The 121,896-nt window shown below is 33.9% G+C and overlaps 13 protein-coding genes across 24 annotated transcripts; 9 read left to right on the top strand and 4 right to left on the bottom strand.

Moving 5' to 3' along the window:
- Window positions 1–4,403: 4,403 nt before the first annotated feature.
- Window positions 4,404–6,998, top strand: LOC129951996 (probable 3-hydroxyisobutyrate dehydrogenase, mitochondrial). The gene is made up of 3 exons (XM_056064406.1): window positions 4,404–4,663; window positions 5,993–6,655; window positions 6,720–6,998. Exons 1-3 carry the CDS (start codon window positions 4,499–4,501, stop codon window positions 6,876–6,878), a joined length of 987 nt encoding a protein of 328 aa, XP_055920381.1. The 5' UTR covers window positions 4,404–4,498; the 3' UTR covers window positions 6,879–6,998.
- A 2,302-nt stretch (window positions 6,999–9,300) lies between these two features.
- Window positions 9,301–11,038, top strand: LOC129951947 (26S proteasome non-ATPase regulatory subunit 5). Its single transcript, XM_056064317.1, has 3 exons — window positions 9,301–9,600; window positions 9,664–10,593; window positions 10,650–11,038. Exons 1-3 carry the CDS (start codon window positions 9,416–9,418, stop codon window positions 11,008–11,010), a joined length of 1,476 nt encoding a protein of 491 aa, XP_055920292.1. The 5' UTR covers window positions 9,301–9,415; the 3' UTR covers window positions 11,011–11,038.
- A 2,069-nt stretch (window positions 11,039–13,107) lies between these two features.
- On the top strand, window positions 13,108–13,620 carry LOC129950026 (probable DNA-directed RNA polymerases I and III subunit RPAC2). The gene is made up of 3 exons (XM_056061788.1): window positions 13,108–13,171; window positions 13,238–13,338; window positions 13,399–13,620. The coding sequence occupies exons 1-3, from the start codon at window positions 13,154–13,156 to the stop codon at window positions 13,595–13,597; spliced, it is 318 nt and encodes a 105-aa protein (XP_055917763.1). The 5' UTR covers window positions 13,108–13,153; the 3' UTR covers window positions 13,598–13,620.
- Window positions 13,570–14,461, bottom strand: LOC129950025 (dynactin subunit 6). Its single transcript, XM_056061787.1, has 3 exons — window positions 14,309–14,461; window positions 13,804–14,251; window positions 13,570–13,741 (listed from the first exon to the last, which is right to left on the bottom strand). Exons 1-3 carry the CDS (start codon window positions 14,329–14,331, stop codon window positions 13,640–13,642), a joined length of 573 nt encoding a protein of 190 aa, XP_055917762.1. The 5' UTR covers window positions 14,332–14,461; the 3' UTR covers window positions 13,570–13,639.
- A 1,329-nt stretch (window positions 14,462–15,790) lies between these two features.
- Window positions 15,791–20,220, top strand: LOC129950245 (YEATS domain-containing protein 2). Its single transcript, XM_056062117.1, has 6 exons — window positions 15,791–16,919; window positions 16,994–17,142; window positions 17,487–19,138; window positions 19,206–19,743; window positions 19,809–19,917; window positions 19,986–20,220. Exons 1-6 carry the CDS (start codon window positions 16,054–16,056, stop codon window positions 20,113–20,115), a joined length of 3,444 nt encoding a protein of 1,147 aa, XP_055918092.1. The 5' UTR covers window positions 15,791–16,053; the 3' UTR covers window positions 20,116–20,220.
- An 84-nt stretch (window positions 20,221–20,304) lies between these two features.
- LOC129950246 (angiotensin-converting enzyme-like) lies at window positions 20,305–32,997 on the bottom strand. Its single transcript, XM_056062118.1, has 9 exons — window positions 32,910–32,997; window positions 22,716–23,001; window positions 22,485–22,658; window positions 22,075–22,415; window positions 21,817–22,008; window positions 21,646–21,755; window positions 20,753–21,582; window positions 20,549–20,698; window positions 20,305–20,482 (listed from the first exon to the last, which is right to left on the bottom strand). The coding sequence occupies exons 1-9, from the start codon at window positions 32,983–32,985 to the stop codon at window positions 20,320–20,322; spliced, it is 2,322 nt and encodes a 773-aa protein (XP_055918093.1). The 5' UTR covers window positions 32,986–32,997; the 3' UTR covers window positions 20,305–20,319.
- Window positions 32,998–36,602: 3,605 nt separating this feature from the next.
- On the top strand, window positions 36,603–37,684 carry LOC129951374 (superoxide dismutase [Cu-Zn]). The gene is made up of 3 exons (XM_056063496.1): window positions 36,603–36,909; window positions 36,978–37,199; window positions 37,294–37,684. Exons 1-3 carry the CDS (start codon window positions 36,700–36,702, stop codon window positions 37,600–37,602), a joined length of 741 nt encoding a protein of 246 aa, XP_055919471.1. The 5' UTR covers window positions 36,603–36,699; the 3' UTR covers window positions 37,603–37,684.
- A 39-nt stretch (window positions 37,685–37,723) lies between these two features.
- Window positions 37,724–51,025, top strand: LOC129951373 (glutamate [NMDA] receptor subunit 1-like). Its single transcript, XM_056063495.1, has 10 exons — window positions 37,724–37,966; window positions 41,201–41,382; window positions 41,470–41,647; window positions 41,716–41,905; window positions 41,976–42,291; window positions 42,360–42,452; window positions 42,533–42,693; window positions 42,743–42,869; window positions 45,176–45,450; window positions 50,660–51,025. Exons 1-10 carry the CDS (start codon window positions 37,804–37,806, stop codon window positions 50,910–50,912), a joined length of 1,938 nt encoding a protein of 645 aa, XP_055919470.1. The 5' UTR covers window positions 37,724–37,803; the 3' UTR covers window positions 50,913–51,025.
- Window positions 51,026–54,403: 3,378 nt separating this feature from the next.
- Window positions 54,404–103,367, bottom strand: LOC129951371 (CLIP-associating protein). 11 transcript variants are annotated; one of them, XM_056063482.1, is made up of 26 exons: window positions 102,343–103,366; window positions 88,148–88,662; window positions 69,275–69,552; window positions 69,086–69,210; window positions 68,775–69,008; window positions 68,532–68,689; window positions 68,320–68,424; window positions 67,870–68,246; window positions 67,612–67,811; window positions 67,429–67,473; window positions 67,011–67,133; window positions 64,521–64,634; window positions 64,129–64,149; window positions 63,777–63,878; window positions 63,360–63,652; window positions 63,156–63,296; window positions 62,372–63,034; window positions 62,187–62,274; window positions 57,248–57,340; window positions 56,778–57,021; window positions 56,522–56,706; window positions 56,309–56,450; window positions 56,015–56,189; window positions 55,745–55,951; window positions 55,548–55,672; window positions 54,404–55,419 (listed from the first exon to the last, which is right to left on the bottom strand). In XM_056063482.1, exons 2-26 carry the CDS (start codon window positions 88,337–88,339, stop codon window positions 55,368–55,370), a joined length of 4,482 nt encoding a protein of 1,493 aa, XP_055919457.1. In that variant the 5' UTR covers window positions 88,340–88,662; window positions 102,343–103,366; the 3' UTR covers window positions 54,404–55,367. The 11 variants fall into 11 exon arrangements, with proteins under 11 accessions (XP_055919457.1, XP_055919460.1, XP_055919458.1 ...); XM_056063485.1 differs by having other exon boundaries at window positions 63,201–63,296; XM_056063483.1 differs by having other exon boundaries at window positions 102,887–103,366.
- On the top strand, window positions 77,099–77,605 carry LOC129951375 (60S ribosomal protein L35a-like). The gene has a single exon (XM_056063497.1). It carries the CDS (start codon window positions 77,127–77,129, stop codon window positions 77,577–77,579), a length of 453 nt encoding a protein of 150 aa, XP_055919472.1. The 5' UTR covers window positions 77,099–77,126; the 3' UTR covers window positions 77,580–77,605.
- A 4,735-nt stretch (window positions 103,368–108,102) lies between the features above and the next one.
- Window positions 108,103–109,953, top strand: LOC129951633 (venom serine carboxypeptidase-like). The gene is made up of 2 exons (XM_056063878.1): window positions 108,103–108,339; window positions 108,403–109,953. The coding sequence occupies exon 2, from the start codon at window positions 108,405–108,407 to the stop codon at window positions 109,875–109,877; it is 1,473 nt and encodes a 490-aa protein (XP_055919853.1). The 5' UTR covers window positions 108,103–108,339; window positions 108,403–108,404; the 3' UTR covers window positions 109,878–109,953.
- A 6,707-nt stretch (window positions 109,954–116,660) lies between these two features.
- On the top strand, window positions 116,661–118,429 carry LOC129950996 (venom serine carboxypeptidase-like). 2 transcript variants are annotated; one of them, XM_056062976.1, is made up of 2 exons: window positions 116,661–116,839; window positions 116,904–118,429. In XM_056062976.1, exon 2 carries the CDS (start codon window positions 116,917–116,919, stop codon window positions 118,354–118,356), a length of 1,440 nt encoding a protein of 479 aa, XP_055918951.1. In that variant the 5' UTR covers window positions 116,661–116,839; window positions 116,904–116,916; the 3' UTR covers window positions 118,357–118,429. The 2 variants fall into 2 exon arrangements, with proteins under 2 accessions (XP_055918951.1, XP_055918950.1); XM_056062975.1 differs by having other exon boundaries at window positions 116,662–116,839; window positions 116,894–118,429.
- Window positions 118,392–118,979, bottom strand: LOC129950997 (probable salivary secreted peptide). Its single transcript, XM_056062977.1, has 2 exons — window positions 118,702–118,979; window positions 118,392–118,638 (listed from the first exon to the last, which is right to left on the bottom strand). The coding sequence occupies exons 1-2, from the start codon at window positions 118,882–118,884 to the stop codon at window positions 118,468–118,470; spliced, it is 354 nt and encodes a 117-aa protein (XP_055918952.1). The 5' UTR covers window positions 118,885–118,979; the 3' UTR covers window positions 118,392–118,467.
- Window positions 118,980–121,896: the final 2,917 nt, after the last annotated feature.

Below are 121,896 nucleotides of genomic sequence, written 5' to 3'. Positions count from 1 at the left end.
GAATACAGTTAAAATAATAAAAAAAAATTAACATTCAAAATGTTACCTGAAAAATAAGTTTGTCTTCATGCCATTTTATAAATCAAAAAACAGTTTTTTTTTCAATTTTTTTTTTGAAAATCGTTAGAGCGGTTTTTTTTTTAATTAATTTTTTATATATAAAATTTTTCAATTTTGTTCTAAAAATATTTTTGGTATGCAGTTGTTTAGAGATTAAAAATATACGCTATACATTTGAATTTTGTAAAAAAATGTTTACCCGTTTTTGAGATTTCCAACCGATAGATTTTTTTTAATTTTCTCTAAAATTTTATTTTTTAACTTGAATTCTTTTAAAAATCCAAACAATACAAAATTGCACTTTTGATAATCAAATATTGTTAAGGCAATATAAGAGCTTATTCAAGAAAAAATTATTGAAATGAGTGCATAAGTTGCTGACAAAATTAAAAAAAAAAAAAAACAAAATAATAGCAATACAAAAATATGTTTTTCTTTTTAAAAGAATTCAAGTTAAAAAATAAAATTTTAGAGAAAATTAAAAAAAATCTATCGGTTTGTTTTTGAGAAAATTCGAATTTTCGTTTTTTGACCAAAAAATTGTATGGGAGCCACTGTTAATTTTAATCTTAAAAAAAATGAAAAAAACGCCTAACGCGAATCTGCTGAAAACCTTAACTTCCAAGTTTTAACTCAATCGACCCAATGGTTTAGGCTGTAGGAGCGTGGACAGACAGACAAAACCGACCGGACGGAATCGCGGGACCCACTTTTTTCCACTTTTCTACCATCGTAATATCATGTTTGATTAAAATCTCAAGATCGAAATTTTGCACGAATGCAAAACTTGCCATAAAGTCCCTATATGTCGCAAGTAAAAAAGGGTTGTTAAAATTTTAGTTTTAATTTTAATCCTTTTGTTTAAGGAATTTCTAAAATTTAGAGTTCTTGACCAAATTATCTCCTTAGGCTAAAGATGGCTATCATTGGTTTTCATCATTGAAATCAATTATTGGAATTTTTTTTAGTAGGTCGTTTATAGCTATCATTGAAAATGTCCGTGATTGAAATCAACTGGCAAATTTTTATCGATGAAAATCTGTCATTGGAATTGTGTGAAATTGGAACACAGATAAGTGGAACGATTCGTTTCACTTTTGAATAAAAAATATCAGCTGTTCAGAAAAAATGATTTCCGTCCGGAAAATTAAATTTGTTTTCTTAAAGCGATATTTTTTTGACAGGTTGTTTAAAGCAATTATTAAAAATTTCTGTCATTGAAAAATATTTCCTGACCACCAACAAATTTTTACTGACAGAAATCTGTCATTGGAATGGTGTGAAATGGAACACAAATACATAAATAGAACGATTCGTTTCACTTTTGCATAAAAAAGTATCAACTGTTCAATGAAAATGATTTCTGTCCGGAAAATTAAATTTGTTTTCTTAAAAAATATTCTTTGAGTGTTTTCCGATCGATCGGTATATAATTTTCATTCATAATCAAATTGAAACACAGTCAAATATCCATTCATTGATTTCAATGACAGCTATAACCGGCTTCTAAGGTTAAAAAAGTATCGTTTGCTAGTAAATCAGTGCACTTTTATTTAAAAGTTCATCCTCTATGATAAAGTTCATCTAGTTAACTTCACATAGAAAGTTATTGTAATGGGTCCGATTTGTCAAATTGAAAATTTTGACATTTCTCGACGTTTCAAGGTCCCTAGAGTCGAAATAAAAGATTTTTAGAAAGATGTCTGTGCGTGCGTGTGTGTGTACGTCCGTACGTTCGCTACGTTTTTTTCGTCGTCCATAGCTCAAGAACCAGAAGAGATATCGATTTCAAATTAATTTGGTTATATAGATTATAAGGCAGAAAGATGCAGAAAGGGCTCTCAAGAAAATTGCATGGGTGGTTTTTTTACCATAGCAGTTTGAAAAAAAGGTGAACATTTTGGTTAACCCTAAATATCGCATGAACCAAAAACGCTAAAGGCTTGAATTAAATTGTATGTAATATATTGTAACGTGATATCAGAGAAGTATATTTTTTGAAAAAAAATTCATTTAACGGGTTTTTTTATAAATCAAAAAAACTGAAAAAAATTTGTCACCTCCAAAATTTTACGACAAAAATATGATTTCATCTCCAAAACAATTTTGTGCAACGAAGAATAATGTTTTTGACATTTGATAAAATTTTGAAAAAATTTTTTTTTTTTATAAGAAATAAAAATCTAGAAAAAAACATTACTCAAAGTTGGGAAAAATTTAATATCGATTCAAATATCTTTTCAAAACTTGAAATTTAGGCTTTAAACTTATTTTATCTTATAAGAAATATTGTTTTCAACATTCTGAAAATTGTTGAGAAAAATCGAATTCACAATTTTTTTACAAAAAATAAAAACCTAAAAAAAAATGAATAAAAGTTGGTAAAAATTGATCTTCGACTCAAATATCTTTTTAAAACATTGAGATATTAGCTTTAATTTACTTTTATCTTTCAAAAAATATTGTTGTCAACATTCAGTAAAATTTTGAAAAAAATCGAATTGCCTTTTTTTTACAAAAAATTAAAAACCGAACAAAAATTAATAAAAGTTGGTAAAAAATTAATTTTGACTCAAATATCTTTTCAAAAATTGTAGATATCGGCTTTAAACAACTTTTATCTTTCAAAAAATATAGTTGTTAACATTCAGTAAAATTTTGAAAAAAATCGAATTGACAGTTTTTGTACAAAAAAATCAAAATCAAATGGGGTGGCGCAACAGTCCGTTGTGAACCAGGGCCTAGTGACTTACAACTCTCAACCATTCCTGTGTGCGAGTACTGTTGTCAGGAATGGAAGGGACCTACAATTTAAGGCCGAATCCGAACGGCTAGTTTGAGAAAGCACTTTTTCATGACAAGAATTACTCTTGAAGGATTTGTCAATTCCTCGCAAGGGGCAGTACCCGCGAAATTAATTTTTTTTTTAAATTAAGCTGTCACAGGCAGGGATTGAACCCAAGACCCCTTGCATGACAGTCCAACGCACTAACCATCATGCCACGGGTACTACGTACAAAAAAAAAAAAAAAAAAAAAAAAAAAAAAAAAAAAAAAACCTAAAAAAAATGTAACAAAAGTTGGTAAAAATTGATTTTCGACTCAAATATCTTTTCAAAAATTGTAGATATTGGCTTTAAACTACTTTTATCTATCAAAAAATATAATTGTTAATATGCAGTCAAATTTTGAAAAAAATCGAATTGACAGTTTTTGTACAAAAAATTAAAAACATAAAAAAAATGTAACAAAAGTTTGTAAAAATTGATATTCGACTCAAATATCTTTTCAAAAATTTGAAATATTGGCTTCAAACTAATAAAATTTTGAAAAAAATCGAATTGACAGTTTTTTTTGCAAAAAATAAAACTCTAAAAAAAAAACAATACTAAAACTTGGTAAAAATTTACTTTCGACTCAAATAGCTTTTCAAAAATTTAAAATATTGGCTTGAAACTTATTTTATTTCACAGAAAATATAGCTTTCGATATTCAGTAATTTTTATATTAAAATCCAACAGTCCGTTTTTTCATAAAAAATAAAATCTACAAAAAAATTGATACGAGTACATATAGACAAACTTTTAAGCAAGACAAATCGACAGACGGGATGGGAAGTTATCAGTGTGGGTCGCATCCCAACCTCTTTTCCCCAGCCTTTGATTTGCAAAGGATCGAATTAAATATGTATTTATAAAATTGTATTGTCAGTAAAAAATAACGTACAAATCGAAAGTCATCATATATTTTACTGCATACTTTTTGGACAATCATCGTTTCCCTTTCGTTTGTGATAACGTGTTACTATATTTTCACAATACAAATGCTAATTCTTATCATCAGAGAATCTTAAAGAGCCACCAACGCAGAATTAAAGCTCACAAATAATTGTTTACAAAACTACTATCATGTGATTTTATTTTTAATACCGGCGAATCTATAAAATGTCTTATCAAACCTCTTCATACAGTTTTTCCGCAGTTTCTATTAAATGTATACTTGAAACAAAAACAAACAATTTATTTATTGGATACTATAAGTTACATACATATGTACATACATCTGTATATATCTCTTGAATAGTTTATATTGTTTGAGTTAATTAAAATAAAAATTAGTTGAGATTTTCCTCAATTCCATAAAGAAAAGTCTCTCAATAATAATGCTTCCCTTACGCGTCCCATATTTCTAGGTATGCGTATCTTTTGTGGATTTCGTCTAACTCAAACTCAAACAGGTTTCTCTTGTTTCCTTCCACTGCTCTTCTGCCATGCCACTTGAATTGAATGAAATCAAGAATCTATCTTTTCGTTCTAATAATATTTTCTATTCCATGAAATTCATACATTTTTAGCTAGTCAGTGTGTTATCGCCAATCAATTCGGTCGTATAGTCTGTTTCTGCGGTTCCGGAAATATTATTATTTAAATACCAAGAAAATGGCGCTTCGTGTGATGTTTGTGACTCGCAATTCCAAGCAATTAACTAAGACTCTAGAATACACGATGTTGAGGTGCATGTCAACTGGAGTAGCGTCCAAAAATATCGGTTTCATTGGACTTGGTAACATGGGTGGCCATATGTCCAGCAATTTAATCAAAAACGTAAGTGGCATTTATGCATATTTGTCCATTTTTTAAAAACAACGTTGCCTTTTTCTCTCAATCACATTCCCATATTGACGCCACTCTCTAATCATATTGAGCTAAGGCATTTAAAAATAACTCAAGTTTCAATTTGCCTAGATCCTCTGTGACTGATAGTGATAACGAAAAAATAATTGTTTTGCTTTTTTGATATTTCGAACTGCGTGCGTAGGTAGGACTTTTGATTTATTATAATTTGACGTATGAAGTGACTTGACAAGTATCTAAAGGGGTGTGTCTTTTTATTTTATGCAAAGTTTTCAGATAAGAATTTAATGTCAAAAGCCAAAATATCAATAGGTACACAATTAATAAAACTTTATTACGAATCAATTAAAAGATAAGCTATGTACTATAATTTATATAGTCAACAACAATTTTCCATGTTCGGATTTTGTTTTCATATAAAGAATGTTCTAAGGTTCGGAGGAATAGAAAATGATCAGTGGTGGATTTAGTATTAATTTCACCGTAGGGCGGGTTTACAAAAATTGACACTACTTAACTAAATTCAATTGTGTAAGGGGCCAGTTAAAGCTATCATTGAAATCAATCCGTGGAATTTTTGAATCGATATTTGACTATGTTCCCCTTCGATTAGAAATGCAAATTATATACTGATCGATTGGAAATCACACATATAATTTTTTTTGAAGAAAAAAAAGTTTAATTGCGCATTTGTTTTTCTCTTAAAATGTATTTTTGTATTTCCCGGACGGAAATTCATTTTCCTGAACAGCTGATACTTTTATGTTCAAAAGTGAAACGAATCGTTCCACTGATTTGTGTTCCAATTTCACACAATTCCAGTGACAGATTTCTGTCAGTAAAATTTTTTCGATGGATTTCAATCAGGAAATTTTTTCAATGACAGAAGCTTTTAATGATAGGTATAAGCGACCTGTCAAAAAAATTCCAATGTTTGATTTCAATGATGAAAACCAATGATAGCTATAACTGGCGCCTTAAAGCTAAATGCTTATGAAAAAAATGTAATTTTAAATTTAATGGTTCATAATATTTTTATCAATAAAAGATAAGCAATGTAATGATTTAAATAGACAACAACAATTTTCCATATTCGTGTTTTGTTTTCATACAGCTTGTTGTAAGGTTCGGAGAAATAGGCAAAGATCAGTGGTGGATTCAGTATTCATTTCCCCTTACTGAGGATTTTAAAAATTTGACATTAATTAAATAAATTCTACAATTTCTTCAATAAAGAGAAATAATATAATAATTTTATATCTTCTTTTAAAATAAACATTTTTTTCTTTTTTTCAATAGGGACACAAGCTTCATGTTTTTGACATCTCCAAAGCCGCGTGTGATGCTGTCAAAGCCAAAGGTGCCACAGTCTACGCTGACCCCAGTGAATTGGCGAAAAAATCAGATTTCGTTATCACAATGTTGCCCAACAACGACATCGTTTATAATACTTACAATCAAATTACTAAAGATGGCGTCAATAAGGGAACAGTTTTTATTGATTCCTCAACTATCGATCCCACTGTAGTTAAGTCGATACAAAAGATTGTCAGCGAGAAGGGAGCTCACTTTATTGATGCCCCAGTTTCGGGAGGTGTTCCAGGAGCTGAACAGGCTACATTAACGTTCATGGTTGGTGGTACCACCGAAGAATACAATATAGTGAAACCCATTTTGGAATGTATGGGCAAACGTATCACACACTGTGGCAACTATGGCATGGGTCAAGCTGCAAAGATCTGTAACAATATGATGTTGGGTATTTCAATGATTGGAGCTTCTGAGGCAATGAATCTGGCCATTCGCTTGGGATTGGACCCTAAAACGTTTGCAGATATCATAAATTCATCAACCGGACGTTGTTGGTCGACAGAAGTTTATAATCCAGTTCCTGGAGTTGTTCCAACGGCACCAGCTAATAATGAATACAAGGGAGGCTTTTCAACTGATCTGATAACTAAGGTATGTGAAAAAAATATATGTTTGAAAATTTTTAAAAAATACATTTTTATTTATATCTTTTTAGGATTTGGGGCTGGCTTCTGGAGTAGCAACGTCTTCAAACACACCAATTCCAATGGGTGCCATGGCTCATCAGATTTATCGCACTTTGAAAGCTCACGGTTTGGGAAACAAAGATTTCTCAGTGGTCTATGACTTCATGAAGAACGAGAAAAATAATTAAACTGGAGAAAAACCTAGCTTACAGTTGACAACAAAATTCGTCTTAAGAATGTGCATTTATTTTTATATATATGGTAAAGTAGATAAATATATAGATATATTTTAAATACAAAATCAAGAAGCATATTATTTTAAACACAAAGAAACTTTCAAAAGCAGACAACTATAAAGCTGCTTTCTCCTTTTATAAACTCTTGACAGATGACCAGATGTCGCTGCGATAGTTCTTCTGCTTGACAGAACTATATATCTTATAAAAATGTTTACATATTTTCTTTTTTTAAAACATTTTAAAAAATATTCATTGCAATTGATATATGAATTTTATTAACATTATTATTAGCTTTTTAGGAAAAGCTAAGAGCAAAAGTCAATTTGAATGAGGTTGTGTGTAAAATAAAAGTATTTAAATGAAATCTGTGGATAACTAAACTAAAATGACCTGGGGCCAATTTCACCAAACTTTGCAAAAAATAATATCCTGTAAGGTAAAGTCTAAAGTGCAAAGTGTTTCACAACATAAAAAGACTTTTCACTTTTCTATTTTATTTGAAACTTGAAAAGTAAAAGTGTTTCACCAAATTAAAGTAAAACTTTGCAACAAATTCGTATTTTGAAAACTCGAAAAGTAAATCCTAGATTTCGAATTTTACACAACACAAACTCTGACGATGGTACTCATTCCTTTACTCTTTGATCACTATATTTAACATCTTCGTTTTATTTTCAAAGCTTTATCAATAAAACTTTTTTGATTGGTATATATACTGTCAAATAGCATTAAAGGAAGACATTTTAAAACTGTGGCAAATAAAGTCGTTAACCATAAAATATAAAATTCATGTTTAATTCGTCTAAATTAACAAGTTTTTGACAACTTTTCAAAACAAACTCTTATTTGGAAATAAAAATGTCTCTTTGCGTATTTACTGAAAAGCTTTTCAATATTGTAAATATAATTTGCAAAGTTTATTGTTCGAATAATAATAAACAAGATATTGCACTTTGCAACGTTTGGTGAAACGTATTTTGTGAAGAGAAATACTTTTTGATTCAATAATTCCATCTTTCCAAATTTTCGTTTGGTGAAACATAATTTGCAAAATTGAAAGTGTTTGATGAAACTGTGACCATGGTAAAAAGTTTTCTCTTTGAATTTTTGGAGGAAGCCTAATACGCAGACCCAGTTAAACGAAATTTTTCGCTTCACATGAACAACGGAATAATAAACGGGAAATCACACCCTCAAGTATATGTCTAGAGAATTGTTCGGTGTTTAGAAAAAAGTGACAGTTGTTGACAAGTGAAAGATGACAAAAGAGTGCATTGAAAAATTAATTCGCAATACCGCGAATCTTCAGCTCATCTGTTAGGGATGAATCCACTTAACTTTTCCTTTTTTGTATTGTGTGATAACGCATTTCATCTAGAAGCAAGTGCCAAGTCGTTTTGCAGACTAATATGATTTTCGCATCAAGTCCAAAACCCGGTTTCCCATACATTTTTGGCAAACATTTTTGGTTGCGTGGCAACAAAAAAAAACGTCGAGAATTAAAGCCCGGTGACAATTTGCGGCACTGGTGGTTCTTTTATGCTCCTTCAGAGTTTCGAACGCTCTTTGTTAAGAGAGGAACCGGAATTCACTAGGGCTCCTGGCGTTACGACCCCAAGGACGAGGAAGACTTGCTCATAGTTCGTAATAACGTTTCCAAGGAATGCGTCTTCGAACTCGTCGCCACAAATATGTTCCACGCTTTGGCTTACTATCTGGAGAAAGTCTTTCCGGTAACTCCGTTCAATTACAAGGGTTTAAGGGATATGAGAAAGCCGATAAGTTAATTTGTGGAGGAGAATAAGTATGAAAGAAAATATCTGGTGGAGGCTACATTTGCACCAAAACATTCCACAATGTGGGAATCGTTGTTCCAGCAAATAAAACCACAACAGTGGGCTATCACCCCTTGATGGACAGCTATGCTAACATTATGAAGATCCTCAGTCCTTTGGACAAGCCAGGCGAGTCCTCAAAGGAAAAAACCGAAGAGATAGTCGTGGAGAAATTGCAGCCCATCATAACAGCTTCATGATCGCTGTGGATGAGTGTGATTTTGATACGAATCTGGAACTAGGAATTGACCTTTTCTGCTCCATCCATAAGGCATTAAAATCAATGGAGCTTCAAGAAAAATATCTTGTTCGTATTGTTAAACGGAAATCAAAGTCAAAATGTCCGTTAACGATTTCGTATTGTTATTATCGTATTCGATTTTTTCGGCTGGATTCTCAAAATGAAAAAGATAAAATTTCTTACATATCAGCTTTCTTAATCAATAGCAAAGAAGGTACGTTGTTCTTTCCTCTTTCAAATAGGTTACTGGTCATTGAACAAATCTTTTACCATTTGAAAATGTCAAATGTCACTTTTTCCGGATGACTTTTCAATTTTAATTCTTGTTTTCATGTTTGTGAGATCCAAATAAAATTTGTTGATCTTCTATTTTTAGTTTATAAAAGAATCAAAGCTTTAATTGGAATAAAATGGGCGAAGACTGGTGTGTGGAAAAACTCGAAAACCTTCGCATCAAGGAAAATCGCACAGAAACATTGAATGAAATCCGTTCTCGTCTCAATGTACAATCGTCTTTGGAAAACATCGTCACAGATAAATTGTTGAAGTCTTCAGAAATATACGATTGTCTGGAAGATAATACAAACGTTACAAGGTAAGACTCTTAATTTATTCAAAACTGTCTTCAACATCATCACTGTCAACTGTGTGATTTCAGTGAGCAAAGTGATTTAGCCATCGATATTCTTTCGATTTGCATGAATCAGCTGACCATAAACCAAACCGATCTGCCGAGTCTCTTGGAGCGCTCTTTGCAGCACAAGAATCCTAAAGTACGCTCTCTCGCTCTCAATACAATTCTGAAGGAACTTCTTAGGCATCCCAATGCCTCAGTTGCCGAAGATCTCATCCTGGTCATCATAAATTGCATTGAAGAACATGAGACCAGTGTTGGAGCTCCAGCAGTCGAAATACTTTCGATCTTATTAGCTGGCAAGATCAACAAGAGACAATTTAAAGAAGCCCTTCTGAGTAAACTCAACCAAAACGACATAGTGCGATGCCGTTTGTATGAAGTCGCAGTGAATTTGTCCAAGATTTCGCCTTCGAATCTAAGTGAATTGGAGGAAATCCTGAACTCTGCGGTTGAAGCATTGGAAAACAACGATATTCTGTTGCAAGTGAATGTCTTAGAAATTCTGTCTTCTCTTGCGGGACAGAACCATGGTCTAGTGTTCTTAGAACAGAAGCAGGTATTTGAAAAAATTTCCAACAGAGTCGATGAAATAGAACAGAATCCGCTAGACAGGTTGCTAATACCTGGAATTATGAAATTTTTCGGAAAAATTGCATATTCCCAGCCTCAGAAAATCATCACTGGTTATCCCAAAATGGTTCTTTGTTTATTTGACTGTCTTCATTCGGCCGATCCAACGATTTTGCCGACGGCATTTGATACCCTCGCCAACCTGGCGTACTCACAACAAGGGAAACTACTTCTTGAAGCAAATTATGAAAGCCACCTCAGACAAACCTTCGAAGACTTTTTCTCGTATTTGAGAAACCTCCCGACAGAAATGAAAAATCGTGCATTTAACGCGCTTGAAGTTGTGTTTACATGCCAAGGCGAGCCTTCAGCGGATGTAAGGTGAGTTTGAGAATTCGATTCAATTACATTTGTGGTTTTAAATTTTACAATTTCAGTAAAGTGCTGCAAAAGTGGTATCAAATCCTGGCTGGAGGACAAAGTCTACAATTTCTTGCAGACTTTTGTCGCAACCCATTCCCTGACATTAAAGTAGCCTGTTTGAATTTTATCCGAGCACTGTGTCGATACCGTTGGGGTATTGTGGCTCTCAAGTACACAGCGGGATTTGTTGAGTATCTCATCGACAGGAAGGTTGAATTCGACAAAGATGCAAAGTATGCAAAGTTTGAAATAATTGAAATATTGTCGGAGAGCAATGTTTTCGATGTTCAAACTCAATTGCAGTTGAAAAAGTATGTGAACGAGGGTCCGTATTATGTACAACCAATTGTTGAAATCGCGGTTGAAGGTGTTTAAGTAAATAAAATAAATTTAATCCAAAAAACTTTTGATTGTTTGATTTGTTTTTAAATTATTAATTAATTCTAGTTTCTACAAGAATGTTGTACTGTCAAATTTTTGAAACGCCGAAGAGATATTTGGATTTGCGGATCTCGAGTACCTGGTTGTTCAGTCAAAACTCGCAATTTTCTTTCCTGGAGCATAGAGCGGTAACCAGTTCCTTCCATCTCTCTCTATTCCTAGCACGATAGCTCAGCTGGGACCACGTCTACAAGTTTTGGGACCGAGCTTTCTTCATGACAGATGATCTCCATGTTTCTCTTGGCCTTCCAGGCCGCCTTCTAACTTAAGGATTCCATTGAAAGCACTGCTTTACTATGTTGTCGCCCAGCTTGCTCAATGTATGGCCAATAAAGAGCCACTTTCTCTGCGCGATGTCAGCATTCACTTTTTTTGCCACGTCCTTAGCCACAGTTCATCGTTAGATATGGTTTGTGGCCACCGGATGTTCAGGATGTAACGAAGACAGCGGTTGACAGAAGTTTGCAACTTTCTCGAGATGTCAGCAGAGCACTTCCACGTTTCGCAGGCATATAGCAGCACGGATTTTACGTTGGACTCAAACAACTTTAACTTGGTACGGAGCGCTATTTTCCTGAGGTTCCACACTTTAAAAATCATTCCGAATGCACACGGGCTTTATTTCATCTGTTGGTGACATCCAGGTCTGTTCCACCATCGAGTGCCAAATAGTTGAACTGGGTGACCTCTTCCACTGCTACTTGTCTCACAATAACCTGTTGTTGTTGGTTTCGGCTGGTGTGCATTAACTTAGTCGTACTGGCATTAATCCTTAAGCCCGCCACCACCCTATTTTGTTGAAGAGAATGGCACATTTGGCTGAGGTCTCCATTTCTGTTTGCCATTAAGCATATGCCATTGGAAACCCAGCCTATCGTGTTCACCCACCGTAGCAGGCATAACATCGTCAATAGCAATCAAGAATAGAATCGGTGACAATACATCACCCGTCTCGAATCTGGGGGACTTCATAGATTTTCTCGGCTCGACCATTATTGTTGATATGGCCGAGACAGTGTAGTCAATGTGTTTTGGCTCTTTAAACTCCATCTATGTACATCTGGTTCAGCTCGTAAAATTCACGATTTAATATTCACCTCTATTCGTCCTCTTCCCATTCAGGAGAAAATATCCTTTGAAGATATTAATTCCCCTCTTGTACTTATCGTCAACCATCCGGGCGGTGCCGGAGAATAGAACTTGTAAAATTAGAGTTTTGTATAACGAACACTTTCTCTATCGAGAAAGGAGTTTTCGGCCCATTTGGTTTACCGAATCGAAATATCAGCGATTCAGTAAGGTGATTCTTCGTTTAACTGTCAATAAGATGCAGTTCGTGGAATTTATGTCTGTCCTGAGGTAGGTAACGTTGAAATTGCTGTCTTTTTAAATTTGATTTCCCCAATTCGAAAATCCACTGAATCAAAAGCACATCTATGAGAAGAATCACACAAGTCAATTTTGTTCGGTTGTGAATGACCAGCTCAAGGTTTTGACTGTGTACTAGATATGGACTGCTAGAAGCCAACTGCATGTTGATGTCATCTATACCTTAACTCTACTAGTACTTCTGTAGATTCAGCTGTAATATGGAGAACCTTTTTAACTTGATTTTGGTATTTTGCCTATTTTGTCAAACTTTATAATAATAGATGTCCTTAGTTTCTTTGAAAAAAAGCTTATTGAGACAAAGAAAGAAGACGTGATGCCGTAAAAAATGAATTTATAATTTGTTCCACCAAACCTACAAAAAGGCAAGCATAGCTAAACCAGCGGAACTACCTTTTGGTGTATCAACAGAAAACAACTACAAAATTAAACAAGTACGAGATTGTTGTTTTTAAAACAGTTGAAAATTCAAATAGTTTTGCATATCCCATTCACATGAGTCAATTCGAATCCATTTTTACTCACTTGTGTTGAATAGTAATAAAATTGATTCTGGCAGCACTGGTTTTGATAAACACACGTGCTATCTGAAATGTTGAAGAAGTGAAATCGAAACATGTCAATTTTGACAAACAAAAAAAAACAACAACTGTCCTATCCTGTCACTCTGTCAGTCGATTCGAACAACATGGGTGTTTTAGCGGAGGTAAATTAATTTTATTTTAATACAAAATAACAAAGAATTTCATGATTTTATATTTCATATCAACAGCTAGCTGGTGATGAAAACAGCGGAGAAGGTGCTCGCACTTTTGTCTTCGAAGACGAAGGCCATACGCTAGGAAATTCACTCAAAACCATCATCAGTCGATAGTGAGTTTGTGAATATCACAAAACGCAATTGACCATTCTCATGTTTATACTTCTTTCTAGTCCCGATGTTGATTTCTGTGGCTACACCATACCCCATCCAACAGAAAATAAGCTCCACTTTCGTATTCAATCGCGGCAGAGTCGAGCAATTGATATATTGAAAAGAGGCTTAGAGGATCTTGACAAACTATGTGACTACACAATCGAAACCTTCGAAAAAGAAATTAAAGCTTTCAACGAAAATAAAGTTATGATTTAATTCATATTAAGAATGTGAAAAGACTGAATGTTTTTAAATAATTTAGATTTGAGCTCGGGCCTTCTTGGGATCGTAGTTAGCTTTCCGTAAGTGATGATAGTTTGGAAGGACCTTTCTCAAGAAGTCAATTTGTAATGTTTGAGACTAAGAACAAAGAAGATTAATTTTAATATTTTGTCCACTTAAGAATAGTTTGTATAACTTACTCCTTGCTTTTCAATAGCTTCCCTTTGTAGACAGTCTTTTGCATAGATCACAGTGTTTTCGGGGAGATCTTGCTTGCCCTGAACACTACAACCTGCCCCGATGATGCATCCGCTCGACACAGACACATAGGGCGAGACGAAACTCTTGCACTCGAAGACATTCTTTTCACCGATTTTGTAGGCCTCTACTCTGCATCCAACTTCGAAGACGTTATTCGGTCCGATTATTAGGACCGGAGTTTTGCCCTCTTCAAAAAGAGGGTGGTCACTGGGGATACGATGAACAATGGTAGAGTATTCTTCGACGATGCAGTTTTCGCCGAGAATAATTGGCCCAGATTCTGCAATTATGGTTGCACTTGGATGGATTGCACACCCACTGGATATGGTGATGTCACCTCTTAGTTGACTATCCTCGCACACAATCGACTTAGGATAAATTTTAATACTGCAAAGTGGGAAATGTGTTAAAACGATAGATGTTGGAAATATTTGGAAAACATACTCACTAATCTCCGTTCCTGGCATTTTAATAGGAAATTAATAAAATTTACAGAATTGTTTATGTCGTCGAAGGCGATTGATATTAAATGTAGAACAGTCTCGAGAAGAGATTTAAATGTCAAATGTTGTATAACAGTTTGGATGTGTTCAAAAACTATATACATTTCTAGATGGAAATTTGGATAAGAGCCAAGGAATTTAATTAAAATGTTCTTTTTGCTTTTGAAACATTTAAACATAACTTTAAACACAACGGGCCTAACCAATAATCAAAATTAAAGCTCACTTAAATACTTAACTGGGTTTTAAAACTTTGCCATACTAAAAAACATTTTAATAGTTAAATTAAACTTCATGGTTTGCACTGTCGTTTTCACAGCACACGCAACAAATACTTTTCAGGTCACAAGAGTTGACATTTGTTGTCTGCTTATTATTCGTGGCAATATTTTATAAAAAAGTAAGTCGAATAATACTTGTTTTAATATAGAATTGTGATTGTGTTCTAATAAATATTCATAATTTAAGAAATAGCTGAAAAACAAAATTTAAAACGTAGCAGATCGTTAAATTGGAATGAAAGAGCTACTGGTCGAAGCAGCAAGACCACTTGGGTATTTTATAGATTCTAAGCTAAATGGTGGCAAGTTATAAAAAGCCAAAGCTATAGGCTGGCAAAATTATGCTGTAATGTTTCAGGCAAGTGGCTTTGAATTGACGCTGAAATAAGTAAGGGACCGGTGGAGCCGCTACAAACAGGAAGTACGGACCAATTTAAGTCAAATTAATCGATCTCAGAGGGAGACTAGTGGTGGAAAGCCCCCAATTTGGATTTTGTTGAAGATACCACAGAATTTGATTACGATATAATATGGGTTGATGGTTATGATGACAAGTAGAATATTTTCTCGTTATTATTGTAATTGTTTTTAAATATTTGTTTTATTCCAAAGAAAACATACTATCCCCATCAAATCCACCAGAACCTGAATTTTACGGATAATTTATCTGCCAATGAACAAGAACTATGCCTTTTAATGAATTTAGCTTCATTTCCTTCACTGGAATTTCATTGGCAGATAGATTGTCTGAAAAATCGAACTGAATCATACCAAGAATCTTTAATATTTTTTTTAACAAACTGAAGTATTTTTGTATTTTGTGAAAAGTACATAAGTTTTATTTTAGCTCCCAAAGTTAAGAATAATCGCTACATTAAAATATTATCGATTTTTTATACAAAATTATCAATAATAAAAACTTTGTAAATTCGAAGGTTTGCATTCAAAATATAAAACTTGGCATCACTTAAGCTTTGTTTGACAACAAATTCTTTTAACACGTTTATTATTCGTGCTGTGTATAGTCGTCCTTCTTACACTCATCATAGAATTCCAAATTTTGATCTTCTTTCTCATACGAGAGAGTAGATTTTGACATTCCTAGAATGTCATCAAATCAAAAATAAAATTTCGATTGTCAATCCACAAACGGCAAATTTTAATTATTATGGTTTTTGTTGAAATTTTAATTGAATTTGCTGAAAAAATTATCTCAAACTATGCTCAAATGATGCACAATCAATTCACAAAACACATCTGCATAATAAAGTTTACTAAAAACCATCAATAACACAATTTCGAAGGAATATTCAAAACAAAAGCGCGCGCCAAGTTTCACAGACACGAAGAATAAAATAACATTGCCCAAAATATCCACGGGAAACCTCTTGCAGAGGCGTCAATCATGTCTGAAAAACGTAAGTTTGAGGAATATCATGACCCAGACTATCCCCAAAACAACACCGGCAAGAGAATACGCACCACCTCCTTGCAATCGTCCGAGGAGAGAAACGCCCGGATTAAGGAAATCATCAATAGGGAGTTTAACCGGGAAATCCAATTTAGGGAAGAGCAACTCGATGAAATCGATATGAAGATCTCCAAAGCCAAGGACATTCTCCACCAAATTCGGTACACCGTTGTCTCGGATTATTACAACAAGCAAAATTTACAATACACCGAGGCTGAGGCAGGAGCCCTACGAGGTGCATCATTATTCGATAACGAACCCGATGGCCCACAAGTACCACTCCATCCGGCGGTTAAGAAGATCGTTGGCAAAAAACCCAAGACCTACGATGAACTACTTCGCTCCCGACCGACTGTTCGTGAGGCGGCCAAAACCGCGAAAACATCAATTAAGGAAAAATCCCGCACAAAGAAAGAGGAAAAACGCATCCAACGAATGATCAAGCAACGTGGAATCGTAATCGACCATTCGAATCCCGAACAGAGTCTAGACATGGCCGCAATGATTGGCATAAAGGAACCTAATGGACCGATCAAAGTCCCCAGACATATTGAACCTATAAAAGTGGAAAAACCTGTACCGAAGCTTAACAGTGCCCGATTAAACAATCAGACAAAACATCTGATAGTTGTGGGGAACACATCGAAATATATTGGTGATGAGAAACCGTCGGACAATTCATCGCACAAATGGCTGGTGTACGTCCAGGCAAAGACTGGTATTCCTATTGAGAAGTTCGTTACGAAAGTTAGGTTCTTCCTGCATCCATCGTACAGACCTAATGATGTTGTGGATGTGGAGTAAGTCGAATAATAAAAGAAACTTTTAGCTATGAATTCTTATTTTTAATTCTTACCAAATTTTGTACTTTTAGTTCGCCTCCTTTTCAACTCGCTCGACGCGGTTGGGGGGAGTTTCCTGTGCGGTTGCAGTTATTTTTCGATCCCCAGATTGAACAGAAACCTGTGCAGTTGGTTCATAACTTGATCCTGGATAAGACTTTAAGTGGATTACAGACAATGGGTGAGTGATTTTTATATTTAAAAAAGTGTTGCTAAAAATACAATACCTGAAAAAACATGCCTGAAGCTAAAACTTTCAAAAGCAATTAGCAGTTTTTAAGGCACCGCCACAAAATGCAAAAACAAGACACACTTGTGGCATTAGTATTCTATTGGGAAACAGAATCCTAGAATCGTGTGCCAAGCAAGCTCTTTTCCCAAACAATACTTTGCTTTTTGTATTGGTTAATTTAGTAGTTTTTAGACAAAAACTGGAGCCTAAAAGTTTTTTTTTAAATTCCAATTTTCTTCTATTTAATAGAATTTAAAAACTATAAATTAATTTGATCTCCAATTCAATTTAAGGTGCGGAGACTCTGGTAGAAATTTGGCTGCGAACAGATTCTATTACTCCTCCACTATCACCACCAACAACATCATCGAGAAGCCCCTATCGCACAGAAACCATCACAAAATCGAAGCACCTACTATCGCCTTCGAAAACTGCAGAAATCATAAATCCCAAAGCTGAAATAGATGACAATCTCTTTGATTTCTTGGATAAAATTGAAAGTCCTGCGATATGTGCTGATATAGAAAAAATTCAACCAACTTTCATGGATTCTCCTCTAGCCGACACTCCAATATGTCGAAGACCTCTTGGTTTGCCTCCCGCTCGCAACATAACAGAATCAATAATGCAATTAAGTGAGGAACCAGCTCCATTACCAACACCAACCACAACAACACCTACAATACCTTCACAGATTTTGAAAAGTCCAAAAATGGAACCGGAAATCGTTCCCAAAATACTCCCTGTCATAGCTAAAGAAAACAACAAAATTCAACAACCTATAAAAACAGAACCAACAAAGGTTGTAAGTGTTCCTACGAAGAGTACAGCGACAGCTGAAAGCAAGCTAACAGCTCCAGCTACAAATCAAACCAATGGCAATAATCCGGTCATGGTTAATCCGAATATACTCCAAAAGAAACTTGTCCAGTTTATTGACAAAGAAGGCAATGTAAAGGTCATGCAAATGCTCATTGCATCGAAAAATTCAATGCCACCGTTCCAAACAACTGCGCAAAAGCCAATGACCAATGTCAATGGCCAACTCAAATTAGTCACAAAGAATGGAGATGCATCGCACTCTCAACAAATGCAAATTGTGAGAAGACTTCCCCCAAAACAAATAAATGAAATCGAAGCAAATGGGAATAAACATGTGATATCTCAGGAAAAAGAAGCAGCCTCAACTTCTCCAGCGCAAACTTCACCCAGACAAGCTTCTTCCACAGTTACTCATTCGGAGAATTTCGGTCCCAATCAGTTTGGATGTAAACCAATTTTCCGTCGCAATGGCCCGGCAAAGAATCAAGTAATTCACAAGGAAGGCAAGGTTTACATCATAGATCCCTTGCAGAACAAACTGAAGCAGGAGCAAAAGAAGCAGGTGTCGCTCCTCAAACCCCAAATCAGTCTACTCAAACCGATTACCCAAAATGACAATCTAGGAAATTGTATTCGCAACAATGCCAGCAATGTCTTCAAACACACGTCAATCGCAACGGATCACGACTACACCAATCGGCTGAATCCTAACCGCGCTCCAGCCAATACGGTCACAATTACCAAACCGGCACAACCACAAATATCACCTGCGTTCCGTCGTCCGAATACAATTACAGTTCGCAACATCCCCAATCCAGCGAACTTTATTCCTTCGCGGGTCCCAGAATTGAAAAAAGGAAACTTTATTCCCGTGAAAGTGAACCATAAACCAGTTATAGCTCTGATGAAAAAACAACGGAGAGAATATCGCAGAGAGTTGGAGCAACAGTTCAATAATACCGCTTTTGCAACTGTTCGCAGTGGAGTGGAGTTTCTTTTGCGACGACTGCCGATGGTCAATAGTCTGGCGTTGGAGAACGACTATCGGATGGCGTTTCCATTTATTATTGCAACGTGGGCTGATTTTCGCAAGACGATTCCAATTAAACTTAAAGCTTTAGAGGTAAGTTCAATGTTTAATATTTAAAACTTAAACTTAATTATTTCGAAAATGTTACCCTTTTTGTTAGTGGCTTCGGGCAAAGTTCATCTCAAGAAGCATAGCGCAACATCCAAAGCTCAAGACTGCAGATTTATGGACAACAAAAGAAATTGTAATCTTTGCTCGTCATCACGCCTATACCCCTGTGATAAACTCAATGGAAGTTCATAACCAGCAAGCTAAGGATGGCCAAATTGGGAATAAGTTGACAAAAACAGACCATAAAGACGCCAGCCTTACGGAATTGGTCAAACATGAAATTGAAAAAGAACAGATTCGCTACCAAACTGTGACACCTAATCATCGTATATGTGATTGGACTGAACGAGCTTGGAAGCGTGTTAACAGTCATTATAAGGAACACGACACAATAATTGACGTTGATAGCTTGGATGAGATTCACAATGAGATGGAATCAAAACGACACATTAAACAGTCTCCGTTGAAGACTCATCAAGGTAAATTGTGGCTTTCCATGGATGAAAAGCTTGAGAAAGAAGCTAACTTAGTGAGCGGAATGTGTCAAGACATTGGAATTCGTCTTCAGCCCGAGGAAATACATCGAGGTAAAGTTTTTGTTTTTACAGCAAACAAAACTAAAGTATTTATTTTAATATCATTTTTTTTTTAGATGTAATTCATCCAACGGCGCACACTCTTTTGTCAAAAACTCTTCGTTTGTTTATCCAGGACGTAGTTCGCCGTTCGATTGGCTTCAAAATGAAAAACAGTAAAGAAAGGTAACAGCGGATATTTCTAGTTAACAATTAAAACTCAAAACAAATGTCCTTTTTTTTGTGTATTTCAGAACATCAACTGAACTTAGTTTAGAACCAAATGATATTCGCAGTGCTCTCAACTCCAGGCCTGAGTTTGACTTCACAACAAATAAATACTTTGGTACAATTAAATCAAAGGATCTCCTCGAGATGGGATAGAGATAAATTTAAAAAATGTGTTAATTTAAAGAAAAAAGAATTAAAGTAAGCTCCGTTGGTGTATTTATTTTATACGAGTCAAGTGTAAATATATTTTAATAATTATTTTTATCTTCTTTTTTTAAATAATTATTATCAATGTTATAAGCAAATAGTATTTGTTTAATTAATAACAATGTTAATTTTGTTGTTTTATTCATTCTTTCACCATCCGACTGGGATTTCGTATTCTATTGCAATTTTTTCGAGCCATGTGAACAAAGGCTGATAGTACTCGATCAGCGGTTGAGCGGAGATTTCTCGACTGCCGGTCAAAATGTAAAGCACTTCTGTCCAATGAACTGATGAACCCAAGGAGAGGGCTTTTCTGTGGAAGAAATGGAATATTATTTATTATTTTTAGAACGGATTTTTATTTAAATAATTTATATACTTTAAAATATGACCGGCTCTTTTTGAGCCGTAAATATCACAGCGATGAAGTGGCATTGGGAGTTCTTGACCGGTGTTGAATTTTCCGAAAACTGTCTTCTCACAGAGTCCTTTGAAGATTTGTACTTGAAGAAAGCTTGAGAGAAAGTATCTGCAAACAAAATTAATGCTAATACTTCGAGATGGCACGGTTCTTACAACAAACCTCACGTATGGAGTATTATCTGCAACGTGATATTTAGAAGCTGCGTCAAAGAAATCCCGTCGATTTATCCAATCTGGTGCATGAATACCCTGCTCCTTCAAACTTAGCTCCCAAAAATAAGTATTTGCGTCTCGAATTGAGACATCTCCCCGAAATATTTTCCATCTCCATTGATCCAAAATATACTCAAAGGGGATGTGAGGAATCTTTTCCAGAGCCAAACGCAGCAGATGTGACAGATCAAACTCGTTGATAGACTTATCATGTAAATCCTTGAAATGCATATATGAATCCATTTTTGCATTTAATAAGTCGAAGTCAGGATATCGCCGATTGCCAAGTGTAAACAATTCGTCAGGTGATATTTGGGGCAAACTTTTAGCTACTGGAGCTTTAAGGAATTCCTTGGGTTCAGTGGTTTCATGAACTACTCGTATTTCTCTAGTCGAAAGCTTCTTTGATGGAGCTAAAAACTTGTCATCCAACAATCCTAGCCTGTTCAAATGTTGCGGACTCATGATACCCAAAAATATTGCATCACCAATGGCCTCGCCAAAAGCCGAATTTGTTGCATCTTGGAAGAGGGGTGGCTGATTCATAACATGCATATAATACTCAATGTGTCCCATTTCATGGACAATCACATAGAAATCGTTGAGTGTGGTTTCGGCACAAACTATCATTCGGTAATCGTCGGCAGTAAACATATTTCCAGCGCTTCCATGACACTTGGTGTTGTTATTAGCCTTTTCAAACTTGGAGTGATCCCAAAATTTCGTGGTCATCTGATTTCTGCCCATTGACGTGAAAAAGTCCTCAGCTCTTTTGACCTATCCATTTTAGAAAATAAATACCTTCAATGATTAAGAGAGAGATATAAGTGTTCTACTAACCATATCGTGAGTTGTCCAGTTTGAATTACGGACATTATCCTCGATGTAGACATCTGAAAAGGGCGATAATAGCTTATGATAGCTACTCCAATCTTGAGACCACATGTTGCCTATACAAAATCGAACTCATAGTTATGAAGAGTTTAATTAGCAGACCTACCTTCATTCTACCTAACAAGTGGGCAGGAATAGGACCGTTTATGTCAATGTCTTGATTTTTAAACTTTTTAAAGAGAACGTTTCTTAAGACCCCGTGAAGCAATTGGTAGTAGGGTTTTACTTTATGCCAAAGTTTTTGCGTGAAATTTTCCAGATCTGGAATTTCTAGCTCCTCACGCCAGCATTCTCCAATGTCATTGTAACCTTAAAGAAGCTATCGAGTTCAGAAAAAGAACACTTGTCATTCAAGACTCTTTCAATCTTTTGTACCGTTATTTTGTGCTCCAAGATTCATCAAATACACAGCATTCGGATATAAGTTCCCAATTTCTGATCCCATTGCCAATCTCCATGATTCCCAAGCCCATCGAGTGATCACATCTTGTGGCAAAGCACAATCCATCCTCTGAAGGGCTGAGAAGTTTCCTGCCATGATTTTCTCCAAGTCTCTTTCAATATCCAAACAGATTGGTTCGGATTTTCGAATTTGTTCATCGATTTCCAATTCCTTCGGATTATGCGATTTACCTTTGAGTCCTCGAAAAATGTAATAGTCATCGGCGTAGGTGAGATTCCCATCGAAATAATTGAGAGGGTTAAAGTCAATTCGCCTAAAATGATAAAATGATATTTAATCTTAAAAACGATTACAATTTGGACCGATTACTGTTTTAACATACAATTTAGGTTCAACTGGTCTCATATTCAACTTGACAAGTTCGTTTTCAGGAGTTCTAGTGTAGGTATAGTCCCAAAGTCTATTGAAGTTTATACAAACATCAAAACCTTTGGGAATACAAATTTCCGTTTCCGAGTAAATATTTTGTATTGCATTCAAAATCATTGATAGTTCTCTAGAAAATGAAAAGCTGCTAAAAGAGATGCACAACTAGATATTTTTTAAAACAAACCCTCCTTGGTATTCGGTGTATCTAGGCCCACGACAGAGAATCCAAATCATTCGTTTTTGGATGTCAGTTATGTTGTCAACGTTTATCTCCACTGCTTCCGTACATCTTTGGATTTGCCATTTGGAACGGTGTTTGCCTAATTGTGATGCTTCATCGTAAACCATAGAATTAGGATCGACTATTAGATCCCAAGCAAATGAAGATGATAGTTGGTTCAGAGCAAGGTATTCAACATTAACTTGCTGTAGCCATTCCGTGAATGAAGCGGTGCTGATTTTATTCAACTCTAAATTTAATTAAGTTAAAAAATTAAATAAATAATTAAAATAATAATTAAAACAATAAAACCCAGATAAATGCTTCACCCAGTTTTCATAGGCACTTATGTATTTATAATTTAGGTACTTACATATAAAAAATGGCTTAAGTTCAATTATGGTCATATTTAAAAAAAAAAAGTAATTATATATAACAAAGAATCATTTAGTCAATATTACATAAAAAATAGTCTCTAACTTTGTCAATGGAAGTATAGAAAATAAAATAAATACAAAAGTTACCTATAAGTGGAAATTTATATATATAAAACTTTTTTTTTTTAAATAAAATGTTATGTGCTTGAGCAATAGCCACTTATCCGGGCTTTATTGTAATTTTAAAAATTATTTGTTGGTTAAATTTAACTAGTTTTGTACCTTTATTGATACAAAATTATTCACAAAATAGTGCAGGTCTCAAAGTGCTAAAATATGAATGTATCCACAGCTTTTCATACAAGTTTCGGAACAAAAACGGAAAACATCTTTAGAAGAAAAAGCCATTTTCTTTTTCTAATAATTTTAAAAATTAAACCTTCGAAAATTACAACATAGCAGAATTTTGGTGGAGAGTTTCGTTCATTAGTCCTTAATTCTCAATAAAAAGTCGTTTTCCAAACAAAAGAGGGGTGTAATAGGGGCTGAAGATAAAGTAATTTTTTTTAGCAAACTACTCGAAAACTAAAGGTTTTTTGAAAAATAAACCTGTAGTTTCCACTGCACACGCAGTGGAAACGATTCAAATGTTGCTGATATTATGTATACGAAATTATTATTGATCCTCTTTAATAGTCAAAAAAGTCCTTTTTATGCTTCGTTATAAAATAAACCATTTTTTGTGTGGGTATTTTTATAAAGATGACAAAAACGCCCAAATGTTTCCCAGATAGTCCTTGAAAATTGTTGATTTTTCTCGAATCCTCTTAGACCCCATCGTCAAATTCTGATTCTGATCTGATTTTAAAAGGACCATTGGAGAAGTCTAACTTTTCTAACAAAAGAAATCGGTGATCTATGGGACCAATTTGTATGGGAATTTTACTTGCAGATATCTGATATACTAAGGATATTAACTATGGGGTCTGGTCAAAACGGCATAAGTCTATTTTTTGTGAAATTAGAGTTAAGTATACAGAACTGTACAAAAAAAAATCTACTTTCGTTTAAAAAGATATTCGATGGTAATCGCACTTACATACATTTCTTATTTAAAATTGTGTTTGGTAAAAACGGCTTAGCTTCACTTATATTGTTTTAACCAAACAAACAAACCACACAAACACGCTTTCATCGAAAAAAAAAAAAATATGCTAACTCCGAAATATACCATCCTTATGATTGGTTTCAGCTTCTGAAATCATGTGTGAAAAAGCAAGAATTCTTGGTTCATGAATTGAAGCCGAAAGAAGTTTGGAACTTTATATTTTATTTTACTTTTTTATTCTTTTTGTTTTTTTTTTGTTTTTGCTATTATTTTTTTTGCTGTGAAATAAATTTGTTTGTTTAAAAAGTATCTAGGTAGGTAGGTAGAAATGGCGATCTCAAGGCAACCTAGCCTGAGATTAAATTAGCGCTGTAGTGCGCCGTTTTGATACCAAAAACTCGTTTGAAATTTGATTGAAAGGGATAGATTGATAGAGAAGCTTCATAGCGATTATTAGAGCCATTTTGTCGCATTGAGAAAAACGATTAGGTCTCTAATCTTTGTCTCAGATAGCTCATCAAGTTCTTGAAAGAATGCTTTTCCAAAGTATTTCGTTCTAGTGTTTGCCAAAACAGGACATTTGCAGAAGAAATGGATTATTGTTTCACTTTCTCTTTGGTCACTACAGCTACGGCAAAAGGTGTTGTAAGAGATAACCAACTTCTCTGCATGAACTCCTATAGTCCAATGTCCGTTACAAACTGCAACAATCCTGGCTATGTCTTTCCTTGGCCTGCATAGAAGATCGTTTGTACGGGTTTTGTTATAGGTGGGCCATATCTTCCTAAATATAATGCAGCTGAGTAAATTGCTCCACCTTCGGTTTGATTGAGTTTGGTAGATAGAAAAGATTTTACCCTTCATAGCACCAAGAGGAATGTTAACCATTTCCGCAAGTGAGCTATGAAGGGCCGATCCTTGCCTGGCTAGCTCGTCAGCCCGGAACCCAGATCAGGGTGACACCGAGGTTAATATTCAGGCTCGCAAGCTCATCGCGACATTGCTGGACCAATTTAGATGAGAATATGGCCGAGTTAATGGCTTTGACAGCTGCCTGACTGTCTGTAAAGATAGCCACATGCCTCCCTTATTGCCAGCAGTTCAGCCTGAAAAACGCTAGCAAAGTCAGGAAGCCTAAAGGATTTGGCTACATTTAGGGACTCAAAAAAGATACCAGAACCAACTCCGCACTCCATCTTTAAGCCGTCAGTAAAGATGGTTTTGTCGAGACCTATCGACACGATGTCATCCTCCCAATCTTCTCTCGATGGGACAATAACCTTAAAACCCTTACTAAGGTATCTAAAAGTATCTAAGTCCTACAAAATTTATTTCAATACAAGAAATTATCTCCACCAATTTAAAATGAAATGAACAATCCGCTTGGTCAAAACAACATATCTCCCTTAAAACATATGTACAAACATAGATTTGAAACAAAAACATTATATTCGTATAAACATCATCGTTTTTAAATATATTGCATCAAAATATTTCTAAAATAAGCACAACGGGATTTAGAAACAAAAATTCAACTTTTAAACGCATTTTTCTCAAAACTAAGATTTTGGACTGTTAATAAATCTGAAGTTAAGCAGAAAAAATTATCATTTCTTGGAAATTGAGAAAATCTTTAACATCGAGAGTTAAGCAAAAAAACTACTTAAGCTAATTTAGTTAAGAAGAAAACTTCATTTTTAATTGGTGTTTAAATAATAATAAAAAACTGAATAAACCCTTAAATTATGATCTTATTTCCAAAGAAAAATCGAATGGGGGTAAGTTAATTTCGTCTAATAGAAGTTAACTCTTTTGGAAGTTGTATCCTAGTAACATTATCACATTCACACTTTAACATTTTACATCCACTGTGTTTTGAATACGTATCCCTACTTCCCAGTCATAAAAAAATTTTAACTCCAAAATTCAAAATACCGTTTTTAACCCCATCAAGACAATCTATCAAGGTAAAATACGGTTGGCGTATACGCACTATTTTTTTGCCAGTACGCTTTGTTTAAATTATAGTATATAGTTTGTTTTCTGAAGAACATCCTTGGTTTTCTCAATTTTTAAATAGATAGATAGCTTTATTCTAAATTAATTCATTTCCAAATGTTTTGCTATTATTCAAATTCAAATCACTATAATTGTTTATTCTAAATTTGTACCATCGAAGTACTTCATTTACGTCAGAAGCAGAACGCCGCAAAACTTCTGGAGAACATTTTCATTTGTTCAATCAAGTAATTTTCGTATGGACGCAAGAATAGGTACACGTCGTTTATGGTTGATACCTATTTATATTTTGTTTTACGATTAAACTTTTTCATCTCTCTTACCGACTGACCGACCGACCGAACGGACCGCGGAAATACATACTACCACGGCTACCGCAGTACATACGCCACCGAACGCTGATGTTTTTTCTTCGATCATCCGAATGAAATCCCTCAAGTTACACGCTTTAATTTGAATACGAAAACATTTTCTGCGGTGCTTTATGGCAGCAGGCAGCGTGTATTGAATACTTTAGTTTTCGATTTGAAATCAGAGCGCGAACATTGTCTTCCCGAGATAGTACAAGTATATAAAATTAATCTGTGATCGATTTTGGTGCTTCAGATTCAGATACAGATTTAGAGGATTATCAGTTTCGAAAGATGTGGTTTTTTACTTTGCGGGGATTATGTCTAATTTTGGCGTTTGGATTTCTGGTATGTTTTCATGGCAGCTCCAACGGCGGCAGCGTCAACGCTTTGGATGACGAACCTGTTGTACCATTGAGTGAACCCGAAGAGCCAAAACAACGCATTGCAGCTATCAAGATTCGCGTCATTACCAACGACAGAGAACTGTGCGCCAAGCAGTCACGCTATCGCCCACATTTCCCAAGGTGTCAAGACTACTGCGAGAAACTAGGCCACTGGATGGGCATGTGCAGGAAGAAGAGTTTCTGTTACTGCTACCGATAAAAGATAATATTGTTTATTTATTTTTGTTTTATTTTTACATTTTATTTTTATATTATAGTCGGTGGTAATGCAGTATTTTTACGGTCCGTTTTAATTATAGTTTTTTTTTTAATATGTTGCTTACAAATAATAATTTAAATGTAAGACTTACAAAACAATAATTGGAGAACAAATTCTCGCACTTATGATTTTAATGCTCTTGACCTTTTTATTGATATAATGTATTATTTGATAAGATGAAGATGATGAGCTTTATTGAAGTTCAAAATAAAATTGATACGAACAACGAAAATGGGAATTTTGTGTTATGTTTTTTAATTGGAATGTGAATTGAGAGAAAAAACTAAAAATAGAATAAAGGTTAAGGAAATGAAGCTTTTATAAAAAGTAGCATACGATTTTTTTTAAATAAGTTGAAAACATTTTAATACTTTTTTTGGTATGGTCCATTTTTTTTAGACGCCAAATAAAGTTAATACGGAAACAAATATTGTCAGTTAAGCCGAGTTGATGAGGTCATATAAAAAGGAACTTAAAGCAAGTAGTGTATTTTCACGCAAAACTAAACTGTAGCATCAAATCGACTTCCCCGATTATGCTTTCAATTTTCCTCAAACAAGCGAAAAGATTTATATTGGAGCCGTAACACTTATCAACAAGGTAATGTAGTTTTTGACTGCTCAAGTTCGAATGCGAGTTTAAAATCAATCTATCAAGTCAGGTTTTTGAGATACAACCTCTTTTTATTCGAAACAAAAACTAATGTAGGCTTTTTATCAGGTTTTTTTTTTTTTTTCAATAAAATACCCGATGATTGTCCAAATTTATAATCCCTTATATTCAATATCTTACCTATTTAAAAAAAATCCTCAATTGTTGTAAGTCTCCACCGGCCATACATCAATCTTAAAAAACGCCGAAGTATTTAACCTTAAACTTTTCTTAACAGAAAAACGAAAAACGGTATCAATTTTTAATCTTATTACAAATTTTTGAAGTCCAAATGTTATAACATCAAGTTTTTGAAATAAATATATTTTTGAAAAAATATAAAAATAATTGTAAAAAGGGTATTTGTTAAGATTCGTAATCAGTACTAAAAATTAACTAATAAACAAATTATTCAAGATCATATAAAGAAATTACATTCAAGGTTTTTCAAAAGTTCAGATAGAGTCAAATGAATATTGATAAGTCTCTCATCATTTTTGAGAAATTACAAAAACTAAGCGAGATATTAAAAAGATCCAAACTGTACCATTAATCATACAATTTATTGTTAAGTGATATGTTGAGTGTTATTTACTTTTCCTTAAAAATGACCGTTTTTGGTTGTCTTTAGTATTTTAAGGATATCATATTTTAAAAACCGGATGTGGTAGAAAAATTTAAAGGTGATATTCGAATTCAGGACATGTGCACAAAAAAACGTAATTTTTTCATCCAGTGTAACTTATGGCATTGTTTTTGTAGATTTATTTTACAGGTATTTTTCAAGGTGATAAATCTAAATTCTGTATGAACACAAATTCGAAATGATACTGTTCGTGTGTTCAGTGGTATGACCCTTTCGTAATTTAGCATTTATTTGGCAATTTGGAATTTGTCTTCAATGAAGGATCACAACTAAACACTTTTTAATTCTTGTGTTTCAGCAGATTATTTGAATTGAATTTACTGTTTTGCATCACAGGGTCGGATCGGTTCTCGTCACTGCTAAGGCATAACACTAGGAGTGAAGACTGGACAATTCAGAGTAGATAATTGTAATATTCGTGGGCTAAGGGCACATTTTTTGTTGGCATACCGCCATACTGTTTCATACAGGCCAGCTGTTTTGGCACTAACTGAAACCCAAGTAGTTGAGGATTCTGATTATGCTGAATTTTTTATTCATAGGTATAGCTTGGTGCCTTTATTCTTTTCCCACCATGGCCTCGCCATATACATTAGGAATGATGTTGCTTATTAGCTCTTACCACAATATAGTCTTTGCACCAATTTTTTTTAATTATATGTGGTTTAAATTCTCCGTGAATAAGGAAATTATTCACTACTGCTTCCTTTATCGAAGCCCAAATTTAGACAGAGTATCAACTTCTCGTGAATTTGATGTTTTGTCTGATTCCATCCAAAGAATTGTTTCGTCCTATCCTCACACTGAAATCGTTGTTACGGGCGATTTCAATGTACACAATTCTTCATGACTTCAACATTTAGGCCAGACAACACCCGATGGAGAGTAAGCGGAAATCTTCGCTGAGTTGAACCACCTAACTTAGCTTGTCAACGAGCCCACCCGAATATCGGACGTTGAAGGTCGAGCAGAAAACACTCTTGACTTGTTTTAACTCTGACCCTGATAAGTACACTGTTAGTGTTCCATCTCCTCTAGGCACATCTGACCATTGTGTTATATCAGCAAATATCTCGTGTAAAAACTCTCCAGTTAAAGAAAAAGCTCCTAAGAGAACCGTATGGCAATACGAGAACGCCAACTGGGACGGTCTCAATAATTACTTCAGGATCTTTAACTGGTCACTATGCTTCTTCGATAGTGACGTTGACACCAGCGCTGATATGATCACAAGTTTAATTCTCTTGGGAATGAGAAATTTTATACCAAACAGGGTTAAAAGTATCAGACCCAATTAAAACGCTTCGTTTGATGCGAGCTGTAAAGAGGTTATTAGGGCCAAAGAGGTTAGTTTCCGTTGCTATAAAGCCAACCGTACTGAGGAAAGCCGAAAAATTCAAACAAGCCAGGAAGGCATGCAACGCCCATAGTCGATGGACCAAATTTTTACATGACCAAAATTTAGGGCAAAAAATACTGCAATGTCCCAAAGACAGTACAAATTTTTGGTCATTTGTAAAAACACATGAGGAATTCTTCCTCTTCTTCGGTTCCTACGCTCTTTGTCAATGACACTCCTTTTGTTAGCTCTTTAGAGAAAGCTAATCTCTTTGCTAGGCAGTTCGCCGCCAATTCTACGCTGCCAGTGAGTGTTATGACTCCGCCTTTACTTGAGCGAGTTAGTGATTCTATGGGACTAATCTTTTTTCGCACTCGTACTGCACTGCGTAAGTTTTTTCATCTGTCCTGCTCCCTAGGTCTCGTTCCGAGCGGATGGAAAAGGGCGTTTGTCCAGCCTATTCCCAAAAAAGGCGAATCTTCCTCACCCTCTAACTACAGACCGATTGCACTTACGCTGATAAATTATCAGCTGAAGAAATATCTTGAAGATCGAAAGCTTCTTAATGACCGGCAATACGGCTTTCGTAGCAATATAGGTGCACTGGTGATCTCAAGGTACGCGATGTCGCCAAAAATGCCGCAATGTGTTTGGGTTTTCTTAGGCGGTGCAAGTAATATTTCACCCCTTCTGATCTGGCTGTTATCTACAAGACTTACATACGTCTAAAGCTTGAGTATAACTACAATCTCTGGGCTGGTGCTCCTGCAACTTACTTAAGCCTCTTGGATAGTATTGAACGTAGAGCATTAAAATTGATAGATGATAATATCATCAAAAGTTCATTTACTTGGCTTGAACATCGTCGTAAGGTCTCTTGTCAGACCCTTTTTTACCGTTATTTTAACGGTTTATGCTCTACTGAAGTAGCCAGCCAGTTGCATTCCTCCCCTTAAACAGTTCAACCGTAATACTCGCGCTTCGAGCAATGCTCATCAGTATACCCTCGAGCCCAACTTCGAACGTACTGTCAAAAAAAGAGATTCGTTCTTTAGCCGTACTACGCGAATTTGGTATGCCTAACCACACTCTGTCTTTTCTAAATAGTAATATCCCCTTGAGTGTGTGTTTATTATAAAAAAAAATACCCTGCTGTAATAGTTTTTAATGTAACGACCTCAAGCTTTACTATTCCAAAATAACTGGCAGCTTTCCATATCATATTCATAACCACCTTCTTTACGACTGTGATGAAGCCTTTAACCCTTTTTAATTTTTTTAAATTGTGAAAATAAAATTTTTAAGCATCGCCCTGATCGAAAATAAATTGTTTTTCGTCTGAAAAAAACGCGTGATACCCATGTTTTTCCAGCTTACTGAAGTCTTGAAAACACTCATCCCATGACTTTCCATTTTTGATCAAGTGGCGCGCTTTTTTTCTTAAGTTTCAATTGTTTTAAATGGCTTGAATTTTCTGTAATATTTCAAATTATTGAGCGACTTGGGTCAACTTCCACTTTTCTTTTTGTTTTTCTAACAGAATCAAAAGAATTTTATGTAGGTTAGAGTAACTACATACATACACATAGTCTAAAAAGTCTCCGTACAGCAGTTTTTTTTCTCGATTCTGAGATATGTAAGTATATTAAAAACAAGAATTTTAAAAATCACAATTTTTTAAAATTTGGTAAAAAGGTGAAGGTGGAAACTATATTGTTTTCACTGTTATCACTTTGGTTACATTTATTCCTAGTACTTTTTTTTTTCAAAAAAACACTAAATTTAGGCTGCTGTACGAAGACTTTTTGGACCAAGCGTCTTTTAATTATTGATTCAAACTATCCAGCACTTAAAAACACATAAACAACTATGAAATTGTCTTTGTACCTATTGACTTGACCAAAACGACAGTGGAAAAAAATTTAAAAGTATTTTCAACATATTTGTATGAATTCAGTTATGTATGTGTATTATTATGTGAGTGCTTCTGAATTCAAAAATCTCGGAACAAATTTGTCCTCTCTTCAGAATTGTCATTTTTTGCCAAATTAACGCTTCCAAAATAGTCCACACATTCTTTCGGTTCAGGAGTTGCCAAATAAAAACGGAAATGCTAGGGTTGTTTTTCTCCATTTCCTTCGTTTGACAAAAGTTCTGTTGAATCCCGTTAAGATGTGAATTTTTGCTTTAAAAATAGTTTGTTTAAAGTTTTTAACAAAAGTATCAGATCTACTGGTTCAATTGTGATTCAATTGATATCGGATGATTATCTTAATCTATAAATTAACGTTTCAAACTAAGTGTTGCATTGTCAAAACACTCCTGATGTCATCGGAGAAACATTGATGAAAACGACCCGTACCAATTTTGTCACTTTTACTATGTCATAAATTTCAACTTTCATCTTGAATGAAGTCAATCAAGAATGATTAAAATGTCTAAAAGTGTGTTGTGGTTTTATTTTTTTTTTCTTTATTAAATTTAAAAAAATTAATAAATTGGGTTTATAGTCCAAACATGCAACTCGATCGAAGGACCAATGATTGAGCTTGAATTAGGTTGAAGTTTTAAATTATAAAGCGAAATTTACACTTCGCAGAAGAAAACACTGTAAAAATATTATTTTAATCATATAATCACTTTAAAAACTAGAAAATCAAAAAATGTAATGGTTCAAATTTGCACAGTTTATAAGAAAAAAAAAAACCTTTTAAAGGAACACAAATCTATAAGTTTTCCGGGTTAATTTTGAAAGTTTTTTTATTTATAATCAATTTCCGAAGTTATGGATACAAAATTTAACGCCAACAAATTTTTAATGTGGTATGAATTGAATCGAAATTAAGATGCAACTGGGGTGATGCAGACTGTTTTACATTTTTGAAAATTTAAAATATGGTATTTTACATATTTACAGTATATTTTATAGAAATCACGGTCGCTCTTTTGTAATCCACAATGAATTTTTTTTTCAATTTTCCAATATTTGCAAAAAGAATCACCTTTGAAATCAGTTGCAAAGCAACTTTTCCACAATAAAATGCAATAACATAGGTAAATCACTAAATGCTTTGTCATTCCTTCCGCCGAACTTATTCACTTTTGTCGTCTATTTCAAATCCAACTGAAATAAGTTTGATCTTCATTTCGGTTTATATAACATCACATCCTGTGTCATCCTTTCAGTTTTATATCGTTAAGCTTCAAATGTTGAAAGATAACAAAAGCAACAAGTTTAAAACATGCGCTTTGGGTACAAAGTTCCAAAAATAAAATTACATACACACGCATAAAAAGAAGAGAAGATTTTAAAGTTCTGTTAAATTTAATAGTTTAACTTCACTTATACATGTTTACTCACTTAATGGGCACCTTGGGTGTTAGAAAAAGTAACTTTATTTTAAAGAAGTTAACACTTAACTTCCTTTCTTCAAAACATTTAAAAAACAATGCAACAAAACATGTTGGTTTCTTTTTTTTTGCAAATCCGAAACGGATTGAACTCAATTTGTTTGCATTAAGGAATAAACATTTCATTTCCATCAAAGCCTTCAGGATAATTCATCAAAGATGTATAAAGCTCAAGACATTCATTTGTCCTTTTGCTCTACTCGGTGGCTGGTGCTATTCAGTTCAGTGAGTGTATTCTATAAGATACTTTATTTTAATTTCCTTATAAAAGTATCTATCTAGTAGCTAGGTATTGTGCTTGTGGCAGTTTTGTTCATTTCATTTTGTTCAATCTTTGGAAAACAATTTATCAACACCTTAAGGGTAAGATTTGTAATAATAATAGGACGCGACAAGTGGAAATTTATTCAAAGCTATTTTTAATAATTAGGGTTTAAATATAGAGGCCTTTGAGAGTGAGATATTAACATTACATGTACTGAGAATAAAAATGCGATGTTATTGTAATATTGCATTATTTATAGAATGAGGGTTAAGCCATCAAGGACGGTTTTTCTGGTTAAAGATTTTCAATTCTAAGTTAAGTATAAATTGAAGATTAAGTGAAAGTTTATAATGAATGAAAAGATTTAGATATGGTTTACTCTAATGTTGTGCATAAGCTTATATAAAGGATATAGATAATTTAACCAAACATAATAAATGTAGAAAACTGCTGCCAGAAAACTTTCACGCCTCCTGATCTAGTTGTAATATACAAACCTTATGTTATTCTAAAACTCTCATATATGTGGGCAGGTGTTCATAGAACTTTCACCAAAACTTCAATTAAATAAATTAACACTTTTTTTTTATTGTTGTGCAAATAAAATAAATTAACATTTTTTTATTGTTGTATTGTTATTTATTTATTGAATAAAATTTAAAACTAAATTTTTAAATTACTTATTTAAGGCATCAGGGTAACCATACCATGCGATGCTGTTTTTAATTTACTTAGGTTTAAGGAAATTTACATTTTATATTATTTATAATTGAAAAGATAACAATTATAGCAACTAATCTAATTAAATTTCATCAAACTTCTGGTGAGCAGATATGGCAGCTTTATTTCGACAGATAGTTTTGACATTTGATGGATCAAAGATTTTTGCCAGAGTCTTAACTAGTACGTCTGTTTCAGTATCTGTTTGACGAGAAACAGGACACTCGATAACCCGCAGTGTCCGGGTTATCAAGCTAAAGTGATGTTTGTGTTGTAGTACAAGCAGTTTCTTAAAGTTTGGAGAGATGGACATTTGTTATTAACGTTGCTTAGCCGGTTGAGTATACCAAGATTGTCGGTTGTATTGTTTTTATTTTATTTGTATAAAAGATTTGAAATTCCTTAAAGATCAAACTACATTGAGGTTTATATTTATTATTATAAAATTTAAAACAATTCTTTTGGAAAAAGGACTTTTTGACTAGTACCCACCGATATTTTCAGATACCGTCCTGTTCGAAATAGGACCTGGCCATTTGTTTATTTTAGTATCCAATCCACGAACTTATATTTAAAAGATTTCAAACTAAGTATCTAATAACAATTAATTTAATGAAAACAAACTGAATATGATTATAAATAATATCAAAAAAAATAAAAAATAATTAAGATGAGTTAATAATTGACTTTTAAATAAGCAACAACTTGCAAAAGTTCATGCTATCCATAGCGTATGATGGAAATCAATTGAAAATATTGGTTTAGCTCTTAAGGAAATTGATGGATGCAAGATTCAGATCCAAGCAGTTAAGGAAAACTCTCACACTCAACGGTTAACTACAATTGTTTATTTATTTAACAGCAATTAAGAGAGATTACTAATGTGTTGTGTATAAAGAAATGCTTCAAATGGGTTAGAATAGATAGAAGATCCCATTCATCTCTTAATTTTCTTCGTAACCGAATTCATTGTATTTTTTTGAGTTTTTTTTTTTTCATTTTGTAACAAAATAAAACTACACAGAAACTTTTTAGCTTCAATTTGCTAAGTTATCAATGGAAACTAATAGCAGACAATACCTGCTTAGCTATCATGCAAACGCTATCGTTTTGACGATATCACTTTGAAGATTATCGTCTTACATGAAGTGAGACTGTCGTCGAAACGCTATCGTCTAACGATTATCGATTTACGGAATGACCCCTCAGGTATATTTGAGAGTCTGTACCTGCTTATAATTTAAGCTAACAATATTCTCATCAAGGGACATCAATTGGCGTAGTGCTGCCTGTTTTAAAAGACATTGAAGAAAATTTAAAAAAAGCAAAGGGGCCCATTGCAGAGGAAGCCTTGAAGAAGTTTACTGCCAAAACAAAGGGCTAAGAACGATTGAGCAGATACATTCTGTAATAAACCACGACGTGGGTTTCAAACTTCTAGGAAACATTGAAGTGAATAATATTGAAAGTTTTAGATGAGCTCTACTCGTTTCAGCTGAAGTTTAGATCCTTCAAAACCCTTCTAAGGGACAACCGAAGAAGATTGTTACCTGAAAACTATAAAAAAAATCTTGGTAGTCCAATGCTACTATAATTAAGTGTATTTTTATTTATTTTCCTAGCTTTTGTAATAAAAGCCTTTTCTTTGACTTTTAAAGTGTTTTGTGTTGCCTTTTTAAAATTTTACAGGTAAACAAAATACTAACCCTGGTTATAAATAAATAAATGAAGTTTTGAATTCTACAATGACCCAGTCTAATTTTAAGACCTAAAGAGTTAACTTTATATGTTCAATGATTTCCACACACTAACGGTACTTTCACGAAATCAAATTGTATCAACTCATCTAAAAAAATGTTTTCACTAGTCCTATACATTTTTATACAAATGTTATATCGATACACATTTAGAAATATAAGTAGTTTCTCTTTTTGTCATACCAACAATCTCCGTTATTTTTGAACACTTATCATAATTATATTTAGGTTAGAATTAGAACTATGAATATATGGGGTTAACCTAACGAACATTAACAGTTGCATATAAAAGATTATCAGTTCTCCCTAAACGCAAATCTCTTTTTTAAAATAAAAATCTAAACTATAAACTAATACCTTTTACATTAAACTTACTATGAAATGTAATAATAGTAAGCTCGCAAGGGGTCCCCATGGTATGACACACTGACCGCTTATCGAACTGGCATCATCTCATGAGTCCAAGTATAATTATAAAAGTCAATCAGCATGAAGAAAATTCAAAAAAATTAACTAACAATAAGTTAGCCTTACCACGAGCCATAACAGTCAGTCGACAGGTGAATATTGACAGCGCCACACGCTTATTAGAATCACTCGGAACCAGAACCAGAACCATACAAAAATCACAGCTTTACAATGATTTCTCGAGTTCTGTTGGTAGGACTAGCTTTTGCATGTGCAATTGAAATAAGTTGTGGTCAAGGGATTTTTGATCGTCGTCAAGCGGCACCACCTCCCAATGACGCCGGACAGATAAAAGTTATAAACGGAAAAGTCAAAAGATACGAACGTTTAACGGTACCGATACTTGGCTATAACCCAGGACATACCCTATATTATAATATTGTGAGTGAAAAATTAATCATTTATCAAACTTAATTTAACTCCAATGTACCCGATTCGATTTTGTGTAGAATGAAAATATGTGGCAAGCCTCTGCGACAATCGTGCCAGATGCTCCCGATTCCCCAATTACAGGATCGGTAACATTTAACCAATGGCCAGCAAATAATTATGTCAAACTTTCAATTAACGTGACAGGACTTCCGGTGGGAAAGCACGCCTTCCACATCCACACCTTTGGAGATGTTAGCATGGGCTGCAAATCCACTGGTGGCCATTTCCCCAACAATTTTGTAAGAACTTTAAGACTACTCGTATATGAAGCTCGCATTAAATTCAATTACATTATTTGCAATTTCATAAATAAACACACTTAATTTTTTTTAGATTGGCAATGTTGACACAAAAGAAGATGGCAGTATTTCGAGTGTGTTCCTTAGCTCTTACCTAACGCTGTTTGGTATCCACGGAATCATTGGACGTTCAATTGTGATTCATAGCAAACCGATTGACATTAATAATTCCCTGAACGCCGAGGTCTTCTCTTCGTCACTGCAAGCGCTACCCGATGCAGTGGCATTTCAGAACGAAGAGAATTCCGTGGGGCCAGCGATTGCGTGCGGTGTAATTAGTATAACTAGTAGTAATGGCGGTATGATGAATGGAGGCATGATGCCTCCTCCACCAACTTTGTAAATTTGTTTTATTTTTTTATTTTTTTGATCAAATGAGAGTATAATAATAAAATTTCTAATTCTATTTGCTGTGCAAATATAAATTTTGATTTCTTATTTTAATTTCAATTAGTTGCGTTGTATGGAGTTGCTTTATCAATATAAAAAGGTCTTGTTCTGAAATTTCAATTTCAATTGAAGCTAAATTTTTAAAGGTGTTAAAATGAAACCTTCAGTGGCTTTGAAAGTTTTGTTTCTGGGCTTAATATTAGGTTATGGAATTGTTTGTTCAAGTGAAATTGTTGAGTTTGTGCAACCAATAAAATCATTATTAAATTACTTGAATATTCCACTCCGAGTTCAAATTATGATTTGCTGGGATTTTGGTAAGTTTTTTTGTGTGCTTTTGGACATTTTAATCGACTGACTTATGGGGTTTTCCATGGGTTAAATAAATCAAATTATATTTTTGATCTAGATCTGTCAAAATACAAAATTTCCCCTGTTTTTGCATTTAAATAATAAGTAATAAATAAATTGATTAATTTTTGATTTAAGATCAATTCCTCAGATATAGATTTTTTCGGCAGATTTACCCCTCTTTGCACCAAAACTTATACAATTAAAAAAAATATGCTTTACCACACTCATTTAGACGTAAACGAAGTTATTTTAATACAATGACAAACAAAAAAACAGTTCCAATCTGGTTCCATGCGCCACGAAAAAAATCAATTTTTGAAAAAAATCTGAATTTAAACATGGATAACCCCATTGTTGACATCATATCATAAATTAGATGAATTACAATTGGAATTTGGAAGAAAAATATGGAAAACTTCAGATTTTCTATTAATAAACGATAGAAAGATTTTGATAAATGGAGATATGGAGATTCAAATTTCCCTTGGAAATTAAATTTGAAAATTCCAATAATTGTGCCACTTTTTATCGTAACTGAAGATTTGTTTATTGAAAGAAGAGCCGGAATGTCTCTTAAAAACTTGATTTTTTCCCTAATCTAGGAATTGTCAATTGCGGAAAATACTTAGTTACACTTTATTCAGGATATTCTCCAACGCTTACCTGACTTAAATGTTACAGATTAAGTTAATGACTTTTGTGTTTTATATGTAACTTAATAAACTACAAATTAAAAATGAGTCTATTAATTGCACTGTTCAACTGATAATCAAATTACACTCTTCTGAAAATGTTTGGTAACCTTAGTTAAGCGGTCCATTTTTGCAAACGTCGGACTTTCAACTCCAAAAAAAAATTGGTTTAACAAATAAGTTTGACAGATGTCGAACTCCAGCCCTATATTTTGGAAATCGCAAAATTGATAACCCGTTATCTTGACAAAATATAAAAATGACATTAAAAACAGGGGTGAAATCGGCTAAGGTGATTGTTGATAAATGTCTGTCACATAGCTGAAGGGTGATTTTTTAAAAGCTTTAAAAAAAAACACATAAAATTCAAAAAAATTAATAACATTTTTATTTGAATCGATAGTACGGTTCATATAATTTAATGTTTGAAGATTATTTCATGCAAATGTTGACCTTGACAGCGCTTTAAACGTTCCATCCGCTTAGTCCAATTTTGGCATACTCTTTCCATCATTTCCGGCGATATCTCAAGAATAAATGCTTCGATGTTGTTTTCCAATGCGTCAATTGAAGCACGCTTGTCTGTATAGACGTGAGCTTTGACATTGCTCCACAAAAAAACAGAGCAAAGGCGTTAAATCGCACGATCTAGGCGCCCGTGGCACCGTCTTGTTGAAACCACATGTCATTCAAGTCCAGTTCTTTCATATTGGGCAAAACAGAGTTGGATATCAACTCACGGTAGCGCTCACCATTCACAGTTACGTTAGGATTCGCATCATCTTTGAAGAAGTACGGTCCAATGATGCCTCCAGCTCATAAACCGCACCATACTGTGACTTTTTCTGGATGCATTAGTAGCTCTTGCAATGTTTCTGGCTGATATTCTCTCCAAAATCGACAATTCTGCTTACTTACGTAACCTGAAAATATTAACGTAACTGACCATAAATAAGCACGCATTTTGGTAATAAAATTCAATAATTTGCAAGTGTTGTTTGTTTGTAAGACAATTCATGGTTAAATTATAGACCAAACTCAAAATGATTGACAGCGAAACAAAACACTAAACGTGCGTCAGCTGTTTAAACCAGTGTTGGTTGCCAAACAGATAATAGCTAAAATATCACCCTTTACAATAAAAGTTCAGATTCAAAATCAGCACTAAATATATACTCCAAAACAATAGAAGGGTAAGATTCAAAATTTTTCAAAACCTCAAATAAAATCACCATGAGAATTACTGGAAACTTTTTTAAAGCATTTAATAGACTTTGGCACCAAGCTCTCTTATCGAAAATGCGTGATTTTGGTATTGATGAATATTTATTTCGTTGGATTAGAAACTACCTTTCTAACAGTTCAATATGCTGGTGGTGTTCCTCAGGGTTCCGTATTATCTCCGACTCTCTTCCTTATATTCACAAATAATCTTTTGTCTAACACTTCTAATCCATTACACTGTTTTGCTGACGAAAGTACCCTCAGCTTTTCATATTCGTTTATAGGTTTGAATTCTTGTCGTTGGGATATGAAACTTCAACAACAGCGTATGTAAAGCTCATTAAATTCAGATCTCGACAGCATTGTCCAATTGGGAATTATTAACCGTGTAGAATTTAATGCTTCAAAAACTCAATGCGGTCTCCGGTCGTTAAAGCGTAATCCATCTTCGATGCCGCTATCCATGAATGGCACTTGAATCGTCCAAAACTTGAATATTACTCTCATATCTTGGCAGGTGCCTCAAAAACAAAACTTGGATAGATTTCAAAAACGGGCTTTAAAAATGATATGCTGTAGAACATAAACCGAAACATTTACATGTAGAACATAAACCGCCGCATGTTTCATGCATTTCGTTGTATTACCGATATTTTTACCAACATTGTTCTATAGAATTAGCCAGTTGCTTTCCACCCTTCAAAAACTTCAACCGTAATGCTAGCACTTCTAGGAATGCTCATCAGTTTACCCTTGAGCTCAATTTCAAAGTACCTGTCAAGTAAAGAAATCCTTTTTGTAACTGCACATCGAGAAAGTGGAATGCTTTGGAAAACTCTGTTTTTCCCTCCTATTTTGTCATTCAAAACTTTTTAAGACCAATGTACATCGGTATCTCGTCTTAAATACTTCCCTATTTTCCTAAACTCTGGCTTTGTGTTTAAATATGAACCTATAAAGGGTATTAATAACTCCTGGCATGAGAATTATAAAAAAAGACAAAGTTAACGATACACTTCCTTGGTTAGAAGTTGAAAATAAACGATTTATTTAACAAAATCGAATCAAAACTCGAACTAATGCAAAAGCTCGTGAAATTAATAACTTTTTATTTGCTCTTTTTAAATTTATTTAAAAAAAAACCACCTTGACAAACATTTCAATAAAATATTTAATTAAATTTAAATTATTCTTATCAGATTCTCACACTTGTATTTAAACAAAAAAGTCTTTAAAATTTGTTCACATTATTTCTGTTAACATGTTGTACATATTTTATAGACGTTCGTTTGGAGTTCTATCGTCGTTTCAGCCAACTGGATGGTCACAACGGAAGCCGTAATTATCAAGCCTCGATTTCAGATGCTAACCTTATGAATTTTCCCAATGGAATACTCGAAGAGCATCAGTATCTTATAATTGTCGATTTGAATTGCAATCAAACGCAACGGTTATTGTTCGAGGTGAGTTTGTGATTGTTTTACAAGATACTTAATTATTAGTAATTGACACGCAATCATTTTTCATTTGCTATTGTATGTTTATTGTAGGTTGGCTCAAAGCTAACTCATCGCTTCAAATGGATTGTGTTGGATAGTGTCAGTCAATTGGAAAGAGATTCCGATGAATTAATATTAGAAACCTTCAAGAATCTTGAGGTGACGCCCAGCAGTGAGGTCTATTGTTTGGCCAAGATTGAGGAGTACTCTGGAACTGTTATTAAACAAGGTTTTGAAAATGTTTTTTTTTTTTAAGTCTGAGTGGTCTTTAACCATTGTTTATAAACTTAAACTTAGTATATAGAAAATCAATGGAACAAGAACTAATATTGGAATTATTCGGATTCTGTAGAAACACCACCAGTCTAAACCTTACCAGAAACTCGCACATTAGTTCGATTAGACGGAGAAATCTAGAAGGACTTAAGCTTAGGGCAAGCCTTGTCCTAACACATAATGACTCAACTAACCATTTGACGGATGGACTGTTAAGAAAACTTACCATTCACTCAGAACTTGGAACATTTGCAACAAAGATCTTTCTCTTTTAATTTTAGGGACAGACATATTGACACTCTCAGTAAAGTCAATTACGTATTGACCACTCAATTAGCTGACTTCATCAATGGGGAAATAGAGTTTAAATTTGTTAAATCCTGGGGCTATATGAATAATGAGTCAAAATGGAGCGGAATGATTGGAGACTTAGTGGATAACCGATCTGATATTGGAGCATCGGCGCTGTTCTTTACGGCTGATCGGATTAAGTTTATTGAATATATAGCAATGCCGACTCCAACACGCTCTAAGTTTGTTTTCCGTTCTCCGAAGCTCTCCTATACTGATAATGTGTTCTTACTTCCTTTCGATACGGTAAGCTCGATGGGAAGGAGTATTTCATTAAGCTATAGTTCTTCATCAAAAGTACCTTTTTATTTAAGCGAGTTTGGCATGCTGTCATTGCATTGATTGTTGTGACTTCGATAGCTTTGGTTTTCTCAACATGGTCGGAGTTCAAGATCAAACAAAATGAGGTAAACTGTTTGTTCTTAACTTGAAAGACTTACTTTCCTAATGGGATTCAATATGTTCGTTCTTGGAAATCATCACACAGGGTAACACAGATCCTGGTGTTCTACATCCTTCGGCGTTAGATGCATTTATTTTGGTTTTTGGTGCCACATGCCAGCAGGGCTCAGCTGTTTCTCCTAGAAGCATGACTTCAAGAATAATTATGTTTATTGTATTCCTGATGCTGATGTTCTTGTACACAAGGTAATAATGGCGTAACATCAATTTGATGCCCTTCAAAAAATTTGTTTAGTTACTCAGCAAATATCGTTGCATTACTGCAATCGCCTTCGAGAAAAATTCAAACACTCAATGATTTGCTAAAGTCACGTCTTAAGCTCGGAGCAGATGATACTATTTTTAATAGATATTATTTCACGGTAAGTTCATCAATTTAATTTATTTTTCTTCATTTTCCAGAACAATCACGGTTATATTAACTTTGTTTGATTGAAGTGAGGTAAAAACATTTAAAAGTGGCGCCCAATTAATAAAACGAAGCTTAGAAACATTTTAAAGTGGCGCCCAATCAATACTATGGAGGCTATTGGAAATAAACTGTCCTTCAAAATGTTTTCATTGACGAAATTTCGAAATGCCTATTATTTTATTAATTTCACATATTAAAAAGAGGGCCAATGTCTTCTAGACACTAAAGCCCCAACTATAATAGACTTAACCGAAAGTAAGCTTATATCAAAACCGAACGAAAAGTTGTCAGAAGTTATCGTCAAAACAAAAAGTAACCATAATTGATTCAAGTAACTTAAGCAAATGTCAAACGAAATGCGTTTCAAATTTGACATTTGCTTAAGCTCAAGCCATTTAAATGGCTCTTGAGTAATTGCGCAAAAGTTAGCGAAATTTAACGAAACTGAGCAGAGCCTCTATTATGGTTAGTGACATAAGGCTGCGTATTGATTCGTTCCCTTAAGCTGGCTTAAGCTCGGTTAAGTATATTATAGTTGAGGCTTTACTTATTGATTTAATTCCAAGGGTTGCTTCTGACGTTATTTACTTCCCAAATTTTGAAGATGGGAACAATTCCGTGAAGAATTTTACTCACTATAGCCCTTTCTTTTTATTTGTTCTCATAGGGCCGTATTATCATTCGCGAGTCGCCTTAGAAAATAAGCGAATGTGACTTTTTCGCAATTCTGTTTGCGATTCGCCAAGTCGACGTTCGCCTTAAACTTCAAAAATTTAGCCAATTGAAATGTCGTTCTATTACAATCTGTCATAATCAGTCAACTGGAATTCTTGGTGACTTTGAAAAAATCACAGTTTTTTTTTTTAATTGATTAATGTCTAGATTTTTTGTTGCGACATAAAAAAATGAGTGAAAATCGACGAAGGTAAGAACAGATTAAATAAATTATAATTACAACTTTTATTGGTATAGCATTAAAAGAACCAACAACGCCCAGTTTTCAAAGTTGGTGGAACTAATGGAAGCAAACCCCGACATTGCCAAGGGTGTCGGGACGTTTGGATCATCTAAAAAACCAAGCCCTTGAGCTAAACGCATTGGGACCTCCTACACGAGAGGGTTAACAAAGGTTGGGGGAAACCTAGCTCAAAGTCATTTCCTACACTATTTTGATAACCTCCACATCTGAGAAATCGTAGTGCGCACGCAAGTTTTAAAATTGGTGGAATTGCTGAAATTTGGGTTGTTTTAACCCTGAACTTATTTGACTTAAAACATATTTAAATGCGTGTTTGCTGAGCCGAAAGTATAACACAAATCTAAAAAAATCTAGTTAAATTTTATCAAAGTAATTGTTAATTTTATTATAAATTATATGGTACTTCCAGTGGGTTTCCTCAATCATGATTTTTTCTTCTTTATTTGTTACTTCTTCATTTTCATCCTCGAAAACAACCCTGCTAACCATCTTTATTTTTATTTACTTTTTTTTACAAAAAAAAATACATATTCTTCAATCTGACTTTAAAATATTTGGCAGATTTGCAGTCAACTTCATTCTTTGAACGTACATTTTGACCAGGAAACTAGTTAGTTTTTAAAGTGTCATGAATTTTAAATTCAGAACTTTACTTGGCACTACTTTATATTCATAGTACAAGTACTACCAAAAACATTATTGTTTACAAGACAGTCCTCAGAAAAATTACAAGTCCATCACGATTTGTATTTTGTATTGTAAAAAATATTACGTATTTTGTTTTCCGAATTGTCAAGGAAACCATTTACAGAAAACATTAAATGGAGTTGTGCTGAAAATAAATAAATCATAGAGTAATAAAGTTCAGCTTTTAGTTGAATGAAAAAGCATGATCAACTGTCATTTTGATAGAAGTAGACTTGACTTAATAGTTAGGGATATTTTTCTTGACCTACTTTCCAGTCAACTTTCTATTTAAGTTGCTTTAATTGGAAGGTAATTTTTTGGCAGCTGGCCAATCAGGTACTAGAAACTTGTCTTACTTTCAAGTCCTTTATGGCGTCTGAAATTTCACATTTATGACAATGAAAGACATTTCACTTTTAGTTTTTAATATTGGCAGTTTTGTTTCCAAAGACGAACTACGGAGTTCGACATTGGAAATACCACCAAACTGTTAATTCGCCAACACATTCGACTTTAGGCGAATTTTCGACTCACGAGTGATAATACGCCCTTTAATTATATAATAAAAAAATAATATTTCTTCATTTAAGCACACTTCTGATCCAGTGAGACAGCAAATATATCAACAAAAAATCCTGAACAAAGATGGTTCTGAAAATTTTATGACACTCGAGGAAGGCGTGGAATTATTGCGTGAAGGGTTATTTGCATTTCACATGGAAATTGGTGTCGGTTATAAGGTCGTAAGTGAAACATTTCGTGAAGATGAAAAATGTGCCTTGCAAGAAATACAATACCTCCAAGTCATTGATCCATGGTATGCTATCCAGAAGAATTCTTCTTACAAAGAACTACTTAAAATTGGGTAAGCAATAAATAAATATTGACATCCCATTTAATTTAAAACGATGATAAAATCACAGTCTTTGATTAGAGTTTCTAGTTAAAAATGTTAAGTAGGTTAGGTTTAGTTAAAGTGGCTGTCCATAATGAAAACGGACACCTTTGGCCAGTTTAATGGCCCATTGTGATACCACATGAATATTGAGGCTTCCTCCTAGGCTCAATGGAACCAGTTTGAGTCCCTTACATAACGTGAGAGGTTGATTATGCTGATATCATTTAGATCGTTTAGATCGTTAAAGAAGAATTCTCCTAGGAAATCCTTGCATTTTTGAGCTAGAGCAGGCCATGTACAGAGAAGGTGAAGAACTGTTTCCTTCTCTTCCTCGTCCAGACAGCTTCTGCAAAAGTCATTTGAGAATACGCCTTACCGTATGGCGTGATTTCTTACTAGACAGTGTCCGGTTATGACACCTACTATCGGGCTTATATGCGATCTGCTTAGAGATAGCAAGCACCTTGAACGATTTAAATCTAGTGTTGGCCAGATGTTTTTCGTCACCTGACACGTGGTGATTTTGTTCCACCTGGTGTTAACCTTCTTCATAGCGTCTTGCATTAGCAACAGTTTACAAGGAGCGATTGGTATGCTAGTATTAGCCAAACGTGCTAGGATGGGCTGCACTGTACCGTTCCTGGCAGTTACCTGGAATGTCTCTATGGCCCGGCACCCAGCAAAGATGAATATTAAACTTAAAGATGATCTACAGTTATGGACTGTTATAGAGTTTGTAGAGACAGAGTTTAGAGATTTTATAGTGGCATGAATATCTGAGAAAACATAACGTTTTCTTTAAGCCAAGACAATACTTCTTTTGTCGCCAATAGCTCCGACTGAAACGAGCTACACTCATGGGGTATGCAGAATAAGATACTTAATTTCAGAGTACACACCTCCACCAACCCCTTCTTTTGTTTTTGAATTATATGTATAAAAATGGATTGATTCGTCTTCCAGAAATGCCCTATCCTCCCAGAAAGACCTTTGAGCTATAGAAATCTGGAAGTTCCTGTCGAATTGCAGTTGGGGGATGGTGTAGTCAGAGTGCTTTGCAATTGAATCTAAATACCTAAGAATTACGGAGTGGCTAATGTTGTTGTTAGTCCACTGCGACGAACCTTTGAGGCGAATAGCAGAGCTTGCAGCTATTAGTTTGCTAAATATATCAAGAGGTGTAAGGTATAGTAAAGTGTCCAGTGCCGCAGATGGGGTCGTGCGAAGCGATCCACTTATACATAGGCAAGCTGATCGTTGGACTTTATTTAGTTTGTTGTGGTTTACAGCTTTCTCTAAAGCAGTCCACCATACTGCCACACCGTACACTAAAATCGGTCTAATTACCAATTTGTAAAGCCAATGCGTGATTCTGGGTTTTTTTTTTTTTATAATTAGCAAACACTAAAAGGGTTTTTTATATCTTTAATATGCCAAACACACAGTGTGAGCATTAGGAAAAGAGGGAAGGGTTGGATAGGAGGTGTCGGTGTACATTGGTTTTAAATTTCTGAACATTGCAATGACAGGGAAAGATAGAGCGTGGCAAGGCGTTCCACATTCGCGTAGTACGGCTAAAAAAAGAATCTCTGTACTTCATAGTACGTCCGAAGTTGGGCTCAAGGGTAAACTGATGGGCATTCCTAGAAGCGCGGGTATTACGGTTAAATTGTTTAAGGGGAGGAATGCAACTGGCTATTTCACTAGAGCATAGTCCGTTAAAATAACGGTAAAAAAGGGTGAGGCAAGAAACCTTGCGTCGATGTTCGAGTGATGTAAACGAGTTTATGATATTAATGTCACCAATCATTTTAAAAGCTCTTTTTTGAATACTGTCCAAGAGGCTTAAATAAGTTACTGGAGCACCAGCCCAGAGATGAGAGTTATATTCAAGTTTCGGACGTATATAGGTTTTGTAGATTGTAGCCAGATCAGACGGAGAAAAAAATTTCTTGCAACGTCTCAAAAAACCTAGACATCTTGCGGCATTTTTGGCAACATCGCGTATGTGATCGCTCCACAATAGGTGGTTGCTGATGCACATTCCGAGGATGTCAAGATTTTCTGTTTCGTTGATGCAAGTGCCACTCATAGATAGTGGCAAAGACGGTTTATCTCGCTTTAACGATGCAAGACAGCATTGCGTTTTCGAAGCATTAAATTCCACACGATTTTTTATTCCCCATTGTACAATGCTGTGTAAGTCGGAATTTAATGAGCTAATCATATTTTGCCGTTGCAGTTCCACATCCGAAGAGGAGGGTTGTGAGTCTGGAAACGAATATGAAAAGCTAAGAGTGCTATCGTCAGCGAAACAATGTATTGGATTAGAAGTAGCAGACAGGAGATCATTTATAAAAATGAGGAAGAGGGTCGGAGACAAAACGGAGCCCTGGGGCACACCAGCGTTTATTTTATGAGTTTCAGACTTGAATCCGTCCAAAACAACTTGTATTGAACGGTTCGAGAGAAAATTTCTAATCCAACGAAGAAGGGATTCGTCGATACCGAAAGCACGCATTTTCGATAAGAGAGCAAGATGCCAAACTTTATCAAATGCCTTTGAAATATCAAGTGCAATAATCTTACTTTCTCCAAAACGATGTAAAGATCTGTTCCACTGTTCGGTGAGATGAACCATGAGATCACCAGTGGACCTATTGCTACGAAAGCCGTATTGCCGGTCATTAAGAAGCTTCCGTTCCTCAAGATATTTCTTTAGCTGATAATTAATCAGCGTTTCCATGACCTTAGAAAGAAGGGACGTTAGTGCTATCGGTCGGTAATTTGTGGGAGAAGAAGATTCGCCTTTTTTTGGAATTGGCTGAACAAATGCAGTTTTCCAACTACTCGGAACGAGCCCAGAAGAATAGGATAGATTGAAAAGCTTACGCAGTGGTTTTGCCAGCGTGGAAGAACACCTCTTCAGAATAATAGCGGGGATACCATCTGGGCCAGCGGATTTATGAGTGTTGAGATCTTTAAGAACTCTCGCCACAGTTCGAGTACGAAAAAAGATTGTAAAGATTGTAAGGCTCATTTCACACTACACGGTTTTGCCCGTACGGCAAAAAACCGGACGGCATAAACCGGATCAATGGCTAATTACCCATTATACGGCTTTAACCGTACGGTAATGGCTTCATTATTATTGGTGATTGATACTGTTTTTGATACCAATTCATTCCACTCAGTAATGCAAGTTCCCCGAGAATGTATCAGCTGCATGAGAACCAGCCTTGAAATCCTTTCTTCCCCCATCGCCATTACTCTAGTCACATAATCGAAATGTAATTTTAGAGTATCCAAAAATAGCTGTTTCTAAGTATAACATATAATTTGGAAACTACCAGGCAGCTTGAAGGTATTCCGTATAAAAATACGAAGATATTTTTCCAAAGCCTCAAAGAAAATATATCCCCAAACTTGGGCGGCACCTTACAAGAGAATTGATAATGCAGCTGTACGAAAGATTTGATACTTTGTTCCATGTTCTATGTTCTTCCTTTCAATACAACTTCTGCACACAGAATACATAGCTCGTTTAGCTTCAGATTGCTAGTATTGAAGATGCTTATTTAGGTTTAGATTAGAAGCAATTAAGACTCCTATGTAGGTACTTGTACTCTTTAACAATCTCTATTAGTTCCTCCTCAAACGTCTACTTTTCACTCCTCGAAAACCTGCCAACCCCCTTCTCATAATCATAATTTTCGACTTGGCAAGATTAACCGATAAATTCTAGGTTTTGCAGTAGCGATTGAGTCGGTTTATCATTAGCTGCATACCGTTTATAGTGCTCGATAGGAAGACTTAATCATCTACAAACATTAAGCCAGGGATGTTTTTTCCACTCATACATACTCGTCTGAGAGGAATTTACCATCCCATACCCTTGCAACATTTTCTTTGTAGATTGCTCTGATGACAGATATCATTTTTGCAGAGATTCCGTATCCGAAAAGTTTGTAGAAAAGTGCTTCTCTGGAAATTGAGTCAAAAGCCGTGGGGAAATCTACAAAAACGGCATACAGCTTTTTCCCTCTCTTTTTATAGATGTCGCCAATATTTACAAAAAAGAAAATTTGGTCTATCGTTAAATATTTTTTCCTGAAACCCGTTTGAAATTCATGCAAAATCTGCTTGTTTTCGACTCACTCGCTTAGTTGAATAGTATTGCTCCAAAAAACTTTGCCACTGCTTTGAGAAATGAAATGCCTCTCTAATTAGTCGGATCTTAAGGGTCTCCTTTCTTGTGTAGTGGGAAAATGATTGCTCCTCGAAAACTTCCCGGAGCATCACCTGTCTCAAAAATTCTGTTGTACTGGTGTTAGATTTTTAAAATATTCGAAGGGTATTCTATCCTCTCCCGGAGCTCTCCCATTTTTAGATTTCTCTATAACCAATTCTACCTCAGATAGCGTGATAGGAGCATCTAAGAATTCCTTAAGGTGGCGTATACTGAAACGATGGTGATATTTGTGCTGTGAAGAAGATTTATGAAATGCATTTTTAACTCTTCTATATTGATAACTGTGCAAGAATACAATCGTATAATGTAAAAACATGCATTTCGTCACTTACGCCACTAAGATTATCGCGCCGTCCGGCTGCCGTATACTGTAGTGGCAGTAGACGGATGCTACACGGCGCGGCGCCGGCATTTTGCCGTGACCGCAAAATATGAAAGCGTATATGCTCTTCTTCGTGCCTCTAACAAAATGTCGCCGTCCGGTCAAAACCGTGTAGTGTGAAACAAGCCTAACATTTATTACCAATAGCTTTTTTGCAAGAAAAGAAACCTACAACAGTTTTTTGACTCTTTCTTGTACATTGCGTTTCCAATTTAGTTTTTTATCTAAAAGAAGACCCAGGTATCAAGCCTCGTCCGAGAATTTTAATTGGATTCCTTTAGTATAGGAAGGATTGACAAATGGAATTTTGTATCTCCTCAAAAACAAGACTAAATCGGTTTTGTGTGGGTTAACACCCAGTCCACACCGATCAGCCCAAATTATTAGTCTGCCTAAGGCATTTTGTAAGAGTTATTTTAAGGTGTTAAATGTTCAGTAACTAGTGTTAAAATTTTAAATCCAAAAGCTATTAAGTTCTAATTCAAGAAATGAACAAAGATTTTGAATATCATAACTAATGGGACTCTTTTTGTTGTGTAAAGTATGATGCGAATTCACGAGCACGGTTTACAGGAACGTGAGAATGCAATTCTCTACACTAAGAAACCCAAATGCACTGGCGGAGGTGGAAAGTTCATAACAGCCAGCTTGGTAGATACAAAGCCTGCTATTCTAACACTTTTATGGGGCTATCTATTCGCCTTAGCTGCAATATTCTTTGAAATTTTAGTCTATCGGCAGTTGATGCGCTACCGTAATTACGCCATGGACAATATGGATAATGCTAATAATTAAAAAATAACAAGCTTATATTTTATTTAAATGTTCATTTTATTTTAAGTTGCGAAATTTAATCCATTATACATAGTTTATAAGTAATGTTTAATAATAATTAATTTATAATTTCAGTGTTTTTGTTTTGTTTGCTTTCTTTAAATATAATAGGTAATAATTGTTGTTTTTCTTTTTTTGGTTTGTTTCCTTTTTTTATGAGAAATAAATTAAATTCTTTAATAATTTAAATAAAACAATTAAATTTATTCCTACTTACAGTCATTTTGTATAAGATTTTGAAAAAGTTTTAACAATTTTAATTATTTTTGTTTCTTTTTTTTTAAATTGTTATACACATAAAAAGCTAAAAAGGCAATCCGCATTTATTATTAACAAACTAAAATATATAAATCAATTTAAAAATAACAGTACATAGTAGTTAAAGATATTCGAACGAATTAAAAATGGTTTTGCATTATAATTTGGGCCAAGAAAGGGTGTTTAATTTTGAAGCTGCTCTTTCCGTTACCGCTGCGCTACTCGTTCGCTGATTGACGCGCATCAAAAATAAAGTTTTTTTTTTTTTTTTTTTTTTTTTTGATAAATTATATTAAAAGATTTTAATGGTCGAATCCAAAAATTACATAATTGTTATTTTTGTTCATGTTAATTATGCTAAGCAATTTTGTATTAATATATATAATAATTATAATTCATAATAGTTTAGTTATAACATTTAAATATATATAATGTACGTACGACTAATCATTTCATACTATATTCATTTTTTTGTGTTTTTGTTTTATTTATTTTTAATATGCATTTATCAAAATATTTTACAGTTCATTTTCATTCCAGCTTAAATCTATCTACATATAAATCCCACAAATTTGTTTGTTTTGTTTTTCTTAATTCACATTAAAATCGGTTTTGTGTTCAACTTCTATAAATCTGATTAAGCAAAACTATTTAAGCTCACAGATAGCTACATTTTATTTTATTTTTGAAATTATATTTTATGAAACAATGATGTTTTTATAAGTTTTCGGTACAAAGAAAAGGTTATGTTGTTACAAAATAAGAACAAGTTTAAATCAACCATTACTACCAATAAACATAAGTAATAATAATGTGCTCGTGTTATTTTAAGTACTTTATTTTTCTTTAAGTAAAGTTAAAATTTAGAAATCTCCGAACTATGAAATACTTATTGAGACATACGTGTATGTACGTACCATTTCCTACTTCGTCGTAATTTGATTGAACAAATTGAAAGAGTTGGATTCTACTTAATAATATATTTTTATTAACAAGTTGGTACGACACTTCGGGTTGCATGATAGAAATTGGGGAGAAAAAGTTCATTGAAATCGTTATAAATTGTAGGTTTATGGTATTTAAAATCCGGAAGTGGCAAGTCAATATGTATGGTCGGTAATTTTGTTTTTTACAATTCTGTAGGTGTTAGCTCTTAGACCAAGTAGTTAGAACTTTCATTCTTTGTTTTATTATTTTACTACTTTTTAGGAATGTATCAACGTCCATAATTGTGAACTCCTCTCAATTCATTGATGAATTTTATACTCATATTATTTGTATGATCAAAATATCTTAAATTTTAAAAGAGGTTTCTATTTGCCTTTTATTTTTTTAACTTTTTACCAGTTTGAATAAAAATCGAAAAGATTTGTCGACTTAAGTCAAATTATATCAATACGCAATTTATCGGGAGGGAAGAATCGAGTTCGTGTAGTGTATTAGAGTTTAATTGGATGTACCTATAACGTAAGGTATGTAGGTAAATATGAAACAAAATTTAAAAAGTGGGTCCTTATGTACATAATTATGAATATGTATTTACCAAAACTTTGAGATGCCCAGTTATTTTACACGCAAAATTAATGCTTGATTTTTTATCAAATCACAACAAGAGCAATCCCGACTAAATTGGTACAAAATGGGTAAAAGCGGACCTCTACCAAGGTAGTAATTTATTCAATTAATTACCTTATGCGATCACTACGGCGTATACGTATTATTTATCGAAAAAGGATTTACTTTTTAAATGAAAATAGTGGCCTAGTTAGGTAAAAGTACGATAGATTTTAAATTTGGAGTTATTGGATTTCTTTCATGAAATCACAATTTATTCACTACATACATCATTTTTTCTTTAAGCTCCTGAAAATATGCGTAGAAACTGCACCGTAAGAATGATAATCAGGTGATTTTGGCAGAATTTTCCTTACGCTAAATTCATCAACTTTAGTATTCATTCGTTCCATCCGTGAACAAATTCTAATTTATGCTACTTTAAGACAACCAAAGTTAATAAATCAGCGAAATCTCCCACAATTTTTGAAAAAGGTATAAGCACTTATGTAACTATTTGTTCTATATTTTTAGTAGAATAAACGTAAAGCCGCACCAAGTAAAAGCTAAGTTCATTTCATTTTCATTTATATATATGATTATTCCGTGGATGCTACTTTTTTTATAATAAGCAAACACTCAAGGGAATATTACTACCCTTATTATGCAGAGGCATAGTGTGACCACTAGGAAGATGAGAGAGGGTTTAAAAGGAGATGTCGGTGCACGTTGGTTTTGAATTCCTGAATATTGCAATGACTAGGGGAGACAGAGTGTTGTAAGGTACTAAGGTATTCCACATTCTCGTAGTACGGCTAAAAAAAGAATTTCTGTATTTGACAGTACGGCCAAAGCTAGGCTCGAGGGTATATTGATGAGCATTCATAAAAGCGCGAGTATTACGGTTGAACTGTTTAAGTTAACCGTTAATATATCGGTAAAAAGACAATGTTCAAGCGAAGTAAATGAACTTATGATGATATTATCACCTATCAATTTAAATGCTCTACCTTCAATACTATCCACGTAAGTGTAAGGAGTTACGATTTATGGTAGCTTGTAACTCTCTTAATGCTAGAAATGTACACAAATTATTCTATTCTATTACGTGGTACTTTCGTCGGGAGCGCTCAACAAAAATGTCGATCATGACAGCACATACCCAAAAATAAACATTCATCTGGAAGAGCAACCAAAAATGTAAAAACAAAATAACATGAAACAAAAGAAAAATCATATCAAATATTATTATTATTTTTTTTTATTATTTTGATTAATTGAAATGATAAAGTTTATATTTTTTTATCTAAACTAAACTAAACGTAAAAAATATATACCAATGAATTTATTCATATTCATTTTAAAAGTAAATTATACATGAGAATAAAAGAACGAAAACAAAAATATAGGAAATTAAAAAAGTTTCTTATTAAATTAAAAAAATTACAAATTAGGAAGAAAAAAAACATTAGTTAAATTATTTTTGAGTTAAATTATACAAAAACTATTATTACATATATGTGGTATGTGTTTAACTAGTTTAAAGAACAAAATATTACAGACAAATTGAGACAAAGGTTCATTTAATATGAAAAGGATGGGAAAATTTTATACTTTTTTGTTTGTTTTCAATTTTTGATTTTTGTTTTTTTGTCGTTGAAAGGATAAAGGTTTAATACTAAAAATATGACAATTAAAAAATGTATTCTTTTGTTAATTCGGGCTTTTTCGATATAAATTTGTGTATTATACCAAAAAGTCAAACACACTTACGTACTAACAACTGGTATGGATACCATGATAAAAGAAATGTATTTCACAAGAAATTGTTCAAATATTGTACAAACTGGAAAAAAGTTGTTTTGTTTTTGTTTTGTTTTATTTGTTTATATTTGACGTTTTTCGATAGATTTGTGAAGTTTTTATTTATCGTTCTTCTTTTGTCCAAGTTGTTTTTTTTAACTTATAGTTTTTCTATTCAACAGACAATACACTCGATTGTGTTTTTGTTTCGTTCAATATTTTGTTTCTTCTGTTTTTGTTTTATTTATATGCCACAAATCAGTATATACTTCTTTTTTAAATTACTTAAAGCGACGACGATATAAAAACGACGCCAATATATTCTTTTCTTTTTTTTAAATAAAACATATAATTATAGTTATGATCTAATTGTTTTCCTTTCATTTCCCTCGTTATTTTTACACACTTTACAAGAACATATATTATATATATAAAACTGCGAACATACACTACAACAGAAATGAAAATTATGATAAACAGAAAAGGGAGTTATTTTGTGTTTTTTTTTTATATAAATAATATTTTTAAACAAAAAGAACTTAAAAACGTCAATCAATCTTTTAGATCTCTTTCTCTCTGTCTAGATTCCTGAAAAGTTTGTGTGGATTGTTTTTTTTTTTAATTTTTGTTTTAATATTTTCACTTGTTATTTTTTTTTTATTTGTGTGGTGTGTGGCGTGAAGTGAAAGCGTATTTCATTTATTCTGGAATTGTTCCGTTTTTGAATTTAATCTTGCCACTGAGGCGCCGAAAACGTTTTGCAAAATGTCTTCCTTTCGCCCACAATCACTTGGCATTCGATCATGATGAAGTTTTCGTACCACGATTTTTTTCAATGTAGACGTTAAGTAGTCTGAAATTTATAAAAATGATAATTGATAAGTATGATAAAGATGTTAGACAATTAAACATTATTTATATGAATTTTTATTAATATCAATTTAATATTTTAATTTCCTTTGTGACTTAAAATAGGCTTACCTTATTTTGCTAGGATTCAACAGCGAAAACTTCGGTTTAACCTTATCTTCACCCATAACAATGTACAATTTAACAATACAAAATACGGCTGCTTTACGCACCATCGATTGGGAGTCATCAGTCAACTATTTACAAAAAAAACAATATTAACAAGGTTATTTTAAAGGGAAACTAAAGCATTTGTTTAGATAACTTACCCTTGCTAAATTTGGCATAATACTTTCCAAATGAATATCGGTAAGTTCATTGCCTTGTTTTTCGGTCAATTCCGTAAGTAACTTAACCGCACACAAGTTCAATGGATAAACTCCAGTGGCAATAACTGGATTTAAAATATTAATTGAGATGTTAAGAGGTAAAACAGGTGCTATTCGAGGTATTATGATGTCGATTTCACGAGAAGCCTAAACAAAAATAAATAAATTCATTTTAAAATAATTTTTATTTAATTGAAAAATAAAAATTACCTCTTTGCTATTTTGATAACAATTGATAATTTTTAAAAGTATCAATTCTAGAAAATTACTCCAGAATGGTTTCATTTCCGCACTGCGAACGATTTTGCCCAATACTTGAAGAGCAGATGTCATAACTTCTGGGGTTGGTGATTCCAATAGGCTTAGAAGCATTTTCATTATGGCCCTGGATAAGATAAATAATGTTTTTTTTTTTTAAACGATCGATAACAATGAAATGTTTTTGGTAAGAAGTTTATCATAGTTTCATTCGAAAACAAAGAAAACGTAAGAGTTTTTACTTACTTAAAATTTTTATTCGGCAAATCACAATTGCCGCTCTTTATACACACAGACAGGTCGGCCAATGTTTGTTGTATTACTTCTGAATTTGTGTCTAAGTTTAAAACTATGGCAGCCTTAATTATATCACTTTCACTGGAACCATCTAAAAATCAAATCAAAAGCCTTCATTTAGATCAAATTCATAATTTCGTAAATCAAGTGTTAAAACTTTACTTTCTAAAATAATTTCACCATTCTCCCCGATCTGGAAGTTCTGATGATGTCTCTGCACTGAGGAGACTTTGTGATTTTGCATATCCATTGCATCCAGACGCACAGTGCTCTCTGGTGTATTTGATTCTGTTGTGGTTGCCGATTGTGTTTTGGAACCATTGCACGAGTCTTCTTTGTCTAATAATCTGTTAGACAAAAAATAGACGATTTAGAAGAAATATAGAGAATTCCATTTCTTTGTCTATAAGATACTTACAGCAAATGGCCATTAAGTCCATTCGATGAAATCACATTAAATTGTTCGCTATGCATTGCATTTCCTCCCATTCCATGATCACCCATTTGACTGATTCCGGAATCTTTGCTATTCGTATCGCGATCGAGTTTCGATTCGAAACTATAGTTTTGTATTTCGGCTGTTGTCTTGCGCAAGCTCTTATAAACTTCTTCACTATTGAGTGGGTCATTATTTTCAACAGACGACTGTCTTGAACGGGGACCTAAAATATGATTTTGTTAATTTCTTTATTTTGCTACCACCCAATTTACACTAAATTTATTTATACGCATTTATTATTTTTACAGTATTAGCTGTACATTATTATTTATGTAAGGAACAACAAAAAAAAAAGAATTTTTACAAATAAAAATAAAACTAAACTAAAATATTTAAGTAAATATAAAACAATAGAAACAAAAATTAAAAAGAAACAAACTTTTACTTACTAGAATTATTTTGTAAACTAAATGGACCTTGCGATGGACTAAGCAAAGGTTTTGGACTCGAACATGATAATGGCGATGATGGGCTATTTGTTCCTATGGGGAAAGAATTTTACAAGCAAAAGAAATACCAACCAAATTAACAACTTTTTATCCACAGATTCATCCACCAAAGAAGAAAATAGAAATAAATTAAAGCAAATAAAATATACAACTAAAAAAATAAATCAAAACCTTAAATGGACTACAATTTTGTTCTTCTTTATTTATTTTTTTTTAAGTTATGATTTGTGCTTTAAGAAGAGTGCCTTGATAATAATATTTGCATAGTTTTGTCCAAAAGTGAGGTGACGTGTCTATCTATCGATACAATAATTCTCAATTGGTACATAATCAGTAGTTTTAGAATTTTTCAGCTTAAGGAAAAACCATAAGGCAAGCGGAACCCAGCGGAGTGAAAATTGAGACTAATGAGTTTTGGGATAGTGGAAAAACAACATCAACAACAACAAAAAAAGGAGGTACCCAAAAATATAGCAAAACATAAAATTAATTAAAAATTGTTTATAATTAAATTTAAGAAAGAAATAAGATAAGTACCGATTCTTCGGAGAAGAATAATCCGTCTAAAGCATTTTTCTTTATTTATTTTGTATTTATTTCAGGTGTTTGTGTATTTATTATTGTTCGAAGAAAGAAATGTAGAAAATGAAGAAAGGAAAACCAAACAAAAAAACAATGAAAGAAATAACGGTATTATTTGAATTTAAATTTTATCTGAATGCTAATTTTATTCACAGCCTTGTGTTATATTATAAGTGGGTGTATTTTGTTGTTTGATTTCAATAACACAAACATTGATTTAAATAATAAATAAAAGGAAGAGAGAGGAGAAAAAAATAATTTTAATTTAGAAAAGAGTTTTAGAGTGATAGCTTTTTTTTGTTTGTATTTAAAGAACATGAAAAGCCTATTTCTTTTTATTGTTTTTGTATCTACAAAGATGGATGATCTGCTTTTGACTTTAAGATCACAACTGTATTGTTTCCACCATTCGGAAACAGCTAACAAATTGAGATAAGAACATGTTCTTAGATAAAATAAAACAACTTATAAGACTCTCCAGTTATAGTTGAGATATCTTAAATTTAATAAATTCTTGGGCATACGTTATTATCACGAATCTGAATGAGTTTACACTCTTTTTTGTTAATTTATTCTACATTTAAAATAACGGGTAATCCATTTTGAGGTTTCAAAACTATAGGGCTGGAATTCGACATCTGTTAAACTAAGTTGTGTCATCCCTGTATTCTTTCTTTTCTTTTATACTTCCTAATATCCGTGTACTGTTTTTCTGTATCATTTCTATTTAAATCGTTATAATCAAATAAATTCCAATGTATAACTCATCGTGATCGCACGGTCGCAATTTTTGCTCATTAAATTAAAAGATCTTTAGTTAACTTTCTTGTTGAGACATTTGTTTTATTCGGGAATCGGCTGTCCAAAGGACAATATCAGAAGTGGGATAGTATCCAATTATTATAAACAAACAAAATATGGACCTTAATAAATGTACAGTGCGCGAATTAAAGGGAATTCTTGCCCAGCTTAAGGACAGAACAACGGACAGTAAAAATGAAATAATCAATCGTTTAAATAACTACCAGTTCGAAGAAGTGCAAGAAACTCAAGAATCGGTCGGTGATGGCTGTAGTCGAGGCATGTGAACGATTCCGTATTTATGTACTTGGAAAACATTTCACGATTGCTACTGATTGCTCTGCAATATCAAGTTTGAGATCAACGAAACCACTTATACCACGTATAGCCCGCTAATTCCTAAAATTATTGGAATATGACTTTGACATTATCCACCGACCTGGAGAGGCGATGAAGCATGTTGATGCGATGAGCCGTGCTCAAGACATAGGTGCCTGCATAATAAATGTAAGAATTTTTGAAAGCAATTGGCTATGGACAATGCAAAAACAAGACACAAATTACTTCAAATTATGAATTTTCTTTCTGCGAAAACAGCCTCAAGTCAACAGACGAAATATCGTAGCGAGTACGTAGTGAAATCCAATCGACTCTTTCTGAAAGGCAATGGAAACAAACTCTTGCTATTTATTCCTCGTGGTATGCGTTGTGAGTCGTGAAACTTTGCCATGATGACATAGGACACTCTGGAGTCGATGGAACAGTCAAACGAATTTCACAACATTTCTGGTTTCCTAGAACTCGAAACTTTGTTAAGGGATTCATAGGGTCATGTATTTAATGCTGCTATAGCCGTGATCCGAAAAAGAAAGAAACTGCATGGAATGGATATTCCTAAAACTCCATTTCAGGTCTTACATATGGATCATATGGGCCCATTTATCAAAACGTGGAAACGAACATACACTTGTCTTTGGCGATGCTCTTACAAGGATTCTATTATATTTCCTTTTAAATAAACAAAAAGTAAGCCTGTCATGGACTCACTGAACCACTTGACATTGAGTTTCGGTGTACCAGAAACAATTGTTTATCGAGGAACAGTATTTACCTCGGCTTTGTTTAAAGACATCTGTAACCATAATTGAATTCAACATATTAAAGTAGCAGTGAAGACTCCACGAGCAAACGGGTTTGCTGAGAAAGTGAACCAAAGCATATTGGAATATTGAGGAAGTTCATCCAAGGATGTTTAAGATTGGGATACCAACTCCGTGAATTGCAAACACTAAAACTAATTCGACAACAAAATTTTTTCTGATTGAACTCATATACAATTTTAAACTCCCTGACATCAGTGGCAATAAATTGGTATCAGCACTCCATGAGGACGAAATCAATTTCGCGACTCCACCAGTTAATGAGAAACGTGAAGAAGCAATCAAAAACATCGAAATAGCAAGAGAAAACAACAAGCAGTGGAGAACAATTTTTCGAACAAAATTTTCTTCAGCGACGAAGCACATTTCTCATTCGGTGGGTATGTTAATAAACTAATTGTCGTATTTCGAGTTCTGAGAATCCTCAAATAATTGAAGAGAGGTCATAACATCCATAAACACTCACTGTTTGCTGCGCTCTTTGGTCCGGAGGTGTGATTGGACCTTACTTCTTCGAAAATGGTGATGGAACTACTGTTACCGTCAATTCGGAGCGTTATGGTCATTTGATAACCGACTTTTTTTTTGTCTGTTATTAAAGAATATGTGTTTTCAACGAGACGGTGCCACATGCCCTACAACTCGAGCGGATATGACTTTATTGCAAGAGACATTTCCTGGCCGCATAATTTCTCGCCGTGCCGAAATCAACTTGCCACCAAGATCATGCGATTTGACACCGCTGGACTCTTTTTTGCGGAGTTACCCGAAAGACCGTGTTTATGCAGACAAACCTGTGATGCCTGGCACTTAAAAACCAACATTCGTCAATTTATGGCTGAGATGAAGCCCAATATGTGTCAAAAGGTGGTCGAAAATTACCTCAAAAGAATCGATGCTTGACACAATTCGAGTGGTGGTCATTTAAATGATGTAGTGTTTCACACATAATGCCAAGATTCAAACTTAATAATAAAAAGAAATATCATGACAAAAAGAATATTTCATTTGTTTTATTAACGTTTACTTTTGAAACCTCAAAATGGATAACCCCGTATAACAAAGACTTAGTAAGTTAACTCTTTGTTTCTCAGATAGATTCAGTCAAACAAAAAGCTATAGAAAAAGCATTGATTACTAACCATCTTTAGTTAAGGATTAAGAGAATAATGTCTGTGTAAAATTAAAACGTTTGGCAGGTTTTTTTTAGCCGTGGTCATGGGTAGCCGTTCGAAAATGGTAATTTTTCCGATTTTGAGATTGAAATGATAAACTCATGAGTGATACATCAAAAAACCTGAATACACAAAAGTGTGTCAAAGAAGTTTAACTTTTAGCCTTCTACTTGCCAGACGCATTTTAAGCTTTTTCAAATGCATTTTTCAACTTAAAACCCTGATAACTTTTCTCCTATCAGGTATAAGGAAAACAATGATATAGAAAACTTCCTCTGATTTTAAAAATATATGTCGAAGACATTTTGTTACGGCCTCTGATTGCCAGACACATTTTTAAATGAGTGCAAAGTCGATACCAAAAGATTTGAAAACAAATTTCTAAATTTTGCTCCAGAATACAAGACAGTTACACGTGCAAAATTCGAGAAAAAAAAAAACTGGTAAGGAATTTGATAGGAAGGATACTTTTAACAGCAATCACAGACATCATCCAAAATTGCTTCAATGCTTTAAAACTGAAATTTTTTAACGGAAAGGCGGCCCCTAAACCATTGAAAATGTATAACATTTTTGTATTTATTTGTTTCGTTAAAATTAAAGATTCGTATCTTAAGATCGTCTTAGATGCACATTCTAATCAGAAGTGCTCTGATATAGTAAAAAAGTTATCGTGGTTTTAAGTTGAAAAATACATTTGAAAGAGCTTTAAATGCGTAAGTAGAAGACTGAAAGTAAAACTTCTTTATAATCAGGGATATTTTCTGATTTTTTGATGTATCACTCACGTGGTTTTAATTTCGACATCAAATTCGGAAAATTACCATTTTTGAACGCTTACCCCCGACCAAGGTAATACATTTTTGTTATCATTCCACCCCCAAAATTTGCTGCCGACTCTAGGTCTATAAGTTTTAAGCATTTTTTATATTTGTGAATACGTAAATTATATTTTGTAATAACATGAGTCGTTTTTGTTTATTATTATTTTTCTCAGAGTAGTCAAAAGCAGATTTCACCAAACTTAAATTTGAAACAAAAGTATTTATCACGAATTGCCAAAACAAAAACCAAAGATATTTTAATAACTACCCAAATTGTAAATGTGTACATCAGTAAATTATAATCTTTTTCAAAATCATACTAAAAATGATAACTTACCTGATGTGCTGCGTTTCAAATGTGTTTGAATGATAGTTCGAGCTGAGTCTTGACAAGTTTTTGGTAAGCTCGATAAAATTTGCGTCATCTTTGTAATAGAAAGAAAGAACAGAATAAATTATTAAAACAAATTTAGAAAAAATCCTACATATATACTAAAATATCTATAAATAAAATTATCTTACATATGGGGTATTACAGTTGTACAATGCAATAAGACACAACCTCGCCTGACCTCTCAGTTCAACGCTCTTCTGGTCGCCAGCCAACTGCACTATTTTCAATATGGCTTTCTCCACGGGACCCTGATTGGGAAAATCACCAGCTGTGCAATAAGATGTTGCTAAATTCGTCAAGAATTTCAATATGGCAATTTTTGTTTTAGTTGGCGGTGTTTGTGCCGAATCGGATAGAATTCGAAAAACATCCTTCATTTGAATGTCAGTTGGAAAGTATTCATGCACAAGCTGGAGAGTTTTCCAGATTTTGCCATGCATCGAACCCAAAAGTTCAGTGCCAAGTTTGTTGAATAGACGGGTTAGGAGAATAAATAGCCAGTCGTGCAATTCATTGGAGTGCGCCAGAATCAGTTCGTTGACTGTGTCCAGGAAGAGGGCGTAAACTTTTGTGTGATTATCCATGAACATTTTACGGAACATATCCAATACGCATTGCAATTGTTGTGGTGTGAGAATTTTTCCATCTGATAAATATTGAGTTAGACTAATGAGGCCATCTTTTCGTTCTGACCAGTGCGTCGATGCACAGTATTGAATGATTGTGTCGATGTCTTCAATTGGAGCTCGGAAACTATCCAAACGATTGCGGGATCCATTCCAAGAATAACTCTAAATTAATAAAATTTCAAAATTATTCAATATCGTTTCAAAATTAAGTGAAAAACAAAAAACAAACAAAAAGCAAAACAAACAAATAACAAACAATGACAAAATAGAGACGCAAACTAACATCATTTATCCTCTTAAACGAATCAATGCTTCGCTCCGAACATACCGAAGATGCTTCGCTTTCGTCGGATTCGTCACGTGACACCTTACGTCCTAATGAAAGTCGAGAGTAATCTGATGAAAGATCAACTTCTTCAGGAGACTAGAAAAATTAAAAGAAACAAATAATTTTATTTAGTTTATTAAAAATCAAATCATAGCTTACTAATGCATCGGCAAGAGCATTTTCTGCTTCTCTACTTTGCTGAAGCATCCTTTGGGCTAAAACTGGTCGACCTGGATTAATGGGAGGTCTTTCAGAGCGCCGGGGAGTATTTGTCGAATAGACATTTCTTCGGATTGTCGCTCCTCTTGTTGGACTTGTTTCCCTTGAATTAGCCAATGACCGTGGGATGCCCGATGCCTTTGGCTTTGGTATTGTACCCGTTGGTCTGTACGATGTATATGAACCAAACATTGAACGTTGCTTTGATGATGGTGATGTACTTCGAGAGCCAGCTACATAAGAGAGAAAAATTCAGATTAGTTTTGTTCATTATATCCATTTTTTTTGTATCTTATTGAAATCAAATTCTGAGGTTTGAAAGATTAGATTAAATAAAACTAAATATATCAGACTTACGTTGAGATTGTGAGACTCCTGTTCTTGAGCGCGGAGCTGGTCTATGCTCAGGAGATGCATGTTGCGGCGTTGTTGTTGAACTGGCAACTTTCCTTGCTCGTGCTAAAAACAGATCAACATCAACACATTAATTTCTTTTTATTTAAAAAATGTCAAGACCAAATCTTTTAACTTTAAGTAGATCAATATGCATTACACTGCTCCAACAAATTAATATAATTTTGTGTCTTATTTTTTGTTCGTAAAATTTGTAATGAAAATGTAAAATATTGTTTGAACAGTGTTGAAGAATTCAAAAATATAAATATTGTATGTTTTTTGTTTTGTATGGATTTGAATACAAAATATTTACCTTGTTGGGCTACATGCCCTTCTGCGTGTTACAACAAACAAAATCAGAAAAAAAGAAAGAAAACGCAAACGATTGTTTTAGATATTATTATTTTCTTGCATTAATATTATTTCAAGGCAATAATTTTAATAGATTTTGTTAGTTTAATTCAATGGATATGAGTGTTTTATTGTTTTGCAATTTAAAGTGTTAAAATTGTATGTACGAGAAAAAACCAATAGCAATATTTTTGAGTAATAGAGAAATGTGCATGCGCATTTTGTTTTAAATTTTAGTATGCTATGCAATTTTTGTGTTTTGAAAAATTACACAATAACAAAAAAATAAAATAAAATACTATTCCTACAATGATTTGATTTTATTAATAAAATTCATGGATGAAATAAACTTACGCAGCGAGGCAGTTCCAGATGTAACTTTTAATCTAGCTAAATTTGAGTATTGCGCACGCGCTCTAGCTCTTTGTACAGCAGCAGTATCAACGGCCGAAACGCTTCTAAAGCCAGCTGCAAAAATATTTTTTGTCGAATGATTGATGAATTAAATTAAAAAAAATTAAACAAAAAACAAATAAATAAAAATAAACAACTTAAATGTTTTAAAATTAAAAAATAAAAATTTAAAATAAATTTGAAAAAAACTCTATTTGTATAAGCCTAGGTAAGTTGCTAAGCTTGGGTGTTTTAAACTATTATGTTATGATTTGTCATGTATTTTTATAATTCAAAAATGTTTTTTAATATATGTATTTTCCTATTCATATTCCAAAAGATGGACACGGTTGCATTGGACCTTTTATTAAATTTAACATACCAGCTGTCCGTTTGGTTAAACTAATACAATAAATTAATAAAGACTGAAAGAAATGGATCCAAAAGCTTAATTATGCACCCTTTTACAATATTTTGGAACTATCTAGTCTAGCCATACGTTCTGTTACAAACTTTAAAGATACCCTTCCTCATTACATTCAGTGGGAATAGTCCCATTAACAATTCGTAACACATAAACTTATGAGCTTACAATAGAATCTAGTTTGGTTTAAACCTTATATCAATTAACATGGAGTGGGGCAAAAGCCCAACCAAAGAAAATCGTTAATAGCTTTACAAAAGTGCGAACAAAATTCAAACCAAATTTTTGAGCTTCTGAAACCACTCGGTATATAAAAAAATGTTTGCTTATCGGGTTAAAAAACGTTTTGATGAACTTTCGGAAATAGAGGACGTGGTCGTTCACGCGTACCTCGAACAACAGCGAATGTTAAAGCTGTATATGTGGATGAATTCGCAGAAATCTTCTTATTAAACAAAAGATAATGTCCAGGGAGTTGAATATATCGGCTAGATCGATGTCAAGGCCCATTAGAGAGGATCTCCACATGAAAGCCTATCGCCGATCAACGGGACATCTCCTAACTCCCGACCTAAAACAAATAAGACTGACAAAAAATAAATGATTTGTGCAGTGGCACGCTAGAAATGGGTAAATTTCTAGCGTGCCAAAATATTTCATTTTCTGGCGAAAAACTTTGTACAGTAGAATAAGTTTTTAATAAAAAAATAACGAGGTCTATGCCATATCGCGTCGTCTAAAGAAGCAAACAAAAAGTTGTTAAGTATTCAGCGTGGACACCATCCCTCATCTGTTATGGTTTGGTGAGGGTATCGTATCAAGGCGACACATTACTGCATTTTTGCGAAAAAGGTGTTAAAACCGGAGCAAAAGTCTACCAGCAGAATGTTCTCGAAGGTGTTGTGAAAGATTTGACGAATACTTTGTTCAACGGACAAAGGTAGGTATACCAACAAGATTCTGCTCCGGCGTACAAGGCCAAAACAACTCAAGATTGGCTTCGAAGCAACATTCCCGTTTTTAGCGCCGGCTTCTGATTGGCAATCAGGAAGTCCAGATTTGAATCTTATGGACAACAGTGTGTGGGCAGAGCTGGAAAGCATGGCTTGTAAGACTCCCCGAGCCCTAATAACGGCAGCGCCGTCGATTCCTATCGAAACAAAGCGTGGTGCCATAGAACAATGACCAAGCCGTTTAAAAGCCTGAGTTAAAGCTCAAGGCGGCCATTTTAAATCCACTTTCTTTTTCTTCAAATAAGAGGCATCGAACCAGTAGGAGCGAAAAGCGTTAACTAAATATAGTATGTGATTTATCAATCTAAAAGATGTTATGGTCGTATTCTTTCTTTATTAAATCTTAACCCTGGATTAAAAATAAATAATTCAATTTAAAATAACCTCAACTTATTTCATTTAAAATAATTGCAGAAGTGCGAGTGAAATTACTTCGTTAAATATAATGCATCATGCTGAGAAATATAATTGTTTGTAATCCGTAAATTTGTGTTGATTGTGTTGCGACTTTTCGTGATGATTTTAAATAATTTATGAACTTTTATAAACTTATTATAATTCATATTCTTTGATAAAATTAGTAAATTGCACTGATTCTGTTCAATGGTATGCATTCTCTCTATCTACCTTCTGCCTTACGTGCTCAGTTGCATGACAAAAGTAATAAATAGAGCACAATCTAATTATATCAGATTTGATAAAATTCTACTTGCCTTAACCTTTTTGAAAATACAAAATAAAGCTTTGTTTAAGTTTTAAGTTTATACTGACTAAACTAAGGTCATAGGTATTAAACTTCTCGTTAGGTACTAGCTTTGATTTTATTAAAACTCTATAATGTATATTCTAGAAAATGATTGAATTTTATAATTCAAGCTTATTGGAATGTGTTAGTGAATAAAAAACATAAAACCTAACCAATGATATAAAAAGTAAAGTTTGAGAACCAAAATGATACTCTCAAAAAAAAAACTATAACTATATAAATTATTTGTATATTGAAAGAAATAACACCTCTAGGAGGAATATAAGTCTGAGCAATTGGTATTCCACTACGATTACGATATGATCTCGGCAACGAAGGCACTCGATTCAATCTAGGCTGAGACAGATTTTCCGTGCTAGTGCTTGTATCAACTTGGAGAGTGGAGAGAAAAAAATTATTCAAAAAATCAAAAAAGAGATGAATGGACAACAATGAATATAAATTAAATTTGTTTTGTTTTAATTTGTCAGCAACAGCATAAGTAGTGAATAATTAAACAATCAAACAGCAGCCATCAAAATTACGCATCAAATGTGACATTTAAAATTACCACGATATCCGTAATTTGTTTTAATGCACAAATCAGAAGAAAAGACATAGCAAATATTATAAAATAAGCTGTTAGTTTTGTGATAAAGATTTGAAAAATTATATAAAACAATTTACCTGAAGGTGCTGTCGCTGGTGATTTGAGTCCAGTAGATCGTCGATCTGGAATGTTTTATTAAGGCATGATAAAAAAAAAACAAACATGATGTATGATTGAAAAGGTACACACAAAAACAGATATATTTCAACGTATCGTAATAACATTTAAGGACAGATCAATTTCAAACTAAAAACACTTACGAGTACTTCTACCTACTCCCGCCATAGACGACAAACTTGAACTACTACCACCAAGACTTTTATTCATTGGACCCCCCGTACCATTTGTACCATACATCAAATCACGTTCCCTTTCAAGTGCCCTTTGGGTTGCACTGTCCAAACTCTCGTAAATTTGATCAGCCAAATCAGAGAAATGCCTTCGGAATAACCAGTAAGCTCTAAGAATAAAATATATATTAGATTTATTACTCCTTCGTAAGATAATGATAACATTACCTCCTGCTATGCTTTCTAGCATCGTTATCCGCATCACTGATGGATTTCTTTAAGGTGTCCCTTAGTACGTTTGCACTGCGTTCCAACGATTTGGTTTGCCATTCTTCGAATATCATCACCATGATCTCACATAGAGACGAACGAATGTCTTTAGATTTTGATTGCGTCAATGTTGATGTGATGATTGTGAGCAATTTTGGAGAATGTGTATACTTGATCACATATCTGAGAGCAATTGTGCCAGCAGACGAAATTACTTTGGCTGAATTTTGAATGAGATTTATGAGTTCTGCGAGAATGTAAATGCAAAATTGATCGACTTTCAGTCCTAAGGATTTACTCATATACGCAATTGTGATGCATGCTTCTCGTATTACCTTAATTTAAGAGAATATAATATGTTTTTTGTCATTTTAAAAGTGTGCATATTTGCAATCTAAAAAGACTTACCTGCGAGCGAAGCTCTTTTAAAATGTCAAGGAATGATATCGACATATCTTTTATATAAGGTGTCATTTGAAAGTTTAACAGTAGAAGAGAGCGAATTTTTTTCAGCTAAAAAAAATTATGTAATGTTAATATCAAGTATCAATGTTATAATTCTTTCTTCTAAGTCTTCTGTTCAAAGATATACAGAAATTTGAATAACATGTCCTACTTACTGCGTCGACTCGCTTCTCCCAGTCCATAGTTTTATCTCCAATCACTGCATTGATATGCTTAAACTGGTCATCCATATCGCGTTGATGAAATATTGTTAGTTGCGGCACCAATTCAAATGAAGCTTCAAAGATTTCCCATGTTACAGCCCCAGCATCACCTTACCAAACAAAAACACAAATAAAAACATATAACATCATATTGGTTTTGGTTTATGTTTTATGTAATAAAGAAAGAGAACATACCAGTTGATGTAACATCAAGGCATGTTGGTTTCTTTGAAGCAGCTGAAACAGTTCGTTTTATTAATTTAGTAGGTCGAACTGGTGCCGCATGATCTGCCTCATCGTGTCCATTATGACTGAGAGCTGATTTCAGTAGAAGACCTTCCTCTTTTACTTCGTCAAATTTTTGTTCTAAGATAGCCAGTTTGGTAGATGGAACTTCTTTACGTCTTAAATCAGATCTTAATCTATCACCTATTAAACATTTCAAATATTTAAGTATTAATGTTTAATAAAAATATGAGATCTATATTTTTTTAAATTTTACTCACCAACGTGTTTGTAGATTTCTACGAGTGTTTGATTTGCAGCATCCCGCACTGTAGACGTTGGATCACCCAGTAGTATCACAATTGGTTGAATGTAAGACTTTAATGATAACTGCGATGTTCCGTATCTAAAATAAAAATTTAAATTATTTCATATTCATTAAGAGACATATTAGAAAAAAAAAACATTACTCATTTAATGTATTCACGATTGTTTGAAGGAACTCTTCGCGAACTTTGGAATTTTTATGTTTAAAACACGGTACTAATTTATCAATCAACTGTTGCGGACTGAGAACTTTGAATTCCATTAAATTGTGCAGCAGTAATTGTGCCTTCTCGCGGACTGTATCTTTGCTGTCACCTAAACGGTCAATAACATGTGGAAGAACTGTTGCTGTGTACGCATTAAAATCAGGACCCAATCGTTTGATTAGTTCTGTAAACGCTTCCAAAGACTTTTGTGCTATCTGAAAATAAAAAGAAGAATATTGTGAGTTTTAAATTGTGGTTCAAATTCAAAATTAAAACAAAAAATGATGGCTAAATATAACACATAGGTAGATAGGTAGAAGTGGCAGTCACAGGCAATCTTTCCTGCGCTACCCAATTAGCCTTCGAGTAAGCTGTTTTGCTGCCATAACTGCGAGAAATAAGATTTGATAAATTGGCAGAAAGAGCTTTGAGGGTCACTTTGAAAGGTTTTTGATTTGGGTTTCAGAAAACTCATTTGAATAGTTTAGGAGTGTATTTCTAAAAAAAAATAACATACTGGAACTGGATAGGTAATAAATAACCATCTACTTTCTATTGGTCCTCTTAAATAAGGCAGGCATCCTATGAGAAATCCCCAACTTTGCTACGATTTCTTGTATAGGCCAATGACTATTGATATTGGCTATATCCTGCCGGGATCTGCATTAAAGATCGTTAGAACTACACTTTTTGCATAAAGACCATATACTTCTATTTGGATAGGGGTTTTTAAGAAAAATCGTGAAGATTTTGGCCTAAATAGCATTAAGTAATTCCCGTTTCGTTATGGTTAGTGCAAAAGACTGTCATGTCATAGGTCTTGGGTTCAATCCCGGGGACAGCCTCTTGCGAAAAATTGACATACTCCCCGCTAGTAATCCTGTCATGAAAAGTACTTTCTCAAATTAACCGTTCGGATTCGGCATATAAACTTTAGGTACCCTCTGTCCCTGTAGTTACTCGGAAACATGAATGTTTGAGATTTGTACGTCACTAGGCCTTGATTCTTTACAGACTGTTGTGCCACCTAATTTATTATTTATCTAGCATTACGAGGAATGTTCAGCCTTTCTGCAAGTGGACTATGAAGCGCCTATCCCTGTAGGTTTGTTATTTGCTTACTCCATATACAAACAACCTAATAAAATATTAATGATAATAATAAAAATATGTATTTGACTCCTTTCTAATCGGGGACTACATTTGTTTGTACTTATGAATAACCGCTAAATGGCTAAGTTTTGTGTCATTGAACAATGACATGACTCCTTCGTTCCCAGACATCATAATTTTATCCACAAATTGTTTGTGATTAGATTTTCGTTATTGTCCTTAATTTTTTTAATCAAACTCGATAGATGTTTATCCTTGAAGTCTTTATTCTCTTATACTTTAGACTAGACTAAAGCTCTTCATCAAGTATCTACAAAACATCAACATCACCAAATTTATTCAATAAGTTAAAATGTTTCTGTTTTGAAATTAATTTGTCAAGATTTTATCAACACCCCATCACCCTCGCTATCGCTAGGTAACAAAGCAAGTTATTATGAACAAGAATCTTAATGCAGTCAACGCCCGGCAGTACTATAATAAGTGTCAACAGTGCCAACTTTAATTGCCGCATTCAAGAAAATAAAGTTCAAAAGTGTTTTTGTTGTTTTGTATTCTTTGGCCTGACTGAGTGAGTGACTACTTCTTAACTAACTCTATTGGACGATGACATCATTTTCCTTGAACTGTGTTTTTCTATGTCATGTAAAAAGTCGTATCTACATAGATTTTATACATGTACATATGTACAATGTACATATTTACTTGGCATTGCCGGTGATTTTATTTTTTTTGTTTTTTTTTTTGTTGTTGTTGAATTTTTCTAATATGCGAAGCAGAGATTACAAAAGTAGAACAAATTGCAACCAGAGCAATATGTTTTCTCCTTCTTTAATATTTTTCTGTTCAATCTTTCCAACAATAGAAAGTCTATTGATGTTTTGTTTCTGGAGCCAAATCTAAATGTTAATTGCTATAATAGCTTAACAAATTAGAAGGTTACTCTGAACATAAATCAAGAATTATTTTTTTATTTTGCATTTATTGTTTTTGTTTTGTAAAATAGTGAAATACTCGTAACCTCAACTGGGATCTTCTTTTGTTTTAAAACATCATCAAAGTTTCCAATCTCCCAACTATGCCGGCCTAATTTCTTACCATTTTTTTTTTGTGTCATTTTCTTGTTCTCATCTTTTTATTTTGTATGATTTACATAAAATGAATTGATGAAGAAAAGTTTTTTTGTTTAATTAAAAATACACAACATTTGAAGTTCAACATTATTTATGATGAAGCGCAAAGATGTCCAACGATGACAACGACGATGAAAGTCGACCAGGGAGGAAAGTTTGTATGAGATGATGTTTTCTTTTTGTGGCACTATCTCCAAATGACATACATGCATAAAATACGCTGCAAAAGAATTGCTAATTAAAGATACATCTTATTGAAAATACATTTTTTCTTGTATTAGTTACGTTGTTGAGTATGTACTTATTGCAGAGTAATTTCAAGTAAATCAAATCAGTGAAGTGACCCTTCTCTTTCATTTTAAGAAGCTCGTATGGATTTTTGACTATGCTATCAAGGGTACCAAACGTTTGAAACAATGTTGGTAAATAATTAAGAAAATTGTAAGTGAAATTCAATTTTCGAGCTAGAAGTTTCTGGTATCTCACATTTTTTGTCTGACACTTGACGAAGAAAAACTTAAAAGAATGAACTAATGATGGTTTGGTGGTTTGGGGTAAGTGCACTGCGCCCTAAAGATCTTTTTTGTGCCCTTCAAGAACTATATGCGAATCTTAATTTTGCAGGCCTCCTTCTATATTTATCTCCTTGAGAAATTTCAATATTTGGGATACCATCAGAAGGGGTAAACTGCATTTGCCTACTTGGTATTGTGCCAAGTGTTTCCTTATGAATACTCTACATTTTCTCAATATGCGATCAGTTGTTTTGTAATGGATTTTACATAACATACAGGTGGAAATATCTATAAGGCCAAGGATGTTTATGTGCCTGTTTAGTTTACAAAGCAGTTAGTAAGACTGTTAATATTATTAGGTTATCTTACTTAAACGTTTACGGTCTTTTAAAGTGTTTGGTTATACGTAGTGGCGCCTTGAATGCTGTGTCAAAGCTTCAACACCTTGTTGCCTAAAACATTTATATGATATAAAATGGTTATTTTATTTTTTTAGACATGTACTTAGTACGAAAAAAATAAAATGTATATTTGGTTTCAGATTCGCTAATGTTACTGTGGAGTGAGGCGCTAAAGAAAATAGAATCGCAATTATTGCCTAACATGGGTAAGCAATAAGTTCTGGCGAAATTTTCTCGTTTCAAAAACCACTGAGAACGGCAAAATTATTTGAAAATCGGGTTCTCCTCCAGTTTCCCATATCTTTAAGAGAGGATTTCCAGGTCAAAAGGGAGTTTTTCGCGCATTGCTCACATTTGCATGCTTATGAAAGCAATAGCAGAACGAATGCCACTAAAACCCCTTCAAAAGAGAATTGGATAAAATATCATTGAAATCGATCTCGAACATTTTTGGAATCTATATTTGATAATGTATACCTTTGATTAGAAATTCCACAAAGAATTTCCCTTTGTTTTTCCTGAACAGCTGCTACTTTTTTTTTTCAAAAGTGAAATGAATCGTCCCACTGATTTGTGTTCCAATTTCACACAATTCCAGTGACATATTTCTATCAGTAAAAATCTTTCAACCTAAGGGGCCGGTTATAGCTATCAGTAAAATCCATCAGTAAAATTTGAATCGGAAGAATCTGAAATGTTTTGCTGATGAGCGTTTATAGCAATCAGTAAATTTACGTCATTAAATTAAATGTTACTTTGAGGCTTCATTGAAATTTTGATTATGTGATCGGAACAGTAAAAAATTACAACACCAACAGTAAAACGAAATGGAATTGTTTGGCTTTTGGCAGTCAGCAGTTCAGTAAAAAAAATTTCATCATTAAAAAAAATGGATTTAAAAATTAAATAAAACTTTAAATGCATTGTATCTTTTTGAAATTAATACTTGAATACAGGTTTCATCTTATTGCATCAATCCTTTGCTAGAAATAAATCTGTAACATGTTCAAAAACTAAAAACAAAAACTTTACTAATGGATTTTACTGATAGCTATAACCGGGCCCCTAAAAAGCTTTCAAACAGGAAATTTTTGTCAATTACAGAAATTTTTAATGAAAGCTTTAAACGACCAGCCAAAAGAACTCCAATGTTTGTTTCCAATGATGAAAACCAATGATACCTATAACTGGCGCCTAAGGGTCAAACTTAAAAATCAAAACTCTTCTGTAATGGTTTGATTGAAAGTCTCACAAAACGCAAGTTTTGGGATCAAATCTGAGAACTGTTCACAAATTGTACAGAGAATGTTGTTGAGTTGTATAGAGAAGTTGTTGAAGGGTTTGGCAAATTGTTTAACAAATACCTTTTATAATGGAGATTATTATTGAAATTACAAAGCTAATATAAAATTTTACAAGCCTAGCGCAGAGACTATTGGCTTATTTGCTTGAAGATTCAAGTTACAATTTTTTGCTTTTTTGAGAAATTCAGTAATATTATTTATATTTGTTAAGCTGGGATTTTTAATTTTAATTTATAATGGGCTGCGACAACAGACAATGTACCAAAATATGTTTTAGATCAAGGCGGGTGTTGCAAGTGGAGTAGGTTGGAAGGTCGTTTTTGTTGAGGAGGTGTTGGTGGGAAGCAGCAGTGTGACCAAGTCGAAGTCTAGCGAAATTGTAATTTTTTGTTTCGAACAGTTAGTAGGGTACATCGGTGTAGATTTTAAGGGCTTTATATCCTTGTAGAGATGCTAGTACCCGTGGCATGATGGTTAGTGCGTTGGACTGTCATGCAAGGGGTCTAGGGTTCAATCCCTGCCTGTGCCACCTTAATTTAAAAAAAAAAAAAAAAAAATAGATTTCGCGGGTACTGCCTCTTGCGAGGAATTGACAAATCCTTCAAGAGTAATTCTTGTCATGAAAAAGTGCTTTCTCAAAAAAAACTAGCCGTTCGGATTCGGCCTTAAATTGTAGGTCCCTTCCATTCCTGACAACAGTACTCGCACACAGGAATGGTTGAGAGTTGTAAGTCACTAGGCCCTGGTTCACAACGGACTGTTGCGCCACCCCATTTGATTTGAGAGATGCTGATATAGGCTCCAGTCGTGGATATTTTTTGCAGAAGATATCTTTCCGATATGCTTGACAAGATCGGATTTGGTGAAAATGTTGAAGGTGAGTACAGGTGCGTTTTTGGGTGAGTTCGCTGCAATGCCGACATATTCGTTTCCGAGTATTCCAACATGGCCTGGAGTCCACATTAGTTTAATGTTTTTTAATTTTATGAATTGATATCTAATTACTGATATGATTTCTGTGTTGTTGTTTGCGTTGTGAATTGCATTGATTACTGAGATGCTGTCGGAGCATATAAGGAATTTTTCAGAAAGATTGGCTACAGCCTTAGTAGCTTGAAGTATGGCAAATGCCTCTGCTGTAAAGACCGAGGCAGAATCTGGGAGAATACCATTGCTTATTGATGATGGAGATAAATGAATTTTTCTACAAGATTCTGGTGGGTGAGAAAAACAAAGTCAATACAACACAAAAGTACCTTAGGGTGAATAGCTTTATAAGAAGTTTTAAAGAAGTTTATAAATTGGTTCTAAGGAAGTTCATATTTGAATGCCTAAGATTATTTTTCGTAGTTATAATTGGAGAACATACATGAAAGACTTTTTACGAGAGTTTTCAAACTCCTAAGATAGATCACATGGATGCACTGCTGCTATACGTAGATGGTCACAACGTTTTAGAGAGATAATTCTAATGAGTTGGTATTTAATGCATGTAACAAAACTTTTACCACGACAGATAAATATTTTGGTTCGCTCATTTTAGGGAGTTCTTCAGATTTTGTCTCATGTTTTTTTTTTTTTTAAATATCTTTTCCTTCCATTTCATTGTATGGTTCGGGTCCTATCAAAGGAGTTGTGGTAACTTTTTTTGAAAAGGAGTCTGCATTAAACAGACCAAAAACAAGACTCTTGCAACCATTAATTTGAAGATTGTATCAATATTTATTTACACATGCTTTCAAAGAAGGACTCTTGGTCTTTAAACAGAAAAACTTTAAGAGTGGCGCAAGAAGTTCAAACTTCGTTTTTTAGCTATTTTCTATTTTGAATTTGAACTGAGCCAGAACCGTCAAACTGCGAACTGTGTTTCTTACAGTTTGACTAGAACTTAGTTGTATTACTCTGTATTTCGCAAAACTTTAAAGGATGATCGAAATGGAAGAAGCAGGTTGTTCTAGCAAAGAACTTCAATTTAATGATAAATAAATCAGTGTTCAATATTTTGTATTTATTAATAAAAAAAAAACTAATTGTAACCTTCAAATGGAATAAACTGAAACTTAACCATGTTCTTAATTTCAAAAAAATCTTACATTAAATTTAGTTCATAAATACATCAAACACAATTTTCAATAATTTAAAATGTTCGTTAACAATTTCAATTTTTCAAAATCACGAATCTGAGTGTTCATGAAATTTTCAGAGCAAATTTAGTTTTCAACGTCCTCTCTGAATTCTGAGTCTTTAGGGATTTGAACTAAAAAAGCTTAATCGTTTATTTAAGGGCTAATCAATGGCCATATTAATTTTTTGGTAGACCAATCAATCACTACACTGAACATAGATGACCAATGTTCTGGTTGCTTTTCCTTCTACAACTAATTTCCTCAAAACCTATGGATGTGCTATTTATGGGCGTATGAACGATTTTTTGACAAGCTTGTCACACTATTTTTAAGCAAAAATAAATGCACATCTGCACATGTTTCACTATAGGAAAATGACCAATCGTTATAGATTTTCAGATAGACGTTATGGCATCACAGAGCAATGGATATTCTGTTTTATCCGTTTTATTTTTATTTTTTTTTTCGAGGAAATTGAAATGATAGTAAGCAATGAAGAGGATGTAAATGTGTTGCTTTTATTTTTCCTTTTTCATCCTATTTTCTTTCACGTTTTTTCAATTTTCCCCTAGAAATCTAAGAGGTTTTTGCTATTCACATGCTTTTGATCCGTGAAAATGAAATTGTATTGATTTTTTTTCTTGCTGTACGGCATCCATCCTTCATGAAGGTTTACAAATTTATTTTTAAAAGATATTTTTATTTTTATTTTTTTTTCTGACTGAGAATCGTAAATATGTCATTTGATACCGTTTTGGTGGACATATTAAATTTGCTGCTGGTACAAATTATATCGTATTTTCTCTTGAGTGATTTAAAATGTCATTTTATATGTAAGTTCACATGAGCGAGTGTGCATTCGACTTCAGATAAGAGATATAACCCTAAATTAAAGGATATAAACTGGGGATACACCTCTCGTAGTGCAGAGGAAATTGTGCTCATATAAAAATTAATTTTAAGGGAGACACTAGAGAAAAGTTAAATAATTTATAGCAGTTTTAAGCTGTTAAAAGTATGAAAATGCTATTTGAATAAATTGGACAAAACTACGAGTTACGTACATTTTCAAAATAAATTGAATCTTTAAGCATGTTTATGAATTTAAATTCTTTTAAAGTTATGAATTTTGTATGCATTTTTAAGATCTTTTTCGCCATTTGCAAGTTTCCGGTACGTACGTGAATTTAGGTAACAATGGTTGACGCCGCAGCAAAACACGCAGAAGCCCCTGCCAAGGCACCAAAACCAGCACCAGCAAAAGCTGAAAAGGTCGCTGATAAAAATGAAAAACATGTTCGTTCCCTAAAGCGACATGGACGTCTTTTTGCTAAAGCTGTATTCACCGGATACAAACGTGGTTTGACAATTCAACAGAAAAACCAGTCAATCTTCAAGATTGAAGGATGCCGTTGGATGGAATACGTTAAATTCTACGTTGGCAAACGTTGTGTTTATGTATACAAAGCACAGACCAGGAAGTGCGTAATACAGCACCCTGAGAGGAAGACCAAGTTGCGCGGTATTTGGGGTAAGGTTACCCGATTACACGGTAACACTGGCTCCGTTCGTGCCCGCTTCAACAGAAATCTTCCTGGTCACGCTATGGGACACCGTATTCGCATTATGTTGTACCCTTCAAGTATTTAAGTTATTGTAATTTAACTTAAAAAACACATTTTTGGATTTGTTTTTAGTACTCACTGAACCGAATTATATGCAGTAGACTAGACATGGAGAACACCTTAATCTGAACTAAATTCCTTACCTTAATTTTGGACTCCCTTAGTAAATTGCCAAATTATTACCCAATTTCTAACAATTGACTTCAAATTATGTATCGCACACAAAATATTGTTATTTATATTTTGTTAAAGTTTAAGACAAATCGGCAGACTGGTGGGGATGGGAAATTTTCAGTGCGGGTCGCATTCCAGCTTCTTTTTTTACTTTTTTATTTGAAAAACTAACTTAACAACAAAAATGTAAGAATAAATGGCATCATCACCATTCCATACACTTCGAAAAGATGTGTCTTACGATCGATCTCTAATTTCACGCTAGCAAATTTGAATTTTCTTAATGGACACATCGGTTTCCGGAAGAGTGATGTGCAAATATTTCCTCAGCTACGTGTTTGCAAAGAGACCAATTTAGCTACGCACATTTTGAGCGTGAATAAAAATGCGTAGCCGGAATTCAAGTCATACTTCAAAGAATCTAGACTTTATTTTATTTGTTGTGTTGATACTTCGAGGTATAGAATGAATTCATGGTAACAAATTATATATTATTGGTTTTTTTTTGAAAAAGAATTTAAAAACAAAAGAAAGTCAAAATGTCTATGTATTTTAATATCTTAACCGAAAAAATATCTATAGTTGGACGTTTGTTTTCATTATTCTCAGTAACTAACATATCTATTCTTTGAATTCCTATTTTATTATTATAACAATAAACACGTTTTGCCAAGCTCGATAAATTATTACATCATAATCACAATAATTTATTTCATTTTAAAGAAAACCACAAGAGAATAATCGTTAATTTTCTTTGTACAACTTTTTATTTTGAGGTCAAGGATTCATGAACTGTTGTCGTTTAATTTACTTGCGTCAAATAAAACAAAAACAAAAAAAATAATCATAATAATAATAACAATTACACGAGTACAATGAGTAGGTTGTTTTATGTTAGAATATTATACATAGTTTGAAGTTGTCAAGTGTCACGTTTTAGTGATCTTATTTCTTCTAAGTAAATTAGCACGGGCGTATGTCAACCTAAATAAAGAATTGGCTAATGGCCATCAACTTCTCATGAAAAATTTCCTAAAGTTACTCTAATATTTTTTTTTTGTTAGTTTCGTGTTTTTATTTTGTCTTGTTTCTATCGACTTGAAGTAGAATGAATGATCTCAGAATGTGGTGTTAAACATGACAAAAACAAGAGCTACACTGTGGTTCATTCGATTAGAAACACCACAAAATAATTCAATAGTTTGAAAATGTTTAAAATATAAGCAAAATCTTTACTACTAAACCAACAGTTTTGACCCCTTCCTGAAATTAAAATAACAAATATTGGCCCAAAAAAGGAGCGATATTGTTTGAATTAGTTTCCAGAGTCGAAATCGAAAGCCACCGCAAGGACAAAACAACCGTGCAAACATTTTCAATTCAACCAATGGATGACTTTTGCTGTAAGAGTGCAAAAATAAGCACTCTGTACTTCTGTAAATGTAAATGATATTACCACATAAACCACACTGTGTGTACGTTCATGAAGTATTCAAATTAGTTAAATGAAAAAAAGATTCATTCGCCTTCTTTTTACTTTCTCTGGCTAAATAATCAAGCTGTCGAGTCGTTGGGTCACTCCTTTCTTGATAGTTAGGCGTCATGTGTCGGCTTTATTTTTGTTTATAAACATATACATATATACTAATTTACATTTAAGTAGTTGTATATAAATTATATTAAATCTTCCCCAATTAAACTTTCGAGGTGTGGCAACAAAATAAAACGACATGCATAAGCGCACAAATATGACTAGCAGAAGCTGAGGAAAAAATAAATAAATTATAAATATTAAATGGGATTCCCTATATGGCTGCCAAATGACGTGGAAAAGTCAAATCGACTTATTGGCATTTAAAGAGTATAATATTCGCAAGTCTGCCCGAAACAAACAAAATTCTAGAAATTCTAAACAACAGGATTGGCATTAAGTTTAAACACATTGTCTGGTGTAGCCACTATATGGACATAATGACACGGTGGCATCATAAGAAAACACAGGGAAGAAGCCGTATTCACAACGACAATGGCAACGTCGATGTCGATGACGAAGACGACAACGAGAACGACGACGACTGCCTGCCGGACGGACAACTTAAACCAGTGAGGCTTTGTAGTTTTGTTTCTATTCTGATATATAGACTACTGCAGCATCGACAACATTCGAGTGTGTGTATCTGGCTGGGGAATCAATTTAGCAATCAATACCCAATTGAGTTGCACGTTTTGTCATCTGGTAATGTCATGCATTTTATTGAGAAAATAATAAAATAAAAACAACCAACGGCGACGACGACAGCATTCTGTACAGACAGATACACGCACAGAACAACGACTGAATTGAATAAATTAGCTAACAAAAAATTATGACGAATGTCGCTCAAAGCACAAGTTTAGTGGATGCGTGTGCCTGCCTAATGTTGATGATCATTGATTTTTTTGTTTTATTTGCAGGAAATTACTATTAAAAAACTATTTATAAATAGAAATGATGAACTTACATGATTTTTTAGTTAAACATTAGGAATATAAACATTGGCACCTCGTAGATAAACAATTTCAAGAATAGCACTAATAAGAATGCTTGCCGATGATTTGGCTTTTATAACTTCTTTGACCTTTGAACTTTTAGTTAGCACATTCAGTAACTTGTTTGTTGTTTTTTTAATATTCTTCAAAGAAATCAGTTGACCATCGAATTTGTACTGTATATGGATCCGAGCCGCAACAAAAAGAATTTAAAATTCGTATAGCATTTGAAAAAAATACAAATACTGGATTAAAAAAAAAGAGAATATTGGAACTCTTGTACCCGTGGGGTGACATACTAGAGTTTTTGGTGAACCATCTTAAGTTTTTGTTACGAGTACTGCCTCTTGTCCTCAATGAGTAATTCTTGTCATAAAAGGTGATTTCTCAGACGTTTGGATGGCTTAAAACTGTAGGCCTCCTCCACCCCTGACAACATTGCTCGCACACAGGCATGGTTCAGAGTTGTAAGTCACTACGCCCTAATTCTCAACGGACTGTTGTGCCAATATTTTAAAATTTGGAACTTTGTCGAATCATTAATATGCATTGATTCCTGTTGATTTTATTTATTTTTGATACCATAGGACTTTTGGACTGGATTGATCTCAAATGCTAAATTCAACACGGAAACTATTATACCTTGGTGTTAAAATTGCATTTGAATAGTTTTAAATATCATATCTTGTAAATTGCCAGGCTCATTTATCATAATTCTTATTTAGGAACTCATAAACATATGACTTAGGTATAACCGCCTTCCTGCACTGGTGGAAAATGCATTCGTTTGAGTCTATCTATATCAACAACTTCTCACCTAAAAAAAAAAACTCTTTCATTCTCAAAAGTATCTTAAGCTTATTTGTTTAAGCTTTCTTCGCTGTTTCATACAAACAAAAACTACGATATTTGTCACCAATGGAGAAATCAAACTTCACGACAATGATATTGTTTTATAAAATCATTGGAATGGATAATTTTCAAAACAAATGGTTTTTCATTCATTCATCATTGAGATAAAATTGTAAATAATAATTATAGAATAACCCTCGTTGTCCATTTTAGGAAGAGTAATTCATGAGCCATCGAATTCCTTAAATGCAAACTTCAATTTACACACCTTAAGAAGCTTAAATACTTTCGATATTATTTCTCTCTACAATAATTCAGCAAAAAATATGTTTATATACGAATGTAGTTCTACAAATTGGGAGTAGGCGTTATAACTTGAAATTTCAATCAACAAATTGAGATATACGTAATTTTATAATGAAATACTTTTAAGATACTTTTGGTGGTATCTTAGATACAAATTACACATAATTGTATATCTCGTAATAATACCTACTCTTTTTCTTTTAATTTGTTTTAATCTTCTTTGCCTTACACTTGAATTAGTATTTATTTTTATTTTTTGGCTAAAAATAAGATGTTTATTTTTATTCTATTTCCGTTGCATTCTCAAGTGATGTGAAGAGGATTGGCACAAAACAGAAATCGCATAATGTAAGAGAGGATGGCAGGCAAAACCAAACCCAAAACCAAAAACAACAAGACACGCACATCAACTTTAATGTTTTCCGTGGGGTAGCTAACTCCTCTATTACGTTGATAAATTGATTAATTAAGCGCTCATACAGTTAATAAGAAACAAAAAGCAAAAATATTATTTACAGTTGAGCCTACAGAAAGAGCCAGCAATGCAATGACATCATCGTGATCGTCTCAGTCACCGTCAAAAAGTCACAGTCGTGGCATAAAACGCCAACAACGGAGCAAGGTTCTTTGCATTATGATTTATTTTTGCATACTTACACCAAACAAATGTTCCTTGAATATTAATTAATGTCTGTTGATTGTTGTTGCCAGGCAGTTGAACTTTTCACAATAATTGTCCTTCGATTATTCTCTGCATAAATTTGCAAAAAGTCTCCATTTACATTTACGAGTATATGGAAAAACTGACTGATGCATCTATGATAAATGAACTAAGAAAGTACCTATAATTATCTTGGTTTGTAAAAACCAAACCATTAAATATTGGTACGTCCAGGTACAACACCCGCACTGAACCGGAAAAATATAACAAGAGCGAAATTATTTATGGTATCGCAAACAAAAAAGAAAAATTGTATATGGAACACCGGATTTGAGTCTCTGATCTCGTAGAAAGTTGATCTAAAACTAAGATTTGAGTTTGCACAAAAAAATCAAACCTCCGCGATTTGGTATTTTCGCTTTTCATCATTTTCAGGGCGTGGATGAAAAAAAAAATCATCAACCAACAAAAATCAACATCTCATTCGCAGTTTTAATATGCAAATCTTGATATGCATATGGATTAAAAGTTGTACGGGGGCAAGATGACGGAGACAAGTGTCCCTATATGGAAAAGTTGTGCTATAAAATGGGTACTGGAATTTGTCTTAACGAAAATTTAAAAAATTAAATTACAAATAAAACAAGTCTGGCAATAGAAAGGCAAAGGCAGCAGCTCAGCGCCATCTTGTAAAGAGTTTAGTTTTTCAATTCCAATATGATTGTAACTTGTCTTGCCTTAAACATTTTTAACATCTGATATTTTGAGTCACTGAGTGAGATGACATTGAGTTGTGATAAATGTGTAGGCTTCGAAGGAAAGTAAGCAAATAATTGAAAAGTCGGTCTCAATAACTACAATTGAGCGATTTTCTTTAGAAAAGCGACTCGTTTAGTAAAATTGATAATCGATGATTAGTTTCGCTTAAGTGTTACATTGGGCAGCTTCAAATAACACAAGTAACTACATTTGCAATCAAATGTTTTCTTTGAACGTGCATTTTGAGCAAGGCAACTAGTTAGTATTTCAAGTGGCATACACTTCAAACCCTCTAGTCTCTATCTTCAATTGACCGTGCAAAAACTACCAAAACATAATCGTCGGCAAAACACTTAGGCAAGCTACAATAATTCTATCTCGACTTTTATTAAGTTTTTTAAAGATATATTAATAATTCGTTTTCCAATTTGACAAGGAACCCTTTTACATAAAACATCACATATAATTCAGGCATTGAGAGCAGTAGTGGCGTAATCTTAATTTTTTTTCAATTTCAAGTTTTATACACTAACATGACCAACATTAAATTTTCTTTCTATGCAGAAGTGGCGTAACTCATATTTGTCTATAAACTTACACAAAATTGTTGAAATATTGTTTCTGCACTCAATTTTCGTAGGACAGAAATTGCGTAACCCGCTTACGCCACTTCTGCATTATGTATTTTTTTTAATTAATTAATTCCAAACACATACGCCATTTCTGCACCAAAATCGTACAGTTAGCCAAATCAAACATAAACCTCATCTTAGAAAAGCGGAGTCGGCTAGAAATGGCAATAGAGATGATGCGGTAAAAGCAAGGGAATCTAATGACACTTCTGTAATTACATTTGATCTTATGAAAACCTTGCCAACTCTAGTCAATTCAAGGGGTGTGTGCTATTATAGGAGGCAGCTTTGGAAAAATTGTCTAGGTATCCATGACATTATAAGGAACTAACATTTTGTGAGTACCTCAAATTAAATTATGTACACTGACTAGTGTGGTGGGTAAAATAGGAATATTAATATGTCCGTTTTGTGCCAATATATTGTTTCGCATAGTGACTATCTTGTAAATAAAATTGATCAAACGAAACAAGACTTTGGTATTATCGAAAAACGGAAGAAATATTTAAAAGACATTTTTGGTCCTATGGACTGGTATAGGGTTAAAACAACGGCAAGAAAGAAGGATCAATTTAAAATTATTGTTATGGATTGGTATGTGAAGTTTTTAATGAAAAAATTGGAAAAAAAATATAACAAATCCTAAGAGTAATGTTAATAAAGGGAAAGTGGAATAGCTTAAATGTTTTAAAGCGACCCCCTTCAATATTTCTTACAAGTACAGCAATAACGAAGAAGTGCTTTTGGAAACTGTGATATTAAAAAAAAGAACATCTGCATTAATCACAGATCTCGAATTTCTGTTTCCAAAAGGAAATGCCGTAAGTAAGGAGAAAAAGAAAGATTTAATCGACTTCTTCTAACAAACCCGCTCGAGTGTAAACCTTTCCTTTCCTTACTACCATTACAACCTCGGGCTACAGGCTCCAGGGCTGATCCCAGAAGCAGAAAGGAGAGGGTGTCCAGGCCACGGTAGCTTGGCATGCACGCACGAACTAGCTCGCCGACACGAGGGGGTTCTTGCTACCGTAGCACGGGACAAGGTTACGACTTCATGCCATGTATAAATAAAATTTAAAAAAAATGGAGACCCGAACTGTCCATGTGTTGGGGAGAGTGATCCCTATAGAGGGGGAGCGTCGTAGATGGTGTTGACCCTCGGAGGATTTGCCCACCCTTGTATCCGACGGATACCACCTTGGCTACTATAGACTTACTAAATTTTATTCCGAGTTACTAGGACTTTTATAAGAACTTGACAACTGTTTCTACAGACAGTAAAGTTTTCTTAGTTGAATACGTAGATGAGGATGAAGAGTGATAGTTTCATAGTAGTCTTAACTCAAAAATTGTAACTATTTTGTACTTAGAAAATCATAATAAAAATAATGTAATAACTTGTAACCAACTTCCTTTTTTAAAATAATTTCTGTATCCAGAAAGCAGAAGTGGTGTAAACCACATAAGATATGTCATAACCGGAGTGTATTAGCCATTATTTTAAATAGGAAAACAATAATAAACAAATGTTTTTCTTTAATTTCTTAACCGTGATTTGCTCAATTATTACAATTTTGGGTTACGCCACTTCTGCTCTCAATGCCTCAATTGTGCACAAAACAAATAAATCACTGAGTAATAAAGTTCAGCTTTCAGTTTAATGCAAAAAATTATGATTTGCTGTCATTTTGACATAAATATCTCTTTAGTCAACTCTACAATAAGCCTTACTTAATTGGAAGTTGTTTTTTGGGAGCTGGCCAATCATATGCTAGAAACTGGCCTTACTTTCAAGTTCCTAATGTCGTCTGAACCTGCCCACAGTTAAGCTTCTTTGTTTTTCAATTTTCTTTACAATTCAAACTGAAAACTATGCAGCTAGGTATTTTTAATAATTGTTTTTCGATTATTGATACAACCTTTATATTTTTGTTTTGTAAATTATTACCTAATATATTTATGTGTTTTTTTTACTCCTGTTAATGTTTGATATTGGATAAAGAACATTGTTGTTCTGCCAATTGATTGATAGCGACAATTTTTAAATCTATGATTTGATAGTGTTTTTAAGTAATCCATACTACATAAACATAGTTGTAAATGAAAACTTAATTCTTCTGTCAACGTGCCGCATTTTTTTTATCAAATTACTGATAATCTAATCAAAAATTATAGAAAACAAAATTTATAGTCTCAATTATATCATGAAAAACTATTTAAAATCTTGTTTCTATGATAAATTGTTTGTCCTTTAAAAAAATGTACTCTCCATTATACACATACAGGGTGTTTTTTGATGGATGTTCTCTATGGTTTAAAATTTGACAATGTCAAGGTTAGGTAAGGTTAGGTTAGGTTAAAGTCTGCGGATTCAGAATATAAACACTTAGGCCAAAAGAAAAGGCCTATTGTGATACCACATGAATCTAGAGAATTACTTCCTTCTAGTCGAACCATTTTGAGCTTTTATAAAGCGAAGAAGATATTTGATATCTAGTTCACTGGGATTATCAAAAGAGTAGTCTCCCAGATGAAGTTTGCGTCTTAGTGAAAGAGAAGGGAAAGAGCAGGGAAAGTGCAGAGAAGGTGAGAGATTGTTTCCTCCTCTTTTTCGTCCATACAGCTCCTGCAGAAATCATTTGAGGTTACACCAAGTCGTATTGCGTGTCTACCTATAAAACAGTGTCCCGTAAGAACACCTATTAGGGAGCTAATAAAAGTCTGCTTTGAGATAGCAAGTCTTTACAGGGCTTTAGGTCCAGTGAAGGACTAATAAGTTTTGTGGCTGCACATGTTTTAATTTTTTATTGCTTTAATATTAGCCTGACTGTCAGAGAAGATGCGGATATCAGAAGTTGATATCACTTTTTCTTTTACACAGGAGAGAACCTCTTTGATCGCTAAAATGTCCGCTTAGAAGGTGCTACAATGATGAGGGAGGCGCACTGAGATGCTTAGATTAAGCTTTTCTAAGTCCTCACCACTACCAACTCCCTCATTTGTCTTGGATCCATCTATATAAAAATGAATGCTTTTGTTATCCAGGAGTTTTTTGTCTTCCCATTCATCTCTGGATGGAATGGATACCTGGAAGTTTTTTCCAAATTGGGGTTTAGGAATAGTGTAGTCTGTGTTCTTTGGTATAGAACGAAAGAGGTTCATTGAGATGAGGCGTTGAGTCTTATAGCTGTACTCGCTGCCACTTGTTTACTGAAGATGTCGAGGGGTGTCAGATGGAGGAGAGTGTATAACGCTGCTGAGGGTGTGGTTCTCAATGCCCCGCTTGTGCAGAGACATGCAGTGCGTTGGACTCTGCTGAGTTTGTCGTAGTATGTGACTTTCTCCAGTGCAGTCCACCATACTGTAACTCCGTACATAAGTATTGGTCGGATGACCGACACGAGGTTGAAAACCCCATTTGCTTCCTATGGATTTTTTGCAAAGGAAAAAAGCTACTGTAGCTTTTTTCACTCTTTCCTGAATGTTAGGTTTCCAACTTAATTTGTTGTCCAATATCAGACCAAGATATTGAAGGAGGTATAATTACTGGGATCTTGTATTTCCGTGTAAAAAGGACGAGGCCTGTTTTTTGAAGATTAATACTAAGTCCATAGTGATCAACCCATCTAGTGAGCATATTGAGTGCGTTTTGGAGGAGGTCTCTCAGTGTATTAGGATGTTCCCCTGTGACGGCGATAGCAACATCATCGGTACACGCAACCACTCTGTAACCTGGCCTCTCAATCTCAAGGGATATTAGTAGTTCGTTAACCACTATATTCCACAGGAGAGGGGATGACAATGTTAAACCCTGTTGACATTTCTGTTCTGTGCTTTTAAATATGCTCTTCGTTCGTGCCACTTAACTTTTATTGCTTTTTTGAAGCTTTGTAAAGTCATTGGCTTATGCCAATTAACCTGCTGCTCTTGAAGCATTGGGAACAAATATTCACCATTGTCATACAAGTGGATTAATTAAAAAAATTAATTTAAAAAGTTGGAATGATCGAATAGACTATTTAACTCGTAGCCGCTATTTAATAAATTATTATAATTAAAAATAAATTCCAACAATATTTCTTTCTTGTTTTATTATTTAACAAAATCTGTTACTCGATTTATTGGATGAATCGCCGGAAATGCTAATTTTTAGTGACAGTGTAGTTATTTATTTAACAAATATGGAAATGGTAGACAAAAAATTGTATTCCTCTTTCATTTTTATAAATTTTAAAGATTCCTCAATTGGAAAGTTGTTAATACAAAAGCGAAACCTGTCACTTTTTATTTATTTTATGTGTATAGGCAAAACAAAGAGAAATGGGAAATGTATGAATAGTTAACGAAGATGCTTAGGAAGAATAAAGCGGACTATCAAGTAAATAAAAATACTGAATCCAAGCGTTCAAGATGTTTATATTTGTCTTGTCTGCAATCATTTGTGCGCCTAAGAAAGGCTGATCTTGTCCTTCAACTTTATCTACATTTGAAGTTATGTTATGTTGTTCTCAATAAATTATAATTTAATTCAAGTTCTCTATTGCACTGCAGAAAAATGTGTCGAGTGCAAGTATCAATAAATGAGTTAAGTCAGTTCAATTTCAATGCAAAAATTATATACATACTTAATCATTTTTCATAAAATACTAAAAAGTCTATTGAATGTTTATTAAAACTTACCTTATGATGACTTCCAGTTAACCATGGCATCAATCCATCGACGAGTAGGCCCAAATCCATGCACACAATGGAATTGTTCTCATCGCTCAAAAATGTTACAAGATCTTCAGCGAGTATTGCTTTGACGCGCATATCAGCTTTTGGCATGAGGTTTATAAAACCATCCAAATCGGATGGTTTACGGTATGCCATTTTAGAAGGGTGTTTTTTTTAGTGTTGTTTTAATTTTTTTGCACACACAAATAGTTGATTATTTTGTTTGTTTTGTTTTATTTGAATATTTCACTTATTTCCAAAATTTATTTCAAAATTGAATATTTTGTTTTTGCCGTATAGCCGCTCATTTTCAATTATTTTATTTTTGTTTATTCCTTAAGCTCGAATTTTGTTTTATTATTATTTTACAGAAATGTTCCTTTTAACGTGTTTAAATGTAGAAAGTGATTATTTAAAAAGAGTCCTTCATATCAGTCCACATAATGCTGGAGAACGAATGTTTTGAAATCAAAAGGAACCTGAAAAAAAGGGAAATTTGTTCATTAACAAAAAATAAAAGACTACAAATATATTTTGAAATTAAAATCCATTTCTAAAATAAGCAAACAAAAAAGAGAGATGCTATAAAAACAATAAAAACAACATTAACTAAATGAAAGGACAGGGGTGACATTCTGTAGGGGAAAAAACCTCTCCGAAAGGTTTACTTCATATAACTAAAAAAAAAAAAAAACAAACAAATCCGATCGCAAGCGTTACACAATCTCATTAATATTAATCAATCAATTTCTTTAGTTTTTAATCTGATCGAAATCTATTTGACCAATTCTCTATAATTTGTTAACAAATAACATAAATATTTTGTGTTTTATCATTTTTAAGTTAACGATGATTATATTTTGCTTGCATATAAAATTCAAGGATGAAAAAATTTACAATTCATCTTACCTCAATATTGTTCAAGATATTGCTAAAAATTCTCTAATTTTTCAGTCGGCTATCATTTTTAAACCCTTTTTTGATTTCTATCCAAGAGTTTTAACCTTGTTTTGGGGGCACAGATATGCAAATTATTTTCAAGCTTTGGACGGATAAAAGCATTGTAGATTATAGCCACATCAGAAGGGGTGAAGAAAAATTTCTTGCATCGTCGGAGAAATCCTAAGCACCTGTCAGCATTTTTTGATATGTGATCATTCCATAATAGTTGATCTGTAATACACATACCGAGTACTGATAGTTGATTGTTTTCCTGGATGCAAGTGCCACTCATAGATAGTGGCATCGGGGGAGCGTTACGCTTTAACGACAGGAGACAGCATTGAGTTTTCGAAGCATTAAATTCTATACGGTTTTTGATTCCCCATTACAAATGACCAGACATTTTTACTACCTTTGGGACATTGCAGTATTTGTTGCCTTAATTTCTGATCATGCAAAATCGTCGAATATGACCATTACAGGTCTTTCTAGCTTGTTTAAACTTATTCCGGTTTTCCTCAGTCGGGTTGGCTTTATAACAAAGGAAACTTTCATCTCTGAACCTAATAACCTCTTTACAGCTCGAATGAAATCATGATTTCTCTTTGGGTTTGATAGATTTCAATGCTGGCAAGATCAGAATTTAATGAGCTTATCATACGTTGCCGTTGAAATTCCACATCCGAAGGACAAGGATGTGAATCTAGAAACGAATATGAAAAGCTCAGGGTACTGTCGTCGGCGAAACAGTTTAATGGATTAGAAGTGACAGACAAAAGATCGTTTATGAATATAAGGAAGAGAGTCGGAGACAAAACGGAGCCCTGCACCACCAGCATTTATTTTACGAATTTCAGACTTGAAACCATCTAATACAACTTGTATTGAACGGTTAGAAAGGTAATTTCTGATCCAACAAAGAAGAGATTCATCAATACCAAAAGCACGCATTATTGATAAGAGAGCTTGGTGCCAAACTCTATCAAATGCTTTTGAAATATCAATTGCAATAATCTTACTTTTTCCAAAAAGATGTAAAGATTTGTTCCACTGTTTGGTGAGATGAACCATGAGATCACCAGTGGACCTATTGCTACGCAAGCCATACTATCGGTCATTAAGAAGCTTCCGTTCTTCAAGATATTTCTTAAGCTGAAAATTAATCAGCGTTTCAATGACCTTAGAAAGAAGGGACGTAATTGCAATTGGACGATAGTTTGAGGGGGAGGAGGATTCGCCTTTTTTAAGGACAGGCTGGACAAATTCCAGTTTTCCATCCACTCGGCAAGATACCTGTAGAATAAGACAGATGGAAAAGCTTACGCAGTGGTTTTGCCAGCGTTGAAGAACACCTCTTCAGAACAATAGGAGGACTACTATCCGGTCCAGCGGATTTGTGTATGTCAAGGTCTTTCAGTACTCTTGCGACTGCACGAGTGCGAACAAAGATTCGTCCTATAGAATCATTTACGCTCTCAAGCACAGGAGGACTCATGACACTTTCCGGTAGCGTCGAAATAACAGCAAATTGTGCTGCAAGCAAATTGGATTTATCAATCGAGCTCACATAGGGAGTGTCATTGTGGACCAGCGTTTGAACCGAGAATGACGTGGTGTTTCGTACGGTTTTTACAAATGACCAGACATTTTTACTACCTTTGGGACATTGTAGTATTTGTTGCCTTAATTTCTGATCATGCAAAAATTTGGTTCGTCGAATATGACCATTACAGGTCTTTCTAGCTTGTTTAAACTTATTCCGGTTTTCCTCAGTCGGGTTGGCTTTAAAACAACCGAAACTTTCATCTCTGAACCTAATAACCTCTTTACAGCTCGAATCAAACCATGATTTCTCTTTGGGTTTCATAGATTTCACCCTATTCGGGATAAAATTTCTCATTTCACAAAGAATTAAATTTGTTACCATATCTGCGCTGGAATCCACGTCACTATCGGGGAAGCATAGTGTCCAGTTAAAGTTCCTGAAGAATTCATTGAGACCGTCCCAGTTGGCTTTCTCATATTGCCAAACGGTTCTCATAGGAGTTTTTTCTTTAACTTAGTTTTTTTGACATGAGAATTTTGCAGATACGATACAATGGTCTGATGTGCCTAGAGGCGGTAATACACTGATTGTGTATTTATTAGGATCAGAGGTAAGAAACAAGTCTAGGGTGTTGGCGGAGTGACCTGCAACGTCAGGGATTCGAGTTGGCTCATGGACAAGCTGAGTTAATTTATTTAACTCAGCAAAGATCTCAACATACCTTCCTTCCGGTGTTGACTGGAAAGAATAACAAGCCAAGAAGAATTGTGTTCAGTGTGAGGATAATGGGCAAAAATTCTTTGACTGGAGTCAGACAGAGCATCAAATTCGTTAAAAGTTGAATTTCTGTCCAGATTTGGACTTCGATATAAAAAACATGCGTGGATGATGTGCTTATTTACCGTAAATTTTAACCTAATGAAATTGAAGTTTGTGTAAGAGCTCAAACCATATTGTGGCTGGAGTTGCTACGCAACATCATTTCTTCAATACTCTTGATTCTCTGAGTCATTCGGTTTTCAAGTCCATCAACTTGACCCTGAAGTTTAGTTACTTTTACTTCTAATTTTTTAGACATCAAAAAATCATACTCAAGCTCTTGCTGTATGTATTCCATCATTTAATCTTCTAAAACTGTTCGAAGTCTCTTGCTATGATTCAGCCTTTTAACCACCGCTGGTCGGAAGACGGAGAACGAAAGTTACTTTTTAAGCTGATTTTGGTTTTGAAAAACAAATGATTTTTTAAAGAACGAACGTTGGAGACTGATTGCATCGAACCCCACTTAGCCATTTCCATGTTATCCAAATAAATAACAGAAAAATGTTGTGGTTTCCTTAAAAATTGCTGATAATCATTATTTTTTAATGTTTCTCAGAATTGCAATTCATCTAACCTCAATTGTTCAAGACATTGCAAATAATGATTATTTTTTTTTCAACGGTTATTGCTTAACAACAACAAAAAATAAAAACTAAATCAAAACCACAACAATGACTACAATTCTAGAGATAACTATACACCAGCTGTTGGTAGTTGGGTATTTGCTTTGTTCTATTATACTTATTCTCTTCCCACCATTTTCGTCGGCCAGAACAGACAGTGTTTATGTTAAGTCTTCCACTCAAACATCTTCCAGTTCCGTTTTAGTTTCTTAAATTCTCTCCAAAGCTGAAAAGTTTCCTCCTCAATTAAGTTGTCAAAGTTAAAGCGCTTACACTTGTTCTTAGGACAATAACCCTCTAACTCCCCTCCTCAAAAGATCTCTTTCCCTTGCTACGACAAAATCTTAAAACTTAAAAGTATTGAAGCTGCTGAATTGGAATATGCAACATAAGAGAGCAATTGCAACTCGCAACAACCAACAACGAGGTACATATGTACGATACACCCACTGAGAATTAAAAAAGAAAAAAAAAAAACATTTAATAAAAATGAGTTCACGAACTTAAGAGGTCAATTTGCGTGTTTTTGTCGAAACCGTTTGTTTTTTGTGCGCACCAACAATCAGCATTTAAATACCAATTTTGTGTTGCCTTTTCTCTGTGTCAACATTTGGTGCAAGTATTATAAATATTTCTTTCCGGTGCGGTGTTGTAATTTGCCTTCCAGCCTATTGGCATTTTATACATATACAATATGTAGTATGTACCTTTGTTTGGCAAGAGATTACGAAGATTTGCAACTTTTTCCACTTGACTCTATTGTTTTCCACATTGAAATGTTTCAATTGCTCTTACTCCAAAGACAGGTATTGGCTTCTTGCTAAAATAACCATTTCTCCATATGTCAGTCAATTCGAATGATTTAATTTTTGTCAAAAACTTTAAAAACTGTCCTTTTGATTTTTTAAAATGTTCGAAACACTGAAGTTGAGTAATAAAAAACCTTCAACGTTGTATTGAAAGTCATCAAAACTTTAAACAGATCTTATTTTTACTACAACGAGTTCATGCGACACTATCATTGAACTTTAAGCTTGTTTTGCTATCATATATGTGTTAAGTTTTGATTTGTTGCTGGGTCAGATTTCGTTTTTCAGTTCGTTTACTTCATCACAACATGTTTCTCACTCACATTTCGCAATGAATACACATCTTTTCTGTGCAGCAAAAAAAGGCAGAGGGCTTCACATCACACTAGGTGTACATTTACAATACCGACTGAGTCTCCAACTATACTTTGAAAATGGAGACGATGAACAAAAACAAAAGTAAATAAACAACAACAGAAAAAAGAAACACCCAGTACATAGTCACCTAGCCGTACAAACATGCATTTAAAGGAAAACTAAAAATGATGGGTTAGATGAGAGAAGCGCAGGCAGGCAAGAGGGATGTCAAACTCACATAGGGTTTTAACATGTACCTATGACTAGTTCTAGATAATTTCGCATAGTGTTATTATTACGACGAAGACGACGACGACAACGACAACGTTAACGACGACAAATCAAGAAGGCCATTCCAGCCTGGTGCAAAAATATACAAAACAGAAGAGGAGAAAACGTGAGTGGATCACTTATGCACTTGGGGTACATTGGGTGATGTGATGTATATTTGTGTCTTGTAAGCTTGTGACACGTTAGGAGACACTGTCAATCACAAGTACTTAGACGTTGTCTATCTCCTTATACCTATTAGATTGGTGTAATTTCGTGTGATAATAAGTATAGCCAGAGTGAACTGACTTGGTTTCAAATGGAAAGTGTTTTCAAGACAAATTTCTAATAGAAGCCACATGCATATTATATGAGAGAAATCAAGAAATGTAATGTAGAATTGGTACCTATAACATCTGGTTTTGTAAAAGCACTAAGTGTTTGATTTTCCTAATTGTTTTTGAAGCTTTAACACAATTCTGCCCCTAGTAAGCTTGCCAGCACAAGCTTATGTGGCTGGCTCCATGTTAAGGCTGTTACAAAAAAAGGATAATAATGTTCTGGCCCCAGAATCGGACTTCTAAAATACGCCTGGACTAAAACAGTCAGATTTGAAATACGCTCGTTTTCTGTATTCTTTATAATCTCAAACCTTTTATGGATAAAACCAAAAGACCTCATTAAAATGTGTCGCTTTTATTATATTTAAATTTTCTTTTTATAACTTGAGTTCATTCAGCTTGAAGGAAACACCTTCATTTTTTTGGTGGTATTCCCAAGTTTCGGAAGGTACGACTTTAACTATATTTATATTAAACTAACAACGTTTTTTTGGTCTTCAAATATTTTCTTCCAACAACTATAATAATATGAGGAATAAGGAAACAGCAATTAATTTAATAACTTAAGTTTGTTGCCTTTAATTTGGAAAATTTATCGCATTGACTAAACAACAATAACAAAAACCTCCTCAAGTTGACAAGACAAACCATTAACTGCGAAATAATTATTACGTCAACGCTTAAGAAAATGAAACTAATAAAATTATCGACCAAGCATCATCACTAACCTGGTGTTGTGTGAATAGTTCTCGTCTTTCTTTAGCTTCAGCCAACCAAACAACCACTTAAGGTATATAAAACGACTCCACCCCATTAAGTAGTGTGTAGTTTTAGTTTTTCTATAGAACAGACTCAGTTGTTGCGACGTCATTTTTATTTATTTATTTACTTTTTTTTGAAAATCATATTTTAACTTCCCCTCAATGACATTCGCCTTGAAAAGTCTTTCGCTTGGATTTCCTTTATAAAGCTTTTTGTATTATTTGTTTACATTTGTATATAATGAATTAAGTTTTTTTAGTCTTAGTATTATTAAAATTTTTCTAAAAATCAAAATTTGAAAAACGCACTTACCTTTTTTTAAAAGTACCTGTATGCTAACCGCACTAAAGTTATGCGAATGTAGGTACTTAAAAAGTGAAACGGCACAAAACTGTATGATTTACATTTGCATGCCACTTGGCTGGTAAAAATATGAAAAAGCTAATTTCATGACTTCATAAACATTTTGAATGACAGTAATATTCTTTTTAAAAGAAATTCATCCAATGAGCAATTTTGCACGCATATTCGAAGTTAATATGTGCGTATTTTTCAAATAAGTGACTAATAAAGTACCGACCCACTAATCTCTTCTTTTCAGATGATAAGTTTAAGAAAATGTTGAATGAAACATCAGCTACATCAGCTGTCTGTTTGTTTGTTTGATAGCAAGAGCTTTTGGATAACACATACAATTTTAAAATGTTTACTTTTTTTTATTATCTGGTTATGAACATAAACGCAATCTTCATGTTTAATTCTAACACATTGAGCGGAGACCGATCGCCGAATTTCTTATGCTTCTTTCACACTTAGACCTTACTGAAATTACGTTTTTTGAAATAACGGACAAATACCGAAACGCTGCATGAGACTTCCTTTTTACAGACAGTCAAAATCTGATAGTACAACAGGACTGATAATCTCTTCGGAATCCAGAGACATTCTTTTCAGTGTAAGGCTACCAAACTTTTTCTCAATAAACTCTACGGAAGCCTATGCAATACTAAAAGCAACAGAAATATCAAGTCAAGAAGAAAATAACGTTGTGATATGCTCCGATAGTTTGTCTACTATCAATGCGATCAATAACGTGCAAATCTGTACTTCAAAGTCACCAAAATTCGAAACAATATTTTCAAAAATAAAACAGGGATGGAATCGGCTAAGGTAATAGTTGACTTACATTTTTTTGATAATCAAAAATCAAATTGACTATCATTTTCATTCCGTCTGTGTAAGATGATTCAACTCAATTCTATTCACTTGAACAATTTCAGATTCAAATTGTCAAAATTTGTTGCTATTCTTATCAAATATCTAAATAAAAAGTTTCAAATTGACTGTTTTTTGATAAAATTCTTACTTTTCTAGCTTTTTTCGAATTTTGTAAGCTTTGGCAGTCACAGGGATGTGTTTTTTTAAAAGAAACAAAAAGAACTTAGAAAATTCCAAAGTCTTTTTTGTAAGCGTCTGGTAGCTTTATTCGGAATAAAACATATTTGTTTGAAAATGACTGACTATCGCATTTTTTGTGAAAGCTTTTTAGGTATCAATTTGACTAATCGAATTCGATTATTTCGACTGTCATTTATCAACAATCACCTTAGCCGATTCTATCCCAGTATTACTCTAAGTTCCAGGGCACTCTGGAATCAAAGGGAATGATCTTACTGACTTTAAATTAAAAAGAGCCTCAGAATAATTGAACATTCTACTTATACTTCATACTAAAAAAGATCATCTTAATGTGATCAACACCTTCTGCGAAAATAAAAGATTGGATGATTGGAAAATGTATTATCAGCACTATTATTCGATTAACCCGAACGCACAGAAGTCTATTTATCCAATCAAAACGACAGACAAAATAAATAATTGTTCCTCCGTCTTCACCTCGGTCAGACAGCTGGCTGATAAAAACTCTGAAAGAAAAAAGTCATAGTGGTAACAATATTATTGCAATGTTTTTGGACTTTCATAGAGCATTTGAAACGGTGGATCGCAGTAGACTTCTTATCAAATTGTCAAAATATGGTCTTAAAGGCAGTAAACTGAATTGGCCTAAATCGTACTTAATTCAAGTGCAATTTATACATATTTCGGTGTACCTCAAGGAACTATACTTGGCCCATTACTATTTCTTGTATACATTAATGACATTTCTCAAGTTTTAAGAAATTCTAAAATATCTTTGTTTGCTGATGATGATCTCATGTTCGTAAGTGGTAAAATAACATTTGAAATTTTGGAAGATATCAAACAAGATTTAAATAACCTGTGTAAGTGGCAGTTAAACAAACTTAAAATTAATGTGAATAAGACTAAATGCATGATGATCAATAGTAGTGACAATATAAGTTTATCGATTGAAGGAAGATCCATTGATCATATGGTTTATGTGTGGAAAAAAATTTCCAAAAAAAATTGGGTTTCTTAAACGCATTCAAAAAATATAACAACAATTTGTGCCATTAATATTTATAATACAATTACCAAACCACATTTTGAGTTTGTTCCACAATTCTATTTCTAGGTAATAATAAGCACATAAATCGACTGCAAGTTCTGCAAAACAAAGCTATGAGATCCATTTTTAAATGTAGCTTGCATACTTGCATCAATAAATTGGATGCTATCTTGTCTAGGATGGTTAAACGTCAAACAAAGAATCATGTTCAATGCGTTACTGTTCGTGTTCAAATTAAAAAACGATCTAGCACCTAAATACTTGACATCAAGCCTGACCTTCGTGGGAGACAGCCAACCGCACTACTTAAGATCGAATTTTGATTTTAGACTTCAGTTTTATAGAGATTCTATAACTCAAAATATGCTTTTCTATCGTAAACTTAAATTATTTAACGAATTACCTTTCGAAATAAAAAATGAAACTGTTTTAAGAAGATTTAAACAATTACTTACATATATCTCATATCAGAGAAACTATTGTTTAAAGAAATTAGTTTTCAAATTGTATATGCATACATTACTTTTGTTTGTAAAACAAATGTCAATATTTTTATATTTATTGAAATATAATAGTAAATTTTTACTAAGTCAAATAGGTATACATACATACATATACAGAAGCAAAACATAGCTATCTTCCCAAAAAGGAAAACGCTCCAAGCTGCCATTTATGCCAATCCAGTCATATTTTACAATAAAACACCCTACAATTCGGATATTAAAGTGTTTGCGACATCGGTTTTAAATCGTGAAACCTTTAGTTTATTTTATTAGCTTACTGCTAGGACTATCTATTGCATGTAAGGGTCTCTAAAAAAGAGGAGCACAGAGGAGCATTTTTTCATCTACCGCCTGTTGGCCACTATCATACCATACCATACAAAAAATAAATGGCATTCGATACAAACGAAGACGATCAACTGAAAAACTGTTTGCGAAATCAATTTTTGTCACCAAAAAAAAAGTCGTACAGACGAAGAGGTTTATACTAAAGTGTGCATTGGCTACGCTTTCAATATCGATTCGTCGTTTTCCTTGCATTTTTATATAAAATGTCAAATGAAAGATCTACAAAAGACAACTTAAAAATGTCTTAGTAGATTGGAATTTTAAAGGGTGTTTTTTAGACGTTTGATTTTCAAGAAGAAATACAATTTAATATTATGGCCTTTAGCTTTTTTATTAATGTTGAAGCAGAAAATAACACTACTAATCATCATTAACTTTTATTTTTAAATGTTGTAAATAATTCTTAAATATCTTGGATTTAAATTCAAATTCTGTAACTGTCAAAATTTAATTTTTGAATCCAAATCTGGCACTCATATTATACCAATCTCCATCTTTTTTTTTATATTTATAAATTCGCCTTAAAAGTTTAACTGAAAATGTAACGTAATCTCTCTTTCGAAATTACATGAATTTTTGTATAAATACCTGTTAACGAAATAAAATCTTTTGGACTCTTATTGTACAACCCTTAGGGGAAATCGCTGTATTTTTACTTTTAACAAATCTCGGCGTTGTATTTCGCTCGCTTTGATGGTCTTTATTCGAAAGCCATTCAAAGTCCTCGTTGAATTAAGACAAAGCCAGTAAGGTCAAATTTAAGAAAGTTGTTTTTTCGCTACCGTTGATAATTCGATCAACGCATCAACCAGGATCTACCTATCCTTTCAATAAAGGGTTTAATAGAGATCTCCGGGTTGACGGTCAAGTCTTTTGATCGTTCAATTAACATGAAGAATTGACATTATTCAGACCGATAACCCAATTTTCGATCACTTTTGTAGCAATAACATGCCAAATATTCTCTTACAAGGCGTCAACATAGGCTAATTTGCTTTGACACACGACTTGGAAGCATCGTTCCGAGGTAATTCTATTCATTATGAAATAGTAAATTTTTGTGTCTTGAACAAATCTTTTTATTGACATTAAAATTAATAATATCATGAGCTTTCTTAACAAGGGAGACAATTTCTCACTAGCCTCTCGGGTTCAATTTATATCATAGAAACCTACGTAGAAGGTAAGAAGAACAAGTTAGCATCCTACTTTGATTAGGACATTGCGAAGAATTAGATATTCAAGTCCATAGTTTTTTAAACGTTTTGGAGCGACTTTCCATTACCGCAGCTCGAGTTTCTTTCTGATTTGTTTGTACAATTAGGTATGGGTCTCAATAGAACATTTTTTAAATTTTAAGGCGAGGAAACAACTTTAAGTCGTAGAAAAAAATATTTTCTTTTTCGGACTTAACCCTACTTTTTTGTATTTGAACCTGAAACCAGTTTTTTTTTAATTGATAGCACGGCGCGCCGGCGTTCTAACAGCTAGGTATGTAACCCCCCTGCTTGGGATCACTATAGGATTTGGGGTGGGTGCGAGTTTGGGTATTTTTTGCATTTGAGCACTAAAATCAAAGAAATCCCCCCAAAAAAGCAAGTATGGCAACAATGAACAAAAACAGAGGAACAAATGTCAAAATCAAGCATTTTTGTGTGTAAAAAAGTGAACTTTGAAAACTAATAAAAAATAGAAATAAATGTTTCCTCGCTCTAAAATTGCTATAGTTATTATTATTATTTATTTGCACATATCAATCAAATGGAAAGTTGAGCCAACGATTTGTTTGTTCACAATTGTATGAGTTTTATAAAGATACTCGACCAAAACTGTGTGACTTAAAACTTGAGAGGTTAAAGAATCATCCGAAAACTCTGATGTCTGGTTTGAGCTTCCATTTAGATTTTTTTGGAACTTAAAATTTGGCCTTTTGTAAAGAACACAATTAATAACAAAGTGCAATTTAAGTAAGTTCATTGTTGATATAATTAATAGAATTTGTAAAGCTGGTAAAATTCATATTTCTTGAAAAATTTAAATAAAAAACTACAGTAATACTGTGTCGATTTCGTACTCGTATCTTATATTTATCAGTCAAAAAAATTGGATTTAAAATCTTGTGGCATAACCTTTGGGAGAAATTACAGATTTCAGTCGTCTTGGCATTGACCTTACCAATTTTTCAGATGTTTCCGATGTTATTTGTGTCCCTTCATAGAGAATTTTCTACTTAAGGTCTTTTTTGTTCTTAATGGTGCATTTGCGGATTCTACGGTTCAGCCCGTTCCAATTCGTTCCATAAGTTCTCTTTTGGATTAATGTCTGGTGATTGTAGGTAGGGGGGTTTTCAAAACTTTAATTAAATTAAATTAAAAGAATTAAAGAGAAGCCACGTTCGGGTCGCATTCGCCTTATGCTTTGGGTCGTTATCGTGATAGAAAGTAAAGTTGTTTTCTATACCCATACTATTTTTAAAATTGGTCTTTGGATATCGATGTACATCTGTTATCCATAATTCCTTCAATTAAGTGCTGCTGAAAAACAACTTCACACCATCACCGACCAACCCGTTTAAACCATGTTCCCGTATACAATTCCGCAAAGTTTTATTGCAAAATTGTTTTTCCAAGGATTGGCGAAGATTTTGTGCCAATTTTGATGCACTTATCTTTAGATTTTTGTTTGTTTCACTCACAATTAGCCTCTTGCCCTGCGTGTTGAAAAAACTTTTTATCGTATTGCGAAGCAAGTTTTCAATCCTTTTTTCCTTAACAAATCGGTTAACAATACTTTGAACCATTGATTTAGCTCGATTAACTAAAGATGAAATCTGTTTATAAGATTTACCTTCTTGTTGGTATTTTACGATGAGTTCTCAAAGTTCTTTAGAGGTTTTACTTGCTTTTCTTCCCATTGTTGTTGAATTCGGACACAAATTGTCCAAGACGCTTTTAAAAATTCTAAATAACTTCAAAATACTTTAAACAGTAGCATATGAATTGACAAAACACATTTGATTGAAAATGCAATTGAAATTAAAGCTGCTTGGCTACTTAGAACTAATCGTACGAATACAAAATTGATCTAGTTTAACAGTAGTTTTTATAATTCTAGCATTTACTTAGTTATGATTTTTACCAACTGTGAAAATTTGATAAAATGTATCAACCATGAATACACACTTAACCTGCAGGTGGTATTAATGTCCTACATGAGGCCATTTAGGATCATCAGGAAAACATTCAAAGTTTTAATAGAAGGGGTACGAATATGAAATTGATACACTGTACCTATTTTTTATTATTTTAAGCGTACAAAGAAAAAATAACATAAATGTTGTTGTTGGCAACGGTTTTGAAAAAGGATTGTAACCTTTTTCCAATTGGCATTATTCCCACGTGTGGGCTTAATAAAACAGTAATTTGATTCGCACAAGCTCTGGAGATGAGAAATGAACATCAATGGAAAACATTATGATACATTACAAACTATAGATAGGTAGGTTCCTTAATATCATTTGAACAACTTTCAAAGAATTGTTATTTTTATTTAAAATATTCGTCATTCACCTTATTGACGTATAATTCACAGTAGTTCCTTAGCGTATTTGCAACATCTTCATTCAAACAAACAAAAAAGAAGACATTTAGTTCGTTTGAGAACAAAAATTATGGGAACTCATTGTCACGATATAATTTGTTAAACTTATCATAAAAAGCAACCAACTCATAAAATATATACCAACTACATATTCACTATTTAAGGTCTCATTCGTAAACCGTAACGAGTTTCAGTAACTTTTTTAGCAAACAAAAACATAGACTGCCAAAAAAATCAACCTAATGACATGACTGCAGCTAAATTCCATTTGTACATCGTACGAGTATGCAGAGGGGGAAGGGAGGTAGGTAGATACGGTAGTCGTCTAGGAATCTGGAATGAGTGCTCAATGGAGGGTGGGTTTGGTTTAGTTTGCTGAAAGCTGGCAAGCCACAAAACCAAGGGGTAGGTTGATACAATCTGTAAAGGTATGAGAGGCGAAAGAAATTCCGATATATTGTACAAAAGTACAAGCAAATCAAACAGCTGCATTGCCAAGTAGTAGAAGATATGGCAATACATTTGATTTGTTTTTCGTTTCTTTTCCTGAAGAAACTCGGCTATCCTTTTTGCTGTATGTAAAATGCATTTAAAAGGATCACAATTTCGCTTTTACTTTCTTTGGTTATTGCGGAAGCCAAAGAAATGACTCATTGCTCACAGACTGACTAGGGACTTCCTTAGGCCTTTTTCTCACTGAATTCCTTAACAAGAAAAATTCAATAAGCTCTAACAACTATGAGACACCGCAGAAAATGTAACTTACCTTGACTTATTTGCAGTTCTACTATCATTCGCCACCTCAAAGAACAACTAAAAATAATATTATTTAAAATAATTATGATCCTTGTTTAATCCTTTTCTTTCCTCGGTGTGTTGATTGCGCACAGTTTTCTGTTTTCTCTCGGAGGCGACAACTTTTTATTTTTTTTTTAAGAAGAAAAACGAAATCCAAAAATAAATAAATACAAAAAGAAAAACGATTTGGTGGTGATGATAATCACTTTGTCCTTGTCACGCTGCTGTAAAATACGTCGCCGCCAAATAGAACCGACTGAATCCAAACGACTCCGACTCCGGACTCGACCAACAACGACGACGACGACGTGTTGACAATTTTTACGGAATGATATAATTTTTTTTCGTTTCTTTTTTCTTTTAGATTTTTTCTCACAATTAAGAACGAAAATTTTGTTAGATTTTTTTTAATTGTGGATAATTTGCACTCACAATTAATCAAGGGAAATCAGAGAGGGAATGCATATTCAAGGAAATATATAAATTTGGTTTTATGCAAAAACCACACACACCTTTTTTGCTTATTTTTTGATTTATTTCCTTCTTCACTTGAATTCACGGTTTACACAGCAAGACAGGACAACCACAGGCCACCACAGGCACAGCACAGGGAGAAGAGAGGCCAAGAAGCTTGGAGCGAGGAGTTGGATTGGAAATTTTCTTTTTCGCAGATTCACCACATCCACCGACAGCCGACACACTTAAAACTAAAACTTTGCATTTTCCAATTTTCTTTCTTATTCTTCTTCTGCTTTTTAGATTAATTTTTGTTCTGTTTTAATAAATAAATCGAGTTTCGAGATAGACGTTCGTTTCGTATTTTAATTTTTATTGGATTTTATTTATCGCAACAAGCACTGCAAATAGATTTTCTTTTTATTTCTATTTTGTATATTTTCTTTTGTCGAATTGGGATGGTTGAAAATTTATCTCTTAACGTTTTTAACGGGAAGCCGTCATTTTGAAAAGTCGTCACACATTTGGGTGGAATTTTTCATCTTGAACTAGTGTATGAATGAATGGAAGAAAAACATGTAGTTATGTAGCTGTCTCGCTTTTGTGTTTATTTATTATGCGGCGAATTGGAAAACCATTGATGGTTGCATCATCGAAATGGTAGATGGTGCTAGTAAATTTACTTGAACAGTGCTGTCTAGTAAATTCACATACATTGACATACTAGTTATGGACTGTGCTTGTAGCCAACTTCGCGTTGGTGTCCTTTATTCCTTAAATATACTAACCCTATTTTGTTTATTTGTTAAAATGTGTTATAATAGATGTCCTTATTTAATTTATAAAGGATGATTTTAACTTTAAAAGCTGCATATAGCAATTTCAAAGTTCTAATTGACTCTAGTCAAACATGCATTTTGGCAGGTGTTTTTTATATTTGATAGGTATTCGCAAATAAATAATATGTGTAGCAATTTTAGGTCGAGGAAACATTTATTTAATTTTTCAATTTATTTTAAAAGCTAAATTTGTACATAAAACACACGAAAATATTGTTTATTTTGACTTTTATTTGCTGTTTGTTTTGTTAAAGTGATGCCATATTTTAATTTTTTTGCGGATTCTACTGATTTTTTGTTTTAGTTTCCTGCAGCGCTATTAGGCTGAAGGAATCAAATAGCTGGTTGTCAAAACCTTACGGTCACAGCAACACTACGAAATTAATTCCCTCAGATATTATCTCGGTAGACACTGACTACTGCACTCCTACTTTAAACCTTAGTAAGGGTTTTAAGGTTATTTTCCCATCGAGAGAAGATTGGGAGGATGACATCGTGTCGATAGGTTTCGACACAACCATCTTTACTGACGGCTCAAAGATGGAGTGCGGAGTTGGTTCTGGGATCTTTTCTGAGTCCCTTAATGTAGCCAAATCATTTAGGCTTCCTGACTTTGCTAGAGTTTTTCAGGCTGAACTGCTGGCAATAAGGGAGGCATGTAAGATACTTAAACAAAACCCAAACCAAAACCGAAATGTGACTATCTTTACAGACAGTCATGCAGCTGTCAAAGCCATTAACTCGGCCAGATCCTCATCTAAATTGGTCCAACAATGTCGCGATGAGCTTGCGAACCTGAATATTAACCTCGGTGTCACCCTGATCTGGGTTCCGGGCCATAGTGGTATCGTGGGAAATGAACGGGCTGACGAGCCAGCCAGGCAAGGATCGGCCCTTCATAGCTCACTTGCGGAAATGGTTAACATTCCTCTTGTTGCTATGAAGAGTAAAATCTTTTCTATCTACCAAACTGAATCAAACCGAAGGTGGAGCAACTGCATTATATCTAGGAAGATATGGCCCACCTATAACAAAACCCGTTCAAACGATCTTCTATGCAGGCCAAGGCAAGACAAAGCCAGGATTGTTGCGGTTTGTACCGGACATTGGCCTATAGGAGTTCATGCAGAGAAGTTGAGTATCTCTTACAACACCTTTTGCCGTAGTTGCAGTCACCAAAGAGAAAGTGAAACCATAATCCATTTCCTCTGCAAATGTCCTGCTTTGGCAAACACCAGAATGAAATGCTTTGGAAAAGCATTCTTTCAAGAACTCGATGAGCTATCTGAGATAAAGATTAGAGACCTAATCTTTTTTCTCAATGCGACATAATGGCTCTTACATAATCGCTATGAAGCTTCTCTATCAATCTATCCCTTTCAATCTAAGGTCAAACGAGTTTTTGGTATCAAAATGGCGCACTACAGCGCTAATTGGATCTCAGGCTAGGTTGCCTTGAGATCGCCATTTCTACCTACCTACCTAGTCCAACACTTAAATTACCTTCCAGTTAGAGAAAGTTCATAATATACATGTTTTGGAATTCTACTTGTTAGTTATTCCCATTTTGCAGTTTTGTAAACGTTTTGACTAATAAGAATTCTGTTATAATTGAAAAAGGATGCGATGTTAGCTTTATAGAATGTTTTTTTTTTTTGAACGCGGTTTCTTTCTTTTGTAAAAAAAATGTATCTAATCGATCCTGTAAGATATCTATTAATAAAAAATAAAATTGAGAACATCATCGCTATTCACGATCAAGAACACTCCTATAAAGATATAAATCCTCGGTAGCTATCTTGTTTTGTCTCAAGCTGAAGTGAACAGCTGATTCATATGGTAGGTAATTGAAGTATGTGTGAGATTTTCCACCAAAAATGTGACATTTCTCCTCAAAACTCATTAGTTAATTCTATATATGCGTAAAAACAATCAAATTTTTGTTTGTTGAAAATTGATACTTTTTTATCGACATTACAAATCTAAAAATGTAAACAAGTGGGTTTTGGAGGGTGATACGTACGAAGGATTTATACTTTCATATATAGTATTTTTGATTCACTATAGCACTTTTTACAATGTTATCCTTACTGCTGGGTACTTCATGCACTCAATAGAATAATTGACACATTAACTTCTAGTTTGACTTACCTAGTTATTGTGACATGTTTATTGTGAAACACTAATGTAAATTGTATCTGCTGATTAGGTTATATTATGAAACAGGCACTTATCAGTCCTTAAATGCAAACTAATCTGTTAATATAGCCAACCTCGTATTTACCTAAAAAACAGGAGTATTCTGACCAAAAGAACATTTTTTAAAGATTTAACGAAGTTTCCTTTTCCTAATATTTGTAAACTGTTCTATTGAAACCTTAGTGAGTAGTCACGACTGGGAAATCTTGCAATGTATATTAACGACTTATCTGTCAACCATGTTAACACCCATTTTTATTTATCAAAAGTGACAAACATTTGGGGGACTTCTTGCAATCGTTTGTACTCGTCTAAAAACACAATTTTATGTATTCTAAAATAATTGGACAATTGACAAAGATAATGAACAAGAAGTTATACAAAAAGAAGGTTGAAGAACATGAAGAATTTTACAAGGTATTCGTTATTGCCTACTTAATTATTGTTTCACTTTGTTTCATATTTTCTAATTTTTAATTTTTTTGTAGGACATATTGTCATCTGTCAGAAAAATTGTCTTCCATTGCGTCTACCAATTTTAATGTTTTCTAAAGTCTTCCAGTACCCGTAGCATGATGGTTAGTGCGTTGGACTGTCATGCAAGGGGTCTTAGGTTCAATCCCTGCCAGTGCCACCTTAATTTAAAAAAAAAAATTATTTTCGCGGGTACTGCCTCTTGCGAGGAATTGACAAATCCTTCAAGAGTAAAGTAGTATTCACATGAGCGCGACCAACGAACGACGAATGAATTACAAAATTCTTAACAAAACGATAGCAATTTAGTGTCTATTTGATTTATGATACATACTTTTACTTTTCAATATCGTATATTAATAAATTTAAGAAAACAAATTTATTCGTCGCGAAAAAAATTATAGTTGATACGAACTAGCAAACTTTATTCGCGTTCCACATTATCCACACTTGAACGAATAAAATAATCGCGCGCACTTAACCTAAAAAAATAATTCTTGTTTTTGTTTCAGTGGTGAATGGTGTTTGGCTGTGGCTTCTTGTCAAACTTCATTCGCGACGAATTAAAAACTCTCATGTGAAAGAGATGTCAAAATCGACGAATATTCGTTCATTCGTTGGTCGTGCTCATGTGAATTGTGCTTAATTCTTGTCATGAAAAAGTGCTTTCTCAAACTAGTCGTTCGGATTCGGCCTTAAATTGTAGGTCCCTTCCATTCCTGACAATAGTACTCGCACTCAGGAATGGTTGAGAGTTGTAAGTCACTAGGCCCTGGTTCACAACGGACTGTTGCGCCACCCCATTTGATTTGAAAGTCTTCCAAACGTGTAAACAGACAATTATTAATTGGAATATACAAAATTGTAGGCAATTGTCAGAAAATGTTCTATTAACAAACTGTCTAATATTTAAGAAGATAGAAATTATCAATTGTCACCTAATTGGCTTCAGTTGGAAGACTTTTGGCAGTTCGACTAATATTGAAAGATCTTCCAATCGTGTAAACTTCGCTTAGGAAAGAATCGACACAACTACTGTCAAATTTCATGTTAAAGTTTTTGTCTCTTAACGCTATCCAAGTTATGTGATTCCAATAGTTTGCTTCCTATTTTTCTACAAATTTCAAAGTGCAGAACAATGTTCTTTTTTGACATACATCTACCCAGCTCTACTTCTTTATAACGATTCTGGAGCCAGAAAAAGAGTGAACTTTGTGCCAAAGCAAACCATACAAAAGTCAAGAAAGAGGGGATTTCCCGTGTAGAGGCCCAGAGCACAGTTGTAAGAGTGCTGCCAGACTATGTTGAATTAAATAAAAGTTATTACGAATTACATAAAGTTCGTTTTTCATCTTCAAATAATTTTTTTTATTTACTTTGTCATATACTTAAAATACTATGCAATAGGTTAGTACAAATATGAATCGCTTTAAGAAAAATTACTTAACGCACAGATTTCTGTATTCTCAAAAATAATACCTTTTTAAACAAAGTTTCTTAAAAAAAATTCTCTTTCTTGCTTTCCAAAAAACCGACAATTCGAAGAGGAAGAAAATAAATGCAAATGTTATTTTAAATCTACGTGAGAATGAAAAGTGAATCAACCAATTCTGCTGCTCTATCAGTTTGACTTAAATAACTTGCATGCAATCTTTTTGTAAATAAACTGTGAGAAGTTTACGTTGTAAAAAAGCTTATGGCAACTCTGATTTTGATCCGCTTTGTTTTGTTTTTGAACCTCATTTCTTCTCATTTTTGATTTTTCCAATTCCGTTTGTTTGAGACTGTTTTGATTTGTAGATCGTAAATCGTTATTTAGCACAGTGCACAACTTTGTGCATGGATTCTAATTAAAAATAGTCTTTAAAGCTGGAACATAACAGAAATAGTTTCAGTTTGTATCAAATTCATCGTTGTTTTCCAGAGCTTATTATTCGTTTACAATTGATCACCGAAGAACTCTTAAGTAATAAAATCTCAATTCCTGGGACAATCAGGTAAGTGCCTACTGCCTAATGCCTATACATAATAATGAACAAACATTTAAATATTCTCCATAGTTATGATGAAATACTGCATCGTCGGTTGTCACCAAATCTTCATAGTCCTTTGGCTGTGCACAATAATTCTTAATTCTGCATCAGCTACTTCGGCAAACATTCCATATCGCCGGCCTTTCATCAACCCTTATCCGCGATACAAAGCTTATCACGATGGTGGTGACCCCGGAGAGCCGCTATTCCTGACCCCAATGATAGAAGCAAACAACATAACAGCAGCGCGAGCAGCCGCCGAAGTTGTGGACCCTACATTTAAAGCAGCGAAAAGCTATGCCGGTTATCTAACCGTAGACAAGCAATTCAATTCGAATATGTTTTTTTGGTACTTCCCCGCTGAAATTAATGAACCATATGCTCCGGTTGTGCTTTGGCTCCAAGGTGGACCCGGAGCGACTTCGTTGTTCGGACTATTTCAAGAGAATGGTCCGTTTCATATAAAAAAGAAGAAAGTTGAAAAGAGGCAGTTCGCGTGGAGCGAGAAGTTAAATTTGATTTACATTGATAATCCAGTTGGAACGGGCTTCAGCTTTACCGAACACGAAAAGGGTTACGCGCGGAATGAAAAGCAAGTTGCTAGAAATCTCCACGAAGCTGTTAAACAATTATTCCAGCTGTTTGAATTTAAATTGACCTATGGATTTTGGATAACTGGAGAATCCTATGCTGGGAAATATATTCCAGCTTTGGCCTATTACATTCATCACGCTCAGAATTCTATTCACAATGATGTTCACATTCCTCTAAAAGGTGTTGCTATTGGCAATGGCCTATCAGATCCGCAGCATCAATTGAATTATGGAGACTATCTCTATCAATTGGGTCTTATCGACTTGCCAGGTGCTTCGCAATTCAAAAAATCTGAACAAGAAGCACTTGATTGCGTTCACAGGCACAACATGACATGCGCCTTTGATATTTTCGACAATATTATGAACATAGACGGAAAAGTCAATGGATCTTTGTTTAGCAAACTAACTGGCCTCAGCACCTATTTCAACTATGTCAATGTTACCGATGAGAAAGAAGAGGATAATATGGGAATATTTCTGCAATCTTCTCATATAAGAAAAGCAATACATGTGGGCAACCGAACATTCCACGACATGCACGATGAGAACATAGTTGAAAAATACCTAAAAGAAGACGTAATGGACAGTGTGGCTCATTGGGTGGCTGAGATTCTAGAATACTATTCAGTCTGCATTTATAATGGACAGTTGGATATTATTGTAGCATATCCGATGACTGTTAATTATTTACAGAACTTGAAGTTCTCAAATGCAGATTACTACAAAGTCGCCGAACGCAAAATATGGAGAGTAGGCACGGGCAAGGATTCAGAAATAGCTGGGTACAAGAAAAGTGCCGGTAACTTGTTAGAGGTGTTAGTGCGCTATGCCGGACATATGGTTCCTAAAGATCAGCCTAAGTGGATGTTCGAGTTGATCACTAGTTTAACAGGAGCAAACGACTGAAGTTCATTGTTAATATTATGAGTTATATGTCTTTTGTGTATACATATTAAAATAAAACCTTTCATTGCTACTCATAGTTTTCTTATCGTCTTAAAATACTTTACAGTAATGAAGATGATTTTGGATCTGCTCAAAGTCAAAATAGTATTTATTTTGTAATCTTTACGAGTCATGAACAAATTATAGAAGGTGTGTTAAAAAGACGTCACATTTTTACTTACGATAAGGTTAGTTTAGTGTTAAGTATCGTTTTACCACAAGAAGATATTTCCAGAAGAAATTATTTAAATAAAAGTATTTAGATCTTGTTTATTGAACAATTGTTTAAAACAATTTGTATTGAGAAAACAATTTGACAAAGAAAAGTGATATGGAATATATTTGTAAAGTTAAAATTGTACAAGTTACCTAGGTACAGTAGTGGTCATAAAAATAGTAGTGCTTATCACATTTTATTAGATTGTCAATTATTTTAAGAACGGAAATACTTACCAAAAAAATTAACATGTTGCTTGCATCTAACGGCCTTTCGTTTTCATATTAGAGACTTTTAGCTTAAAGTTATACTCTACTTTTGCCGGTGAACACACAATATTTCAAACTCTCTGGATATCAGAGTGATCATAAAAATAGCAGTGCTTTTGATTTTATAATTAAGGAGGTTAAAAATTCAATTTTTTTTAATTTTCGGTAAGTAAATATTTTACTATTTAAAGTTTTAAGTATTTTTAGCATATTAGCACAGATAATAAATATATATATTATATATATAAATTTATTTATATATTATCTGTGATATTAGTATATACAAAATTAAAAAATATTGGCTCAAAAATAAACAATGGGACGGCCAAGACACTGCACCGAAACCATTCGAAAACTTATTCAAAACCTGCGTTTGGAGGGAAAAACCTTCCAAAATATTCCAGACATCCTAGGCTGCTCAGCAAAAATGGTTAGTAACGCCTTAAAATGGCAAAATAAACCGAAAACGTGAGGCTCAAAAGAACTGTCAGAGAAATTGTTCAGTTAGCAAAATAGAACCCTTCCATAGGCTCTAGAAAAATAAGAAATGCAATACAACTGTCTGTTAGCGCTGTCACAATACGAAGACGTCTTTTATAAGCGAAGTTACCAGCCCGAAGTCCACGCAAGGTACCATTCTTGACGAGAAGGTATGTGGTAAAGATAATGGAGTTTTTTAAAGCACATAGAGATTGGGCAAAGGAGAAATAGAGGAATGTTCTATGGAGCGGTGAAAGCAAAGTCGTCCTTTTTGGGTCCAAGGGTCGTCAAGAATATGTGCGAAGACCCTAAAATGAAGCATACGATCCACGTTACACTATTAAAACTGTGAAGCATGGTGGAGGGAAAATTATGATATGGGCTTACTTTTCATATTACGAGGTCGGGCCTAATAATCCCATCGGGGGTATAAGAGATGCAACCAAGTATGTGAAAATTCTCGAGGAGGTTATGTTACCCTGTGTCGAAGAGGAAATACCATTGTTTGGGTATACCAACAAGGTTATGACCCAAAGCATACGTCAAAAAAGACAAAATCATTATTTGAGCTGAAAAAGTTATCCGTTATGGAGTGGCCCGCTCAATCATCCGACCTTAACCCCATCGAAAATTTGTGGCGGGATGTTAAGAACGCAGTTCATAAAGCAAAACCCAAGAATTCGAAAAATTGTGGGAAGCAGTGCGTGATTCTTGGAACGCAATACCAGACGGGAAGTGTCAGGTTTTAGTGGACTCGATGCCACGTAGATGCGAAGCATCATAAAAAACAATGGTTATGCAACAAAGTACTAATTGTAAGGTAACATTATTTGTATACTTTCATATAACTTATTACAGTTTTCCTTACTTCTTACGTAATAGATCTATTACTTTGTCATGTACTGCTATTTTTAAGAACAGCCATGTATTTAAAAAACGGTTTTTTTCTATGACCAAGCTAACGGTAAAAAATCGATAGTACTTATTTTCTGCTATTATGAATAAAATATTTTAGTTTGTTGTTAGAAGTTCAATGAAATATATTATAACGTTGAAATTGAAGGCCTTTTTGTTTTATTTGGAGAGCACTGCTATTTTTATGAACACAACTGTATATAAAAACTTTGTATTGCTTTTATAAATGCATACGAAAATAAGTCAATTTCCAAAATTTAGGGCTAGTATTGAAAGATTGAGGGAACACCTATGAAGGTCGAATTTTAAATAGAACTAGGGCGATTTTGTTAAATATTGTTCAATAGCCGGAAGAATAAAATTTCAATAACTCCGGAGTTGGTTTTAACTCGAAATTTTATCGGCAAGTTGAAAGTTTTTTTTTATTATTTCAACTCTCACTTTAGAAGTTTAAATTCAAAAAGTTGGCCTCCTTTTAGTTTTGAAAATTTCCTTAGGATATTTGAGAACAATGTACAGGTTCAGACGACATAAGGGACTTGAAAGTTAGACAAGTTTCTAGTATCTGATGTGCCAGTTGCCAAAAAATGTCCTTCCAATTAAGGCAACTTTACCAGAAAGTTGACTGGTAAATAAGTCAAAAAAGTCAAGTCTGCTTCTGTCATTTAACTGAAAACTCCATTTGATGCTTTCAGTAAAAAGGTCAATTTTCAAAAGATATACATATGTACATACATACATACAGTTGTGTTCAAAAAAATAGGAGTGCCTATTCTTTTTAAATTAAATCGTGACTCAAAAGTTGCATAATTATTTTAAATTTATTTTTTCTTTTATTATTATGCTTAAAGACTAATAAGGTAGCAAAAACATGAATTTTATCAAAATAAAGCTAAAACGAATTGTTCAAAATAATAGGAGTAAACAAAATAAAGTATAAAAAAATATTCAATATTAAGATTTTTTGTCAGTATTTTGTGGAAAATCCTTTGTTTTTTATAATTGCTGCACATCTGCGTGGCATAGAGTTCACAAGGGCCTGACAACGCTCAACCCGAATTTGGTTCCATGTTTCCTCGACTGCGTCCCACAACTGCCTCGAATTCAAGGGTCTTTGTCGAGAAACAACCTTTTTCACATCTGCCCATAAATTTTCTATGGGATTGAGGTCAGGCGACTGAGCTGGCCAGTCCATGACCTCAACCCCATTGACCGGAAACCATTCCTTGGCAGACTTACTGGTGTGTTTCGGGTCGTTGTCTTGTTGAAATGCCCATTTAACCGGCATATTCCCACTCGCATAAGGCAGCATTACACTGGACATTATAACCACATAAACGCGCTGGTCCATCGTGACAATAATTTGACGTATGGGGCCAACACCAGCATATGAGAAACTCCCCCATGCCATCACTTTAGCACCTCCATGCTTTACCGTTTTAATGGTGTACCGAGGCTTAAACTCTGAATTTTCTGGACGTCGGACGTATTGCCTAGAGCCAGTTCCACCGAATAAAACAATTGTGGTCTCGTCAGTCCACAAAATGTTTCGCCATTTCTCTGCAGGCCAATTAGCATGGCTTCTTTCAAATTTCAAACGAGCGGCTACATGTTTTTTTGTAAGCATCGGCACTTTTCGTGGACTGCGAGCGAAAAGATTGTGTTCCAACAATCGCCTTCTTATTGTTACTCTACTTACTGCCAGTCCTAGATCTTCCTGGATCATCTAAGAGGGCGCAAAAGGATCCTTTCGGCTGTAGCGAACAATACGTCGATCGTCATTTTCACTCGTTTCAGTCCCCGGGTTTTGACTTTTTTTCATATTTTACAGCATTGGCGATCATTTGGTCAGAGCACCCTAACATCAACTTTATATTATTATAAGTTTTTCCTTCATTTCGCAACTTTTTTATGATTTCCAGTTTTTCGTCGGTAATAAAATAAAAAACAAGTAATAAATTTAGTTAATTTTTATTAAGAAACAAAATACTGGCTCCAGGAATTTGATATTTTTCGTAGAAGAAAATTTTTGTTGCTTCTGAATCCCATTGATTAAATTTGATTGTAAGTGGGCACAATTTCTTCTCCATTTGTTTTAAGGTCAAAGAAATAACCTCTCAAACAGTACTTTGGCCCCATGGAGCTGACCAGTCAGCGCCAACTTGCCTTTGGTAGCCACCACCTCCAAGAAAATTTAAAGTCACGTCTAATCGAAGAAAAGGGGGAATCTGTGTTGACCGCATATATAGCGCATATGCGTACTTACTTTGGACTTGGAAGATCAAGAATGTTTATTTTATTGCGGAGGTTAATCCTCAAGAGCCGGACATTTCCATTATGATTAATATTTTCATTTTCAACATTTTCTTGAAATTTCAGCAACTAAAAATAAAAATTAATTTCGAATGAAAGTGACAACTAAAGAGCTGTCACCAGAAAAAGTCACCAAATCGTGATTGTCACCGGTGACTATCACCTTACACAGCATAGAGGAAATATATTATATATATATTTCCTCTATGTTACACAGACCGAATTTGTTGATTGTGACTGTCACCTATCACAAATCACCTTACCCGATTCCACCCCAGTTCATTGTTTTATCATCTTTAATGTCCCTTTATACTTACCGGTAGAGAAATGGGCTGATTAATAGTGATGGACTAGTAGCTTGCATGAGTAGTGTTTTGTAGACAATATTGTACTATGAACTTAAAGTAGATGTTTGTGAAATAAAGTTCTGAGTTTGAAATTCATGACATTTGAAAAACTAACTGAAGTTGGCTGCAAATGATGTTGACTTGAAAGTGTGGCAAATTTCTGGCATCTAATTGGCCAGCTACCAAAAAATTGCCTTCCAATTAAGGTAACTTCATTGGAACGATGACTGGAAAGTTAGTCAAGAAAAATCTCCCTAACTATCAAGTCAAGTCTTCTTATGTCAAAATGACATCTGATCATGTTTTTTCATTCAACTAAAAACTGAACTTTATTACTTTATGATTTATTTATTTTCTACACAATTCCATTTGATGTTTTGTGTAAATGAGTTCATTGTAAAATAGAAAAGGAAATTAGTAATATTTCTTTACAATACAAAATACAAATGGTAATTGATTTGTAGCTTTCTTGCAAAGCTATTTTGTAGAAAATCATAATGTTTTTGGTAGTTTTTTCACGATCGCCTGAAAGTAGGGGTTAGTAAATTAAAGTTCCTAGTTTGAAGCTTATGACATTCGACCAACTAACTAGTTGCCTTCGTCAACATTATTTAATATAAATATATGTTATACATTTCAATTTTTATAAAAAAAAAAAACATTAAGCTGCTTATGAGATATCTAGTTTAAAAAAAAAATAATTACATATTTTTAATCTAATAAAAAGACATTTTTAATCATCATATAGAATTTAGACAATGTAAGAGCTCTATCAGCTTAAGAACAAAGCTACGACAGTTGCGCACAAATGTCAAATCTGTGTTTCTTTATTTGTGCAGCACTTGGAAGGTTACTTCAGCCATAACAAGAAAGCTGCAAACATTCGTGAATAGATGTCTTCGTAACATCCTAAGGATTTTCCGGCCAAACCGCATATCAAATGAGATCCTTCATAGAACGACAGGTCAGGAAGTGGCAATGGATTGGACATACGCTTCGAAAAGGTAACGACTGCAATGCACTGGAATCCGCTCACACAAGAAGGAAGAAGAGTTGGAAGACCGAGAAGCCCATATGACGTAGGACAGTCGAGGTGGAATCAGCGTCACTAGGCAAAAGTTGGAAGGAGCTGATACACATGTTCGGAAACCGTACAGGATGGCGTAGTAGAAGCCCTATGCCCATTAAGGGGCTTCCAACGGACTTAACATATCTGAGACCCTTAGTAAGTAAGTAAGAGCTTTGTTAAGACACAAAATATTTAAATCACTCCATTCAAGAGCAAACAAAAATGTCATTTTTAATATAGTTTCATTGAAAATTTAATAAAAATCTATCGGGCCCATTTTTAGTTTTTGACAAAAGAATTTTTATGGAGACTACTGCTATTTTTGGTCTTAAACAATTTTAAAAAACACCTATCGCCAGTTAGCTTAAAACCTTAAATTTATATTTTCAAATCAATCGACCCAATGGTTTAGCTGCAGGGGTGAAAACAGACAGACAGGCAGACGGACAGAATCACGAGACCAACTTTTTGTTACTTCTCTACCATCGTAATTCATATTTCAATAAAATCTTGAGCTCGAAATTTGTATGAATGAAAAACTTGCAATACAGTTCATATATGTAAAGTAAAAAGCAATTGAAATAAAATCGCCTATTAGCTATTTATAAAAATATAAACATACGTTATGGCAACCCTTAAATTTCTATGTGGTGTGGCCACTCAACAGCCAGTGTTACCGTAGGCCAAAATTATTTAATAAAAATCCCAAATGACGAATGTTATATTTTTATGAGTAAGTCCTAATTCCTTAGTTCCTATGTGAATGTATGTATATAGCGGATACTTCCGAAGCGATTTATTTCGAGAAAAAATAAACGTTAAAAATGTATAGCTTCAACACACTGATCTCAATAATCTCTATATTTTATAGATAAGTGCCTCAAAAAGGTCCATTGTGAACATCTGATAATTTTGAAATTCCAACAAGAATTTGTTTGAAATTTACATTACAAACATTAGCGATATAATATCTTATTGATAAAAACACGTTGCATTAGAGTTTCAAATGTTATTTTAAAAAAGTTTTACCCCGAATTCCATAGAATAAAATAACCTCTGCATTTGTATTCTACTGGTAACTCTGCTTTCTGTATTATCGTTGTCATGTCAACTGGTCAGTCAGTCAGTGCAGTGGTCGTGGTCAGAGAAATCCAAGCAACAGTCAACAGTCGGCTCGGCATCAACATCTGGTTCTCATCTGTCTATGAAGCTATTCAATTACTTTATTGATAAGAAAGAGGGGAAGTACAGTTGTTCCTTGTTTTGTTAAATCTCGAATTTAGAAGGTGGATTCAAAGTCATAGTTGGAAAGAGTAAATATTTAGTTTTTATTAAATATAAACAAATATTCTTACATTTTATTTAAGACAAAAACAGGAATTCCCCAATTATGCATTATCCAATAGCGGTGTTGGTTTTGTTGTTTGCATTTCTACAAATTCCATCAGTTCACTGCGAGAAGAAATATCGCAAATCGTTCATCAATCCTTATCCCAGGTTCAAAGCTTATCATGATAATGGTGACCCCGGTGAGCCACTTTTCTTGACACCCTTGATAGAAGCTAAAAAAATATCAGAAGCCCAAACAAAAGCAAAAGTTGTTGGAGCACAATTTCAACGAGTGAAAAGCTTCTCTGGCTATCTCACTGTCGACAAACACTATAACTCAAATTTATTCTTCTGGTACTTTCCTGCTGAAGTAGAGCCTGAAACTGCCCCTGTGGTCCTCTGGCTGCAGGGAGGGCCAGGAGCTTCTTCGTTGTTCGGTCTGTTCACAGAAAATGGTCCTTTCAAATTTAGTGGGGATAAACTGGGGGTACGAGAATTTCGATGGAATAAAAACTTGAACTTGATTTATATTGACAATCCCGTGGGAACTGGTTTCAGTTTTGCCGACAATGAGGCAGGCTACTCTCGGAATGAGAAAGAAGTCGGTCATAATCTCTACGAAGCAATGAAACAAATATTTTTGTTGTTTGATTTTTCAAAGACCAAGGGCTTTTATATAACCGGCGAATCGTATGGTGGGAAATATGTACCTGCGTTAGCATACTACACTTATCGCGCCCAAAAACCTCCACAAAAGGAAGTTATTCCCTTGAGGGGTATGGCCATTGGCAATGGTCTCTCCGATCCACAAAACCAGATGAACTATGGAGACTATCTCTATCAGTTGGGCCTAATCGACTCGAACGGACGTCGCAAGTTCGAAATTGAGGAGAAGAAAGGTATCGATTGCATCCATAAGCGCGACATGGACTGTGCGTTTGATGTGTTCGATAGTCTGATCAACATGGATGAGACATCTTATGGATCACTGTTTCGCAACCTCACCGGCTATGAGCAATACTTCAATTATTTGAAAACTAAACCTGATGACGGAGACGCTGTTATGGGAGAATTCTTACAGTCGGCATTAACCAGACGCGCGATACACGTTGGCAATAAGACGTTCCACGACCTGGAGGGCGAAAATAAAGTCGAAAAATACCTTAAAAAAGATGTTATGGATAGTGTGGCCCCATGGGTGGCCGAATTATTGGACAACGGATTAAAAGTTTGCATTTATAATGGACAACTTGACATTATTGTAGCCTACCCCCTAACTATGAATTATGTGCAAAAATTGAAATTTAATTCTGCTGAGATATATAAAAACGCAAGTCGAGAAATCTGGTGGGTAGATGGGGAAGTTGCTGGCTATAAAAAACAAGCCGGAAACTTGACAGAGATGTTGGTTCGGAATGCTGGGCATATGGCACCGATGGATCAGCCCAAATGGATGTTCGATTTGATAAGTAACTTTACAGGAACAAATTCTAAAAAATAAAAAGAATAATGTTTTGAGAATTTGAAATAATAAACTTCATTTTTCATCAATAAATTTTTATATTAAAATGAAATTTTAGTTTTTGTTTAAATTTTTCACTTCTTTCATTGATTAATAACCAATAATTTCAACGGCCATATTCAAGCTTTGACCACGTTGAGATTTAAGATGAACGGTAACATTACGGAATCCAGGGCCTCCACGGGTTAAATATCCATAGCCACCGCTCTTGCCTTTAGAGAAGTCTATAGCGCGGACTGCGGTAATTGTGCGGGTAGTATTCTAAGTTGGGATATTATTTTTACGTAAGTTTAGGAATCTTCAATTAATTAAATAATAACTTACCCTTGGATAGAATTCCACGTCACGAGACACAACACGGAACAACTTCCAATCCAACGAAACAATTTCACGATGGAGCAGGATATCCTTGGGACCGATAACACCCCAAGTAGAATTTTTACCTTCTGTAACGGCCATGAGAGTTGCAGTGACTGCAATGAATGCTAATACTCCAAAGTACTTCATGGTTAAGGCTTCTGTGAGGATTTTTGAAATGAAATTGATAGAAAAAAAAGAAGAACAAACTGGTTGGTTCTGCTGGAATATGTTTGGTTCTTCTGAATGCGTTACTTTGCCTTTTATTTCAATTCAAAAAGTTAAAAGAATAACCACTCCACATTGTATTTGCAATGCAGATGTGTTATCTTATCAGAAACTTGTATCTTATTTTGTCACAGACTAAAGGGATGGTTTCGTAAACATTTTTGTTTTAAACTTTTGCATGTTTTTGTGTTCGGAATGTAGGTGTTCTTAGGTTCGTTAGTACCTTAAGGAATATAACCGTTGAACGCTATGTTTAGCTTTTGAATGCATTTCGCTTTAAAAATATGGCAAGATGCCGCAGTTAGTAAAGTAGCCAAGATGTTTGCCACGACTGATTTTATTTAGGAAATCATAGTGATTTGTATATTAAATTGTAGCCTATGAACTTCTTATGATTTAGATCGCTTATGATTTAGATACCTACAACCTAAAATGGGTCAGGGTATCGATACTCCATTATTGACATAGTTATCATCTAGGCCTGTATTTAATGGGTGAATCAGAAATAGTGCCATTAAAATCTTTCTGTGTTATTTGACCAAATATCTTCACTAGGGATAATATTTTACTAACTTTGCTTCTTTTGGCTAAACGGAAGATGAGATCGACTTTCGACAAACATGTTTCAAGCCCTGGTGATTGCAAATATATATATTTTATTTTGCCTTTTTATACCATAATTGCCGTTTTATACCCATGATTGCCATTGTTGCTCTTTTCTGCCTTTTTTGCTTTTTTATTAAATTTTGTTAAGAAATATCTAATAATTTGTTTAGCATTGAAAGAAATGCGGACGTTTTCTCATACCGTTGAGAATCTTTTGTTAAAAATCTTGTACAGTTTCAAGCACGCAAAAATAATGGGAAATGTTCGAATTTATCAATGTATTAATGTTTATCTGCCCAAAAATGCTTGGTACTTCTTCTTCGCCTGCGTAAAATGCATACCTCCTGGCGTACATTTAATTCAATTTTGGGTTTAAGTCGATCCGAAAAAACATATTTTCAAAGACCTACAAACAAAACAGAGAGAGTCTGTAACTACCTATAATTTAAGTTAACAATATTCTCATCAAGGAATATCAATTGGTGTAGTGCTGCCTGTTTTGAAAGGCGTTGAAGAAAATTAAACAAAAAAAAACCAGGGAGCCCATTGGAGACGAAGTCAGTGGGCTAAAAACGATTAAGCAGATGAATTATGTAATAAACCGCAAAGTGGATTCCAAACTTCCAGGAAACATTGAAGTGAATTATGTATGTTGAAAGTTTTAGATGGGCTCGACTCGTTTCAGCTGAAGTTAAGAGATCATTTAGCTCCTTTAAAGCCCTTCTAAAACTGAAGTTGAGAGATCATTAAGCTCCTTCAAAGCCCTTTTAAGGTACAATCGAAGAAGGTTGCTACCTGAGAACTTTAAAAAATCTCTTGGTAGTCCAATGCTTCTATAATTAAATGTATTTTTGTTTATTTTAATAGTATTTTTTAAATGCCTTTTCTTGCCATTCTTTAAGTGTTTTGTTTAGCCTTTTTTTATTTTTTTAAGTCAACAAAATCCTAACCCTGATCGTCATCAAAGCGCGGAAGAGCAATCCATTTTTGTTTTGTCAAAAGCACAAAAAAATGTTTGTGTTTAAAATGTGTTCTTTATGATTTTGAATGCTATGACTTTGTTGTGTTATTTGAAGTAAGTTATGTTTGTAGCTTGTTTAATTTGTGATGAATTTAGTAGAGACTAACAATACAATTTTAAAATTATAGTCTACAATATTTCCTTTTCTATTTTTTTTTATTAATTATAACCCAAAGCGTCATTGGTCAGATGCGTTAAAAGACGATATATTCAAATTGTAATAGGTAGTGAGTTCCATAATTGAGTGGCATGGACAAAAAATGAACGTTCAGATTACAGCAAGCAAATCTTGGTTGGACCAGTACAACAAATAATCAGATTGACGAGACTGTATAAAACTGTGCAGCTGAATGAGATTTCTAAATTTTATAAGGTTGTCAAAAGTCAGACCCGTTATTTGTTTAGAATTACATACATTTTGGTCGTAATATCTTATATTGAAGATGTGTCTGGAAGATCTTACAAGCAACATCTTACTACTGATAGGAACGAACCTTTGGGATGTCCACAATAGACGTAAAGTCTCGTTAAAAATATGACATAGATTTCTAGCAGGCGTTACAAATTCAATAACTGAGCCACTAAGCAGAACCGGTGGAAAGCTTGACTTATCTAGGGCGCGTTTGTAAATACACAAAGTTTTCGATTTTCTTGGATTGGGTGTGAGATTATGCTTGATAGCCCACTGTTGTATAACTACTAGATTCTCATTAACATAGTTAATAGCATTTCTTATGCTATCTAAAGGAGTGTTCAAGTATAATTGGACGTCGTCAGCAAACATATGAATTTTACAAGATTTAACCAGGATATGGTGAGAGGATTTAAAAGGAGAGTATCAAAATTGGAACAAAAATCGAGCAGGTCAAAGCTTACTTACTTACTTAAGGTGGCGCTACAGTCCTGTGTAAACTAGGGCCTCACCAAACAAACTTCTCCATCTAGCGCGGTACATAGCTAGATGTATCCAGTTTCGAGCTTCAAGTTGGGTGAGGTCACTTTCCACTTGTGCGCGCCACCTGATCCGCGGTCTTCCTCTACTGCGCTGTCCTGTGGTTGTGGATTCGGACTTTCCGAGCCGGAGCATTGGTTTCCATGAGCTCTACTAGACCTAGCCGTCTTAGTCGTTGGACTTTTCCCTTCTGGCTAAGTCTACGTCGCTGTATAGCCCGTACAGCTCGTCATTCCATCTTCTCCTCCACTCCCCTTCGATGCATACGGGACCGAAGATCACACGAAGGACAAATCTCTCGAACCGACCCAAGGTGCTTTCATCCGCTTTTGTCATAGTCCATGCTTCTGCACCG

This window comes from Eupeodes corollae, chromosome 3, assembly GCF_945859685.1.
Source record: "Eupeodes corollae chromosome 3, idEupCoro1.1, whole genome shotgun sequence".
Classification (NCBI taxonomy): domain Eukaryota; kingdom Metazoa; phylum Arthropoda; class Insecta; order Diptera; family Syrphidae; genus Eupeodes; species Eupeodes corollae.
This window is presented reverse-complemented; position numbering and strand designations above follow the sequence as displayed.

Excerpts from the sequence above, each read along its gene's own strand:
- LOC129951996 (XM_056064406.1), top strand. The coding sequence starts at position 4,499 with ATGGCGCTTCGTGTGATGTTTGTGACTCGCAATTCCAAGCAATTAACT. Across the intron at positions 4,664-5,992 it reads CCAGCAATTTAATCAAAAAC|GGACACAAGCTTCATGTTTT; the intron begins GTAAGTGGCATT and ends TTTTTTCAATAG. Across the intron at positions 6,656-6,719 it reads CAACTGATCTGATAACTAAG|GATTTGGGGCTGGCTTCTGG; the intron begins GTATGTGAAAAA and ends ATATCTTTTTAG.
- LOC129951947 (XM_056064317.1), top strand. The coding sequence starts at position 9,416 with ATGGGCGAAGACTGGTGTGTGGAAAAACTCGAAAACCTTCGCATCAAG. Across the intron at positions 9,601-9,663 it reads GATAATACAAACGTTACAAG|TGAGCAAAGTGATTTAGCCA; the intron begins GTAAGACTCTTA and ends GTGTGATTTCAG. Across the intron at positions 10,594-10,649 it reads GAGCCTTCAGCGGATGTAAG|TAAAGTGCTGCAAAAGTGGT; the intron begins GTGAGTTTGAGA and ends TTACAATTTCAG.
- LOC129950026 (XM_056061788.1), top strand. Across the intron at positions 13,339-13,398 it reads AAAACCATCATCAGTCGATA|TCCCGATGTTGATTTCTGTG; the intron begins GTGAGTTTGTGA and ends ACTTCTTTCTAG.
- LOC129950025 (XM_056061787.1), bottom strand. The coding sequence starts at position 14,331 with ATGCCAGGAACGGAGATTAGTGA. Across the intron at positions 14,252-14,308 it reads CCAGGAACGGAGATTAGTGA|TATTAAAATTTATCCTAAGT; the intron begins GTATGTTTTCCA and ends CCCACTTTGCAG. Across the intron at positions 13,742-13,803 it reads AAGCTATTGAAAAGCAAGGA|TCTCAAACATTACAAATTGA; the intron begins GTAAGTTATACA and ends CTTTGTTCTTAG.
- LOC129950245 (XM_056062117.1), top strand. The coding sequence starts at position 16,054 with ATGTCTGAAAAACGTAAGTTTGAGGAATATCATGACCCAGACTATCCC. Across the intron at positions 17,143-17,486 it reads AAGTGGATTACAGACAATGG|GTGCGGAGACTCTGGTAGAA; the intron begins GTGAGTGATTTT and ends ATTCAATTTAAG. Across the intron at positions 19,744-19,808 it reads GCCCGAGGAAATACATCGAG|ATGTAATTCATCCAACGGCG; the intron begins GTAAAGTTTTTG and ends TTTTTTTTTTAG.
- LOC129950246 (XM_056062118.1), bottom strand. The coding sequence starts at position 32,985 with ATGACAAAGCATTTAGTGATTTACCTATGTTATTGCATTTTATTGTGG. Across the intron at positions 22,416-22,484 it reads AGACCAGTTGAACCTAAATT|GCGAATTGACTTTAACCCTC; the intron begins GTATGTTAAAAC and ends TTATCATTTTAG. Across the intron at positions 21,756-21,816 it reads TATTCCTGCCCACTTGTTAG|GCAACATGTGGTCTCAAGAT; the intron begins GTAGAATGAAGG and ends GATTTTGTATAG.
- LOC129951374 (XM_056063496.1), top strand. The coding sequence starts at position 36,700 with ATGATTTCTCGAGTTCTGTTGGTAGGACTAGCTTTTGCATGTGCAATT. Across the intron at positions 36,910-36,977 it reads ATACCCTATATTATAATATT|AATGAAAATATGTGGCAAGC; the intron begins GTGAGTGAAAAA and ends GATTTTGTGTAG. Across the intron at positions 37,200-37,293 it reads GCCATTTCCCCAACAATTTT|ATTGGCAATGTTGACACAAA; the intron begins GTAAGAACTTTA and ends AATTTTTTTTAG.
- LOC129951373 (XM_056063495.1), top strand. The coding sequence starts at position 37,804 with ATGAAACCTTCAGTGGCTTTGAAAGTTTTGTTTCTGGGCTTAATATTA. Across the intron at positions 41,906-41,975 it reads AACCATTTGACGGATGGACT|GGACAGACATATTGACACTC; the intron begins GTTAAGAAAACT and ends TTTTAATTTTAG. Across the intron at positions 42,453-42,532 it reads TCAAGATCAAACAAAATGAG|GGTAACACAGATCCTGGTGT; the intron begins GTAAACTGTTTG and ends ATCATCACACAG.
- LOC129951375 (XM_056063497.1), top strand. The coding sequence starts at position 77,127 with ATGGTTGACGCCGCAGCAAAACACGCAGAAGCCCCTGCCAAGGCACCA.
- LOC129951371 (XM_056063482.1), bottom strand. The coding sequence starts at position 88,339 with ATGGCATACCGTAAACCATCCGATTTGGATGGTTTTATAAACCTCATG. Across the intron at positions 69,009-69,085 it reads AGAAATCTACAAACACGTTG|GTGATAGATTAAGATCTGAT; the intron begins GTGAGTAAAATT and ends AATGTTTAATAG. Across the intron at positions 62,275-62,371 it reads ACAACTGTAATACCCCATAT|ATGACGCAAATTTTATCGAG; the intron begins GTAAGATAATTT and ends TCTATTACAAAG.
- LOC129951633 (XM_056063878.1), top strand. The coding sequence starts at position 108,405 with ATGATGAAATACTGCATCGTCGGTTGTCACCAAATCTTCATAGTCCTT.
- LOC129950996 (XM_056062976.1), top strand. The coding sequence starts at position 116,917 with ATGCATTATCCAATAGCGGTGTTGGTTTTGTTGTTTGCATTTCTACAA.
- LOC129950997 (XM_056062977.1), bottom strand. The coding sequence starts at position 118,884 with ATGAAGTACTTTGGAGTATTAGCATTCATTGCAGTCACTGCAACTCTC. Across the intron at positions 118,639-118,701 it reads ACGTGGAATTCTATCCAAGG|AATACTACCCGCACAATTAC; the intron begins GTAAGTTATTAT and ends ATCCCAACTTAG.